This window comes from Protobothrops mucrosquamatus, unplaced genomic scaffold, assembly GCF_001527695.2.
Source record: "Protobothrops mucrosquamatus isolate PMUCROS unplaced genomic scaffold, P.Mucros_1.0 scaffold1336, whole genome shotgun sequence".
NCBI classification, from domain to species: Eukaryota; Metazoa; Chordata; class Lepidosauria; order Squamata; family Viperidae; genus Protobothrops; species Protobothrops mucrosquamatus.
In genome coordinates, this window is record NW_015387534.1 from 37,247 (window position 1) to 165,092 (window position 127,846).

Consider the following 127,846-nt stretch of genomic DNA (forward strand, 5'->3'; position numbering starts at 1 on the left):
GGTCAGAGGCCGCAAAGGCACGACTCGGTCCAGTGCTGCGGCAGCGGCCACTTCCCAGGCCGCCGCCAGATTTTCAGCCGAGTCGTGAACTAGATCCTCAGGATATAGCCCAAGCTCCATCCGGAACCTCTCTGGGTCCATCAGGCGCCTGGGACGGAACCATCTATGATTATTATGTGTATAATAATCACTTTGTTGCCCTCTGGCAATCTGTTTTATCGTTAGTCTTAAGTACAAAATATAAGACTTATGGTTCTCTTTATTCCCAATCATCCTGATTCCTAAACACATCAGCCAAGAGCCACTGAGTTTTTTATGATCTTTATTCAAACACCCATAAACACTTTTGTTTGGTGAAAGATTGACAAAGACTGCATGAAAAGTTTATCAGATTTTTGTATATTTTTGTAAGTAAAAATAAATCTAATCTAGAAAAAAGAGAAGAAAGACAGAAGATAAAGTGCACAAAAAGGAGAGAAACAACTAAAGATGACATTTTGACCTTCTTTTCAACAAATATTAACAAACCCATCAGCTTATCTTCCTCTCAATTATTCCACAAATACCCTCAGACCCTTATTTTATTCTTGTTTTTCAATCATTAAATTTTAGTCATGTTTTCATGACTTTTAGAATAAATCTTTTTAATGAACTGAAAATGGGATAGTTATTCCTAACTAGCTAATTATAGATACTTTAACATTTCAAAAGTTTTAAAAGATTTCAAGAAAAATAAAATTTGCTGCAAACAACTGAATTGCAACACAATCAGAAAAAGCATTTGAGTATATTTGGCCAATTGTTGTATTGACATTTTAAAAATGTGAAGAAAATATAGTAGAATATGAAACAGAAAATTGGAATTTGTGTTGCTACAAAGTCAATTCTCTCAAGTTTAAAGAACAGTTAAGTATGTTCCTTTTATTTTAGTTTATCAAAACATTCTTTTTTGGTCTATTGGATACTTCAGGAAATATTTTAAAGGATTAGTTGTTGATTTTATGTTTTGGATGCAATAAATGAAAATACATAAATGCACATTGTTTGAATTTGTTCCTTAGTTACTTATTGGTTGAACATTGTTACTATGGTACACTAGGTTCTTTGATAGAAATGTGTGTATGTATGTGTATTGTTAAGTTATAATCCCCTAAAAAATGTAATACTTTCTTCATGAAAAGCTTTATATTTGTCATGCTAAAATCGTTGCCAAAAGGGGGATTATATACTCCTGGAAATACACTTGATATCAAATACCAATGATTGATTTGATGAGATGTATCAATTCTAGCCTTTGAATTAAATCTTCATTTCTATAAAATAAATACTGAACAGTATGATTCTATTGAAGGAAAAGTCTTCATCATGGTTCAGTCCAAGCTGGGAATAAACAACATGGCGACTGCTTTAGAAAGAAGGATGCAGTTTATTGAAGAGGAGAGCCAGACAGGAAGATAGCTCTGGAAGAAAAAAAGAGTGAACACATGTAGGGAGTGGGTTTTTATACCTTCTTGAGCCTTTTGTTTGGAGTTGTTCCTGTGGTATGAACTTTGACTTGAGTCTGAGTGTGCCTTTCTGGTATTCTGATGGTGGGGGGTTAATCCTATTATGTCCCAAGGGTCATATTTTGCTTCCCTGGGGCTGTGGCTGATGACTCTTAGATTTTTGGTGTTGATTCTAGGGATCTTTCTTCCTAATCCCAAGTTCCTGATTCCAGCCTTTCTGACAAGATTATCATCTGCATTTCTACAGAGCTGGTTTCCGTTTGGGACAGAGAGACTTGGGGGCAGGGTTGGTTTCTGCTTTTAAAATCCTTTAGGGAAATATATTCTGCCTTTTAAATATTTCCAAAAATATTTCTTTCTCTGGGGAGCTGACTTCCCACAATTCTATGTGGTTAAGGGTAAATTTATGATTTAAAAATGATTCTTATATAGATGTAATTGTTATTGTGTTCGTATTTTTGTATTTGATTTATATTTCTCCTGTTTTATCAATTTTGCATGTCTTGTTTTTATTTATTGTATATTCATAACTTTAACTAAACTATAAAAAGGGGGGGGGAATAGCCTAAAGGAACACATAAATAAAATGTATGGAATTCATTTCAAAGATCATTTCTTTTTTTCTCCCTAAACACCATAAAATCATGTTCTGATGCTTGCTTTCCTTTTCAGGACCAGAAGGATCTTTTTTTATTCTATATCAAAGATTGATATCTTGATAAAGCATTTTCTGAATCAAAGATTAATATTATAGAATATATGGCTCAGTCTTTTTTCTGAATGTCCACAGAAGTTTGCAGTGTTGTTACTTGTGATTTTGATGGTCAGGCAGGGAACCTAGAATTTGTAGATTAGTAGTATTTAATCTCTTTAGTCAACTGTAATTATCTATTCACCCTTATTTCTATTTTTAAATAAAAATGTGGTAGATGAAAATTTCTAAATAAAGTTTTTGTTTAACCTTTCCATTTACGTTTCAGCACTAATATCTTTGGGAAAATGTCTTGGTTCCTTCTGGATGAAACAACACTGGATCATGTTGAGCTTGAGGTATTTTTAAACTTCTTTAAATTTGAATCTAAAAATAAAGACTATAGAGGGCTTTGTGTGTTTGTAAATAGATATATAGAGGGATAATAAAGAGGCAGTCATTAACAATCAGAAGAGAAGCTTTTTGCATATTTCATGTTTTTTTTAAAAAAAGTGTTAAAATACAAGCACTTTTGCTCTGTTTATTTTCTTACCTTTCTGAGTCCTTCATTTTTATAACACTCCAGCGTCCCTTGATCCTCACAGCAGCCCAGTCAGGAAAACCTGACATAAAAGCTATGGTATGGTTCAAAATGTCAGCCTTTTACCTGAGAGATGAGTTACCAGTACTTTGCAGTACACAGTACCGCAATGTTGTGAAATTAAAGGCATTTTTTAAAAGTTTATAAAGCACCAGGGCCATCATGGTACTTAATGGAGAGAAACACATTTACATGCAGGAATTACTATGGAAACCAGCCAAACAGTGTTAGTTCATTTTAACTAATAGCTGAGTGTGGATGATTGCCAGCTGGTCAATGCTCAGTTGCTGGTCAACAACACTCTCCAATATTAAGAGAAGAGGCTGTTAAATTAACAAGTTAATGATCATGACATAGGCCAAAGAAAGACATCCGTAATCCAATCTAATGGCTTCCATTGTTTTGTCTTGCTTTGCTATGTGACTATCCCCCAGTTAAATTATCTCCTTTCTTTTTGGAACATTTCTCTTTTATTTGCTTTAACCCCTCAATTTCATATAAGATGGATTATAGAGGATGAAAGCCAGGAATGTGGATAGCTCTTGTTCAACCTCTTCAATAAACTTAAAGTTCATGGTTAAAAAACTCAGTTATGATTAAATAGGCCTAGCATGAAATAACTTTTTTTTAAAAAAAGAACAAACAAAAGAGGGGAAAGTTCATTATGAACAATGAAAGACAAAAAAGCTTATAGTATTGCGTGAATATATTTTCCAATGAATATATGGTTCTTGGGTCAAAACCCTCTCTCTTTTAAAATCATTCTCACACATTATAGCATTGTATAGGATCTTTGTTCTGCTATATGTCTCTTCATTTGGGTCTAATAGTTTCAAATATGTTAGAAATGCTTATTTTATGTGCTTAAGAAAGGGGATATGTCCATGGATAATTTATTATTTGAAGTGATTCTGTCCTGCCCTGCTGTTAAAAAAAAAAAAAAAGTCAGGAAAACGCTCTTGAATTAATAGTACAATAAGAGATATTTTGTAGCCTGCTGGCGTTTTGTAGTTCTTGTCATGGTTATTTAAAACTGCAAGACATCTGGACAGTTTATTGTTGTGTTTTGGCCTTTTCTGCAAATGCTGATACTGGATAATACTGGAAGTATAGGGGAGCAATCTGATTTAAATAGGTATAAAAGAAATAAGTAGTATCCATTAGCTATTCTAGGTAATTACAAAAACACAGTATACAACAGCTGCTTCTTGAAGAAAGGTCTGTTGATTTATTAGTCTTTACTAATTTAAAGTGAAGAATTAAAAAATTTATGATACCAATGCAATATTTATACTCTATTAATAATCTTGAAATGGAAATATAGTTGTTATATGTATGTCTCTTATTGTTGTTAATTATTCATTTTATGGGCTATTGTCTATTTAGATTGTAATATAAGAGATGTCAGCTGATCTAAGATTTAGATTTAGATTTAGCTTATCTAAGATTTAGTCCTATGTGCTTTTTTTCTAGGTATAACGACACACATCTATTGATTGTATATCAGCTGTAAAATAAACAAACTGTGCCTTTTAAATAATTCTATGATTTTAAATAATTCTATGATTTTAGCTCTTTTTCTAAATTTACATAATTGTTGTCCAATTTGCTGAACATCCTTGAAAGATTGGCAATCTTTTTCATCTGAAGTTGATCCAAGAAAAATAAGTATAGGGTCATTAAATTAAAAAAAAATGAAACTTTGTCATTTCCAAATTGATTTGCTTACAAACATAAATATTCTGTATTCTTTTTCTTTCTCTAAACAAGATTTAGCAATAAGCACACAGCGGGATCTGGGACTTGATGAGATTTAGTTAGCAGGGCGAAATGTTAAAGGATCCAGTGTAGTACAGTATATAAGCAAAAAAACATGAACCCAACTTTAATAAATTTAAAAACAATAAATATGTTAAAGTGACACCTTGTTGAAGATAGTAACCCTTAAAATTTTTACAACATGTAATTTTCATTCCTTAGTTCCACAAAAGTAACCATGGACCTGACTTCTTTCTTTGTCCCACCCACCCGTCTCTAAAAATATCAGTCACTTCTGCTAATCTTGAAATACTGAAAAGGGGAAGAGGGAAAGACATAACTATAATCCAATCAGTTTCCCCTCCAGTTAACTGATCCAGGAATGCAAAAATAGCATCCCAATCAGTTTTCCACCCTCTAGACTGCCATAGCTCCTACAGTAACAGCACTTCCCCCTTAAAACTCACATATAGACAATGAAATAAATTGCTATCACCCTACCATATTTTCAGGACAGTTCTGTTTATTTGTCAGCTATATGTAGATACCAGTGGAACCCATCCAGTTGCTAAAGCACCTTTCCTTTTATTTCTATTTAAAGCCCACAGAAATCTGTGGAAGGATGGAAGCCAATATTTTTGTAACCACATGTTGTTTTCATCTGTAAAGGTTGGTTTGACTTTGGGTCAGGAGGCATGGTAAAGAACAGTTCCTACCAATGGGAAATTCCTTCACTCAAAAGCTTAACATTTTAAAGAATTCCAAACAAAGTGACATTTCACTGCTATTTCAAACATACCACAACTGAGGTGTGAATAAATCAATTAGTTTCCAAGCATTAATGAGTTCATGTGATCATAAAAGGCCCAGGACTTTTTTTCTGAATCCTTTTCTGAAGATGCCTATTATCATCACATTTACCTACTACTAAAATAAAGCCTACATTATTGAATAAAAAGAAATCAGACACAAGGGAAAATGCAAAGATATGAACTAAATTGTAGAATATTTATAATACACGAGATAATTTCTGCATGTATATAAACAGTTTATAAAATTAGCAAATTATTTGGGTGTTGCTTTCTAGAGGAAGTCAAAGACCATAGCTTTTATTGATATTTGAAACAGAAGAAAAATGGGTTAAAAATGTAGGATAAAATTAGCTAAGAATATAATTTTGTAATAATATACAGGTGGATTAATGGGAAAATATATAGCTGAAAGGGCTGAAATTCACTTTATGTTAAAATTTAAAAGACAATTTTCACAAAACAATATATTGTTGGTACATGAAACCAGAAAAAAACATTCTAGCATGTGTAAATTATGTTTCAAATGTGGAAAACATTAAGAAGAATTTTACCATGCTTGGTAGATTTATAAAAAGGCTAGAAAATTTTGGATCAAAAACTCACAGTGATGCCAAGAATTTTATAGATTAATATTCATCTGAAACTGTTTTTTCCTGATGAAACTAATAGACAGATAATTAGAAAAGAATTATAGATGATTGTTTTGTACCTTGTGGAAATATCTACAATGAAGGAATGATTGATAAAGATATTAGAAGTTGCAGAGATGGCAAAATTGACTTATTTGATTTGGGAGAAGGCAATAACTACATTTGTTAGTGAGTGGAAACCCTTTAGGGATTTTTGGTAAAAATGGGAAAAAAATGAACGTGGTTTTTGGATTTCATTATTAGAAAAAAGAAAACATGGAAAGAAGGGAACCTTGCTATAACCTTACAAAGAGGACAAAATATGAATGCATTTATAACTGCTGTAAGGAAGATTGGAAGCCTTTCTTTCTTTCTTTCTTTCTTTCTTTCTTTCTTTCTTTCTTTCTTTCTTTCTTTCTTTCTTTCTTTCTTTCTTTCTTTCTTTTTCTTTTTTTCTTTCTTTCTTTTTTTCTCATCACTTTTCATCACTCTTTTTTCTCTAAATTTGTATTGTTTTTACTATGTAAAAATCATCTTTAATAAAAGACATTTAAAAAGAAACCTCAATTTTTGTGGGTTCTCAGTTTAAGGCTGTAACACAAATTCAATTATACAGGGCAGGGGGGCCAAATTTTCAAGTAGGTGTATTCACAATAAGCCATTAAGCATATCCAAAGTTCTTAACTATCCCTGTTCTTTGAACTTGTCAGTCTGAGTAGCAAAGTTTCAAGGGAATCCTATCCATATTTTCTTGAATACAGCAAAGTTTCTGATCTTATAGAGTTGCCCCTTCAAACAACTGAATGGAAACTTTCTTCAGACCGTGATACTGTCATTCAGAGTATGGAAGTACAGAAACCTGTGTTGCCTTATGTGTAATTCATAGCATTTTTAGCCTGAACAGAACAAGGCTTTTACCATATGTTGTTTCTTTATGAATTATTTTTCAGCATTTACAAAAATACATCATAGGCTACTGTCATTCCTATTAAAGGCATCTGACTGAATGGCCACTCCTTCTGTTAGAGATATTTTTCTCTCTCTGTTTCCTTGTTTCCCCTCTTCCTGACTCCCTTGTGGTGTTCCAGATGATCATCAAACTTTCTAGCAGATTGTTGAAAGATGGGAAAGAAACTCCTAGGAATTTAAGGCTCAAACTGTTTTGTATTAAAGTGATTTTAATTGATTTTAAAATATTTTAATTTGAATAAATAAAAAGAGGTAGGATCATTTAAAAAAAAACCAAATCTAGAAAAAATCTTACATTTGCTGAAGATGCACCCAAGAATTGACCATGCTTGAATCCTGAAATCCATACAGTGTAGGAGTTTGCTTTCTCATAGTTCTCTTGAGTATGTACACATCGTGGGTGTTAAAATAACAGTTATAACTGCACATAAGAACACACAACAATTATTTAATGTCTCATTTTCCTCATCTGTATCTAGGAAATAGCTGACAGTTGGAGGCAGGAAAATAACCTTAAATAACCCAGTAGTTGTCTATTTTCCCATGCTTTTAAGTGATTCTAGATTAAAATGTGCTTCGTGAAGGTGCACCAAACCTCCAGGTGTGGGGTATGTTAATTATAGATGCTCTGACCTCATGCCTCAGTGAAACTTTTCTTTACTACATGAGGAGGATTTCCTTTCTTATTGCACATACTTTATAAATAGCACTTTACCAAAGGAATGGCTCCTATTAATAAAGCAGAGAGACTACTGAACTAAAAATATATATAAAAAACATGGAACCCTACCTGGCAACCGGAATCAAACTTTGCAACTCAGGAGTTATGTTTCTCTCATTATTGAGAGTTGCAATTAGAACTCTTCCTTTCATATATTCTGCTTCCTGTAGGTGCAGAGATCCCCAAAACAGCTCTTCAGCAGTTTGCTTAACTGAACAATTGCATGCATTAAGAATATTACAAGGCTTTTGCAGTTGTGAAATCTGGATTGCATTTATATATTTATTGATTTTTTTTTAAATTTCCATTTTTGTTTCCAAAGAATCTCCAAAGAAACTTAAACATATTGTAATTCAATATTATAACTCTGAGGCCACTTCTGCATTGTCCATTCCCCAATTCCCTCAAACTAATCTGAAGCTGATCTGCAACTTTTTTTTTACTTCTGTTTATTTTAAAACACTAGGCTTATTTGTTTGTTTGTTTGTTACATTTACATGCCTCCCAACTCACTCTACAAAGCAACTCTGGGTACCTTACAATTAAAATCATAAGTATGAAATATTTACAAGATTAGAGTCAAAACTAGGCAACCAACTAGGGTACATTGCAATGTAGAACTGTGTTGCTTCCAAATCCCATTGGTAAAGAGAAACATTATTTTTTAATGCCCAAGGTAAACAGGTATAAAGCTTTCTGTTGCTAGGCATGTTTATAGGTCTGCTTTTATTCACAATAAAGTGCAAGCCAAATGGAAACCCTGCATCAACATGGTAATAAGGAGGACTGTAGAAAATTTTTTGCTGCTGCTGCTGCTGCTTATGTAGTTATCCAGTTGTGAATGATTTGTTTTTTCTAGCAATCAGATGAAGTGGAAGAGAATGCTTGTTTCTCTACCTTTAGAAAAAAACTGAGGCCTGTTTTCAACCAACATTTTGACATTGTTTTTAATTATGTTTTTCCTTGTTTCATTTTTTTTTCTGTTTGCTGTCTTTATCATGCTGTGAGACAACAATAAGTAGAAAAGCAGGCTGGATGGCATGAAATTCCATTATGTCCACTATCCCATTGCAAGGCCCAGAGAGAGCAGAAACACATTTCTCAGGAATTAATGGGAGTACATACAATAAATAATGTAAACTGCTATTGTATGACAGAGACAGCAGCTAGAATGAAAGGAAGGAGAAAGAGATTAAGATTTCCTTTAAAATTCAGTAAGACTTAATTATATCTATTTCAAGCACTGGATGGAAAAATAAATCAAGAACAAAAGGATGAGAATCTGAGACAGGTCACATATCTGCCTTCTTCACTTTATGAAGCTGAGAGATTAAAACCGTCTCCTTTTTTATTATCAGTCTAGCTCTTATTACAGTTGAGAAGCAGTATTGGAATTTTGATCTCTACATATCATATCACCATATTATTGAAGTTTTCAGCTAGGTTGTTGGGCAGTGCATAATAAACATGTACTGTACATCAAAGAGCATTTTAACAGCAAGGCCCTCCATTGATTCCAGAGGCTTTCTTCCCTCGATGGACAGACTAAAACTATTGTCAAGTATTTGTTTTCTCAAAGTAATCAAGCAACAAAGGTAGCCAAATGCTGAAAACTGAAGTCATAGATTGCATTTCTTTTGAGGGTGTTTCATAGCTCTTTGCCTTAATAACCACTTTAATTTTGGCTAGTAGACAGAAGCATTGGTTGGTTGGCTCAGTCACCCAGATGTCTTTCATCCTAAGGGAGGATTAGAACTCTGGGTTTCTAATCCAATATTTTAACCATTACACCTAACTAGCTCTGAAATTATATTTAGCTGGAAGTAATATCCTCTACCAATAAAAAACAGGTATTGTCACTGATATGTTCTTATGTTACTTAAAAAAACAGTTTAGTCCTTTAACTGGACATTCATAGAACAAACTTCTCCCTTTCCACATACATTCTTTTGTTAACTAAGTATTATCCACATTTGCAGACAACACCAAGCTGGCAGGAATAGCCAACACCCCATAAGATACTCAAGATCTAGAAGGATCTCAACCTACTTGAACACTGTGCCCTATCTAACTAAATAAAATACATTGGTGAGAAAAGTAAGGTTTTATACTTAGGCAAGAAAAACGAAATGTTCAAGTATAGAATTGGTGGAAACTGCTTCAATAACAGCAACTGCGAGAGGGATCTAGGAGTCCTAATAGACAGCCACTTAAATATGAACCATCTGTGTGCTGCAGTATGTGTAAGGAATATGTGTAAGGACTGTAATAGCTACTATGTAGGACTAACAGGCAGAATAGCAGAATGCACCATGAACTAGCAATCAGAAGACATAATGAAAACTCCTTAATTTCAACCATAGTTTTAACTGGAAAACTGTGAGCATCCTAGTCCAATCTAAATCCAAAAATTCTAGAGAATTCCTGAATGCATGGCATGTGGACAAATCAACTATCAGTAGAAACATAAATTTCATTTACACACCATTCAAAAAAGACAATAAAAAAACCTAAGAAACAAAAAGACCCAGACCATATCCTCTTAAGCAGCCAACACCCAAATAAGCAGAGATTAACACTAGACAAACAATCAAGGACAAAACAATACCCTAATCAAGGAATTACCAAGGAGAAAACCAAACCACCAACAACAATGACAGGAGAAGCTACTATATTTAAACAGTCACTAGCACTGAGATGTTACCTAATGGGTAAGGAAATGCCTGCAAGCAAACAATCAAGCTCAGAGAGAGCTCTGAGCATCAAGGACTCCATGTCTATCTTAATAATTAACTATTCTTGCTTATCTTTTGTATTTTTTTGTATTATGTTTATTTTGTCTTATCTTCTATAAAATGCAATGAAGTGAAGGGGAAAGATGAAAAAATATTAGTTTGTCAAAGAGAAGTATTTACTGTAAACAAACTTGTAAATGTTAAGGAGCAAACTTAAGAGTAGATGCATTTGATAAAATCAAAAGCTTCTTTAGCTGAGCATTCCATGCTGTGGATGGGCCAAAAAGATATCATGGAAGCCAACAAGCAAGACATCAACATATTCATGCTCTCCTACTTAAAATGCATTTCACTGAATTCAATCAAGGGCATTTCGTGATAAGTGGAGATAGTCTCAGTTTTGTTTTCCAGAGAAATACTGTATGCTATGATAAGTGGCTTCTCAATGTGAAAAAATGTATTGGCCACAGTATCTCAAGAAATTTCAGCCTTATTTTGAATTTTAAAAAAACCCCTCCAAAATGCCTGCCAAATATGCATTCCAATCATACTTGGCCAAATAAAGTTCAATTCAGTTCAATTCAATTTTGAAGGTCCAATAAGTTGTTATGCCAGCCAACTCATTGAAAGGCTACTTAAACTGTGATGTTGAATTGCATCAAGCCTGTTTTTATTGCTGTTGCTTGAAGAATTATAGGACAGTCAACAATTTTATGTGTTCATCCATATGTTGACCATCCCTATAAAAATAAATGTTTATCGGCTTGTAAAAATTATACACACACATCCAACACATACATAATACATATATATGCCAACAGATCATTTTTCTTTTCTTAAAAATCCATTAAATAAAATCTGCAGGAGAAGTCACTGCAATTGTTTTGCATTTTACGGATATTTTAAGAATAAACAACCAATTCACATAAACTAAGTTGGTGGTTGTTGTAACACAATTGTGTTCAAAGTATGCTACGGGTTAGAAGTATTATTTATCTTCATATCCATTTTTCTAAACATAGGTATAGATAACAATGTTCAGATCCATTTTATTATACACATTCCCTTTAATTTATCTGAAGCATGCCTACCCCACTATATATACTGCAGTTTAAATATTGGGGTGTACAAAATAATCAGTTGAATTTGCACTGCTCATTGCTCTGCATTCATTCTATTTAGTGTCCCCAAATGAATACAAAAATAGTAACAGTAATACATAGAAATTGAACAAGATTGTACGATAAAATAGGGTGTAAATTCTGAGAATTTCTCATTTGTGACTTCATTTGGCACCTGCTAATGGCAAATACCATGGCAAACCCAACCAGTGATATCAGCCACAGTAACCCTTAATTATCTCCTCTACTCCAACTCTCTAAGCAGCTTCAAGCAGTGGGACTGAAATGCTAGTTTAATTTCTGACAATTTCTATAAATCAGTATCACTGTGAAGTACTGCAAGGAATTTAACAATAGATGGAGTCATTTGTCCAGTGCCAGTTAGAAAATTACCCCATAACAAAGTTAACTTATTAGTGCCCATTAAAAATAAGGACCTAGAAGAGGACACGTCCAAGCTATCTACATCAACTCAAATAAATGATTCAGATAGCTAATTATAAAACAACCACAAAATGGAAGAATGAAATATACAGCAAATAACATTCAGAACACAGACAATTTTAATTGTTGGTCTGCTTTACTTAGAAAGACCCTAAGATGCTTTTTCAGAACAAAGAAAACTGCAGAATGGAAGAGCCACAGATACTGTTTCTTCTAGATGCAAAGGCCTTTTTGCCAATTTAGATCAAACTGCCAATATGTCTTTTGTAAAATCATTTGACCATTGATCATTCTTTTGATGGGTGAAGACTTACAAAGAAAAAAACATTAACTACTATTAGACTACTGGAGAAATCAGACTATTAGAAAAATCAGGAAACAAAATAGCTAAATTATTAAAAGCACTATAGAAAGCAATGTAGACTATAGGGCCAACACTATTTCTTTTATATGTAATTCTTATTTAGTGACCACAATTCGAACTAGTAACTTGATTGTTAAGCAAAGCTAATCACTAAGTGAAAATGGAACAGTGCTTATGATCTTATGTCAGCTTTTCTTTGTTTACAGAGCTATGAAGATGGTAAGTGCAAGGATTGGTCGCAAAGTTGCTTTTTCATTACCAGCTCTCTGAGGTGGTGGCTAAATGAGGGCTAATGTACTTTATTTTGAATTGCATTTTATCTCAATAGTTTTGTTATCTTCAAATCTGTTAACTCTTAACAGTGGTACAAAGTGACTGTTTCAAAAATGTATTTCACTAAAAGCTGTGAAGGTACCCAGATGAAACTGAGGAAGGCTAATGCCCTCTGCCATCCCTGCTCTTTTCTATGTAATTTTACATATTTTGCCCTTCACCCTTTACAGTTTATGGACTCCCCCCCCTCCCAGCTCCTAGTTTGAAGCAACCCAAGATGAATCTGATTGCATCAGTTTTTGCATTGCAAACCCAAATCAAATTGGGCCCTCTTTGCTCATCAAATTTCCAATGTAATCAGGACTGATTTTCCCAGGAATTGTTTATAATTATGCAAAAGTCTCCTTCATTTTAGTGAGTTTTAGTATGTTATAACCAACACTCTTAACCCATTTCATCATACAATTCAGTGAGACTTTAATATTCATATATATTCATGGGATTATAACTAATTCTTGCAGCAGCATTATTTTAATGTATCTGCTGCTGACAATGTTTCCTTTCATAACAAGGCTAGATGCCAAAGCACATTGTTTCATTTTTTTAGATTCCTTCACGCCCTCACACAAATAGAAGTAATTTCCTGAAAGTTAGAAACAAACACCATCAATTTCATTTCTTCTCACAGATCCATCTTCTTTCTTACAATATAATGGCCTCACACTACTATACTTGGTGATTATATCCTCTACTACTATATTCAGAAATTGGAACAGGGGGAGCCTATATTTGTAGAAGGGGCAATGCAGAACTGCAGATGGTATGCAGATAATAAGTCTTATTAAAAGCGATAAATCAAGAAATGACCACTTTAAAAACAGGCACACTTAGGCAAGCATGTATATGCGCAATAGAAGTAATGAAGAAAAAATGTTTCTCACTTGATGGATAGAATTAACAATATGTCACATGCAAATGCAAATAATAAAGCATCAACTTTAACACACAAAAGTCACCCTGGACTGTTGAGATTTTGAGATAAGAAATTGGGAACAACTTTTCTACTGTCTGCCAGCACTAAATCCTATATGCTATCTTTCCCCAGGCTTCTAAGTACTTATCTCAAATGGTTATAAAAAGTAAATAGTAAAAATAGGGTGGGGAAACAAACTGAAATAAGAAAAATTCCACTGAGGCAGGACATATTCAGGTTGTTCTATAAAAAGTCAGGATGAATTTTCATGGTAGTGGTAGAGCTAAGGCAGTGGTGGGATTCAGATATGTGAACAACCAGTTCTCTGTGTGGATGCCACTTCTGGAAGTCTGTTCTGGGCCTGGGCAACAAAAAATTAGCTACCGGTTCTGCCGAGCTGGTGAAAACTGGCTGAATCCCACCACTAAGCTAAGGAGAAAAATGGAAGTTAAATATTCTGTTTAAATAAAGCATTTTGTATGATCCCTAATTCCTACCTTGATCAGGTAATCCTTGACTTACAACATTTAGTAACTCTTTGAAGTTACAATGGCACTGAAAAAAATGATTTATGAGCGTTTTTTACAACTGTTACAGCATCCCCATGGTCATGTGATCAATATTCTGATGCTTAGCAAGTGACTCATATTTATGACAGTTGCAGTGCCCAGGGTCATGTGATGACCTTTTCTGATCTTCTGACAAAATCAATGGGGAAGCCAGGTTCACTTAACAACTGTATTACTAACTTCACAACTGCACCACTCCCTTAACAACTGTGCCAAGAGAAGGTTGTAAAATGGAGCAAAATTCACTTAACAACTGTCTCGCCTAGCAACATAAATTTTGGGCTTCTTTGTGGTCATAAGTCGAGGACCATCTGTATTCCTGGATTTTGATTAGTAAAATCCAAAGCATTTTCCTCTCTCTTTGCTTATAGATGGCTAAAGAATGGTGGAAAGGCTAACTAAGAACGCCTTGGGTTGTCAAAAATGTGCCCAGAGGTTCAGCCTGATTACTAGTAGCAATATTTATAAGTATCTTTTACTGGTAAACTTTGGAAGAAGTAATTTGCCAGGGAAGTTTAAATGACCATTTAGCAATGGGTTACTCTTAGAGCCAGTTTGGATAAGTCACCAGGCTAGAAACCCTGAGACTTTAAGACTCTAGATCACGGGTGTTAAACTCACGACGTCACGTGACGTCTCGTGACATATTGCAACTTTTTTCCCATTGCCTACTGGCAATGGGGTGGGCACGGTTTTGGCGTGATTCATCCAACCCGTGGGCCGGCAGTTTGATACCCCTGCCCTAGATATATTTAAAATTACAAACATGAGGGTCCCAGTATAGCTGACTTTCTGTATCATATATGCAAGAGTAACTCAATCTTTAAATGTTTAATGTTACAGAATGAGCAATTTCAACTATGATGAACATTAAACTATAAAGCTTAAAAAGTTGACTGGCAACCAATCTTTGAAAATAAATCTTAGCTTAATTCCAGAGAAAAGGTAAGTGCAAGTGCTAACCATATTTAACAGAAATGAAGTCTCATCTAAGTTAGTATGATTTTATTCTGACTAAACATGTTAGGACTAGTCAGTCAATTATTTGAATTAATCAGGCGTCTGTCTGAAGACTGTGCAGATTGTATTTTCAGAAAGCTGTGAAATGCAAGGAACAAAACAAAAGGGCTGTAGCCAGTGTGGGATTCAGCTGGTTTGCACCACTTTGGCAGAACCGGTAGCTAATTTTTTGTTGCCCAGGCCCAGAATGGACTTCCGGAAGCGGGATCCACACAGAGAACTGGTTGTTCACATATTTGAATCCCACCACTGGCTGTAGCAGAGTAAAGCTGGTCTGGTGGGGCTGCAACACAATCAGTTTAGGTCAATGGTTAAGTTAAATGTATACAGAATCCAGGGGCAACAATTTACAGAATTTAATCTGATATATTTCTTTTATAACAGAGTATTTCTCGGTTCTCTTACTATCAACTCAAAATGTGTTTTTCCATATAATGTTTAAATGTATCATTTAGACCTATTATCATGAATAGAGAATGAATCCTGGCCTCATCCAATGCCTTTTCCGCGATCTTCCATTGCTGCTTCAGTTAATGCTAATGTTGACCTTGGCTGATCCTAAAAAAGTATACCTTGTCAGAGAATATGAGGCTAATAATGTAGTACCCTTCTATATTCTTATAAACTGGAGGATCACAGGGGGAAAACATGGCAGCAAAGTGTTTCCACAATCATCAGCAAATTATTTGGAAATAGAATGACTCGTCTCCTTGTGCCCTAGGCTCCAAACTAACAATGGCTGTTTTAGTGACAAGTCATATTTTTTAAAAGTGCCCAAACATGTATTGGAAAGAACTCAGTGTGAGGGTGGAATATAAATTAGCTGAAATAGCAAATAAATTAAAGTATCATTTGAGCTTATCTTGAGTGCTAGTGACTTCATGGATGTGTCTGTATAATTTTATTGACAACAGTATGGAAGCCTTTCACCATTGCCTTCATCTGGGAGATATGTAAGGTGTACCTTAAACCAAGCCCCTCATTATTATTTATATAATAAACTGTCAGTCGGTCCTGGCTTTTGGTATGCCACACATATAAGTACACTTTCTAGTGTAGTGAACATCCCTGGTAGTTTTCTATCCAGGACTGCATTATATTTCAGACTTAGACTGAAACTAAACATGTTCAGCTAATTGCTTCATTTGTTATCATGTAACAACAAATGTTTTTCCACAAATTTTCCTTAGAAATACCAGCAGGATGGGAACATCCTTCGACATCCTAAATGCCAAGAGCAACTCATTCTCTGAATGAGTATCCTTATATTGTCAGAATGTACAAGAAGGAGAAAAAAAAAAGATTTGGAGAAATTGCAGCGTTTGCAGAAGTAGGCAACATCTATGATTTGAGATGCCCATTCTGAAGATGAAAGGGTAGAGGAGGACTACACGGATGATCATTGGACTGGCCATCCGACCCAGTGCTAATTAAAGAATAGACACTTCTGGGTGACATGTTGTATAAATCAATCATCAATGTAAATATTTTATGGCCATGTGCTTTGTGGCAAACTGCCTGCTGGTCTTCATCAGCTCTCTTTTGTTGGCTGTGTTAGAAATGGTGGTACTGGCTGCCTTAATCAAAGGGCTATCATCCCCGGGCTCCCAGACACAATACTTAGAAGACAGGCAGCACAGAAACTGACTGACTTTTTCATGGGGATAAGTGAATGCAGTATCCTTCGCTTATTCCAGCTGCCTGCCTGGAATCCTAGTAAGAGCACTCTGTATTGCAATTATTTTGCTGCAGTTCCAACTGTATTAGACTGATATCAGTAATGTTTATGACTTTTTTTTATTACAGAACCCCAGACGCATGCGTAGAATTCCTGTAGAATTTTCAACATAGGCAGCACAGATAAAGCACAAGTATATTGGCTTCATCAGAATTGTCATTTGCCTCCATATGATAATCTGACACCCAAAGTAATTACCCTTAGCATGCATATGGATTTCATTGCATCAAACTAATGGACCAGCAATTTAAAAGCTAGTTCTGCCAGAACACTGTTTCCTGTTTAAAGGAATTTATAATATATATGCTACTGTAAATATAGCATTTGTGCAAAGCAAAACTGGATAATGCATTCTTATGAAATCCAGGCAAATTTCTGTTTTTCACCCTGTAGACAGAATTTGTAAGAGCTATGCTACAGAGTTCTCACTGTTAACAGAATCAACTGATCATATACAATATATGCACATACACAACAAAACATTTCTTACAATCTAAAAACATAACTAGCTCATCAAATCTTATGAAAAACAGCCATCTGAAAAAGAATGATCATGATAATGTTTCTTCTTGGATTGATGTGGAATTACTAAGATATTAATAGTAGACAAGATATTATTATATCACTAAATATTATGATGGTTGTAGTTCTTTTGCCTTTGAAGCAATCTGGACATCAGGAATTATATGAATTACATCAGGCATGTCAAACTCGTGATGTCATGTGACGTTGTGCGACGTATCGTGACTTTTTCGCTATTGCCGGCAATGGGGTAGGCACGGTTTCAGTATAATGCATCCAGCCCCTGGGCTGGCAGTTTGACATGCTTGAATTACATGAATAGGTTTAGATATTAATGTTGTATTATACTGTATATTGCTCCTATCCAAATTAAATATTGGTTTAGTTGCATTTCACTTACAAATTAGGTATATATTACAAGACACTGACTTAAACATAAAATTATATTTTCAAGAAATATCTAAATAGACTTTTACATTAACTTTATATTGAGTGCAGCATGGCATGGTTCTGATAGAAACTGTTGTGTTGAGATATTTGCAGCGCTGAATAAAAATTAAAAACTTCAGACAACATCAAGTTGAAGATAATATATCAAAATACGTTGTAGTATAAAACTATAGGAACTGAGAGGCAGGGGCAGAATGTGACAGTCTAAGAAAAAAATAAGAATCCATGGCAAGTTCTGGCATGTCTTCACCAAGTAATATACATTTCTTGATAAATCCACCCAAGGACAAGCAGTAACTGGAAGCAACCTTGTTTCTAGAGCAATGGGAATTATATTCACCAGTGAAGGGATAGACTGAACACACTGTTATATTTCTCTTAAATAATCTTGCACAGAATATTAATTTGTATAAAAAGAAACAACTAGAATAAATTAAAAGTACCAGTGTAAGCCATCAGAACAAAACTGAATTACTGTAATACTTTTGTTAAATGAACTTGCTTAGCAGTTGTAACATTAATCTGAATGTGCAGAGAACAAACTACTGTATGACATTTTAAAATCATAACTTTATGCAGCCTCTGCCCGACAGGTAGTCTTCGACTTACAACAGTTCATTTAGTGACCATTCAAAGCTACAACAGCACTGAAAAAAGTGACTTATGACTGTTTTTCAGTTACGACCTTTGAAGCATCCCCATGATCATGTGATCAAAATTCAAATGCTTGGCAACTGGTTCATACCAATTTGGGGGCTTATTGTGGTCGTAAGTCAAGGATTACCCTTATTTTTCTACAATTCAGTTCAAAGTGATAGTTTTGACCTTTAAAATCCTTCATGGCATGGGGCTGGGTTATCTGAGGAACTGCTTGATTATATGAGCCTGTCTCATTAGATCTAGCAGAAAAAGCATGTTATAGGTCCTGTCTGTTATAGGTCGTCTGCAAATGCACTATACTTGGCAGATCCCAGGAGATGGCCCTTCTATCGTGGTGATCACTTTCTGTGGAGATGCCTACCTCTCTCCCAGTGAGGTTGGCTCCATCCTTGTTGATTTTTTTGGAAGTATCCCAAAACCTGGCTTGGGGGTGCTGGGAATATGTTGAGATCTTGAGGTGGCTCCATTATTGTTATTAAAATCTACCGTTTCTTAGCCTTGTTATTTTTTTTTTTTTAAAAAAAATTGTTTTTAAACATTTACTGTTTTATTATTTTGTTATACATCACCCCGAGTTACTTTCTGTGAGATGGGTGGTCATATACATTTTATAAATAAATATTTTCATCTCTTCCTTCTTGCGCTGTGAATAGCTTGGCAGATCTTGCATGTTTATCTTAAAATGTCAAGTTGTAGCTGTAAAAGACAGAAATATGGTATACTGTATAAAACTCCGAATCTTGATTTGGCAAGGTAGTCAAACGACAAAATTATTTTGTGGGATTCGTGATGCATTTGATTGCATTTGTCTGGAAGTTTCCAGGTGCCCAACAAAATAATTTTAGGAGCTTTGACCAAGGGGAGCCCAACGAGAGTAGTAATGTTAACGTCTCTGTCTGCATTCTTAAAGCCTCTGTGAAGACGGCCGAAAAAAAACACAGCTGGATTCATGTGGGAGTGGGGCAGACATCCTTTTCCTGTCAGTTTGAGCGCCGTCCAACTTCTGGACGGGAGGAGAACGAGGAGGGAGAGGAAAAGCCAAGCATTTTCTCTCTCCCCCCCCCCCCTTCTGGCTTGCCTTTCTTAAAACCCAGGTCTATTTTTCTGCTGATGTCAGAGCGATAAGAAGCTGACTCAGGGTGAACGGCTGTTTGCTGTTTTCCTAGTCTGCGCTTTGCAGAAAATCGGTCCAAAGTTTACAGGATAAATTTGTCAGTCTGAAAGCAGCACCCTTCACCCCGCTCCGGGTGCATTTTTCCGAGAGATTTGTTTGCATGATGTCACCGGAGAATAATTCTAGCGGGAATTTTTTCTTTTTTTTTTTAAGTCACCAGCCAGGAGTTGTGTCTGTACAGTAAGTGAACTCTCTATTTGCAATGCGCCCTCCAGCGATCGGGTGAAACAGAAGGTGCATGTGGCATAGGAGCTACTGCACCTTTAAAGTCACTTCCAGGAGGTCTGAAGGAAAACTGTTGCCCGGACCAAACGATCATTCCCATTACGGAGCTGAACACAAAGACAATGGTCTTTCTTTCCCACTTAGAAAAAACTTTAGCCAAACTTAAACTACCGGGTATAAAAGCGCAGTTGTATTTAATGGAGTGCTTTGCAGTGCATGGATATAATTTGAAGTTAGTGTAGAACCGAGATATTCTCTCTCCTGATACTCCGAAGTCACTATTCGGGACATATAAAACGTTTGCATATAAAAAGCTTTTCAAACGCCTCTTACATCTACGAGAATAGGAGCATGAAATTACAGTTTCTTTCTCCCCCTTTTCAATCGCTTCTTCGGTCCTGCCTCCTCACTCTTTTTCCCGAAGGGAAGGAACCATTCTAAGGGCGGGAGGGGTGCCTGGCTTGCTTCTTCTGTTGGAAAACGAAGGTGGGGTACCCTAATGGGCGGGACTGATTGTTGCTTCGGTTTAAGCTTGGGGGAGGAGAAGGAGGGGGCTGGATCCTGTCCGGCTCGGAAGGAAAGGCTCCGCTTAAGCAAGTGACGGGAAACGCGTTTCTGGAGTGGCTGGGGAGAGAAGGATGCACAACAAGCTCGAGGACGAAGAGGTGAGTGTGGGTCGACGCTGGGATCCGGGCAGCTTTTGTCCTGCGAGCGAGCGAGCGAGCGGAGGATCTGACTAGGCAGCTTCGCAGGGAAAGGGAATCGCTTGAGAAAGGATTCTCTCCCTTGAGTCCGCGGAGTCCGGAAATCGAGCAAGCAGTGCCGGAGGAAACGTTTAACACTGGTCCCTTGTTTGTCCCCCTCCCCCTCCATCTACCCTCTAGTATTATTATCTTAAAGCTCGGACTCTTTCGCACTTCTTTCCCCGCCGTGCTTTTATTTTCAGGAGGCAGCCTGTTTGGTCTGAAGTGGGGTGAATGTTTAAGCTGGGCGGTGCTTTCCATGGATTAAAAAGAAAAGGATCTTTCCGTCCTTTTCTTTTAGCAATCCGGGATGGTTTTTTTTCCTCCCCTTCCCAGTTCCGCACATGTCTGCTGCCGGATTGCTTAGAATAGGTTTCCAAGCTTTCGGATTAAAATGGGACAGCCAGTGTTTGAAAACCGAAGTACTGCTGACTTGGTATAACTGTTCCCTGCCGCTGGGAATAATGTGCTAAGCAAAAGATTTGGCTGGGTCCCCTGGAACTGAGAAGATTAGCACTTGCCTTGAGAGAGATTTTATGAAAACACAATCGAGCAGTTTTATTCCGCCCAGGTAGTGTTTGATTTTTAAGTACTTCTTCCTCTTGGGATTCCTTACTTGCTATGTATTCCTCTATTAGTTGTGGTTGGAAAAAAACAAAGCATTTTTACACTTTATTGCCTCTCCCTCTGGGAGTTTTTAATACAGCAACAGTAGATTTTCCAATAGTGACTTTAAAATAGAGCAGGGGGCATGAAGAAAATGAAGATGCATATTTACTGTTTGTAGGCAAACGTGTGCACTGGTTTGTTTGTTTGTCAGATTTATACGTTCCCCCCCTCGCACTCAAAGTGACTCTGGATGGTGTACAATAAAGCCAACAATCAAAACATTCTACAAAACCACTTACAATGTATGAAATATAAGAAAGAGGAGATAGAGCAGTGGTTCTCAACCTTTTTAATGACGCGACCCCAACCGGTTGTAAGTCGAGGACTAAACCGGTCGTAAGTTGAGGACTACCCAACCGGTCGTAAGTCGAGGACTTTCCCTGCCCAGGAGCGCCGCGCATGCGTGGTTCCGCCCCCTGCGCCGGCCGAGGCGTAGCTGGCAAGCGGCAGAGACGGAGCAGGCTGACCACCAGCTGGCCCAGCTCAAGGGAGGTAAGGCACCCGCCGGAAAAGGGGAAAAAAATGGTGGACAAAAAAATGGCGGACAGCCTTGCTTGGCGACCCCCATGAAATGGTCGATCGACCCCAAATGGGGTCCCGACCCACAGGTTGAGAACCACTGAGATAGAGGCACATCTTTCTATTGCCTAAGAGCTAAAAGGATAGCAGTTTCAGACTCAGCCCATTGTAAGCCACAATGGGTTTTGGTGCTCTTTTAGAAGGGCTGAAGTTAATGAGGTTGAAAGGAAGCTTTTTGACTTTCTCCAGTGATATCCTTCTGCAAGTCCATCATAGTTTCTCAACTTTGCCAAGCCGTTCTTTGGCACAGTGGGAGAAGGATAATTTGGAGGAACAGAAAGACCGTTCACATCTTTGTGGTGCTTTAATAATTGGAAACTTTTGGTCCATTGGCCTAATGTAGTCTTGCCATGCTGACTTCCTTATCCCATGGAGCCTTAAAGAAGGCTGCCTATGTTTCTTCTGGATCCAACATGTCATTTGTTTAAAGCATGCCTGCCAGGATGATTCCAGTTACATTATAAATCTTTACAAAGTAATAAATCTGTTATTCTTTAAGGTGCTGTAGGTGAAATTAAGTACGTGGGATAAAAATGGGCTCTGCATCTGATCTAATAGATAAATTCTAAGAGTTGGGAGGCAGATCTTTAAATCTTACCTCTGTCTAAAACTGCAGGGTGATTTCCCTAAATGAATTCATAAGAACTGTTTTTTTTTATGCTATGGGTTTTCTATGCTATTGTTATTTTATAAATGGGAACTTGTGTAGGAGAGATGTTGACATAACTTGCATTTTCCTGTGGAAGAAGTACAGAAGTGCAGAAAGAAGTGTGAGACATTTCAAATACTGTTACTACTGATGTTATCCACAGTTGTTTTAGTAACATCTAAACAACTATATGTGTAAAAATAATGGTAGAGCATTCTGTACTTTGCAAAGTAGTGGACAGAATAGCAGTTATATATGAAAGCTGTTATTAGGTCACTGTTAGATTCCCCTAACAATTGTTCCAGTCTCCCAGTGTTTTATAGGTGACTGATTTGGTAATGCTGGCCACATGTACTGAGCAGAGCTTTGAATACACACGCAATAATTAACTGCCTTGCAGAACTATGTTAACTGCCATGGAAAGCAAGTTACAGAGTTTTGATGTCAGCTTGATTCTTGTCCCCATTTTGACACATCTAAATAGGAGGTTCAGAGGGTGTATTTCTTGGAATAAGTTCTTCAAGGTTTCTAAAATCAAAACTTTAGCAACTCTTCCTTCAAAAAGTGGGTGGGAAGAGGTAGATGGACTTAAATATTCTGAACAAGGAAAAACTTCTCTTGAGCCTGGCCTTTAGAAGATGATAGCAAATTGACCCAAGATTGCTTGGAAAGCACATCTTGTTCTGTGGCCTGTGCCTGAGGCACTGGTAGTCTGTTTTACATATAATTTGCCCTACTGATAAAGGAAATAAATGTTACAGATATTTCAGCAACATATTTAAAATGCTCTCAGAGTTTCACACATTTCAAGGACCAGACATTTGCCACTAGAAATCAGCCTGTTTTCCTGCCATCAGTATCTTTTTCGTTTTTATAGTACATTTGTGTCTTTCATTCTTATCAGCCTTTCAGATGACAATGAAACTGGAAAGTTACAGCAGCACTGAAAAAGTGACTTATGGCTGTTTTTCACACAACCATTGCAGCTTCCATTTGGTCATGTAGTCAAAATTCAGACGCCTGGCAACTAGCATATAATTATGACAGTTGCACTGTCCTGTGATCACCTTTTGAACCTTTTGACAAACAAAGTCCATAGGAAAACCGGATTCACTTAACAATTGTATTATTAACAGCTGCAGTGATTCACTTAACTGTGGCAAGAAATGTTGTAAAATGGGACAAAACTCACAACATATGTCTTGCTTAGCAAAAGAAATTTTGGTGTCAATTCTCCTAAGTCGAGGAGTATCTATAATTAATATGTGTCCATAACTTGCTTTGCTAAATATATGTTTAAGAGCTAATGGACTGTAAAGAATTACTGGTGATTAGAAAATCCTGTGACTCACTGAGTTATCCTTTGAGACAAAGGTATGTAGTGCAGTCTGAAATGACCAGAATGAACATTAACTTTTAAATCAACCAGTGGGAGCAAGAGTGGTCTCCAATTTCCTAACAGCTTCCCTATTCACTTTGCTTATGGAAAAATAGAAAAAATCATATTGATGTGATCAAGAAATGCTGCAATGGCCATAACTTTGTGAATTAAACTGGTTTGAACATCATGGAAATTTCAGTTCCATAGGAGAAATGAAGCCCGTATTTTTTGTGCATTATTTAATTTAGCAGCCTGGATTCAAAAACTGGTTTAATGCACCATTTGGGATAACTTAAGGGGACAAACAGATAAACATAGTTTTAGCGTAGATAGACAGGCAGGCAGGCAGACAGGTAGTAAGTCCTACTTTGCAGTAAGTCCTACTGATCTCAAAGGGACTTATTTTTGATGTATTTCTATAATGTTATTCAAACCTGCCTTCATAGAAATGCATAGGGTAGGAAGAATACTAAATATTCTACTAATATGTAGGATCATAAATAGGTTTAGACTAACTGCTGTATGAACTCATGAACCTATTTAAGACGGAACATGAATAGACCTTTTAGCATTTGTTATACTTTCAATTATTTTTCTCTGTTTTAGATCACTCATCTATGACATACATTTTCAATGCAGCAGGCAAAAAGGGGAGTCATTTAATAATCTTTGGTGAGAGCACACTTCAACACTGCATAATAACATGAAAAAGATGGGAGTGTAGACGTGTGCAGGTCTTCTCTTAAGGAGGCCACACAGAATTCATTTGGCTTTGGTCCTAATTAAATGAATATAAGGTTACAACCACATGTTAATAATGTGTTCCTGTGATCTTCACTGTGGTCCTTTCAAATGATTCAGTAGGCATTTTTTTCAGAGTCATTGAACATGTTTGTTGTTGCAGATGCAACAGGTTTGCTGTGTGTGTGTGTGTGTATGTATGCATATCATGCATCTGATACTGCAACTTTGGGCCGCTTTTAATAATATAAAAAGTTAAAAAAGTGCTAAAAACAATAAAAATTAGAAAAATTGAATACAGAAGTTAAAAGTTAAAAACCACGATGGTGGGCATTCTGGGGTTGAGAATCTTCTTTAGCTCATCAGCCAACCCCAATGTAACAGATTCCTGTTTGGGGCTTCAGGCCAAACAGCACAGCCACAGCTCTTCCAGAAGGCCAGGAACGTGAAGGTGAACTTCACCTCTAATGGCAGAATATTCCAGAGGGTGGGAGCCACAGCAGAAAAGGCTCTTCTCCTGGATCCTGCCAGTCAAAATTCTTTGGCTGACAGGATCTGAAGTAGGCCTTTTACACTGGAAAGAGTAAGATGGGTTAATCCCATTGGGGTGAGACAGTTCCTCAGAGTCCCTGGACTCATGCCACAGAGAGCTTTAAAAGTAATGACCAACATCTTGAATTAGACCTAGAAGCAAACTGACAACCAGTGCAACTTGCATAATGGTAGTGTCACATGTGCCACCCAAGGGCTTCCAAAATAGTGCACACTGGCCACTACATTCTGTACCAATTGTAGCTTTCGAACACTCTTCAAGGATAGCCCCATGTATGCATGTTGCAGTAATCCAGTTGGGAGATGACTGGGGCATGACACTGCATGCAGGGCCTCATCATCCAGGAAAGGGCACAGCTGGCTTACAACATGAAGTTGCACAAAGGCTCTCCTAGACATGACTACCACCTACTCTTTGAGCAGGGATTGCGAATCTAGGAGAAGCCCCAGATTTTGCACTGGGTCTTTCGGGGATAGTGCAATCCCATCCAGAACTAAGAATGATAAATCTCAGGTCCTGCAGCCCCTTGAATTCTTCAGCTGAATCCTGTTGCCCCCCCCCCCCATCTAAATTGTATTCCATTATAACTAGAGTCCATCAAATTTGAAGGGTTCTGTAATCCCCTGTTGTTTATTGAAGGAAGAGCTGTCTGTTAATAAACAGAACCAAGAGAAAATGCAAAGAAATAGCCAAGCAGATTTGACATTTATTAAATTGAGATGATTGCATATTCACAAATAGATAACATTTTAAATTTTAGATTTCACTACTATGCTGCAAGAACACTGAAAGTATATTTATTCTGTTATGCATCTCTCCTGTCTTCCTCATGTTCCCTGCTTAAATTGTTGGCTATTTCCAGTCTCATTTACTGTTTGTTTCATTTGTTTGCTTTGGGTTCTCCCCACCTTTTAACTACTTTTGGATTATAAACATATTGTACATGAACTGTAGAACTTTTTAGTTTAGAAAGCAAACTGTAATATTTTAATCTGTACTTAGTTTTTAAAGATTTATTAGCAGCTTACTGTTCTTGGGTTGTTTACAGGTTCCAGAATTTATTTGTTTTCATCTAATTTGGCTGTAATAATCCCTCTTTTGGCGAATAGCAACATGATGTCAAATAGAAATAATCTTGCTTACCACAGTCTTGGAACAGGTATGTAATTCATTACTTATGGTAATCCTTCTTTAGCATTTAATGACCTAAAACTATTGGCTAATTATGATGCAGTCCAAGTTAGACTAGGCTTTGCATGCTATCTCATCATTAATGATCAAAATAACTTATTCATAGGTAAAATGTTCAGGATTGGTATAGCTACAGGAGTCATTGTTTGTATGTATTCTAAACAAGATAAGCTTTGACTTCCTATCCTCCTAAGTAATGTTGAATCTCTAGTTTTCTGCCTGTTTAAGAAACTAGCAAATATATTGTTTCAGTATAACTTTAATTAGCAAGTACTTGTTTACTAACATATGAAATAGCTACTGTGCAGTGAAAGTTAATCAATTTCAACTCTAGTTGACCTACAGCTTGGAAGGATCTTTTTTCCAAAACAAGCTGTTTGTATTAACCTGGAAGTGCTAATTAAGCCATAACAGAAATCATATTTAGCAAGAATATCATAAATAAGACAACATCATTTTTAAAAATAATGTGGCTGAGTAAAATTAGCAGTATTCATATTTTGCTTCTATGCTTGCTATGTTACTGAGCCAGTTGTTATCTTCCATTTTTCTCTTGTGTTTTGGTTATGATGATGTACTATGGATTTTTTTTTACTTATTAAGGATAGCTGCATATTTTTATTGGACTGCTGTAAACTACTATTGATTCATCGGTATACAAATGGTATAAATAAATATTTTTTCCCTATTCCTTTATTTCCATTGGTCAGTAGACTAAAGCATTGCATACAAATACAAAATACTGAAAATAACTCTTGGAATTACATTTGAAACACATGCAAATGTTTCAATCTCTGGAATTTCCCAGATGATTTAGAGAGCTGCTGCTAATCAAAATAGACAATAGTGAGCAGGATTATTGCTTCCTCCTCTAAACCTCTTTAAGATTCCATATATTTAATCAGAACCAGATTTGCAGATGCTCAAAATCTGCTTTCAACAGCTTAATTTAAGTTTGGAATGAATAAAGGAACAATAATGAGCAATTTAGAGTGTTGTATGTGTTAGCACTTTAATCAAATTATTCTTGTATGTGCTGGGTGGAGTACTGCAAAGTTCTTGCTAATGCACAATATTTTCCATGCTTTGTTTCCTCCCTGTTGCATATATTCTTTTTTTTAAAATATCACTGATAATTTGAAATGCAATTAAGGGAAATAATGCTGTGGTTTTTGTTAAAGACCTGCAAAGTGGGGAGACTCTCTCCAATATTGTAGGTCTTCTCCAAAAGATAAAAATGATCAAAAGTAAAGACAGGATTTAAAGGCTAACATATTTCAACCTGAAATTACAACCTGACTCTTCTAGCTTGATTAAATTATTTCTATAGTGGAAGTTATTGATATCTGATAACTTGATTGCAATAGTAAAAACAGAGTTTTGATATTGTGAATTGACCATGCAATAAACCTTAAGACTATAGTCCTCAGTTCACTTACATAAGAATTAACTAGTTGGACCCAGTGGGAAATACTTCTAAAAACTCTTGTATAAGATTGCAAAAAAATTTACACCTTTATTTTTATGGATGCTGTCATAGATTTCATTCAGATCCTAAGAAGTTCTCAGTTGAGTTTTACTGATTTTAATTGGTGGTGGGGATTAAAGGAAATGGGCCTAGGGGATCTTATAATAACCCTGTTGTCTGGGGTGTTGGTCATCAGAGAACTATTAAATTTTATTATTTTTCTTAAATCAGCTTCTGACATCCTCAATAAAGAATTTATGCTGGACCATGTGTTAGAAATAATGTTTATCAATCTGGTAACTATGATGAGAATGATCCAGTTGAATAATGCCCCTTTGTAATAATAAAACCCCTTTTCATGTAATGTATTGTTTCTACTTGCTAGCTAAGTTTCCCAATGAATCCAGAGATATTTGGAACAGGGAGAAAGATTGGAAAGCAATACAGGTAGTCCTCGTTTAGTGAACGTTCAAAGTTACAGTGGCATTGAAAAAAGTGACTTAGGGCAATTTTTCACAATTACGACCACTGCAGCATCCCCATGATCATGTGATTAAAATTCAGACGCTTGGCAACTGGTTCATATTTATGGTGGTTACTGTATCCCAAGGTCATGTGATCACCTTTTGCATCCTTCTGACAAGCAAAGTCAATGGGGAAGCCAGATTCACTTAACATCTGGGTTATTAACTTATCAACTACAGTGATTCTCTTAAACAACTATTGCAAGAAAGGTCATAAAACTGGGCAAACTCACTTAACAAATGTCTCACTGAACCATAGAAATGTTGGGCTCAATTGTAGTCATAAGTTGAGGACTACGTATACTCAGTCTATTGAGGAATTCTCTCCTTCTAGTTGCATAAAAAATGACATAGCACACTGAGACGTCTCCCCCTCTCCCTTCAGTTACATCCCCTTATAAATTGGAGTGTAAAATTATTTGTCAGTGTTAACATCCACAGTGTTGAATTCCTATTTCTCAGGTTTCGTATAACAAGAATGTGGGTTGTTGTTGAAAAGAATGTGGGTTGTTGTTGTTTTTTAATCAAGTGATTTGAAAATAGTTTCTAAAATTACTCATCCTTATGATCACTTCTACAAGTTTGTTGTTGAATTCAAGTTCCATGGAGTATGAATTTAAAAGTACTGCAAGCTAGGAAAAAAGAATAATTCACTTGTTAAAACTCTTTCCCGTTCTTCTCTTTCTTTTTTCTTTTTACAGATTCCAACAAGATGTTGGAAGAATATGGCCATATGCAAAACCAGGTGGAATTACAAAATACCAATTTGGGAAAAGAGGTAGTTATGAATTCTCTTGAAACTGATCTTCAGCATATAATGGACAAACTCAGCCAAAAAAAATACTCATCCAGTCTGAAATTAAAAACAAGTGAAGACTATTCTGGTTCTTATTTAACTCTCTCCCAGCCTCTGGCACCTAAACTGAGTCCTGCATCCAGTGTTAAAAGTATGCCATCTGTTTCCAAAATTCAGGGAATCAAACCTTTGGCTTGTGAGAACTCTTATCTTTCGGACAAAAATGCTTCTCAAAAGCATATGGGCCCCATTTCAGGCACATTCTCATCGTTAAGTGGGTGCAGCCTTGGAAAGAAAGACTTTGATATTTATGCTACCAGGGAAAATGAAAAACAGTTTGGACCTCTGAGTAGATTTCCCTATTCAAAGTTCAGTCAGAAGAATAAATCTCATGATAGTGTCTATTTCCCAGGAGCACCGGATGGGTGGAAAAACTCTGGATCTCTTCTTACAATGTGGAATGGGAATTCAGGAAATGATATCGTTATTTCACCATTCGGCAGCTCTGGAGCTGCCAGTATGCCCTCTAGTCCAAAACAAAGCAGGAAAATGAATATACATGACATTATGTCCGTTCAGGCTAGGTCAGCTAAACAAAAGGATTCAGCAATGGAAGCTCTGGGGCCCAAAACCAGAAAACATCCGGGTGGTTCATTGAGCCACATGGGAGTTTATAGTCGGTCATTGCCCAGGCTTCATAAATCAGCAGAAAGCCAACTCACACCACTGAGTTTACCACCGAGAAACTCTTTTGGGAATTCCAAAAGAAAGAAGACTATTGAAAAAGACTTTCTACCTCAGAATATACTGGATCCTGACAATTACCTTCATTTTTCTTCTTGCACTTCAGGAATATTGCCATACTCAAATTTTGCACCTGAAGTGAATTCCTATGTAAATTCAACTCTCAGTGTTCCTGCAAGCCCCCGGGTAGCTAGGAAAATGCTTCTGGCATCCACTTCCTCATGTGCATCTGATGACTTCGATAAAGTTGGATTGTCAGGAACAAGCCCTAGTAATTCATTTATTCCCTTTGATGCTGAGAGAGGGTTTCCTGCAAGAAGGAGGATTTCCAATGGCTCCATGGAGTTTGATGAAACAGATTTGGAAAGCCATAGGCAGACTCCTTCCATTCGAGAGAGAAAGAGCAGCATTAGTTCTGTTTCTGGAAGAGAAGACCTAATGGACTACCATAGGAGGCAAAGAGAAGAAAGGCTGAAAGAACAGGAAATGGAGAGACTGGTAATATATTTTTTCCCAGTTAATTTCTAACAGTGTTTGCTATTACCATATCAAATATTACCCTTAAAGTTACTTATTACGTATATATGCAACTGTTTTAGTTTACAATTCAGGTGTTTGATTTTTCATGTGCACCAGTGTTTACCAAGGCACAAAAATTGGTCAAATCACGTCCTGTTTTAAAAATCTAAGCAGTGCAAGGAAGCCATCTATATGGGGTAGGAACTTGAAAGAACTTGATGGTGCTTCGACTTGTGTGTTCTGAAAAAATGATCAGGTAGTTACGAGCCGCAAATTATATCCTGCAGGGACCCAGTATTTCAGAAAAAAAAATGTTGATGACACTGTTGTTTTGCAGTGGTAGGATATGTAAAACATGTTTCCCAGTTCTATAAATTATAGTCAGGCATTATTTCAACAGAATATTTCTGTTTTGGATCAATCAAAATTGGTATATATTAAACTTAGGCAGTTTGTAACTGCATGTACTTACTTTCTGTGCCATTATTATTGTCATCAGCTTGCTTTTAAATTATCTAATATTAATATACTTAATATTCTTAAATATAAGAATTTTTATTTTTTTATGTTTTAAGATGACGTGATACTCATTATTTAAAAAAAACTATATTAATTTAAGCACATTGAATAGTTCCTATATCTTAGAGAAAAACCTTAAGTCATCTGTGATTTTTTTTCAACTCTGTGAAACATTTTAGGGTAGGAAAGCATAATTGTCAAGAATACATCAGAAATGAACATATATCTTAGAAATTAAATTTTGATAAATGGAAATTCACTATACATTTCATTTTATGGGTGTAATATGTAAATAATTCCCCAAATACATTCATCTTCACTTATTTCCACTTAATTGAGTGACCCTTGCAGACAAGAACTTCTTCACTTGGAATTGTTCCCATTGTCTTTTGTTTGTGGGAAAAAATGGCAGTCAGCTAAACAAAAGTTGAGTACATGTGCCAAATATAGTAGCAGTTTATTTGTTCTGAGGAAATTGTCCTTTCAAACTCATCTAATTAAACAGATAAAGTGCACATTGCATTGAAGAATAACTAATTAGTGTCAGAAGAAAGGAAAGAGAAGATTGGAGAAAGAAAACCACACTATTAATCATAGGCACAATCTAGTTCAGTCTTCTGCTGCAGTTAGCTTGGAACTATAAATTCCAAAACTTCTAGGTCTGATAAAGCTGATACAATAAGTGTCTGTCTACAGAATGTCTGCATTTAATGTTTAAAAAAATGAATTGAGATAGTCCAGATAAGGGCACAGGTACAGTATGGGGAAAAATTCTTAATTCCTAGGTTCCAGTCTCCCCCCCCCCCCCGCTTAATGTATGTACAGTTTTACAGTTTTCCTTTTTAAAAATAACTTTGTTTTTTGTATGTGCTTGAATTAGAAAAACCTTTATGATGAAACTACTATGGACACCTTAAGGATGGGCAGAGGTGAAAACCATAGATGGGTATAAAACTGATATAGAATTGTCTCATAGCTACACCCTAATTTTAGGGTCTGCAAGTTCTGGGCCGCCAAATATCACTCTGTATTGCTTTTGATAGAGAGAGGGAGAATATTCTATACAGTATTTACTGCCTCCACCTAGTAATTGTCTGGATTTTTGTATCCAAGAACTTTACCCTACCTAACTATTGTAAAAAATTAGTCATTAAAGAGTACTGAAAATGGTTTTAATTTTGCAATTCTCATTTAAGTCAGTAGAGGCTGATCTATTCTATGTAGCCTGGGAAGCAGTATAAACCCAAGATATTTTGTTTCCTAAGATGGTAGAATCAATGGTATACCTTCTTTATGTTACTTTATGTGCCCTCAAAGAAGGGGTGTAGAAGTGACAGAAGGACTTATTTTACACTATATAATAACAATTTATTTATTTTTAATAACAGTAAATTAAGAATCTGCTGTTCTTTCATTACATTTTTATTTTATGCTTGACAGGTTGCCTAAAACAGTGACAGATAGTCTTTTTAGGATAAAGATCATATGTTTTGGTCATATAGTATACTGGGGATTGAGTGATACAATTTAGAACAGTCTTTAAATTAAAAATAGTTTTAAAAATTGAATTCCCTCCAAAAATGTGTCTTAACATCTTATGAAATTGCATAAAATTTTGATATTTTTGCATGATTTCTTAAGCAAGATTGTTGAAATATATGGCAATTATATGAGATTCTGTTTTATTATCATAAAATATTTTTATTTTAATTTACAGTTCGGGTTCCAAGGCTTGATGTCCATTGATGAAAATGGAAAAATGCATGTCTTTTGAATTGCATATAACCATTTGCTGCTGTGCAACAATTAATGTGATACTCACTAACCTACCTCACAGGATTGTTGTTATGGGAAAAATAGGTGAAGTTGCGTTGGATATATTTGTTCCCTCGAGTTATTTATAAAAATAATAAAGGTGGGATACAAATAAATACTTGAAAAATAGGAAAAGCAGGGAAATATGCTTCAGAAGCAAAATATAGCTTCTGCGAAAGATGTCCTAAAATCCTAAAAGTAATCAGAAATATTCCTACATTGTGAAAGCTCTTGATATTGGTGTAAAAATTAATGAGAAAAAAATATAATGAATTATTTTGAAAATTTCTTCAATTATACCTTTATAAAGGCTGAACGAAATCATTTTCTGTTTAGAGACAGGATAAAGGGTTTTTTCCCCAAAATTTATTTGACAGCTGTTTCCTTTGCACAGTTTTGTTTTTCTGAACAGGATGTAAGTTCACTTGCTTTGAAACATATTAAAAAGTTAAAGTGAGCGCATGTTTATGTATACAGGAATTTCCCTTCACTTAATTGGTTTTCTGTTTTAGCATCCTGGTAAGGATTATTGTTGTGAAAGATCCTAGATTGGAATATACATTCAAACATTGTGGAGGCATTCACAAGTAGAATAATGCATTCATTTGATAAATGTTTTGAAGGTCAACTCACTTGTAGTTCTAGTTCAGTTCTCCTTTTGAGAAGCTTCTTGAGGTTGTGATTTAGTTAAAACTTTTGGTTGCACTGCTACAATCACTTTTTGATTCAGCTGGACTTGGAGAGGGTTAATCAGAACAAAGGGAAACCCAAATTCCATTGAAATGAAGTGAATTTGACATTTTATTCCTTTGAAAAAGAATATACGTTCTATATTCAGAATTCTGATTTTAAAATTCTAAATTTAAAATTAACAATGGCAAACAGTTGAATGGAAAGAATTTATTTTTAGAGAAAAAAATGAGCACTTTAAAAAAACCTGAGAGATAAGAAAGATATTAAGATTTGTCTAGGAATATACCTCATTAAACTCACTGTGATCTGACTTTATAAGATGCATTTGAAACAAATAGACAGACAGAGACTGGGGCTATCATATGCTCTAAAAATCCAGACCACTGGAAAGAATAAGAATTTAAGAGTTTTCTGCATCTGACATTTAATGTTTCCCCAGATTTTTACCATTTAGATCTGGTAATCCTAGAACTGTCTCAACTTTCAATACCCTGGAGGCAGGCAATATAAAATACCGTACATATTTTAAATGTTTGAAATATGTAAAAATTCTGAATCAAATTTTGTCAGGCTGAGAATGAAAAAGAAAGAAAGAATATTTATATGAAAGCAAACACTTGAGTTATTTTTCTTGTTCTGTTTATTCTGAACTAAACTACAAAGGCCATTTCTAGCAAGGCAGGTAAATACCTAGTTATATGTCAAAGGTGAGTCAGTATCTATACTTAGAAACTGTGAACAAACAATATATTTTTCTGTAAAACAAAAACATTCTTTCAATTTGTTACCGGATAACCACTTAGTAGGAAATGCATTTCAGATATGGTTTTCACATTTGCTGCTGAAGGGTTGAAATTAAACAAGTGCTTCTGCAAAAAAAGCAGTTACTTTTGGTTACTGGAGAAAAGAGAGGGGACAATAACAAGAGAGTTTGATAACTTTGCCTCTAGTGCAGAGATAGGCAACCTTGGCTGTTTTATGACTCGTGGACTTCAATTCCCAGAGTTCCTGAGCCAGGCTGGCTCAGGAATTCTGGGAGTTGAAGTCCACGAGTCATAAAACAGCCAAGGTTGCCTACCCCTGCTCTAGTGCCTAAGCTGAGATTTTCAGTTTTTTAAAGAAATTCACACTTTTACCTCTAGATGGCAGTCTTAAATTAAAAATAATTGATTTATATAGTCACATAATTTGGTTCCAGATGTTTCATATCACAGCAATGAATAAACTGCAGATGGGTCAATATACTTACATTCTAGTCCAGCAATCCTTTAATATTCTCTGGACACGTGTATGTATATATATGTGGGGGGGTATGTATCTATACATATTAATTCCATATTCTTTCGGATGCTTCTTTTAAAAGGAAAAAACCAATTTCTTTTCATTAGTAAAGTTATGTATTTATTACATAGAAATATGATGCTCTTTTGTATATTTCTCAGTAAGAATAGCACTTAGCAATAGCACTTATACTTATATACCGCTTCACAGTACTTTACAGCCCTCTCTAAGCAGTTTCACAGTTAGCATATTGCCCCCAATAATCTGGGTCCTTACTTACTGACCTCGGAAGTCAACCTTGATCAGGTGAGTCAACCTTGACCAGGTGAGACTCGAACTGCCCAACTGCTGGCACTGGCAATCAGCAAAAGTAGCCTGCAGTACTGCATTCTAACCACTGCACCAACATGGCTCATGAATGGTGACTATTAAACAATTTTTAACAAAATGTTATTGCACAATGGCTTTAACTGTATATGTATGCAGAGCTTATGGATGTATGATTATTACCTAGTTTTTTTAACTGCCTAGAACCTTAAAAGCAAATAAACCAATGATATTTGTTCGTATATAATCAAAGGTTGAAGTCAGTTATCTGGATAGGTTTAGGTAGGACATTAGCTACCAGGTGATAACAGCCATGTAATTTTATTGTGAATTACATTATTGTGAATTACATTATTGTAATAATCCACACTGCACCTGCATTACTGTGTCCACTTCTGGACAACACACTTTAGGAATAATGATTTTATCAGACTGGATCATGTCAGAGGACAGCAGTCAGGATGGTAAGTGGCATGTAATAATAATAATAATAGAATAATGACAGCAGGTTTGTAGTTTACTTTGGCTAGCAAATAAGACTCTGAGGAGATGATATCTCCTTTCAGTATAAGAAACTGCAGAATTATTAACATTTGTTCCATAAGACAAAAAAAGAAAAAGAGAAAAATAATTTATTAATAATGTGAATAATGCATAAAATAGGCTTTGTTTGAACATTGGGAAAAATCATCAGTAAAAGTTATTTAACAATGAAAAATTATCTTGGGAGACGGTGAACCCTTTTTCATGGAGTTATTTAAATAGAGAGGATGATCATTTAGCAGAAGGTTGTAGGAGTGGATTTCATTGAAAGATGATTGAACTAGATCAGGGGTCGGCAACATTAAACACTCAAAGAGCCACTTGGACCCATTTCTCACAGAAAAGAAAACACTGGGAGCCACAAAACCCTTTTGACATCTAAAATGAAGATAACACTGCATATATCCTTTTTTGCCTTTATGCTATGTATAAAAATACTATAGTGTGTTGCATTTATGAAATCAATGAACTTCTACAAAGAAAACAATTTTTTATGCAGGAGAAAGAGGGAAAAAAACCTTTCTCCTTCATCCCAACAGGTGAAAACAATTTTAGTAGCTTATCTACCATCTTTAAATACAGCATAATTATCCCCATACCTCATCTCTTAATTAAAAAAAATCAAAATCTCTCTCTTTCCTCTCCCCCCATCTCTATTTTCTGGGATAACTTGGGAGGGTTACCTCTCTTGGCGTCCATCACTCCCCTGAGGCCAGTTCATATCTGCCACAATCCAAATTCCCTGCTGGGGGGGAGGAAGCAGAACCCAAAACTCTTTTCTCGCTCTCTCCCTGGTTGAGTTGGGAGCTCCATCCCAGGACATGGCTGGGCTCTGTGGACCCCCTCGGCGGGGCGGGGGTCAACCCTCCAGCTCTGACCAGTGAGCGGCACAGCCAGCCCCCCTTGGAAGACTCCCAAAGCCACTCAGCCGGGCTCCCTTCGCTGTCTCTCTGCAAAAGGTGGAGGAGGACTGGAGCCGCAGGAGAAGGCTGAAAGAGCCGCATGCGGCTCCAGAGTTGCGGGTTGCTGACCCGTGAACTAGATGATCCAAGGCCCCTTCCAATATTTTATGTTTCTATTAATAAAAAAAGAAAAAGACCTTAAAATTCTGTTGGAGTACATCTCTCATATTTGACTCTATAATTTGAAAGTTATTTTCCTACCATTTCCATTGAAAACAAGAGACTAATTTGGTGACCAATCACTCAGATCAGCTATCTATAATTTAAAATACAATATTCTACATAAAGATGAATTTTGGCTATGTATTTACATACTGTATACATATTTGAATTGGCTTGAAAAACACAGTTTACTATAAATTTGTAGAATGAAAGTACAGTGAAATAAGGAATAGCTGGAGGCCTGTGATGAAAATAGATACCACAAAATAGCAGCCCAAAGAATTTCCTGCACATAAGTTCTCTGATATCATGTTGTGCACTTTGAAATAGAAATGATGTAATGTAACCTGTTTCCCAATTACCACTGTTGTAGTGATTAAAACCAAGGGAAGTATATTTCTTGCTTAAAAGGAGAAGCATTTTTATAAAAACGGGGTAAGCAGCAAGAATTTGTCATTTCTTACTATTTTCAGCTGTTTTGGGGTGGGTGGGTGCGTGTGTGTGTGTACAAGTGCAAGAGAGAGAGAAACTTCCTTTTTACCAATTTGTGTTTTTAACTGGTGGTTATGGTAGATACTTTTTAGCAAAGAATAAAAATCTGTATAGTGCCAAGATAGCATTCAGTCCAAAAGTAAGAGTTTGGTACATATCGTTGTCAAAGTACACCTCGGCTGCATTCATTTGGAACTGGGCAGAGGAAAATACGTGTGTGTGGGCTACTATTTGATACATCCTGCATTCTGAAGGTTGAGTGAGGAAAAAGATACCAAAACGAACATATCCTGTCACTATATGTGGGGGTGGGCTCAGTGAACAAGCATTGTTTATTTCAGTTCTTAATAACTGCTGTGAAGGTAGCATTAAAGTCAAATAATGGCTGAATGTTGGTGTTCCTGGCCAACAGTCAGACGAAGCTTTCAGAAATGGGTTGGGTACTCAAAGGATTCAGCTTTAAGAGGAAGAGAACAAACACTGTTTAAGCAAAAGAAGAGAGAGCTGAAGGCTTATGGTGAAAATGCTTGGAGGGAAGAAAGGAGTTTTAAGGTGCAAGGATTTCATTGTCATTTTGTCTTTCTAATTTAGTATTTTGTTTGAAAAGAGGGAGGAAGGGAATATAAATTAAGGGATAATTTAAAAATATAACTTAATTTTTAATACCACATTTGAGTTTTTCTGTATACATAGGCTAGGCAGATTTAAAAATCAACTGAGTTGAATAGTTAAGAGATTATTTTTTTCTTTTAATAAAGAAGTTTCTGCATTAATTTCACAGATATGCAGACATTTGATTATTCAACTTGACACCCTCCTCCAATTCCTGCTAAAACAAAGGGTTAAGCAGACTTCAGTACTTATTATGTGCATTTATTTAGGATTATATCCTTTTAACTCAACAAGCTTTTCTAAGTAATTAGGCAAAGACTTTGATTACATCTAATGTCTTTATCTTTGCTTTCTCTTATCTTTGCTTTTAAGGAAAAGAGGAATTTGAATTCATTGTTTTGGGTTATCTTGGGAAATGAGCATCTCTTTGAAATACAGGTAGTGCTCAACTTATGACCACAATAAATGAGAAATTTGTTAAATCAGTTTTGCCCCATTTTACAACTTTTCTTGTCACATTTGTTAACTGAATCACTGCAGTTGTTAAATTAGTAACACAGTTGTTAAGTGAATCTGGTTTCCCCATCGACTTTGCTCGTCAGAAGGTCGCAAAAGGCGATCACATGATCTCGGGATACTGCAACTGTCACAAATATGAACCAATTGTTAAGCATTTGAATTTTGATCACATGACCATGGAGATGCTGCAATGGTCATAAGTGTGAAAACGGTCATAAGTCACTTTTTTCAGTGACGTAACTTCAAATGGTCACTAAATGGACTGTTGTAAGTCGAGGATTACCTGTACTATGAAGAATATGTATCTTGAGATGAAGCTTCTCAGTATATGTGTTGGTTGTTACTGCTTTTTAATGCGGAGTAGATTTCTATGGTACCTTAGCTCGCAGATTGAAAATACATTCTCTTAAAATTGTGACATATTACACTTAAAGATAGAAAGCTCTTGAGTTAGCAATAGATTTTGTAAGATTGTGATGTTGTAAAATGACTTTCTCAATAAGTGTGATTCAGCAACCCAGTTAGATGTTACTAAAGTGAAATTATTCATACAATTTTCTGTTTATGCTTTTTTATGCTAATATAATTTTTTACCATCCTTTCACTTGCTTTCAGACCAATTATGGAAACATAAGAAGAAATTCCAAGGGGATAGAGTATAAGGATATTGATTTTTTAAAAGAAAAATAAAATTATACTTTTTCTTTAAAAACTGTCTTACATGCAGAAGACTTATGAAAGACATAATCTTTGAAGGGTTCTTTATTAGTAGGTAGCCACCTTTAGATATATAGAACAAAATTTGTTGCAGACCTGAAATATAAAGGTGTAACTGTCTAAGAGAGTATTATCTAATGAGAAATTCCCATATTAAAGCAATGAAGCTAAAGCTATAAATATTTATTTATTTTAAACAAATTTATAGGCCACCCAGTTCACAACGTTGGCTCTGGGTGATTTACAACATTAAAATATAACAGGTAAAAAAACCATAAACTCCCCTTCCGCACTCACCCAGCCACTTGAAGGGTCCTCAGATCTGCTGACAAAAACACGTATTCAAGGTCTTCTAGAAAAGTAACAAGGTTTTACTTTGTTAAGTAACTTTGTTAAGTAATTCAGTCTCTGGGAGAATGATAGTCCAAAGAATTGGGGCACCATAGAAAAGGCCGTTTCCTTGGCCCTACAAGGTGTGCCTCTATAATAGAGGGATCTACAACATACCTTTTCCTTCCTGTTCTGGTGGGCTGGGGAGATGTAGTTCAAAAGACTTCAATGGAAAAAGAGGAATATGAGAAAAGCAAGAGAAGACAAAAACCACATAAAATTCAAAGCAAAATCAATAGTAGAGTAAAACTAGTTACTTCCTTGAATAGTCTTGCCTTTTAGTTAATGCTCAAGGTTTATTGCGGACTTAAAATAGATAGGCTTTTATTTCCTTGGCGGCCATAAGATAACCTTTGTTCTTTCTTTTATACTTCTTTTTTATGTTGTGAAATATTTTCAGTTTTATAGAATGTGGAAGAAAATGAAAGCCATTACTTTTATTGTCATTTTGCACAATTGAATATTTATCTGTCTATCAATTAATCAAATTTATTTGCTGCCCATCTCACGGTTCACGATGACTCTTAGCGCTTGAACCACAAACTATATTCAGTCTCTGATTTTATGAGTTTAGTAATAAATTCTAAAATAAATGGGGAGGGGGTTTGAAACTGCCTTTCTTAGGGCCGTGTGATTGAATTTGGAGGTGCTAGCTAATATTCACTGGTGGTGCCATTCTGATTATTCATTGGATTCTGATTATCCATGAATACTGAAATTCTCCTTTAATCTGTATATTCAATATAAATATTATTCATAATTTAGAATAAAGTTTGGTTGTCATTGGTAGTTTCTGTATGCCTGAAAAATATGTGAAACTGTGGTATATATTCTACTTTTAATTATTTGTTTCAATATTAGGAGCGTCAGAGGCTAGAGACCATTCTTAATCTGTGTGCAGAATATTCCAAGCCTGACAATGAACCTGCCACAATCACTACTGTAGCTGATGTTCAGAAAATTAATAAAGAACTTGAAAAACTCCAGTTGTCTGATGAAGATTCTGTCTTTGAAGATTCTCAGATAATAGCAGACTCAAGATTCAGAGATCATTTGCAGCTTCCAGCTGAAGATTCTGATTTCTCTGAATTCAGTGATCTTGGACAAAATTCTATGGGTTTCTTTTCCTCAAGAGGAATCAGAACGAATAAGCATTTAAATGGCAACAGGACGAGTTCACCTTTATCTTCTGCTTTCCTGAAGGATGTCACGGAATCTCCCTATCTAAGCATTATGTCAAAGGTAAATAGAATACTTTTCTGGTGGAAGGATCAGTAGATATCGCCTGTAAATTTTAACTGTTAGTATATTTTGCCAAATGCAATTCCAGACATACTTATTTTTTTTCTTTTTAAGACTGTTCCAAAGACTTTTTGGAGGGTGGGTGGGAGAGGGAAAGAAAGTTCTTTTCTGGAGGCACACACAGATTTCAGTATAGTTTGTGATTGACTATCATTATCAATATAATAATGATGATGAAGAAGAAGAAGAAGAAGAAGAAGAAGAAGAAGAAGAAGTAGTAGTAGTAGTAGTAGTAGTAGTAGTAGTAGTAGTAGTAGTAGTAGTAGTAGTAGTAGTTGGAAGGGACCTTGGAGGTCTTCTAGTCTAACCCCTGCTCAGACAGGAAACCCTGTACCATTTTGGACAAATGGCTGTCCGGTCTCTTCTTAAAAACTTCCAGTGTTGGAGCATTCACAGCTTCTGGAGGCAGGTTGTTCCATTGGTTAATTGTTCTAATTGTCAGGAAGTTTCTCCTTAGTTCTAGGTTGCTTTTCTCCTTGATCAGTTTCCATCCGTTGCTTCTTGTCCTGCCTTCAGGCGCCTTGGAGAATAGCTTGACTCCCTCTTCTTTGTGGCAGTAATTTTCAGATGCCACTTCTGTTCAGCAAAAGCTACTTTCCAGAAAATATATCTTCCTTTGATATGACAGGAAGGAATCAATCATGAGCATCATCACACAGATTGCAGTTGTATCACTAAAGAGGCAGCCTTTTCATTTTATATGTTGACACCTAGTTCAAATAGATTATCTTCAAAATGTCTAGAGAAAATGATCAAGAGATATTTTTAATAAGGAAAAAAACCTTATCTGTTTTTTTCTTTTTTTTCCTGTTCAAGTCAGTGTTGAGTCTTGGTGACTGTCTGGGCCAGTCCAGGGTTTGTAAGGGGGGGGGGGTTGGCAAGATTTTTGGAAGTAGTTTGCTATTGCCTGAGAGAATGTGACTGTAATCAAGGTTGTACAAATGCCTAAAGTGGCGCTAGAACTCATTCCCTCCCACTTTCAAGCCTGATTCCTTTTACCCACAGCATTGTAGGAAACACTCTAAATAGGATTTCTGGAATTACATTTTAAAGACTTTTTGTACCAAGCTTTGAAATGATTTAACATTTATTACGCTTTGTGCATGCTTTTGTGTTTATGCTTATTTTGTTTATAGAAAAAAATATGAAAGTGAATGAATATTCTGAAACATACTGTAACCAAACTAGATTATCTAACATGCATATTAGGTTGTTATTATTATAATTTAATTTTAGGTTGGTTGTTTTTAGGAAAAGAAAGAAAAATGATAATTGCATGCTTATCCTTTAAAAACTCTTCTTTTAAAAAAATGCAATTATTGATTTGTTACAGTCACCAGAATGCATAAGCCATGAACAAGTAACATCAGAACTTAATCAAATGGAAGAACAGCGCATTATAATACTAAATAACCTGGAAGAACTTGAACAAAAGATCAAAGACTTAAATGATCAGATGGATGAATCCTCCAGAGAGGTATAAGATCTCTTTTGTTTATTTCTGAATGATGGATTTTCATCTTTAAATATGCTATAAATTCTTGTTATAGAATCCGTACTTATACAGATAATTAAAATGGCATTTTTCATAAAGAATATTTCATGATCACAAATAAAGTGAATATTCAAAGAAATAATTATATCTGTTAACTTCACCCACAATATTGACTAATTCCTTTAACACTTTCCTACATGGAATTAGCCCTAGATATTATTATATGTCAGATACAAAACTAAGATAGGTTAAGATAATTAGATTTAGCAGTTATAATCTAGACCAGGGAGTAGTCAACCTTGGCTCTTTTATGACTCGTGGACTTCAACTCCCAGAATTCCTGAGCCAGCTAAGCTGGCTCAGGAATTCTGGGAATTGAAGTCCACGAGTCATAAAAGAGCCAAGGTTGACTACCCCTGATCTAGACTGTAAATTGGATACTGGTAAATTAGGCCTCAATTTAAGCCTCCGAAAGTTGTTTGGTATAGAGATGAGCAACATACAAATTTAATGAATTTAATCAATAAATAATTTGGGGCTACACTCTTGCTTTTCATACTGCCAATGAAATTATACATATTAGTTCAGAATTAAATCCTTCCGTATATATTGGGATTTATTCTGTACTATATCTTTAAAGAATTGTACTCTTGAAGATTTGTTTGGCAGAATATTATAGTACGTTGTACTTACATTTTGTAAATATAAGAACATTACAGATAGATACCAATTTGAATTGACTACTGCTGGCAATGATAGCCAATATGGCAATTGCTATGGATACTGTATGATTTCAGTAAATTGTACTTCTGAAAGCCCAGAGCATCCAAAGGCATGAGCCATGATGACGCAGTGCTTAGAATGCAGTAGTGGAGGCTAATTCACTACTCGCTGCCAGGAGTTCGATCCTAGATTAGAATAGAATAGAATAGAATAGAATAGAATAGAATAGAATAGAATAGAATAGAGCTGGAAGGAACCTTGGAGGTCTTCTAGTCCAGCCCCCTGCTCAAGATTGACTCACTGGCTCAAGGTGGTAAAGTGAGGACCCAGAATGCTGGGGGCAATATGTTGACTCTGTAAACTCCTTAGTGAGTGTTCTAAAGCACTATGGAGCAGTATCTAAGTCTAAGTGCTATTGGTAAAGCGTCCTCTCTATCCAGTCCTACTAATTTCAGCCCAATTACATACATTTCCATTAATTTTATTTTCTTGAAAATCTTACTTTTGCTCCAGTGTGCTAGTGCAATGATTTGTCACAAGGAAGTTCTTAAACTACAAGCCAAAGGAGCTAGTCATAACCTTGTTGAAGTTTGATTTAGGCATTCAATATTTTGCAGCATTTTATGTTTGTTTAGATATGTTCATCTATTTAAAACATTATGACTTTCTAAGGACAGTGTTTTCTGTATTCAAATGTATATCACATATAAATAAGCTTTCAAGATATATTGTATGTTGGAATTACTTTATGAAGAAGATTGAGGCAGAGAATTTTTTTATGTTCTTAGACGGATATGGAATGTGCCCTGTTGGAAGCAGAGCAGAAATCTGAAACAGCTGAACTGCTCAAGGAGAAGGAAATAGTAGATCATTTGAACAGGAAGATAGCAGAGTTGGAGAGAAATGTCATTGGTGAAAAGGCCAAGGTAAATAAGTGGATGATATCACATTTTTTCCATAGGGTTGGAATTTTAGAGAGAAGGGATTTTTTTTAAAAAAAAAGTCTCATGATATATTGTTTAAAATTAAAGAAATGTTGCAACTAATTAAAAGACAATTGCTAATTATCCAAGTTTGTGGAAAATAACATAGAAATAGAAATTTGATACTGACATTGAAATATTTACCATATCAGGTAATTAAGAAAAATAGTACGTTGAATTATAAAAATTCTACAATTTTATAATTATATAAGAACCAAAGAAAATCTATAATATACCTTAAATATATACATTTTATATATGTATCAATTGACACTCTGTCTCATAATGAAAAAATGTGAATTAAATAGTTTGCTTTGCATTCTATAGCCAATTATTTAGCACTTAATCTTACACTTTAGGAGACTTTGTCATAACCATTTAACATTTCAGACAGATGGGGATGATTAGATGGAATTCTTGCACTAAGCAATAGGATTGGACTCAATATCTAAATGGCTACCTCCTACTACTTGTTTCTATTTCTAAATGATGCACATTATTTACATGTGTGATATATTCATATAGCCATAATTTTGCAATAATGTAATGCTAGTTACAATATGTAAACAGGAAAAACTCCTACAATCTAAGTAATAAATGATCACCAACCATAGAACTGTTTACAATTAAATGTTTGTAAACTTGAAGAAGAAAGAGCAAAAAATGTCAAAGCACTGAATATATTTCATAGGCTCATCATATCGTATATGGCCTTTAATTGTACTACCTACAGTATCTTGGGAGGGAAAGAAATATAGGGTATTTATTAAATTTTAATGGATTATCTAAGGGTTAAAGAGATACGCAGTTAGAATGTTATTGCTATATAAAGCAGAGGTCTCCAACCTTTCCGGGCTCGAGAACTGGAGGGAAGGGGCCACATGTATGCATGGGGCCACGCACACTAGCGCTGCACTAGCAGCCCCATTTGCGCATGCGGCATGCGCTGGTGCCATGTGCATGCACAAACAGCCATGCACGCCATGGCGTCTAGCGGCCCATTCCCACATTGGCAAACTGGCCATGCAAACTGCCTGGGCTAGTGGCACATGTGCAAACAGGCTGCAAACACCCACCCCATGTTAGCATTCCTGTTCACGTCCGTGTGCATGCGCAAACGGTCGCAGGCGCTAGCGTGAGGGGGGAATACGCACCTACACATGCGTGCACCGGCCAGCCCTTTACTCAGCCCACTGGCCAAGAGCCCACGGCCCGGTCCCGGGCCACAGACCATAGGTTGGGGACCCCTGTTATAAAAAGTCTCTAAAGGGAAACCCAGAGAATATGAGGATCTGCCTTTCTCTTCCTGCTGTAGTTTTGACAGCTCGAAAGCATTTTCATTTCTAAGCAAGTTCCATGGCTTCTTTTGAAAAGCAAACAACAGCTTAGAAAAATAATTTTGGGAGATCAGATGTCAAGGGTGGATCAAGTAGTTATATACCAGTGGTGGCGAACCTATGGCACGGGTGCCAGAGGTGGCACGCAGAGCCCTCTCTGTGGGCACGTGCGCCGTCGCCCCAGTCCTAGGCCTTCAGCTTGGTTTTATAAAACCTTTTCGCTTTAGGCCTCCGCCGCCGTGTGCAAAAAAAAAAAAAAAAAAGATTCAATCAGTCAATTTCAACTTCTCACAGGAAAGAAAAAGATCTCGCAAAGTTGGACTTGATTGATTGAACTTTTTAGTCCCACCCAGTCTGCCGTTACCACCACAGCCATGCCCACCCAATGGGCCACACCCACCCAATGGGCCACGCCCACCCGGCACCCAACAATGCATAAGTGGGTTTTGGGTTGCAGTTTGGGCACTCGGTCTCTAAAAGGTTCGACATCACTGTTATATACTAAATGTACAATTTAATTGCCTTCATGCACAATAAAGCTTACTCTGGTCCTAATTCAGCTCTGGTGCATGCAAATCTAGTAGTTTCTTATTTGATATATCTTTTATTTCATATACACAGAACTACCTCAAATGCAGGATCTTCCCCATTCACTTTATGGAGAGAAACAATATTATTTTATAGCAGTAGTGTTGGTTTAGGTTCATAGATTGGATTACCTGCACCATTCTAGAAATCCATTAGAATGTCTATGCTATTCTGATTAGAGAGACAAAGTTACATTTGTAATTGTTGCTTATGTATATGTTTCAATCTGTTCTGAACGCTTTCAGCATGTTTTTAAAACATAAAAAAATAACCTTGCTTCAGTTAAGCATTCTTTGTTAATCTTCTGTTAAGTGAGGCATGTGCCACTCTACACATCACATATAACTGGTGGGAGGATATGAAGGCAGAGGATATGCTAGTTTGAATCTCCTCACTCCCCCAGCCCCTGTTACTTAATACAGCTCATGAACTGTATTCATTCATTAGTGATGAATGAATCTTGTTGGCTTCCATTTCAGTTCCAGGAACAATTTAAAGTTTTAATGTGACTAATAAAATATCATTTTGCCATATCCTATTACTTATTCTTCTCTTTAGAAGTTAGCCAGTTTCAATATTATGCTCAGTAATTAAATTGTAAAAGTATTTTTTCTATATAGTGTGTTGTAGAAAAAGATCTCTGAGAGAACTTTGGTAATTTATTTTATATTTTTTGTAATTTTTCAAGGAATTATTAATAATTCCAAAGAATAGTACAGTCTTCCAGCATACATTTGTTTCTTTTAGATTGGAAACATCCACTTACTTCCTTGGAATAAACGCAGTTGAATTCCCTGCGACTGTTTGTTAGTAAAACTATATAATTTATACTGAATATTATCCTGAAAGTAATATCATGTTCCTACCATTTCCATTTTATGGTTTTGCTTTTCATTTCTGTTTTTCTTTTTTATAGTAATGTTATTAATGATTATAGCTACAACAATAAAAATAAACAGAAACTAAAAAGATAGAAGAAAAAGAAAGAGCAGTAGATGCAGAAAGAAAAAAATAGAGAATTAGAGAAGAAAAATAAAAATAGAAAAATAAAAATATACAAAGAAATGACTTCCAATTTGCATCACAAATATAAATAATAGTAATTTATCACCTCCTTTTAAAATACAACAAACTGATCCTATTCCCTTATCCATAAACAAATCCATAAAGCATCATCATTTCATTTTGGATGTCAGTCAAAGTCCATTAAGGGTTACCAGAAATAACAAGTCATCTATTTTAACTTTGATCAAATAAACCAACTTTATATCTCTTTCTTTTATAACAGTCTTTTAACAATCATAATATTTAGGATTGTCAGCCATTTTTTCACAGAGCCTCTTCAATCTGCCATTTTTTTTCTCCAGAAGTAGTTCTTCCTTTCTTAGCAGTTGTGATGTTTATAACCAATTGGATGTTCATGAAGAGTGAAATATTAGATCTTATGAAACAGTTCCATTCATTAAAATGTAGCAGTTGTATTTGTATATTTGATAGCCTTATGTTCAGGAAAAGGGTTAAGAACCCCTATGAAGTCTTGATCTGGACACCTGCTTCATAGGAAATCTTGTTCAGATTTGTATGATGGTTGTAAAGCATGTGTTTCTAGGGCTTGTGAAATTCTGAAAAAGCAATGCTATGAATGAAAATGTAACCAGATTTCCATCTAATTGATCAGCAGCTGCACTGGCTTCCTCTTTCATATGACTATTATTAATGGCAGTTTCAAAGTGACTGCATTTATGAGCAACTTTATCTGCAAAATGTTAAAGCATTTATACTACACTGTCAAGGCAAGGAAACTTTTTACAGCTCTTAAACCCAATTAAAAATTTTGTTTTAACTGAAATAGTCAATGCTTTTGATGTTATGACTGTTTAGACCAGGGGTAGGCAACCTTTGACTCTTTTATGACTCATAGACTTCAATTCCCAGAATTCCTGAGCCAGCCAAGTCCACGAGTCATAAAAGAGCCAAGGTTGCCTACCCCTGGTTTAGACAATAGACCTAAGTATGGCTTGTCCTCTCTATCTTTATTCTGTTGCACAGTATCTCGGCACAACATTAATCCAGAAATAAAGTGTAATATCAAAAATCAGGAAATCAAGTTAATGTCAGGATGTTTTGTTTTGTGTTAATACTTTGGAATAATTTGGAGCACTGATTTATCACGAGCTTGAATATTCATTGAAAAGCCATTATGTGACCAAGATTATGACCAATAATTTTGCCCATTGCTTCTTAAGCTTTGTTTTACAAAGTCTTATATGATTGTCCAAATGAGGTTTATTTGGTATATAGTTCTGGTATTCTGATGTTTTATGGAAAGTATTGAATCATTTTCTAATGGGAATTTATAATTTTTGAGGGATTTGAAGTTCACCTGATTCAGTTTTTTTTCAGCTACACTGCTAGCTTAACACATTTCTTAATTTAAGCAAGTTTGAAGACTTTTGGGAGAGGGAGGACTAGATTTTTCAAAACTGTTTTGCAGTTCAGAATGTTAATACTTGGGAAACTGCAACATTAATTTTACAGTTTGGAATTTGTTTATTTCTTATGTGAAATACGTCCTTTTCCTTCCTAACAGAGTTTATAGCTAATTGTAGAAAAAGCTTTGATATAAGCTGAGACAAATAAAACAGGTGTTTCAAGTTTTCTCTTTCTCCAGAGAAAGAGTTTTTTTGCGTTGTTTATGTGAAGCAGACAGGATTTATAGGCTCTTGCCACAGCTGGGAATCCAAGAAGGATTTGGATTTTGTTGGTGATATTTGATACAGTCACAGCTGTCCAAGGGAAAAAGGACATATATTCAGGATAGATAGGAACTTCTTCCTTCTTCCTGCCTTAGGAGCTCAACAGGTTTCATTTCTCTTTCGCTGTTTATCTCCTGGTCAGGATGCTCAAATCTTCCTAACAGCAAAGTTCCAGTGGAAAGGCAAACAGATAGCTACATTCAATCATGCATGTTCATCTGGGTGGAAAAAGGCCTACTGTGAAGAGGGGAAGGAAATGGAGAATGATAGCAGCACTAAGAAGCAGGAGTTTATTCTGGGCCAGTTCCCAGTTGAATGCTTGGCTAAGCTTGTGGCTTCCTTTGAAGTATCAAAGGGTATGTAGAGAGATAGATAGGCTGTTCCATTAGACCCTCTAGATTATGCATGTGGACACCTCTAGGACTTCCTAACCCAGTTCCCTTCTAGCATCACAAACTACTATTTGATTTCTGATATATTTTTTTTAGTTACAGATTTTTGTGTTGCTTGTTTATAGCTGCATGCATTATCTCAGTCAGTGTATTCTATAAATGAAATATAGTTTAGGGTTTGTATGTAATAATGTTTTTAAAACATTATTTTAAAAACAAAGTACAAAGTGCATGAAACCATTGACATGAATAAAATGTTATATAAATATTTCCTTTTGTGAAAAATATATTGCAAATATAATCAAAACAACTGCATATGTATGGAAGGGGTATACTGTACATGACTATGTTGATTCTTTTCTGATCAGAGTTATATACTGTCTAGACTAGAGGTTGTGACTAATTTTTAGAGTTAAGAGACATAGCCAGCTGCCTATTCTGTTTCTCCCTTTCATTCTGTTTTATGGGCATTCCATTTAAAATGGAAAGATGAAAAATGTATTTAATAAGCAAATTGTATAGGCACAGCATACATACATGTGTATTACAAAGTTTGTATAAAATATCAACTCTATTTTTTAAAAAAAATACTTTGAAAAATCTTTTAAAGGTATTGCTGTTTTAAACTCAAGTATCCATATGAGGATTTTTAATGGGTTTTTTGTAAACAATAAAGGGTTATATTTGTTTCTAGATACAATTCTGGCCAGTGTACACTTTTATATTAATACTTATTAAGTAATCCTTTAATTCCGGAAGGGTTTGCTGGAAACTGTACAACTTATGGCATTTAGTCTCATTTTACAAAACAAATGTGTCTTGTGCTCTGTAACATTTTATTCAGAAAAAAATGTATCTGTCTATAGCACATAACACAATAAGTGTCTTATAGAGTAGTAGAATAAATCTTCAATGTTCATGTTTATTTGATGGTCACTGTTCAAGAAGGTTCCCCATTTTTTTTAAAAAAAACGCTATTCTTTATAAATGTGTTCTATTGCATAAAAGACATTAATTCTGATCTAACAAAATGTATGTCTCCAGTCTTAAGAAAAAAATAGGAAATGGTGCTTCCACTTGGCATTATATTTCCTTGTCTATCCATTACATGCAGCTGTTAACCTTCCAAATTAATGACTTCCCTTGTAAGATGAGCTCAATGACATCCTTGTATTTAGTATCATTCAACAACAGAAGATGCTAACTTTTCTCTTTAGCTTCCTTGTTACCCTGGCAAATGAAAGTCTTTGAATGAGAAGCTCTAAGAATTCATAAAAGTACCAAGAGTAGTTTATAGGATTTTTTTTTTTTAAGACTCAGTAACATTCTGGGAGATTAAGATATTTTCAGTTTTCATTGCCAGTGGAACAAATACAAATACTTATTTTTCCTGAAACAAAAATAGACTATACAAGTTTTAAAGTTATACCCATAGAAAACTAGCTTTGCGATGGATTTTTAAAAAGGGTATCCAGGAAGATCTAATAAGCCAGCAAGCTTAATGTCTGTTATGTGCAAACTGATAGAAACAGCAATCAAAGAAAATTTAACTAAGCATGTAGAAACACACCTTAAAATCAGCATGGACCCTGTCCAATCAACCTGCTAAAGGGAGCTTTGGTATGATTCAGTAGGGTTATTGATACACTCTTTTGTTAATCAGTACTGCTACAATATAAACTGAAACTTAACAGTAGGGCATGCCCATGGAGTCCTAAGAACCTTTAAATTAAATATTGAATCAATGTGCTTTACATTATAGAAAATTTGCTTATAAATCAGAGAAAGAGACAGAATGGCTTTTTTCTGCTGGATTGGAATGTTCCAGAGTATTTTTCTTTATATTTTTCTTTACCATCAAACTAAACAGTTCTCATAGATAGGCCAGCTGTGGAAGTGAGTAAAACCCTGGTAGACTGCTGTGAAATATTGGCTTACCTCTTCTGAGGAGAATATGAAGATGTGCTTGTGATGCCCCTATACTTTTTTTCTTGGAACATATGAAAGTAAAGAAAGGGCTAAAGGAAGATTTAGCTGTGAATGAGCTACATTCTGTGACTCCTAATCAAGTTTAGGGTCAAAAGGAGAAAACTAGAAAAAAAAAAGATAAAGCAGCCCAGTGAAAAGTTAAGAAAGAGACTTCTTAGAACCCTAGCAGATTGAAATAATAATATTTTATTCTTCCAATTAGACTTGTACCATCAGCAAACCTATTACAAAAGTCATAGGAATATTCAGAAAAAAGAGAAACTTTTAGTAATGATTGGTCATTTTGTGCAATCATTCTATTCATTTTAATAAACATACTTGCCTGTGGAAATTAAGCCTACAAGGGTCTACTGACAATGGAATAATACAAAATGTCTGACTTATATGAGTATCTAATTGATGAAATATTATTGAAGCTTTTATGTATTTGTAGTCATTTTTTTTCAAAACCAAACCAAACATGTTTATGAAAAAAAATTGTAAAAAAAAAAGTATAACCTTAAAATTTAGTCTGTTTTGAATTTCGGGTAAAAGAAATCTACCGGTACATAACTATGGAAAAATGTATTGCCATATTTGAGACAGGAGCTAATTGGCTTAGAATTTGTGTTATCTGATCAGGATAGGCTTCCTTCAGCTGAACTATTTTTTTCCCCCAGCATGTTTGATCACTGAAACAGAATTTCCTGCCCCAGACCACTTATTGCTGAATGATCTGTCTTTCTCTGCTTATACACTGCCTTAAGGACCACTTATGTCTTTGTCTGTTATCTTTGTGTCATTGCAAATAATATCTGTTTTCTTCACACTGGAAAGCATGATTGTCCAACCTTTTGGCTTGCCTGGGCCACATTGGGCTGCATATAAAATATATAGTTAATATATATAAATAACAAACTTCCTTAGATTTTTAAAATATTTTTATTATCTTGTCAGCCTGCATTACTAGCTATCCAAGGCCACATGCAGCCAATGGGCTGCAGGTTGGACACGCCTGCTGTAAAGCTTTTACCTTGTTTTCCTTCTGTCATTAGGAAATTAACATGTTACGATTTCTGTTTCATCATAGCTAATATGTCATTGAACTTGAAAGCATTAAAGGTAACACTACATCTGGAACAAAACCCCAAATAGACCTGGCTTCGGGAGTATAATTACAAATCTAACTGACTTTGTTTCTGCTAATTGAGAATATATACAAAGAATGGAAATTAATTAATAAAGTTTATGTTGGGAACATATATGTTCTCAATTCTGAGAATGGCATTGTTACAGATACAAGTCATTGTACAGTAATGTTGTATCTTCATTAATGTAAAGATAAGTTTGAAGAATATGGAACTAGTAAAATTCCCATCATAAGGTTTATCGCTTATGTTGGGATTATGACTTCCACAATTTCTGTTCACTGTGCTGAAAGTTGTGACCCCCAACACATCTACAGGGAGCTAGGTTGCTAAAGATAGCCTTACATCATATAACATATAGTATGTTTTATGGCAACTTTACTTATGTAACATTATAGCATAGAATTACCATATGTTCCAAACTATAAGACAGTATCTCTTTGATTACCGTAAAGGTCCATATCTTCTGAATATACTTAAGATTTTTTTTTATTATGAGATGAATCTAATTTTTTCATATATGATGTTAAATAGCAGAATATTTACTGACAGGTATCTATAACAGGTTGACTAGACCATCTTTTGGATATTCCCAGGTTATTAAAATTATATTCAGAATATTGCACTAATATACAAATTAGCTACAGCCTACCAGCATGCAAAGCATTCTTTTGAAGCATTTAGGTCATTCCTTCAGTTTCACCTCTTTGCCCTTTGCCCTTCAGAATCACTAACTACTGCTTGGGTTTGAAGGTAATTCTGTTGTTTATTTTTCTGGCTCAAACTCCAGGAAAAAATAAAGCTTGATGCTGAGAGGGAAAAACTAGAAAAGCTTCAGGAGCTTTACTCCGAGCAGAAGACTCAGCTTGATAATTGCCCCGAGTCCATGAGGGAACAATTACAGCAGCAGCTTAACAGGGTCAGTAGCATGGATGTGGTGTTGTTTTAGTGATTATAATCAGATCAAGTCCAGAGACGTCTAACCAACTCTTTTTCATGGCTTCAGTGCTGTTTTTCTATATTGCTGTTAAGAATGTAAGTGCATGGTGACAACTAAACAGAATGTCAAAAGCTGGATTAACAATGGATGTGCACTACAAGCTTCAAACATTAGTCATCTAAGGCTTAGCGCTGTGTGGCATTGAACACTGAAGATCTGTATGACTGAGTATGAGTGGAATTTTGATATTTAATCAGATTAGAAATCTATAAGATCTATCTGTCTGTAGATGAGGAAAGAATTCTCAATTAGGCATGAATGACTACTTATTTAATTCTTATTGCAGCATTAGAAATCTTAACTATGCATATTCATTTTGAAAATTAAGACATGTATAAACTAGGTCCTTCCCCCAAATGATTCTTTTCTATTAGATTGTATTTTAATCATTCCATATAATTTTATGACTACCTTGGTTTAATTTTACAAACGTTGTGAATTTAAATTGATAACACAATAAAAAAGAAGCATTAGGCAATAGTGGGAGATTTGGGAATATGGAAAGGTCATTCACATTAGAACCATCAAACATTTCCAGATCAGATTATTCTGAGAGCAAAATCGATTTTTTTTCCTTCCCTTAAAAATGAAATTTGGTTAAAAAAAACAATCTGAGCCATGAACCTGAAATCAAATAGCTTAGAACTGTTTATTCATGATTCAAGCTACAATCATGCCCATTCTAAACTGCAACAATTCTTCACATTGGCATCCCCCTTAGTTTAATTTTAAGGTTTGGCTTTTTTTTGAAGTGCATATTTAGCACTCTAAACACCTCTGTTCATGATGACTAGGCTAAAATAAAATAATGGATCTGTTATTGATTATTTTGAGGGTGTATATGATAATTTTAATTTCAGGTCTACAGGTATTTTAAAAAACATGCTTAAATAGACTTAGTCATGCTTAAATAGACTTAGACCAGAATTAAAAATTAAATCTCTAGGATTATGCTTGGATTTGGATTATGCTTTATGTCACTTTCACAAACAATAGTATCCCTTTAAAATTGATACATTTATTTTTTCTTATTGAAGGATGCAGACTTGTTGGAGGTAGAAAGCAAACATTTTGAAGATTTGGAATTTCAGCAGCTTGAAAATGAAAGCAGATTAGATGAAGAAAAGGAGAATTTAACCCAACAGCTTCTGCGTGACGTTGCTGAATATCAACGTAACATTGTCAGTAGAAAGGTAATTTAAAAAAAAAAAAAAAAAAGAACAGATCATTATCTTTGAATAGTTTAGTTGTGCCAACTGATTGCAGTTGTTAATCTAAACAACAATTAGCCATTTACTAACAATTCAGTTAATTGTTAAGTTTTAGATTTGCTCACTAAGGTTTAATAATTATTTAAGATAGGATAAATAATCTAAAGTAATATATTTCCATTTCTTGGTTTCTTAACAAAAAGGTTTGGGGGTTTTTTACTTTTAAGAGAGATGGTACCTTTCCCAGAAACGTATTTGTGTTTGTACACGTGTTCCATAACTTTTCATGTAGTTATATCCTCCCATGATTCTTCTCTTTTTACTTAGTCTTCTATTTTGGAGTAGCAGTAGAAGTAGTATTGATAGTGCCAGCTATTAGTGCTGCTAGAATATGCAAGCATGTGAAGTCCAATCACAGGACTTCAACTAATATAAAAAAATAAATAAATTACAGCAAAATGTTGCTGGTGTACAACTTTTAAGTCTTCTCTGTAAATTTGTGTAAAGTTGACTTTTAGATGGGTAGGAATTGTATGAACAATATTCTGAAGCTGATATTAAGTATGTATTAACATTTATCTTATGATAGGAAAAGGTTTCTGCTCTCAAAAAACAAGCAAATCACATTGTACAACAAGCACAAAGAGAACAAGATCATTTTGTGAAAGAAAAAAACAATTTACTAATGATGTTGCAGAGGGTAAGCAATTCCTCCTTGTTCTTCCAAGAACGTAATTAAATTTTAAATGATAAATACCAATTATATTATGTTGCACAACTTCCTCTGAAACAAATTAATGTAAGCACATTTTAGTATGATACCATGTATCATAGAGAGGTCTGTAATATATAAAGTTCAATGAAGAAGTGAATAATGTATATAGTGAAGCCAACTGTACCTGTGTTTTCCATAATAGTGGAATGTATATGAATCTTTTACATTACCATGCAGTGGATTTGATACCAGCAGATTTATCAGGAAAAGTACAAGTGGGTTTGTGTATATCTAGGGTTTGTAGAGGATAATATTGGTATTAAAACCAATCCAGCCAATAAATTTGGAAGAATATCTGTATTGTCTATACCAGTGGTGGCGAACCTATGGCACGGGTGCCAGAGGTGGCACTCAGAGCCCTCTCTGTGGGCACGCACGCCATCGCCCCAGTCCTAGGCCTTCAGCTAGGTTTTATAAAATCTTTCTGCTTTAGGCCTCCGCTGCCGTGTGCAAAAAAAAAAAAAAAAAGGTTCAATCAGTCAATTTCAACTTCTCACGGGGAAAAAAAGATGGAATTGATTGATTGAACTTTTTAGTCCCACCCAGTCTGCCGTTACCACCGCAGCCACACCCACGTAATGGCCCACATCCACCCAATTGGCCACACCCACCCGGCACCCGATGATGCATAAGTGGGTTTTGGGTTGCAGTTTGGGCATTCGGTCTCTAAAAGGTTCGCCATCACTGGTCTATACTGTGAAGATGGAAACAAAAATTTTGAAAATGCATTTGGAACAATTTTCAGTTGAAACGTCTTAAATGTTTTTGCAAAGAAATACAACTTAAATATTTGTATAACATCTGTCTCAAATATAACTCACTTTCTACAGGAGAAAGAAAATCTTTGCAATCTAGAAAAGAAGTATTCCTCACTATCGGGAGGTAAAGGATTTCCTCTGAGTCCCAGCAGTCTAAAAGAGGTAATGTGAGATTTGGGAGAAAGGGTTTGAAGCAATATGGTAACTGCCTCATTTTTCATATTATTGCAACCATTTTATAAAGTTCATTGAAAAATGACACGCACTTTCCTACTTCTATAGAAGAGCTGATTAATTTTAATTGCTAATATTTTTAAAGGTGGTCAGTTATTCTAAGGAGGATTTTCTAATAAAATGTGACATAGACGTATGCACTAAAAAGGAAATGTGTATTATTTTGAACCACAAACAAACCTTTACATTCCAGACATTCTGCCTAAGCTTTTGGATCAAGGATGGTTGGGCAAGTTCTAGGATTTGAATGAAACAAAATCCAGAGGAATCACAGACTATTTTAACAGGGCATGTAGTATAAGACTGTAAGTGTGGTGCTGAAATAATTGGCCTTCCAAATAGTCTTCAGTTTCCTTAGATTTCATGTCCATTTTTTTCATCTTACTCCATTTGCATGCATATTTCAGTGATCATTCATTTTTTGATTATGCAGACATTCAGTGTTAGTAGAGTTGTACTAGAATATGACATATTAGAAAGGAAGAACGGAAAATCAGACTCTTGGAGTGCATCCTTTCAGTTCTTGCTTGTGCCTAAAACTTTTCTGCTACTGTTGCTGCTACTCTAACCACTTACTTATTTTTTACTGAGAATCGCAGCTGTTTTAATCATTGTAGGTCAAAATAAAGACTTCATTAGAGTATTCTGCAAAACATTTGATTGCAAACATATCCCTAAATTATTAATGGTTCATGAATTTATTTTGATGGAATGGAAAAAGTGAGATTCTGTCATATTTTTGTTTCATCTAATTACAATATGGTAGTTTATTGATTAGGGAGCTTCATATTTTAAAAGACTTTAAGTGTTTTCTTGCTTTAAAAAAAACAGCTTAATTCCCGTTCTTTATTGGGATCATGCTTGACAATTCAAATAGTCAAATTTTCTGAGTGCTACATATTTAAAAGTTTTTCTAGAATATGGTAGTGTTTTAAGCAGTTACTATATTAAAGTGAGATAGTGAAAATGGTAGTAAATTTAAAGCATGGAAGGCTCAGCATAGATGATTGAAAAAAATATGTCACAAAATGGTTTGGTAATATCACAGCATTGGCTGTATCACTCTAAACTAACCTTCACAGAGAATTTCAAAATTTAATATTCTTGCATGCCTTTTGCTTCTTTTGTATGTTTAACCTCTGAATTCCTCCTTTTAGGATTTTGTGAATGTAAATGACATTAGTGACCCGCATGGCAATTCCACGAATATCTCCCCTTCCACTCAGCCCCCCTCTGCTGCTGCTGCTGCTCCTCCCATTGAACTTTCCACAGCTGGCCTGATAAGCCAGTCACAAAATAAAGAGGTTTGTTGGAGAGACATTTCCCATGTGTAAACATTATGCTTTCAAATTTTATCCCCTTGGTGTTCACAAGTTGTAGTAAGCCTTTTTATTAATTAAAAAGCTGAATAGAGAGTTGAGTTAATTTTTCCCCTATGGGTCTTTTTCAGGAACAGATGTTGTATGTATGTCTTGGGTATATCTTCTGTCTTCCTTCTTATGTTCTTTTCCAGAGTGTTGATAAAGTAACTGGGACCTTATTATATTCTCATTGAATACCTTATGTCAGTGGTGGCGAACCTATGGCACGGGTGCCAGAGGCGGCACTCAGAGCCCTCTCTGTGGGCACGCGCACCGTCGCCCCAGTCCTAGGCCTTCAGCTAGGTTTTATAAAACCTTTCTGCTTTAGGCCTCCGCTGCCGTATGCAAAAAAAAAAAAGTTCAATCAGTCAATTTCAACTTCTCACGGGGAAAAAAAGATCTTGCAAAGTTGGAATTGATTGATTGAACTTTTTAGTCCCACCCAGTTGCCGTTACCACCGCAGCCACGCCCACCCAATGGGCCACGCCCACCCAATTGGCCACATCCACCCGGCACCTGACAATGCATAAGTGGGTTTTGGGTTGCAGTTTGGGCATTCGGTCTCTAAAAGGTTCGCCATCACTGCCTTATGTTTACACCATTCCCATTTTGATTTCCAGGAAAAACAGCAAAGCAAGCTCTATTTTTCCCTAGTAGGATATCACAAACCTAATATCAAAATATTAGGTACGGTGGGAGAAAAATACCATTTGTTTATTTGTTCTTCTCTGTAAACTGCTAATAACACTTCATGCATCTGATAAAGTGAGCTCTGGCTTAAAAAGCTTTTCCCATAATAAACTTCTTTGTAGTATTTGCATCTTGTATGTATTTTTAAAACTTTCATACCATTTCTTTTTGTCTATGAAGCTAAGATCACCTTTCTGTTATGGATCTGTGATTCCTCACTCTCTCTCTCCTCGCCCTCTTGCACAACTCTCACCAGCCGACTGGCCTGAGGTCAGGGCTGCCAATGTAGAGTCTTTTCCTTTACCTGATACACCACCACCTCTACCAGCTAAGAAACACCGAAGGGAACCCCAGGTAACATGCCAGAAGGCAGGCTGACTTGGTAATGATATAATTATCGTTGCATGCCCAAGTTTGAAAAAGTGCATGGAAAGTAGCCATTGGTCAGCTTTTCAGAACCCTAAAGGTCTGAATCTATGGTCCAATGCCCTTTCCCTTAAAACTGACTGGTGTAATTCTAGCATTTATAAAGGATTTTGCACACAGAGTTCTATGTATATTAGTTGGGAAAATTTGCATATGCATCTTGTTAAGGACCACCCACTTAAAAACATCTTACGGATGCAGAATTTATTCATTTAGACCAGTGTCTTTACTCTTTAACAGTTTTATGTCACACTGACATATTCAGTGCTGATTGCTAATATTACAGTCCTTTTTCTGTAAAACTAGGAGTTAAAGAGATTATTTGAACATAACTGTTAAAATTTATCTTCATTAACATTTTGAATGACTATTGTCTCATTCTGATATCAACACAGTAAATAATTATATCTATGGTGTGAAACATTATGAATGCTTCAAAAGTAACTTGGAAGGCACATTTGAAGTTTACAAACAAAGTACTCTAGAATCTGTTGCAAATCTGAGATTATATTTCAGTGTAGAATACACTCATGGGATTTGTAGCCCCAAGTTGTCTTTGAGTAGATCCTAACTTCCATGAACATTGCATTTTATTTCATAGTAAACTTTGCTGATCTCCCTATGGGTTACCATGGAAGAATAAATTTTAGACTACATTCTTTAGCTTCTTCTGGATAGAACAGAACTTATTCTTTATAGTATAGGAAGGCAACTTAAGCAAATCCACAATAACTAATTAGTTTTACCTTTATATGAGAGGAATCAGGTATCACAAATTGGTACATTGATTGGGTAAGCTGTAAAATAGGTTAACAGGCCTGAGATTTATCGAGTAAGAGATGATCATTTAGCATGCAGTTGGCAATAGTTAACATTAAACTGACTTTAAGAAACATTACCCCTGTGAAATCTTCCTTTCTTATTAGTAAATGACCACTTCTATTATACTTTGCATTTAAAACACACTAGAGCAAATAGAATCACAAATAAAAGACCAGTGTAAACTTTTTGTCTTTTTATTCAAATGTTGTGTATCAAAATGTATTATATGTCCCACTGTTTTTGTTCAAAAATATTTTTGGTATTTAAAATCACAGTGAAATATACTATTCTCTTCGCTTATATTCAGCTACTATTAAATGGAATAGAGGATTTATGACAAGTATAATCACAAAACACAAAAGATGTATCATATTTATCCCATTAATATAAGAATGTATTACTGCAGTATATTTACATTAAAATTACTTTTCTTGTAGAAATCATTCATGTAACAGTAAATAATTTAAAAAGCTACCTTATCGGTATTCTAATTTTTGTGAATCTGGAGATGTTCTATTTTTACTTGAGTTCTGCCTTTGGCAATTTTCAGTTCAGTTTTAAAATTAAATTATGACTTTTCAGAAACATTAACAACATTTGTAGCATGTCATCACACTAGAATTTTACACACTATTATTTATTTTAAGCATTTCCGAAATTTGGAAGAGAGAAAGAAGCAGCACAAAGAAGGCCTGTACATGAGTGATACTTTGCCCCGCAAGAAAACAGCTCCTCCCATATCACCTCATTTCAGTAGTTCTACTCTTGGACGAAGTGTTAAGGTAGGCAATTGCTCAAAGAATTTCTTTGGATTTTGAGTTAACGAAGTTCCATTGGTTTCAGTAGAATCTTAGTCAGCTTGAATGATGGCCTTCTCTTCACACATGCATACGCTTTTCCAATAATTTCATTTCACACTGCTGATTTACAGTGTAAATCCTTGTAAATTTAGTCAAAGTAATTCTCTCTCTACTTTGGTAACACTGATCTACAAGGAGAAAGCCTAAAGTTAATTTGAAGAATTTATATATATAAAGTAGTAGCTCTAAATGGCTTTTTTTTTTTTTTGACAGGGTCACCCGCCACTTGGACAAAGCAGTAGCTGTGGCAACATAATTCCTCATTGTTCAGGATCTATGACCAAGGATTTGGAGTCAAGGAGAACACGTAAAGGTAAAAATATTTAGAATTATTTCATATATTTATATGCAATAATATCTTAATATAAATCCTATTCACATTAACATTCACATTAAGTACATATTTCCTTTAACTGAATAAACACACAATAAATTAATTCAGCTTCATTCAGCTTTAAAACCGTTAAAGCTGAATGAAGCTGAATTAATAATTGTAATAATTGTAGTTTGAAAATCAAGGGCACATTCCCACCTTTACATCTTATTTCTGCATATAATACATATGTATTCTATACCTTTATAGAATAAAATACACTGGGAATATCTTTATAGATGCTTACATTCAGTTTTCTTGCACCTGGAACTTTTAGATACTGGGTGAAAAGCTGGAAGGTTTCCTTCCCAAGATATGCCTAATTTTATTTGGCCTGTTGAGTAAGCATTTGGGATCTAGCCAAATCTGTGACTACCCTGTTGGACTAGAAGTCATATATAGTAAGGGATATACACTGTCATTTTAAACTATTTCAAATGTTTAAGACAAAAGTAGAAAAAGCTGTAATTAATTTAAAGAATTACAGTATAACTTATGCTTATTAATGTTCATAACAGCAACAGAAAATATGTAGACAAACAAAACTTTACTCTCATCTGCCTTCTCTGATTATACAATTAGACAGTTCAGTCCTAACATTACTTAATTAAAAGTAATATCCACTAAATTTAAAAGGATTTGTGCACTTACGGTACCTATTTAAAATACAAATAGTCCTCGACTTACAATAGTTTACAATAAACTACAATAGTTTATTTAGTGACTGTTCATAGTTACAACAGTACTGAGAAAAGTGATTTATGACTGTTTGTCACACTTACAATGGTTGCAGATCCCCATGGTGACACGATCAAAATTCAGCCCCTTGGCAACTGGTTCATATTTATGACGATTGCAGTGCTCCAGGTTCATGTGATCACCTTTTGTGACTTTTTGACAAGCAAAGTCAATGGGAAAGCCAGATTTACAGTAACAGCCCTGTTACTAACTCAACAACTGCAGTGATTAACTCAACAACTGTGGCAAGAAAGGTCATAAAGTGGGACAAAACTCACTTAACAACTGTCTCACTTAGCCCATAAATTTTGGGCCCAGTTGTGGTCGTAAATCAAGGCCTACTTTAGTTGAATTTTTCTAATTTAATTTATTATGTGTACTCCCTATAGAGGCGACTTTAACTCTTAGAAAACCTATATTCAGTATCTAAAATATGTTTAATGAAATCACATGTTTTGATAAAGACTGTAATCCAAAATATGTTGAAGAAAAAATCTGTGATAAGAGAAATTGTCAACCTTTTTCCCCAAGTTCCATTTCTACAATTAACATTTCTTTCTATATTTGTTTAATTTGTGCATCTCAGTAAGAATATTTGGTTTTAAAGAATTATTTAATATTTTAAAATAATTATTTTTTTCCTTTCCACTGTTTGTGTCATTAAAATCAGGTAAAAGCAAAAAAGGTATGAAAAACATTTTCTGTGGTGTTATATGCTTGATTTACATTACTAATGGCAGAGGGGACACTGTCAAGTTGTTCAGAATCAATATGTGTGGAAATTTTGAATGTCCTATTCCACTCAAAAACTTAAGAAAGGTATTAGGATTTAAACAATCTCATGTTTAAATCATACATACTGTCATATATATTAAGAATGTCATAAGATGGAAAACAAGACTATGCCCACAGGCTTTTCCCTCAAATCTGTGGAGACAGAGAGGGTTACTGCAGTGGAGGAACCTGTGGAGATTGATGCCATCAGAATTCCAATGACAGCATTTATTCAGTAGATTCATATTCCTGATATGTTTGAAGATAATGAATCCAGTATTGAAGCTAGATCAGTTGAAACCCCCTGCTCTTTTCTGCCTGTATTTATTAATCATTTGGGTATAATGTAAAGACAGCGTACAAGCAAACTCTTCAGGTTTATGTTAATTAATCTAGTTTGGATTTGCAGATAGAACAAGCCAGGTTCACAGAATGCAGCTAGGTCTTGAAAAATAGGTTGACAAATCTAAACAATTGTGGCTTAGTCTGACAGCACAAAAATATTGACATCTATATAATAACCAATATTTTTTTCATGAAAATGCCGACGCTGATTAATAAACTCAATATTTGCTTAATTTTGAACACAAGATATAAATATATAATATGCACACAATTGGAAATATAGCCTGGCATAGAATAAAAGTAGCATAGATTTGTAGTGAGCTGTCTGTCTGTCTGTCTGTCTGTCTGTCTCTCTCTCTCTCTCTCTCTCTCTCTCTCTCTCTCTCTCTCTCTCTATCTATCTATCTATCTATCTATCTATCTATCTATCTTATCTGTCTGATTTAGAAATTTGGTTCTCTTCCAACATTAATTTGCAGAAGACAAATTCATGTTTGGCTATCTAAACAAAAAGAAAGTTCTCCTATGAGACCTGTTATAGCCTTGTGGAAGGAAAAATGAATTTTCTTATTACCACTATAGCGCACAAAGATACTGTAGGCTTTCTCCTCATTTCATTGACTCATCTTTTTCCCATGTTTTCCTAAAAATATAAATGATAACATGAAAGGCAACCATACATGTAGAAGAACCAGCTGCAATGGCAACTACTGATTCTCTGGATTGGCAAAACTATTTTAAATTATTTCTATTAGCATATAAAAAGCATCTCTAATCCACCATAAACAAAAATGGACTCTTGACTATGTTCTTTGGTTTGGTTTGCACTTTTTTGTATGATTTCAACTCTGTTCTGCTCTGTTATTAATAACAATAATATAACAGGTTTCTATTTTAATTTCAATATTTCTGACAACTATTTTTTCTGCTTATTATTATACTACTGTCAATTAACTCAACTTAGTTTTTTTTTATTTTTGCAAAACAATTTTGCCTTGAATTAATATTGAATTGAGACATTATTTTGAGTTTTTCATTGTCGTGCTAATGTTAAAATCTTTTCTTTTAGCAAATCCATTCATATTTTAGCAGGACATAATATATGAATATTTATCTTAGCTAGGATTGCAGATTAAATAAAAATTAAAAGGGTGAACTTCATTCCGTTTGTCAAACTCTAAAATAATTTTGCTTACCCAAATATCTTCTGCCAGCAAATTTAGTAGTTTTCTGAATCAGTATTAGACATGTCACTACTTCCTAAAATATACAATTTAAAGAATTGTTGTCCAAGTATACAATGGATATTATTTTCCTACTATGTTTTTTAAAACATCACTTAAATTCAAGGGACACAAGCCTATTCAACATTATCAAAGTTATTTAAATGAAAACTCCCTTATCAGAAGCAAAATACTTTTGAAAATTGGATGTTACAGATGTCCAGTAGAATAGTGATTCACATTGCAACCTTACAGATATATAAAAAATAATAATACTAGATCCTCTCTTTAAATGACCTGTTAGCTTCCCCCCCCTGCAGTTCTACAGTTTTAGAGTAATAAAAGTTATAAAACTGTACAGAATTTTTTTCTCTCTGCTTCTTTGTTTCAAGTATTATTTCAAAGTTGTCCGCCACCACATGCTATGTAACATAAAATAAATGTGTGAGTGTTTGTGTGGATAGATAGATAGATAGATAGATAGATAGATAGATAGATAGATAGATAGATAGATAGATAGATAGATAGATAGATAGATAGATAGATAGATAGATAGATAGATAGATAGATAGATAGATAGATAGATAGATAGATAGATAGATAGATAGATAGATAGATATACTGTAGATATAGATCAGTTTATTTTAATTTTACATAGCATGAAATAATATCCTGGGCTGAATCAAGGAAGCAGAGAGAAGAAAGATTTCATTATATGCATACACACATTGAGAATAGAGTTCTGGGTTTTTCTTATGAGAATCCTTATTAGCCAAATTTCCAGTATCTAAAATAGAATGTGTATCTGGTTTTTAATGACCATTGTTTCAAATCTAGTCATAAAATTCAATAAAAATGGCTCTTAAAACAGATTGAGTTTAATGTATTTGTGTTCACTATCAATGCTGTATTAATCCATCTTATTTTATTTAGTCCTATTATAAAATATAAATCAACATTTTCCTTCTTTTTCTAGGTTATAACCATCAGCATCTCCGTGAAGATCAAAGCCAGAAGTCTCCTGAATTCTACAGCAGAACTGCCTCAGAATCAAATGTGTATCTGAATACCTTTCATTATCCTAATTCTAACCTGAAAGACCACACCTTTGACACCCTTAGTTTAGATAGCTCGGACAGCATGGAGACAAGTATATCTGCCTGTTCCCCAGATAATATTTCCAGGTACATTGTGGCAATGTTTAATTTTTCCAGAAAATACACAATAATTAAACAAGCAAGTATATTTGATTATTAAATATGAATTTATTAAAATGTAGTTTTGTGGATCTTAGCAAAAACATTTTAGTTTTAGAAATACCCAGTCAATACGGAGAATTAGTTAATGTAATTGAAAAGATAGGAAATTAGGAATGTTACCTCTCTTTTGCCTATTTAATGACCAATTAATTCTGGTATTTCATCAATTGTTAGCTAGCAGCCATTTCATCAAGATGGAAATGTTTCCATCTTGACTTATTGTTGCAATATAAATCGCTTTAAGTACTAGTATTTTTCCCTTCCTTCCATCTCTTATTCTGTGTTGCGTTTTCCTGTGTATGATTTCAATGGTAGGAAGTCTTTTTAGCTGAAGAGTAATAAATAATAATACATAACTAATAATTTAACTTAAAATTTAGCACAAACTGTATTCTTAATGATGATTTTGCTGGAAACTGCATTTTATCTATAGTATTGATTTCCTTGAAAGCTTCTGAGATCATGTTGTCTCATAAGTAGAATCCTGGTGTATGTGAACACCCATGTTGACTCTCAGATTAATCTGACAAAAATTGTTCTGCATTTTTGCACTTTTTAAAGGTATTTTTGTTGATTTGTTCTTTGCTTTTTTTGTACATGTGTGGAGAAAAACGGTTGGCTAAGCAATCCCTTTTGATCAGTAATTCCACTGTGAAGGAAATGGATAGAAAACAATAAAAAGCCTAGAAATATATTTTTAATGAATTGAAATGTTTTATCAAAAATTTCAGTTGTTATTGCTGGTTTTTATTACAGTGCCAGCACTGCAAATGTGGCAAGAATAGAAGAGATGGAAAGACTTTTAAAACAAGCTCATGCTGAGAAGACACGATTGCTTGAATCCAGGGTAATGATGTACATAGAAAGGTCAAAGATACTCCATGTTTGAAGTTGTGTGTTCACTAGATTTTGAAATTAGTATATTTTCATTTGCATTGTAATTAATTGCAATATGATCAGCCAACACAGATTTAAAAGTATAGTTACTGAGGTTTATTTATTACAGATTAATAAGAAATATGCAATATGGTCCAGATTTGGTCTGGTAAAATATGCAAATTAAGCTTTTGCTTGAGATAATCACATGAATGATAAAGCATGTGGCCTAAGAGAGATATATATAACCACATTGTGCATTGTAGAAAATGTATCAATCTCCTATTTGGTAGAGTGGTTGGATTACTGGATTGGAATCAGAGAGATTCAAGTCATTATGACTTTCGGTCAGTGCAACCTACTGTATAAAGTTGTTTTGAGAATAAAAAGGAGAGACAATACTTTTTACCTTGTCTTGAACTCTTTAGAACAGGGGTTTTGAAGCTTTTTGAATCTGTGTTAATTACAAAAAAGAGGTAAAGAAAAATCCTGGAATCCCTGGAAAATTCTAGTGACAGAAAATTGCTTGCATTCAAATGAAATTTAACAAAATGTTTTTGCCATTAATCTTTCCTATAAACCCATCAATATAATTTGAAAACTTCTGTCTTACAAAAAGTAAATGTAACATAAATATAACAATTAAACAAATAAATGTTGAGTCTACTTTTCTGAACCAACACAACTGCCCCTACCTAGCAACTTGCATACATTTTAGAGAAGAAATCCAGCGGCCCCTGACAAGTCAAAATATTCAGGACACTAAATTTGGATAATGTTTTAAGAGGAACAGTAACTTCCACTATATTTGGAAGTCTTTAAATAATCTGACTTAATACAACATTGATACTGAACATGAATATATTAAACTTAAATCTCCTTTAAGAACTATTTTTATTGAGTCCTTTTGTGTAATTTCATTATAAGGAGAGTGCAAACTATGTATTATCAAAGCTCCCAAATCAAATTTTTGATGGCTATCTGTAATGCCTAATGGTAGTTGCAAATCTGAGTATTATACACGTAGATATGGCCTTAATTGTACCATAGATCCATCCAGTGTTTATCTTTGTATTTAAACTACAATGTCAATAGCTTTTAAAAATGAACATCTCAATAGATTTTATAATTGGTATCCAATGATTCCCAAAAATGTTTGCAGAAGTAAAACTTGATGATTGGGGCAAAACCATTCCAACATTTGTGTTTCAGATGTTGGCTAATATTTTCTATAGTCTTATGTGTTTTTACTGTGTCAAAGACAAACCATGATTGCCCTCATTTTTATCAGGTTAAAATAAATGAAAATCGGTGCCTTGCTCCAAGCTGAAGCAAGAAAACCCCACTCCACACAATAAGAAAGGAGATGGGAGACATGCATATATACAGAAAGACACAGGCAATAATCATCCAAATCTTACCACTTTCACTCATTCCCACTTACCGGAGCTCAGAAACTGGAAGGTGGATTAGCAAACAGTACATTTACATTAGATCAACTTGTGTTAAAACTATGCATTTTTTAAAAAGCGGAGCGTATTCATTTATGTTATGCTGCTGTATTCCTTTAGGAACGAGAAATGGAAGCCAAAAAAAAGGCACTAGAAGAAGAAAAGCATCGCAGAGAACAGTTAGAAAAAAGGTTACAAGAAGAAACTAGTCAGCGACAAAAACTAATTGAAAAAGAAGTTAAGATACGTGAAAAACAGAGAAGCCAGGTATGTAATATCTTGGAATAGAGAAAATACAGCTGTTTGAAGGAAGAGAAGTAGTTCATGTACATTAATAGATCATTTTGTTGGACCAACGTTAGAAAGACCTAATTAGAAAGACCAAGTCTACACTGGAAAACATGCTAAACTTATCAAAGACCAGCATACCTATTTTTATTTAAAAAAAAACTAGAGTTAACAATGAAGGTTCTATACAACTGATGAAAATTTAGAGCAAATAGATGAATTCTACCCTGAAAAGATGGGAAAATGGATTTTTTAAGAAAAATGTGCAAATGTAGATAATAAATTAGCGAATAGTGTGCTGTCTGTTGTGAGGATTGTACATTTGTTAAATATAAGCTAAAATGGCTCTGTATATAGACCATACTTCTCATTTTTTTTCTAGATGAAATAGGAAGGGGAGATGTCGGGAGAAACCTAAGCTAAATGCAGTTGAAATGGGGTCTTTAAGAACACCCATCTTTTTTTCTCCACTTTGCATAATTTTTCTTATCCTAAAAGGGAAGAATTTATTGCCATGCATTTATGAGATGTATGAAAAAAGTGGACTAATTATAACAATGAAAACAGAAAATGTTAATAACATTTTTAATATTAATTGTACCTTTATTTTAGTCTCGTCCCCTGACCCGTTATTTGCCAGTCAGAAAGGAAGATTTTGATCTGCGTGGCCACATAGAGACAGCTGGCCACAATGTAGAGACTTGTTACCATGTCTCACTCACTGAGAAGACTTGCCGAGGCTTTCTTGTTAAGATGGGAGGGAAGATTAAAACATGGAAAAAACGATGGTTTGTGTTTGATAGAAACAAGAGAACATTTTCTTATTATGCAGGTGAGTTACGGCCTCAGTTTTGACATGGCATTTTTCCTGTTGCTGTATTAGGTTTATTAAATGCATAAATTCTATTATTTTTGTAGCTTAAAAATGTTCGTTTTATTGCTTGCCAGTGTTGTATGCTTACATCTTGGAATTACATTAAAGATTAGAATTAGCATATTTTCCTCATATGCTGGATCTCTAGAAGCAAAGAAATGCCCAGTATAACTGTGTGCATAGATGGAATCAAAACTGATGAACTTATATGCATAAGCTATGAATCGGTATTCTTCAAATTAAGGACCTGGTCACTTCTTGTTTTCTAAGATTTTTTGTTACAAGTTATCAGTATTTGGAATCATATGCAGGTTTTTGGCTAGAAAATTAGGACTATTTCAAGTTCAACTTGAAATATGAGAGGACCTTTTTTCTGCTTGCTTTCTGTAATTGACTATCCTGCATTGTGCAGTTTACATTAGTTGATATCATAACAAACCAATAACATTGGCAAGGAGGATACAGGAGGCTTAACAGCAAGGAATGCCAAAGCAGGTGTAGCCTAAGAAAAATACAATTTGTGTGACTGACTTTTGTTCCTATGCTATCTCTCTTAGAGATTAATAATGGCTTTTTCCACCTTTCAGTCACTCTAACTAATATTTCAACTATATTTGAGATAGAGAAATTAAAAAATGCAGCTTTGTACCAAATGGTCAATAATTTTTGGAACCAAGTACAGGCAGATAGACTGACTGATACATTGATTGGTTGACTGAATGATAGATCAATCTTAGGACACAGTAAATACGTGTTCCAGATAAGAAATACTATAACTTACTAGGAATATGCCTCACTGATGTTCCGATGTGATAATGTATTGTCAAATCAAATTGATAACCAAATAAAACAGCAGTTTATTTTAAATTAAATAGAGGTCTTAATGTTAAACTGCAATCTCTATGATGTCTCAACCCATTTTTTTTTATTTTACTCTAGACAAACATGAAACTAAATTAAAAGGAGTAATTTATTTCCAAGCCATTGAAGAAGTATATTACGATCATTTAAAGAATGCTTGCAAGGTAAGAAAAGATGTTTATCTTGCTTTTCTTGAAACATATTTTAATGTTTACATGAAATACACACTAATTATTGTATACAACTTACAATAGAAAAGGCCACTTAATATAAAAAGCTGATGGTTTGAAGAACAGTGTAGGAAAATATAAGGGAGAATAGAGGGACACTAATAAGTCCTTTAAAGTGTACTATCCAGATGCTAAGAAACTCCTAAATTTTAAATGTCATTAATTTCTTGCCATTAATTTCAGACATCTTTCCTTTGAAAATAAAATTATTTTACAAATAAATATTATATTTGGATCAAGTTCACATGATTATGCTTACATTGTATAAGTCTTTTTACTGTAATGAAACAGGCAATATTCTGTTCAAAAAAGAGACTATAGATCTTATGCACATTCTGATTTGACAGTTTATAGAGATCATGGTTTTGTGCTAGTTTTTTTGCTTCCCTACCTACATGTAGAGTTTTTCAGCTACTACAATAAATGCAGTACAATAGAGAACTAGTATTCCACTACACAAATGTGCAGTGATGTTTGAGCTCAGTGTATCAAAAATTGAGAAAATGCACAATTTGACTCTATTGGTATATCACACACACCCCACCCCCACCCTGGACAAAAGAGGCATCTCCCCTTTCCAGACTCTTCTCTCCTCCAGATTCTCTTCTCTGGACCTTCTGAAAGTCATGCGAGAAGGCCCTATTCTCATGGGACCCCTGGAGCATCAGAAAATTGTGCAAGAATGTTTGCATAATTTTCAGACGCTTTAGACATTGTGTGAGAGCAAGGCCCTCTCAGAGGGTTTGGAGGCCTTGCGTGTCATCATAAAATGGCATGGCGTGTCATCTGACACATATATCATAGGTTCACCATCACTGGAAAAGTATTATGTTTTCATCTGAAATCTGTTCAAAATCCTAGTTTGGAATCTAAAATGTATAAAATCTGTGCAGCCTCTAGGTGTTGCAGAAATACAACTCACAGCCTACATAACCAATAATGTTGAGACATCTTCTCTTTTCACCCAAAATAAGAGAGTTTTGATTTTAAATCAATCCCTCACCACAAAATAACCAACAGTATATAGAAAGAAAAGCTAAACAGATAAACAATACAAATAGTGTAGGGTATGTTTATATGACACATTATATGTCACATGTATTTGTATTTGTGTGTGTCTCTGTATGTGAGACAAGAGTGTGTTTGTTGACTGCCAGTAGCCACATTCCTAAGAGAACAGTCAGGATTAAAATAATTTTTAATTTAATAAAATAAATTTTAATTCTGTTATAATTAAATAAATAATTAGTAATGAAAATGGCATATAAAATTAACCCTTCAATTTATATTTCAATCCAGCTACATTGTTTATTTCACAGCTATGCAAGAAAAAGAATAAAATATGTAATATTCACGTATTAGATTTTCATCTGTTTCAGAATGTATAATATTAATAATTATATAAACTTCTACTTTCTTTCCAGAGTCCTAATCCATTGCTTACCTTCAGCGTTAAAACTCATGACAGAATATATTACATGGTGGCCCCATCACCAGAAGCTATGCGAATATGGATGGATGTAATAGTTACAGGAGCAGAAGGTTACACACACTTCATGTTGTAGTTAAATGTAGTGCAAAGTTTCAACAATAGGGCATAATGCAATAATAGCTGTGTTTGTGAGGGTGCAAAGCCATATATGGTCATATTTGACAAGTCACATGTATAAAATTCTATCAGTAGACCTAATCTTATATTTCAAAAGGAAATACATCATATGTAAGGGAGAATGAAATTCTGGTGGACTGACTTTATTTTTTAGATTCATTTGTTTTTGATATAATAGACAAAAAAAACCCTCTACTTAAAAGATAAATAACCCTCCAAAAATGAATAACTGGATAGCCATAAGCCAATTTCTGTGGCATTTTCTTACAAATTCTACCATGCAGAACTTTCCTTATGGAATAAATGTCATTAGGTTAACAGTGTTGCTATAGTATTTTGTATTAAGAAGTGAAAGCAAAAGATATGATGCTTCTATATTTAATGTACAGGGTATATGAACAATTTTATGTTCTTTTCCTTACAAGTATTTTATAGCAAATTTAAACTACTGTTTGCAGTGTTTTTATCTTAAAACACAACCAAAGATTTATACAGTGTGTTGAGATTTAATTTTATGTAATAGAACAGTTTTAAAATTCTTTTTTATATGCTAGTGTTTTAAAATCTTTCTATCTGTATCTTCGAAATGCTCGTTGTTAGCTTGAATGTTAACAAAAATGATATCTTTAGATATTTTAGCTTTCTTTTTAGAAGATAGAATCAGATAAAAAACTATAGTGAGCAATCATGTCTGCGTTTCTACTGAGGCTGTTGGCTTATTTTCTTAGCAAATTACAACCTCTTCACAAGAGTTCACCAGTTACAGCTTAGTAGAATTAAGAACCATAATTAAAAAAATCATAACCTTGTAAGGACTTCCCCAAATAACATGATTTTTGTGCATAAAATTACAAGTCTTTGGAAATTATATTCACAACTTTTCCATATAAAATAAATATTTTAATGTAGTTGAATATTTTCTCAGTCTAAGTTGGCTTATAAATTATAATGTGAAGAATTTCTTAGGATATAGTGTACTTAAGATCAGTCATGAAGAAAAGTCTTCAATTTTTTTCTGAATTAAATTTCCATTGATGATGAAGCATTTCTTTTTGGCACAGAGTCATATTTTGCAGCTAGTTTGATAGGTGTCTGAATAGAAGCCATGAAAACTTATTTTACATCATAAACAAAATAGCAACAATTCCATTACACATTCATTTTAATGCTATGCTTCAGATTTCATATTCTAGATCACTCTTTATGGTGTTCACATAGAAAAATTGTTTCACAAACGTACTGAGGAAACTATCACAGCATTTCACTTACAGTGAATCCTTCTTTCTGTTCCTTACGGGTCTGAAGAAATGATATGGGGACCATAATTCAATAACAGAGTAAATGCATTATGCAGATACTTCCAGGATCAGGATCAGGTACCTCTGATCAAAAAATTATTTAGTACTGATTATAAGAAAGATAATCGATAAGATCTCTTTGAAATCTTACCAAACTGCTGTCAGAGGGGATAATACTGGGCTAAATCACTAAGACTTGTGATTTCAGACTCAATGGGTCAACTAATTGATGGTCTGGAGCATATATCTACCAAGTTTAAAAACTTTTATGCATTCAAGGGATCACCATGTTATGTTCTTAAGATTATATATTCCTTAAAGATCATTTTCATTTAAAATAATTTTATGTTCTTTAAATACTGTATTCAGATGAAGTTTGGATTTTGAATCATGTTTGTATTTGATGTTGCCTTTTAATATTTTGATCGTATACATGCCATATTTTCAGTGCACTAAACTAAAAATCTTAAACCTCCTTAAGGAAATTATAAATAAGCCACTTTCAGAAATAGTTATTGAAATATACTGAATTTATTATAGTGTGTGATGCCAAGTAGCATGATTACAGTAGTTCAGAGATGCCACATTTTTTCAGATGCATTTACATGAAAAATCACATAGAAATGAGCATTTAAATTGTTGAATCAGGGTTTAATGTTGTTTTTCTTTTAATTCAATGCAAATAAATAAAGAAGTATTAAACCTTAATTGTATATACACTGTGTAAAAATATGTTATTTAACTTACTGGTATTTACTTGTGTTTTTGTTCTCCAGAGAAAAAGGCATTAAGTTTAATTCAAATTTAGTTCTTATTAAAGGAAGCCAATTGAAATCCATCAAAATTAAGTTTGTATCAATAGCAAGGTGAATTGCTTCCAGAATTTTATTCTACTCACAATTCATCTAGATCTATTAAAAAAACCAAAAAGAAAAACAACTTATTTTATGTCTTCTGAAGGAAAAGGAGCTTGAAAATTTTGTTTCACCAATGTTAAAAGATAAATTCCAGAAATTAATGCCACTGTTTCTACTGAATATTTTAATTTTACTTCTATATAAATTTTACAGGTTTTCTATTTTTTTTGTATCTTGCATGTTGTAATGGCAACATTTAAATAAATGTTAAAAACATTTTCATATTCTGTGTCTGATTTCTCAAATTTTTCTGGAAACCTAATTGGTATAAAATGCTAGAGCTCTGAGATTTCACTGTAGCTGTTAATGCAGTTACATAATGAGCAGCTCGGTCCTAAATATCTATGATAATAGAAGCAGTTGAACCACTTTAGGTTAGTTGAAGGTGCACTGCCATCTGATCTCATTTCAAGGTTGGCTTTTATTAAATAATTATTGTACATAGTAATAACTTATTAAATTTATATGCAGCCCAACTCTCAGTGTTTCACATTTCTTTAAAAACAACAGAAAAAGGACAAAACCAATACAAAAACGATAGCGGAACAATTCATAATGGGGGCAATGGGGTGGGAAAAGAGCCTCCAAGTACCAGCAACGAGGGGGTTGTTTGTATCTTGGAGGAAGCTCATTCCAGATGGCAGGTATGGTTACAGAGAAAATCCACATAGTAAATTTAAAAAATGTGTACAAAATTAATTCAGTTATTAAATTTATTATTAAATCTGAACTATTTAGCAATAGAACATGTCATCTAATTTTTACAGAATAGAGACTTTTTAGATATAGATACAAACTGGTATTTTGAATACATTCCTTAATTTCAATTTAATTTTTTTTCCAATTACAAAAAAAAATATCCTTTTGGAGTACCAAAACCTGGAGATCTCTGAAAACTAATGGGCTGTATATCTAAATTGTAGAGGTCTGGGAGTTTAATTCATGCTAGGATTGAGCCCCATAGAATAACATCTGGCTGCCTGCGACTGGAAAGTCTCAGTAAAGGATGAAATGACTTGTGTGTTGCCTCCTAGTGGTGAACATCACATTGGATTTTTTTTTCTTCCTTCAGTCAAGTTAGATAGCACTTTTTCCAACTAACAAATTTTATTAAATGTGAAATTGCAGTTCATTAAATGCATTGAGTGCATTTGATATAAATAGTGAGATGAGGGAAAAAAGAGGAAGATAGGGTAGTTATGCAGATTTACAAGTGAGATACAATACAACTACCTTATCAATAATTACAGTGTTTTTATAATCTACTGTGTTTAGTGAAACTTTCTGAACTTGCGTGAATCAATTGATGCATATGAATTCAACATCTCATTCAAGGAAAGGTTTAAGTCACTTTTGACTCTTCAGAAACAAGTCTCTAATCGGAATGTCCTGGACCAGGGCTTTTCAACCTTTTCACCCATTGTACCATTTTTAGGATATGGCAATATCCAAGTACCACCAGTCGCCTACAAGGCGTCAAAAATTTGATGACCCAAAAAGAAGGAAAGAAGTGATAAAGTACAGATAGTCCTCGACTTACAACAGTTTGCTTAGTGACTGTTTGAAGTTACAATGGCACTGAAAAAGTGCCCCACAAGGCACAGCCGAGTAAGACACCTGCCTGCCCACCCGGCGGCACTCTTCCTCCTGTTGGAGGTTTTCATTGTTGTGAGCATTTCTGTTGAGGATTGGCAGCTGGGGTGGGGTGGGGTGGGGGGGTGTTTGGTTTTTATTCCCCCCGTCTGCTGGTTGGTTGCAGCAGGTTTTGGTCACTTCACATGACCCTGGGACACTGTGACCGTCATAAATATGAATCAGTTGCCAAGCATCTGAACGTAAATCACAAGACCCTGGAGATGCTGCAACATTCCAGCTGATCAGCGCTTCTTCTGGGCTCAGCAGAAGCACCAGGATCAGCGCCGAGCTCCAGCTGGAGCCTGGCGCTGATCCTGGCGCTTCCACTGAGCCCTGACAGCCCTGCAGCTCCAGCCATCTCTCACTCAGGCTTGTGCGGTGCTGCCACCGTTCAGCTCATTCCCCTCCCCCGCTACTTTTCTAGGATGGTTGCGTACCACCTGCCAGGTGCCAATGTACCACAGATGGTACCCGTACCACTGGTTGAAAAGCCCTGTCCTGGACTACTGAAATGCTCTAACAATTTGCTAGTTGAAAAAGGTGCTATCAGACTTCTTTTGATTTCCCCCCCTCTATACACTAACACAGCAAAATAATAATGTATGTATTAGTAATACATTTCACATCATGTTGTTTTACTTAACGTTTTCAAAGCATTAGTCTATCGAAGCAACATAGATCACTGTCTTCAGACTAATTTTTAAATCCAGTTCTCAAAGCACGCTTCATCGGATGAATGTATAAATGAGGGGTCCTTAGTGTTCAGCTGTTAGTTTTACTAAAAAAACAAGAAGGAAAGAAAAATCGAAAGTAAACAACCAATCCACCAGTAAACTTTGCAAAGAACAGACTCGTCAGCCTAAATGTATAAATCTTTCACTTGGAAGATCTATCATAGAGAAACCGGGCTTGAGGCTCATAGAGATACGCACCATAGAGACAAAAGCGGTTTTCGCTGTTCTATAGCAAGAGCGGTATCCAGTTGGCGCATGCGCATACCTAATTGACGCTGCCTCGCCTTCCTTCTGGGCATGCTCTCTCCCTGGCAAAGCAGCCGAAGGAAAAGGCGTGTGCCAGTTCCGCCGTCGGGCAGGAGGGACATGGCAGTAGTGGGCGTTACGAGAGTATTTTCGCGGGGCAAGCAGAAATGGGGTGCATCTCTCGCCCATAAGACAGGCTTAGGCTTCCCTCATTTGCTGGGTAAGTGCGGAGTGGCCTGTCCTTGAGATCCTGCTTCGTCCCGCCGGCCGAATAGAGTAAAGGGCAGCCATCTACTTAACGCCAAGTTGTAATTAAGATCAGGATACGATTGATGCCTGATTAGCACCTAAACGAAAATGCACGTGTCTTTTACACATCAGTGGCAAAGAATATATGCTATTTTCCTTCTGTCGCAGTGGCTTCCCCCCAAAAAATCACAAACAGCCTTTTTCCCAAGCTTGGTTTAGTAACTTTGTTTAATCGAATCTACATATCCTTTTAATCTCCTTTAATCGCGCGGAATCTCCAATATTGAAAACGTTAAAAGAGTGCTGTTTTTGTGTGTGCATAAAGTAATTATATAGACGTGCAATATATTATTCTAGTTCCATTTTAAACTGTATTTTATCAAATTTTATTTTAAATTGCTTTTATTAGACTTTGGTAATGATTTGTTATTGGAACTTTGCACTTTGATATGGCCCAAGGGCTAATCAATAAATATTATATATAGACATGCTGCCCAGATACGTGAATAATGTTGAATTACGTTGTGCAGTTACTGTAAGTCTGAGTCTACCCGCGCTATCTAGGCTATTTTATTGTTAACAATAAAAATCAGTAATACATATACTTTGAGTGCTGTAAGCCTGTTTATTGAATGAAGGGCTTTCGGATGTATTTGACTGCAATATTTAGAATAGCCAGTTATTGTGGTCACATTTGCTGAAGGTGATCAGATAATTATATTTCCAGAAGGGAAGATAAAAGGTTGAAGTTGGAAGGAGCTATCTATCATAAGTCACCACCATATCCCTTCCCTTGTAAAACCCTGCAACCTTGGAAAATAGTTTACAAATACATTGTAAAACTATTACAAATCACTGTTTTTATTTTCTCATCTGAAATTATAGTTCCATCCTTTGCATGTTAAGTGTTAAAAATTTAAATCATGGTTTCATAAAAAATAGATTTTTTATTCCTGTTTTTGCCTCAACCATTGAAATAAATAAACTTTTAAGTATGTGAATTGTGTTTTTATGTAGACTCGTAAATCAGTAACTCAGGTTCACTTACTAAGATATACCTCATTATTGTGAATTGGTTAGCTTTTAGTTTGTGGCAAAAGATTATTGGACATTCACAGATCTTCTATTACATAGTGTTATTTGGTAGATTCCACATTTGATTAATTTTGTGACTTGTTAGGATTTGTACCAAAGCAGTTCTGACCTTTTTCTTTCTGTGATGAGCGAGAGGGTGCTGGTTAAGTAGTTTTTAACTCCCTCCAAACATTTTAAAGATTTTTTAAAAATATATATTTATAAACACATATACATAGTTTCAAGCCAGACATTAGCCCATGAATTTCCTCCCATAAATGCACTATGTGGAGATTTGTGAAAGAGCGAAATAGGTGGAAATTGTAAAACTTGGAGTTGGACATCATATAAAATTGATAAATTGTTATGAACCAGAATCGTTTTCTCAAAATTTCCTAGATTCAACCATGTCATTTCAAAGTGTTTGGGATCCCAAAATAGGTCCCAAACTTTGTGTAGTGACTCCATATCTAAAGGTTGTGAATCTCACCTTAATATGTGAATTTAATCAGTGTCAGTTTCTTTTTTACTTGCATAAAAATTATTTTAGTACTGTCACTAAAATATGAATAAAATATGCAAAAAAATTTCTTTAGGTTGTAAACAGAAATCATCACACGTTTTGCTTAACCGGTCTGATCAACCCAAACTAGCTTATAATAAGCTGAAAGGCAAGAATCCAGGGGTTGTCTTCTTGCCAGGTATTTTTTCAAATATGAATGGTGTAAAGGCACTTGCATTAGAAGATTTCTGCAAATCTGTTGGTCATGCTTTTGTAAGGTATGTAACTAATTAATTTATATATGATTTTCTAAATTGTTGCCTTGTTAAATTTATAAATCTTATTTGCTACTTGTCGGGTAACTTTTATGTTATATATAAATTAGCAATAATTATAAGAAACACAAGCATGAAAATCCACTCATTAAATTGGCAAGAAACTAGTGTAATATGACCCCTCTAAAGTGGAACTGGTAACTTATTTTCTGCTATCCAAACCTATCATCAATGGAAAGTGTGGCATATAATAGGTCTCTAGCAATGATAACAGTGAAGTATAAAAGTAGGATCAACAAGGGCCTGGATGTCCAAAGGACTATCTCTCTTCCATTGTTTCTGCTCACTTGATACATTCAGACAGAGCGAGCAAATTCTGAGCAAAGTCCTTTGTTGCCATTTTGTGGAACCTAGAAAGCTTGCCCTCTTTGTTATTGGCCCTCCCTTTGGAGTAGTAGTCCCCCAGATGTACAGATAGCATCCACTCTTCTGAGGTTCTGAAAAGAGCTTAAAACTTGGCTGTGGGGTCAGTGTTTTTGGTAGCAAGGAAGGCTGTCACACTGTATTTTAATGGCTATTTTTAATCTAAGCTATTTTGTTTTGCCTGCTTTCATTTTTTTAACTTGGTTTTAGATTTTATGAAATACCCAGAGTCTGTTGGAGTGGGCAACTATAATTAAGGAGATTAATAATAGTAAACTTGATATTTTTATTAGACCCTGCATTTTATGCTATCTTTAGTTTTTAAAGTCCTATCAGGGACTGCATAACATGAAACACATAGCCATCCAAATAAGAAATTATAAAGGCATGAATTACTGTAATAATCATTTCCAAAAAGATAGATATACAACATAAGCATTTCTGGCCACTGATGAAATGTAATCTTCTAGGAGCAGTACTGGATCTATAAGTATTCCCAGAAGTTTCAGAAACATTACTCCAGAGCAAGTTGTTGTACTTCTTTTTGGTAAAATTCTTCATCTGCTTGTCAGAACTATTTCTGTTTTGATAGAACTGAACTTCCATTTATTTACCTGCATTTAATCCTTCACCTATATTTAGTCTTTCAGTGGTTTAGGATTTCATATCTTCTTTAAAAGAGAGAGTGCAAAGTTTAGATGTTATTTACATATTAAAACAAACCAGAATTTAAATGTCAAATTATCTCCAGTATACACAACATAAACCATAGATGCAAACTAGGGCCCTGACAAAACCAGCCAAGAGGTCAAGCCGTATATTACCACTGTAAGAAAACATTCAGCCAGTTAGGACTGGGACTTGCATAACAACAGATTCCACATATCAACCGTATGTTCCAAGAGATAATATGATTGATAGTACTAAGAAGGGTGGTGAAAGAATAATCAGATACGTACTTCAGTTGTAAGTATGGACCTAGCATCAGAATGGTCAAGAATATTTCTGTTTCAAATCTTGTATAAACAGAAATTACAACACTTTTATTTTGATAACTATTTGGTAGCCCCATTGAGGGCTTCTTGTAAAACCCTAACTTTATTTGGACTTTTTTTTAAATTAATTTCACAGGTTTGATTACAGAGGCTGTGGAAGTTCAGAAGGCAGTGTAAAAGAGTGTACTTTAGGAAAGTGGCGGAAAGATGTGCTTTCAATACTGGATGAACTCACAGAGGGACCACAGGTTGACTAGCTTTATTTTTAAACAAAGCATAATGTTTCCTCAACTTTTACTTTTTTTTTGTTGAAAACAGATGAATATATTCATAGCTGCTGTTTTAGACACGCTGGTATAAAGCCTGTTCAACTATCCATACTTCAAAGAGAAAAGGTGTTCAGAACTTGCCTAAGCTTACTCATAGCATTTCTTAGCATTCCTAGTTTAAATCAAACAATGCTTCTACTTAAGCCTAGGAAGTGAGACATATTCTTTAAGGAATATGACAGTGGAATGTAGATACTTTCATACAATCCAGATCACTTTATTTCTCTTGAACCTGGATCACTGTGTAATCCTACAAAATATAGTTTTGATTTGTAAAATACTTTGATAAAATTAACTTTTGATTGATGGTTATTGTTGCTTATAATACGTCTCTACAAAATTGCCTTTTAAATCAAACTGCTTTGAGAATACAGTCAGAAAAATTTGAAACTATGCTAAATAATAAGAGCCTTAGAACTGCAAGTTCAGGTTTAACTACTCTGCTATTGGTTATCTCCAAATGAGCCAAGCATAGATGAATGAATGTCATGGTACTATGCAATTTTTGCTTACATGAAGAACAAATCATGGAGTCTTGAGTTAATTTTATTTTTTTTCATTACATTTCTTTTGTGTGTCTCTAGGAGTCAAAAATGATTTGATAACACATAATCAAAATCTCCTTAAAATAGTTCGCATCAAAATATCATTTTATCATTTATCTTATTATTTTGCTTTATTATTATACTGATGTATATGTCTGTGAGCTATTTCTGTAACAAAAGGGCTATTACTGTTTTTATGTTAAGATTTTAGTTGGTTCCAGTTTGGGTGGATGGTTAATGCTTCATGCTGCAATTGCGCGTCCAGAAAAAGTAGCTGCACTAGTTGGAATAGCTGTAGCTGCAGACCATATTGTATCCACTTTTCAACAACTTCCTTTAGAGGTAAGAACCAATATAGATTTGGTATTCAAGTGCAAATATCCTCGTGTTTCTTGAATATACAATCCTAGTTAAGGACCTGCAATAGATGGTGATGTCAGTTGGAGAAATGAGTACTACTTGAGAATTAGGAAGAATAATAATCTTTTATTACGTAAAGTATATGTGGTAATGTTTTAAAAATCCCCCTTTAAGAATACTTAGTTAACTGAAGTAATTTAGGGTTATCACAACAAACCAAGTTGAGAATAGCTAGGCCAAGAACTGTCGCTTCACATTGCTTCGGAGTTCACTAAATTTCATCTCATTTCAACTAATCAAGATTAATTTTTACTACAATCATTCTTTGCTTTTCATTATATAGATTCAGGTGAGGACCCAAAGGATTGAATTGGTGTAATGTCAATGAAAAAATCTAAGCCAGTAAATAAAAGATAAAATATGATGATTTAAAGCTTGTTAGGAAAGGTTGAGCAGAAAAAAAATGTGACCAGTTTATGGAACGTTTTTCTGATAAAGCTCTTAGATTCAATGTAAACTTGCTCTTCATGGACGGAATTTGATATAGTTCCTGGAGCAACACCCTGCAATATTATCTGCTTATTTTTTCAACAAGTGGACTCTAATGAAACAAAAAGGCTTCTCTCTCTTATATAAGTTCCATTATTTGGGAGGTTTATATATGCCCCTTTTGGCTGTCTTGACAAACCAGAGAAATAGAACACTTCATTGGAAGAAGGGATGTTTTTGTGAGCCTTAAAAGAGCAGTAGAGCCAGTCGTGTCATTAGGATGGAGCCTAATGTTCCTAGCAGCTTGATTTAATGCAAATCTGTGAAAGGGGACCACACATTTGTGCAATTTTTTTTCAATTTCAGTCCCCATATTATGTCCTCTCTAGATTAGATTGACACCCTCATTTTTTGCTTTCCAGAAAATGTTAAAAAAAAAACAGCTGTTCTGTGGGCCTTTGGGAAATAATTGATTACTGGCATATTTCCTGCTTTTATGGTTTGCATGTGTTTCATTGGCTTTTATATTTTTATTGTGTTTTTCTTGCTGTAAACATTGAGGAATAAATAAGCAGCCAGATATTTAAATAAATAAGTCCTTAGTTGCTGAGAGGTGATATTCAGTATAGATAGCTTTGTGATAGGTCTAATAGGTCTTCTAGAGTTTATATTAAATAATATCTTATATGAACCAAAACCCTCTTTCATAAAGAGAAATTGATCAGTTATTCATGCTAAGAAATATTCAAATTAAAGGATTTTCATACAATGTGCATAGGTATGTTTTGAATATTGTTTGGAACTTCAGTAGGTACTATGGATAATGTATTTTGTAAAAGGGATGTTCATATATTTTCACCCAAGATATGATAAATTTGAGAAGATTTTGTGGGTACTTTTGTAAAATGGTTGCTTGGGGATTGGCTTCTAAGGCTCAAAGCACTAATTTACAAAATGTTACCATCTATCCTTTATAGCATGCCACTCCTGTACTTTTGCCTTTCTTTCCAATATATCAACCTTACACATGTTTAACATCTTAGGCAAAAAAAGAAATAGAAGAAAAGGGTGTATGGAAAGTCCCAACCAAACACAGTGAAGAAGGATTTTACTCTGTGCCATATGAACTCATTCAGGAAGCAGAAAATCACTGTGTGTTGAGCAGTCCACTACCTATTAAGTGTCCTGTAAGACTTATTCATGGCTTAAAGGATGAAGATATTCCATGGCAGATTTCTATGAAACTTGCAGAGAATATTGTCAGTGGAGATGTGGATATTATTCTCCGCAAATCTGGCCTACATCGGATGAAAGAGAAAGATGATATCAAAGTTATTGTGTATACTGTGGAAGATTTAATTGAGCAGCTAAGTACTTAACATGAATTGTGTTGTACATAAGTTTACATATGGTTCTAGAACAGAAAATTCAAAAGGGAGATTGCTCAACTAGAACAAGCTGGAGCTTTAAAATTATTATTTTTTCTGTAAATAGTTATTTCTTCAATGCTGCATTTGCACAAGTAATAAAATGTGAAGAAATGCTACTGTTAACCACATTTTACTACACACAGATCATCACTATCTTTATGCAATATGCAATTCTAATATTTTGTACTCTGGTATATTAATGTCAATAAATAATATGCTTTCTATCTTTGGGTGCAGTATGACTTATTTTCCTTTTTATACCTTAAATAAATACAAACTATACTGTTCTTCCAACTGATTTGTAAAATATAAGTTGTGCATATTAGAATTTTAGCTAAAATTATTTATTATGAGTGTATATGTGTATACACATACAACTGGGTATTTTTTAGCATTGGGAAATATTAAAAATATTAAAAACTAGGGTGTATTGAATTAATTGAAATAATGTATTAATTTTTATTTCTATGTTCCTACTTTTTACCTTTACTCAAGACAGTTTGCTTTGAAATACTGGTTCTTTTCAGGAAATAGACATTTATGAAACAATTTGGTTACAATTTGCATCGAAGAAGTAACTTTCAATAACACAAATTTCTTTGATAACCTTACAACCTAAGCAGAACTATTTCTATAGATTTTAGTGAAGTCTGTAGATATCTTGTTGCTAAGTATTGCAAATAGAATTTACCTAAGCACATAGTTTTTTAAGGACTCTGACCAGTGTTTGAAATGCAGATGTGTGTGTGTGTGGGTATGGGTGTATTTTATATGTTGTAAAATGTTCTAAATCACAAGATTTTTTTCCTCTCAGTTTTCCTTTGTGTTTTGTCAATGGTTAGTCATATTTGATGTCACGTGGTTAATTTTCCCTGAATAAGTGCAACTTTCACTGAACTTGGTAGTATTTGAAGTCAACAAAGTATCATTTACATACTCAATATTAAATAATTTGTACTCTAGGAAAAGGCTTTAACCGAATTTGGGAATGTGATTTAACAAATCAAGAAAGATGACACTTTTCATTTTGTGTGGTATCTGTAATTTTCTGGAACACAGTATGCCATAAAGACACTACTATGAAAGCAGTGAATCTAAATTCATTATAAGTAATTAATCATGAAGTGTTTACAGGAGAAAAGGGTCTGGAATGGCTTTCAGTCTTAAATTTGTTATAAACAGTCCTAATAGCTTGTTTTCCAGAAATCAAATATTAGCAGGAAATGAGGGTAATATAAAACTAATGTTGTACAGATCTATTTTTTCAGTATTTTGATGTTGTTTCTATTTTGCCTGTTGAGCAGTAAATTTGAAAGCAGAATCTAGAGCAAGCAATGCCTTCCTTTTTTATATATACACACAGACACACCCATATAATGCAAAATGCCTGAAGGCCAAGGATGTTCCTTTCAGCTGAATGAGCCAGAGACTTGGCCTTTGAAATCTTACTGCATTTATAGTTACAATTGAAGATGGCAGTCTTCATCCAATGAGCACTCTCTACCCAGGAATGCACAATCCCAATCAATCAGATGGTGACTTGTACCTCAAACCAGGTCTAATGAGTATTTAACTTGTTGTTAAGAATGTTTACATTATGATAGATGAATTAGCCATATACAAATTTTTATGTTTTCCTGTCATTGATTTTTTTACCTTGTTTAATTTTTGTTTATTTTTAGCTTTTAAAAATGTTTTAACCTTGTGTGTTTTATATTTTTTTAGTTTTTAAAATCACTAATTGTATTTTATTTTTCTTATTCTGGTCTATGACCGTAATAAAGATTTGATTTATTGACTGATACTTTGAATTGTGCTTAAAACTTACTGGCAACAAATGGAGCACCTGCAATATTCAGTACGTTTTCTGGTGAATGATTCTTGCTCATCAGCAAGTAGCTGCATTTAGAATCAGTTGCATTTACTGGAGTTTTTAAACTCCATCCCAAGTGGAACACATTATTGTTTCCTCCTTGGCAGCTGAAAAAAAAGAGGAGGGAGAGGAACCAACCCTTAGGAAGCTGACCTCATACTATTGGGATTACTGTCAACTTGTCAAATTTGAAAATTTCAACAGAGTCCCATATGCAAGATGTTGGTCCATGTTTCTTACTAGTGTCTGCCTATGAGGTGTCTAGTTCTAAGTGAATATGAACAAATTTATCCATATCAACAAATGTATCCACAAAACCTCTTGTTAACTTGCTCATATTGTATAAACTTGTATAAAGACTGCATAAAGTTGCTGTTCATTCCCCATCAATGACTGGGTCACCTTAAATAGTGTCACAGAGAGAAACTATTTGGCCAATTCTACTAGCACCTTTGCCTTTTTAGTGTTCCAGAGATCAGCCACATATACCTAGAATTGCTCATCAGATTAGAAATTCCACAAGCATGATTGGAAACTAATTTGATCCAAAACATGCCCAGAGCTGAGCATCCTAATCAATTTTCCCCTTGTGAAGTTCAGAAACTTCAGTAGCACTAATCACCATCAACTGTCCAAATTCAATCAAGAGCTTAAAAACAAATCCTGTCAGGGAGAATTAACAATAACAACAATCATAATAATACAGTATAATAAAGTTGGAAGGGACCTTGGAGGTCATCTAGTCCAGAGGTCCCCAACTTTTTGGGCACCAGGTTCCATGGAGAGAGGTTTTTCTGCGGACTGGAGATGTGTGGTTTTGTGTGCTGCCTGCATATCGTGGATGGGGCTTTGCTTGTTTGTGCGGACTGGTTGCTGGCATGTGGTGGTCCGGTACTGGTCCACGGACCAAGGGTTGGGGACCCCTGATCTAGTCCAATCCTCTGCTCAGGCAGGAAACCCTATACCATTGCAGACAAATGGCTGTCTAGTCTCTTCTTAAAAACTCCCAGTGTTGGAGCATTCACAACTTCTGGAGACAGGTTGTTCCACTGATTAATTGTTCTAACTGTCAGGAAATTTTTCCTCAGTTCTAGATTGCTTCTCTCTTTGATTAGTTTTCATCCATTCATTTGGACATCTGAATATGACATTTTGCATTTATCCAGGCAAGCACTACTTTGGAACAAGCTCAGTAGAAAATGATGGTCTTTTGATCTGTTATCAAGGGTTGTTAGAAAGCATACAAAATTCAATCATGTTTATGTCACTACTAGATGACACGGTTATAACACTGTTATAACCCTGGAAGCATCAAACAGGCTCAAGTCAACTCTTCAAACATTCTTCTGTTATAATGTCCCAAAGAGCTTTTTCATAGTTATCTCTGCAAGAATAACAAGGATTATTCTTACAGTAGATTTCCTTAAGCACAAAGAATCCTGTAAGTTGGCACATAAAAGCTACCAACTCCCAAATCAGAAGGGTGATCATGGATAAACTGTAACAACTACTTTCTCCTGAACAGCTGCATTCTAAAATGGTAAGATAGAGCATATATTGGTGTGGGATTACATTACACATTAGAATTTATAAGTTGGTTTTTTTGTATTTGAATTTATTAGCCGCCCAACTTACATGGACCTTGATATATATATATATAGCTTGCTAATTGCTATATTGTGCGTTATTTCCTTATTTTACTTTGTTCAACTATTTTTATGAATCTATTTATGTTCTCTAATGAACTTTATCTCATGATTTTTTTTCTGTGTACATGCACTAATCTATTCATTGTTCACCAAAATAGGTAGAAACCAAGGTTCATTAACTTGTTCATCATATGTCAACTGCTACCCTGCAACATCCTGTCTACTATGTAACTTGTCGCTTTGGATAGCACGATGGGTGGTATATAAATTTAATAACTAAATAAAAAATTAAAAAAATCCATAGAATACCATGGTAATCATTAAAAGGGGGGGGCTCAGAAGAGATGTATTATTAGAGCTTAACCTATTGTATCCTGAATGTAGCCACTAGATGCCAGATTCTTTTAGCCTTACTAAAATACTAAAAATATTAAAAATTTGTCAGAGACCCAGCTTTTAATAAACTCCTGAGTTATCGATCAGTCTGTTATTTGCACTGTTTCCATATGTCTACTAAACAGAAGATACTGTCCCATGGGCTCTATACTACAAAATGAAAAAATAATGACAAAATAATACAAAAGAAATCCTTAAGTGGTGCCCATACAAACTGGATGCTATTTTGAATAAATCAGTGCAATCATGTGTTTAATTTTTATTCAAGTGTATTAAAAGATGGAATGAAAGACCATAAGCGGTATAAATTTCAGGTTCCTTTTTTTAAAAAATTGTGCACATATCTATGGTGTATGGCTAGACAGAATAGATGCACAATATTTGTCTGATGGAAGTTTTTTATTCCATGTTTGAATAGATAGCTTCTAGCTTCTATAACTGTTGCCATGGAAGCTATCAAGGAATTCAAATGAAGAGCTATATGCTAAAAAAATTGTTTCTGGTGTTTTGCTTAAACCATTTATGAATCATAAATATTGTTTCAATGTTTTCTATTTTAGAATAATGACAGTTGAGCTGTTTGATCATATTCATTGGAAATTTTAATTTAAAAAAATAATTTTTCTCAGCATTATTTAATACCCACAGCATACTGAAAGCAGAGAGACAACCTCTAAGAGTAGATTTCAGCCTTTACAAAATGAAAATAAATCAGTGCACACTACAGACGACTGACAGGAAAATGAGGTCATCTACTGAATTTTTCATGTATTCAAGTCCAGGGAAATCTGAGATTTATATAAAGCAGTGAGCTCATTATTTGCATCAGAACTCAATAACAAGAAAATAAAATTACGTGGGGAAGAAATGTTATCCAAATGTCCAAAGTAGCATGATGGAGTTTGCTCTTTTTTGTGAGAGGGACTGTGAAGAATTCACATTGAAATTAAAAGGTGTTCTAGAGCCGGGGTCCCCAATCCCTGGTCCATGGACCGGTACCAGGCCGCGGCATGCTAGCAACTGGTCTGCACAAACAAGTAAAGCCCCATTTGTGGGATGCAGGCAGCACACAAAACCACGCGCTCTCCGGTCTGTGGAAAATCCTTTCTCCATGGAACCGGTGTTCAAATGTAAGCTTCCAACTATGCAACTGTTTCTAGCTTTTCAGCCTAAACAGTTTGTGTTTTGGTGACATTAAAAGGATGGGTCCTGAGGGAGATGAAAATGTCAACATTCTTATCCAGTTTTATTGGTGATGAGCTGCCTGCAGTTTTATTGGTGATGAGCTGCCTCTTGGCTGCCTGCAAATAACTGGACAAATAGGTTTCCTCTCTGCTGGAGATAAAAATGCTCAGACATGCAAAAGCTAACATTAAAAAGTACTCTTTCTGTAAGCTTGTTTTTGTAAAAAGGAGATTCAAAACAACGTTTTGTCTGAATTGGTGCAGACCAAAAGGACTTTCATAGAAAGGCTACATTATCTCTGAATAAAGCCTGAGCTTTTCCAAGAAACCTGACTTAAGGTCATCAAAAAAAAAGGACAATCAAAGCTATGGACCGCACCATCATGCCCCTTCATGGTGATCTGCACACAAAGCTTGCCTTACATTAGGCAGAATAATGACCAAGCTCAAAAAGTTAATATTTTAGGAAATATTCAAATATTCAAATTTGTTAAAAATTTCTTTTCAAAGAAACAAATGGTTAAATTCATTTGTTATATATCAACTGAGGTTTGAATGGTATAATTTACTTTTCTATCCAAGAAAGCATAATCTCTTGGGCAAGTTCTGAAAAATCCATATTATCTCCATTAAGTGCAGGTCAGCAAATAACAGCTGTGATTTGGCATGGATTTGGAAAGTTATAATGCTTCAGAATTTGAAGCCTTCTGCTCTGCATTGCAGATCTATTGGTTTGGGATGGGATGCTGAAGAATCTAGTTTTTTCCTAACATATTATTTAGGAATGGAAGTATTTTTATTTTTATTTTCTGCGCATCTTTTCACAACTATCAGATGCCACCCTAGTCAGCCTCCACATTTCCAGATTTTACATCATTGCTATAGGTGCAGGATTATCTTTAGTTCAATAAAATTCCACTGTTGTCTGTGATTCTGAGAATATTTTAAATAGCTAAGTTCTTGGGCGCTATGACAACGGCTGCAGCATAAGAGCATTGCACAGAATTACAGTCTGACAGCAGCGGAAGTGTGCGCAGAGAAGCTGGTTGCAGCTGATTGAGTTGAATAGGACTCCTTCTCTGGCTATGAGGGAATAGGAGTGCCTCTTTAATAGCTCTTAGCAACGCCCCTGCTTTGACCCTACTCGACTGTGAGGGAAATCAAATCAATACAACCTCCTCCGAACCACAATGCTTCCACAGCAGCAGGACCACGACCAGCAGAGCATCACAGCTGCCTTTGTCTCTTTTTCAATTTAATCAAGATTTCTCCCTTTGACTGGATTCAGTTTTTGGATTTAGTTCATTGCTGAAAAATCTTCACGTGCCTCACTGAAAGGATCTTCTAAATTGTTCTGTATGAATGCTTTTGATACTTTTGGCTTTGGTGGCTTGCTATTGTTCTTTAAAGAGAGAACTTTGAATTTGCTGATATTTGCAACATTAATTTGAAATATAATTAACAACTTCTAATTTGATGGTAATTGTATACAGAAATTTAAAATATGCACTGTAATAGCAAAAATTCAGACACTCTTATGATTGTGAGAGCTTGTTTTGAAATACATTTTTAAAGATGTTCTGATGTTCAGTTATCTTTATCTTTAGTAAGATGTTTAATAACAGTTGATAGGTAATTTATAGCTTTTAAAAGTTAATGTGTTTTCTTCTCCTTCCTTCCTAGAGATGGCCAATAGAGGACCAAGCTATGGCTTAAGCCGAGAAGTTCAAGAAAAGATTGAACAGAAATATGATCTAGAACTGGAAAGTCGTTTAGTGGATTGGATTATTGTACAATGTGGTGAAAATATAGAGCATCCCCCTCCTGGCAAACAACATTTTCAGAAATGGCTAATGGACGGAATAGTAAGTAATAACTTGATATTACATCTATAAATGTAACATTGTTGAATAATATCATTTGTTCCTAAATTTCTACCATTTCAAAAATATATCAAATAATCAATTAACTTTGGCACTGCATTCCTGACCTCATTATGTAGCATGTTCTATAAAATCAATGAATAACAAAGTAATGTTTCAGAGGCTACAAAGTATATTTGATTTAACTTAAGAGCAATTATTATACTGTATCCATCTGTAAACTGCTTTTCTCTAGACTCCAATAAAATAATTCAAACATTGAAGGTGATTGCTCTTATGACCAGAAGACAATATGAAAAACAGTGTACAGAGCTGTACAGAGACGGATGGAATAATGGTTATGTAATATGAGGAATATAAATTACAATTCTTTGACAGTTAATTACAGACCATTTACAACCCTGAGATTTTCCATGATAGTATTATCTTCCTTAAAAATGGGTTAGTTATGTGTATTTGTTTATAAAATGTCACAATTCTGTTCTTTTTTTTTCAAGGAATAAGCAATTCCAAGTCTTTAAGAGATAATTTATTCATTTACTGAAAGAGCAGCACAAAGGTGCTTTCATTTACATGGAAGACTTGGCAAAATTATTAAATGTAGTGATTGTGTTTTCATCGGCTTACTACTTGATACTACTTACACTTGAGCTCAGACTGTGTTTTGCTCTCCCACGTGACTGTCAATTGTTATATAATCTGAAGTGAATAATTTGATTTTGCCTGCTTCATTAATCCATGTATGCTTTATCTTTGGAAAGGGAAGCTTTGCCAAGCATTTTTAATGTATTTGGCTCAAATGCATCCATAATAAATGCTGTCAGTAGCATACATTTATGTTTGCATTATGTATTTCAATTGAGGAGCATGGAGCCAGGGGACCCTTTCTAAGTGGCATTAGAATATCTATGTTATAAACAGAGTAATATACACATACTGTGTTGCCTTTAGTTGGTGGAATTAATTGATTTTGTCTCTTTCAATTCTGCTTTTAATGGTCAATCTCCCAGCTGCTCTGCAAGTTAATAAACAATCTTCATCCCAAGGGAAAAGAACCTATTGCAAGGATCTCAGAATCAAAGATGGCTTTCAAACAAATGGAACAAATTTCTCAGTTCTTGAAAGCTGCAGAAATCTATGGAGTACGAACAACAGATATCTTCCAGACAGTAGATTTATGGGAAGGTATAGATTTATTTATATATGAGCATGTGTTGGTTTTTTTTACTGTAACACTGTTTAACCTGCTATTCATTATATATTTCTTTCCGGGGGAAATTCCCAAATGCCATTACAATTATTTCTAATTTGCACTGCCTTTAAGCATTGTTCCCTCCAGTAATGCCTTCTTTTCTCTTGAAATTTATATTGATGCAGGCCTTAATGAAATATTTTGTACTTATAGCCAAGTGAAAGATGTGAGGTTTTTTTACAGAAGCACATCAAAGCTAAGCAAGAAGAAATTATATTACAGCAGATATTTCAGCAAAATAACAAATTATCATTTTAAGGATGATGAAATGTAATTAGTAAACATAAACCAGTTCACATTTTCTATATTTAGCTTGGAACAAAGTTATCTAATTCTTAGCCTCTGTGTATGGAAAACGTGCACAGAATTTCAATAATGTACATATTAGGACAAAGTCCAAACAGAAATTAATTATATTAGGGGAACTCATTACCAAAATTAATACATTAAGAAAGATACATATAGAAAGAGTGTATCAGGAGAAATATACAGCTATTTGCTAAAATACTTGTGAAATTTAGTTGGAGAAAAATCATGATGGGGATATTCATAGTATGGGATAGATCCAGTTTCAGATTGGGAAAATGAACTTGAGAAGTTCACTCTAGTAGTATTAGTAGTATATGAAATTAATCATTCCATAAACAATAACCACTCTCCTGAATGAAAGAAAACTCAGGGCAAATAGGTCTGAAACCTGATGATAATAATATTGTCAGAATAGTTTAAACTGAGTTTATATTGGGTCAAGCCTCAAATTTGTATGTTGTCATTTCACCTCTGGAAATGGACCTTATGCAAGTAGTATCTTTATAATTTATGCAAATTCTACAAAAAGATGTTTTGAAACACAGCAGAGCAGGTAGAAGACAACTCTTTTTAAGTTGAAAAAGCAGATTAATCTTTTACCAAACTCTCAAGAATGTTTTAGAAGCTGTTCCTGTCTATGCCAATGAGAATGTACCATATATGCACAGTCATTGCTTCACATTTTTCTCAGTAAAAAAAGTGAACTAACTTTATATGCCTCCTTTTTTATTATACTCTGGAATAAAGAACATTCCTTATATGTCTTTTAATATAAGGAAAGACTTGGTTTAATGGAAGTAATATCTACTCTGATAACGTCCAGTACCTAAATTCAGGCCTTTTTTCAACAATTCTCTTCCTAGTATTAGAAGAATCCATATAATTAATAATATTGTCCTTGTGAATTTGATATTTCCTTATATGTATCCTTGCGATTGATCACTGTGTCAGAAAGAAAATGGGAAAAGACAAAAAGTTCAACAAAGAGCAAAAGGAGCCATCTTGGCCATGAGGGGGGGGGGGGAATCTAAACTCCTTATTGAAGCAACACATTTTTTAGGCCAGCTGAAGGTTTGCATGAGAATTCATCAGGTAAGATGGTTAAAAAAATCACCTTCTGGGGACAGAGAGAGGAGAAAAAGAAACATAACTACCAAATGGAACTGCTTTTATATGTCTGTGCATATTCCAATGTTCAATTTGTTATTTGATGTATAATGTTTCTCTTTCTCTTTCTTGGATTTATTTTACTTTTTGAGAAATTGTGGAAAGTTTGAAAGTATGCTAGTTTTGGAAATCTTCAGTTGGTCTAACAAAATGTTGCCTTCACCAAAATTCAGTTTATGAACAAAATATTTGATCCATTATTTATTGCTATTTGATCCATTATGTATTCTACACAGGACAACTGTGTGTATCTTCTAGAAGAAAAGACAGTTTAAAATCTTTTTCACACATGGCATTTTTCTCACGTGGAAATAATACCTTTATGAGTAGTCTTTGGAAGTCATGTATATGAATCAAAATAAATTCTTGCACTCTCCATTTAAAACAATTGTCCATTCTTATTATATTTGTTTTTCCTCTCCTCTTCCCATTTCCTAGTCTTGCGCAGCAACTGTAGGAGTTTTGCTTTCCCTTTTTTATTTATTTTGTGCTTTAAATCAAATTATGAGCCTGAAGGCTTGCCTAACCAATTTACAGGGTTTTTTGTATCTAAAGAACATTTTTTAGATGTGAATTGATAATGATAGCCAGGAAGCAATGAGAGAGCTCCTGCTAAAAGCCCTGCAGGATGTGGCTACTGGCTCTGAGGAAAAAAGGACAAAGCAATCTTTGCTTTCTGTTACTAATCATGTCTCAGATGTTTCCAAGAAAAGGTTAGGCAGGATAAGAGCCAGTAGTCCCCATATCAAAATCTGTCAAGTAATATAGAGAGAAGATTCTGGATTTTGACCAAGAAAAATGATCTTTACAATTCAAACGGCATCCCTTTGAAGCTTGGATCAGAAAGCTTGAAGCCTTCCCAATTCCAGTAATGTCCAGTTATTTGCAGCTGTATTCCCAGAAGAGGAATTCTGGGAACTATACTGCCCTCACAGCTGGAGGACACCAGGTTGGAGAAGGTTTATGTATACTATGACCCTGGGTTACACTGAGATTACCTACTTGGATAGCCATTTTCAGACCTCATAGTTTAGATCTGTATTATGCTAAGGTTTGGAACAGGAACAGAGAAACCCAAGCTCTAGCAACATTGATTAGAATATCTGTGTTGTTGTGAAGGGAAAAATGATTAGTATGATTAAGCACATAGCAAATAAAAATACTAAAATTCTAATACTAGGTAGTGAGCAAAAATTGCCAAAAATGTTCCTCTGATATGTTTTTCAATGGTGCAAATAATAAATAATTAAATGTGGATGACAGGGATAAGAGCAGAACAGTAGGTATCTCAATAATCCTTCATGCTCATTAAGACACCAAACTTGTCCCCAAATTGGGAAGCAGGATTTTGTATTGGGACTGTCATGAAAACAATTCTTGATTATCAAGTCATAGATGACTTCTTGTGAATTACTAAAACAGTTATACATAGATCAGCAAGCCCTAAAATTAAAGAAGGTATATGTGTGTGTGAAGGAAACTAGCATACAAAATTGAATTATTATGTAATACCTTATAAATATTATTTCTACATTAAAAAAATAAAACCTTTAGTTTGCGATGGGACTGCGTAGACCCTTGAGAGCCCCTCTGGCCAGTAATAATCCAATGTTAAATGGCCATCTTAGAATTCTCCTCCTTCTGTTGTTTAGTTGTTATTATTCTATAATTTTGAAATTTTTAACCCAATTTAATTTTTCATTTCTAATTTTTATACGTTGTTTTATTTATTGGTTATATTATATTGTACACTACCCAGAGCCACTCTTTACGGGAATCAGCAGTTTAGAAATATGAAAAATAAATAAATCTCATAAAAAGAGATGCAACAGAGGTACTAGAAGTAGTTCATCAAACTAACAAATTAAGTATTTGACCAGAATATCTAATAGTCTATCATTATCTTTATTAATAGAACTTTAAAAGATACCATATTTCATTGTGTGCATCATTTAATACATCTTATTTATATTTTATGTGTTCCATAGGTGTTATATGCCATACTGCTACTTACTCATCTTATTTCAAAATTATTTATTTTAGGGCATTCCAATTAAAGATGTAAACATATTCATTTTTAAATTGAAAGAAATCGTAATATTGTGAAATATTAACGAGGTTTCATTTTCTGACCCAAAGACTTGTTTAAGAGAGTTCTCTTAAATATTGAACCCTTTGAGATTTCATTTCCAAGGTTATCATAAGAGCAGCAGAATAGATGTGAAAGAAATATTTGTGATTCTCCATTTCCTTCATCTAATGCTTATTGTAAAAAACTAGTATTTAATTTAAAAAAAATCTTTTCCTTCCAATGCAAGCTGGACTAATTACTTCTCTTTTTAAACATCCCACAACCTATGAACATGGCATAAGACCAAGAACCTGTACAACAATGTTAACCATTTCCTTGCCCTTAGCTAAACACTTCTGCTTCAGTCTTTCCATTGTTAGAATATCACATTATCATAAAACTCTAATCTCAGATTTCCTTTTTCAAAACTGGAGTCTTTGTTTTGACTATGACTTAAATGTTGCCTGAGATCTATGCTCCTGGGGTCAGCATCTTTCAATAGATTGAAAGTTACTTTAAAAGTTAATGGGAACAAAAAGGGGGAAAGATGGCTTCCAAATCCTCTCATTGCCTTGTGAATGTTATCCTTGCATTTTTACTTCACCTATGCAACCCTCAATAGCTACAAACAATAATTTAAAAATGTGGCTTTTAAAAACAATTTTTAAAAGATGATATTGTCATGGAATTAACAGATGTTCCTTATTACAATGAGCCAAGGCTCTATGACTCACAATCTCCCTTTAATGCTAACTTTTCTGTGGCCTTAGTCAATTTAGTCACTCTGTCTTTGTTAAGTAAAGATAGTAGCATTAATTTATGCAGGTGCTTATGAACAAAATAAGGATTGCTCTGAAAACAGTGCTGGGTAACTTTTGCAATGATGTTACTGCTAGAGTAGGCCATGAGAACTTAACATCTACAGATTCTTTTCTATGACTTTTCATGTTGTCTTGTCACCTAGGGTTTGATAGAAGGTGTAGCTTTGTGAGTGTAGAGGGAGATTTAACTCATTAGTGTTCAGTATTTGGCTTCCAAGGTCTGACATTAGCTTTACATATCTAAAGCTTCCTTCAGCAATTCTCTGAGTGTAAATTGTCAATGCAAAGAGTGGTGGTGATGGGAATGAAAATGCTAATAGTGCTCCAGTCCATCATATTGTCTTCTATTTGCAAAGGTTGACTTATCTGTAAAGGAAAACTTCCTGCATCTGTAAAGATGCTTCACATAATTTAAATCTCTGGAATTATAAAATGATCTTCTATATCAGTGTTTCTGATCTGGACATCCTCCAGGTGTGTGGACTTCCAAAACTCCCTAGCTAGCAAGCATGAGAAGCCCTATACAGACAGACTATTAGGCACATGAAGTTGACAAGAATGATAATAGAGGAGGCAGATAATAGAGGAGGCAGAACCAGCACTCTTTTGCTTCTATCCTGTGCAACACCCCACCCATACACACATATATGCTCACATTTGTGGGGGGGGGATTTGAAGAAGTTTTAAAAGAACTAGCAAGGGACTGAAAGAAAAACAAAGTGCTTGACATAAGAAGAGGCAAGCTAGAATGAGCAAAACCCTGAGATATCTATGATAGAGGAAGGCCAATGAGTTATATTTAATAATAGTAAAGTTGGAAGGGACCTTTTATATTGACATAGATGAAAAACAGCCTGAACATGAGTGGGCTGTATTCCATCATAATAGCATGTTTTAGAGTCTATAAGCAGCTTATGCTGGTGAAATTTTCAGCTAACCATTGATTTATTTCTGGGTGGCATATTTTACTTCATTTGTTGGTAATTAGAATAGAAAAAAACCCTAAGTCCAGCTCCCAAAAGATGCTTTCAAATTTGTTCTCTACAAAAATTTGCAAACCTTATTAGAAAGACTTACAGTTTAATGAAAAGTGTAGCCTCTAGTACAGATTAGTCTCATAGAAATCAAACATCTGATCAGGCTTCCTAAAGCTCTAAAACTTGTTATAGTTATACACTGATAGTCATGCAGCAGTTTGCAAGCTAAAGGTAGGAAGAGTTCTGTCAAGGAAAATTCCCTTGTGACCAGAATAAAAACAGAAAGCAGTTTGCAAGCTAAAGGTAGGAAGCGTTATGTCAAGGAAAATTCCCTTGTGACCAGAATAAAAACAGAAAACATAATGTAATAATAAAAAGCTCTGGGGATTTTGAGGTTAAACAGGTGTCTACGTAATTCTGTTGAAGTACCATCAAACAATTTATCAATAACAAATGAATAATTCTTTTTAGGAAAAGACATGGCTGCCGTGCAAAGGACTCTAATGGCTTTAGGCAGTGAAGCTGTTACAAGGGACGATGGATGTTACAAAGGGGATCCCGCCTGGTTTCACAAGTAAGAATGTGTTTGTTGTTTCCATTTTCAGACATAGACTAAATGTGCAGTTTTAATGAAAAACAAATCCTAGACAGAAGAAAAATATACTTTTAAAAGCAAGACACCTTAACTTCCGCCTTTTTCAGCTGTCAATTAAAGAGCTAATGACCTCTTTAGAATAGATATTCAAAAATGTTCCATTTATAATAAGTGAATTAGGTTGATGCAGAATAGTCTAACCAGGAGTGCAAACATTCCTTCACTTATTGACCCAGAGCTATTGAAAATGAAAAGCATAGAATGCCACTTTTTCCAGACAGGAAATACGTAAATCTTTAGTATAAATTCTAAATGCATGCATGGTTTTAAAAAGGGCAAAAGTATCCCAAATCTTTCTCTATTCCTAGTCTGTAATTTTTTTTAAAAAGGTAAAGGAATCCCTGTAGATTTGATTCTGCTAGTCATTGCTGACTATAGGGGGCAGTGCTCATCTCTGTTTCAAGACCATTGAGCCAGCACTGTCCAAAGACATCTCTGTGGTTATGTGACCAGCATGACATTACAGAGTGCTATTATCTTCCCACCAAAGAGGTACCTATTTATCTATTCGGATGCTTCAAATTGCTAGATTGGCAGGAGCTGGGGTGAGAACAGAAGCTCACCCCATCACGTGGTGCTTAGGTCTCAAACCTGGGCTGCCGGCTTTCCAGTTGACAAGTCCTGTGTCTTTACTGCTGAGCAATTGCACTCCCTCAAGTATGTGATATGGCCCCATATATTTTGCCTCTTCCCTGACAGTGCAGATCTCAGCCCTTTGATCTCCAAAACATTAGGTGAGCCCCCAGCTACTCAATACTTGCCCAGCTCAGTATATAATTTGTATATGAAGAAGTCTTCTCTTGTTCATACAGCCAGTGGATCAGGTGGTATGTCTTGCTTAAAATATTTGAGTCATTCTTCAAGCAATGACTCAGATATCTATAACAACAATTGTCCAAGCATTCACAGAAATATGAAACATAATTTGAAATTCATTACTATCTGCTGAGACAGTTCTGAAGCTATACTTTCTCAGAATTTTGCTCTCCTTCATGATTGTTGATAAATGAACATATATCTGAGAAAGGTGCCTACCAGTTCTGAAACAATTTTCCCAAACTGATATTTGATACATTTTGTAACATAAGCCTCTGGAAAAAAAAGTGCTTAATCTTATATGCTCTTGTTTTAATAAAGCAGAACATCTACTTAAGTGTTTTTCTGGATGGTGGCCAGATAACTTAAAACCAACACTACCAAGACAGTGGCTTACTAATTTGCTATTTGATAACAATATTTCTACCCTTTTTCAAATGTGGCTTATCCATTTATAGCAAAATGCGAGGTTGATTTAGTTTTCTGATATTGAGATGTTGATTGAGATTACTCAAATGCAGGAGTGAGTAGTATCCATCTATTTTAAATCCTTATTTGATAATAACTTTGATTTTTTTATTGTTTTGAATGATGCCATCCCCCCCCTTCTAAGAGGGAACTGTATCAATTGTTGGATGGGGGTGAACACTTTCCCTAAATGTCACTGTAATTAATGTTAATTTCAATCTGCTGTATTGGCCAAGATGTTTTCTATCTGCTTGTGTTTAATATTTTTTGAAGGAAAAGAAATGCAAAGTAATGCATTTTTTTCAGAGTCCTAACCATTCCCTTTTTCACAGTGGCTAAATATGTTCAGGGAATAAAGTAGAATTTTAGAAAGTCTTTACATGTAAGATATTCATACTTCAAGCCTCTAATCCCTCAAAGAGAATCCTAAGGTCCTTGGGACTGGCTGGCTTACATTATCTTATGACAAAGACACACCTACAGCTTTAGAACGGGGAATTCAGTGTTAGAAACCTCTTCTTGTCTTCCAAATGGCCAATACAGCTCATGTTCTCAAAAATCAGGGCAATACTAACCTTATACTATAGAAAAACATAGGGGCTGTGGCATTCAATCTGATAAATATTTGAGAATTTAAAATAGAACAAACATGTCACTTTTAAAAAAGAATCATTTTCACAGGAAAGCACAGAAGAACCAGCGAGGATTTTCTGAAGAGCAGCTTCGCCAAGGACAGAATGTCATCGGTCTTCAAATGGGAAGTAACAAGGGAGCATCCCAGTCAGGGATGACAGGATACGGAATGCCAAGACAGATCATATAGTTTAAACCACCTTTAAACTCTCACTTACCCACTTGGTAGCATGGCCTGACTGAAAAACACATAGCTAGTTAATGTTCATGCTGAGATCTGCTTCTAGGTTTTCTCTCTAAGATTATGTGTGTGTGTATGCATATGTATACACGCACACACATACACACAGTCTTTCAACTGAAACTGTGGATCTGTGTGTTTGTTGCGTGTTAGTTCACATAGCACGCTGACACCTATATGATGTTCATTTTTGAACTATGCAAAGACTATTTTTCTGTATTTATTTGCAATTTGTTATTTTCTGTACTCTTGTCTTATTGAACTGCCTATAACTTCTCAGTCCTTTTCTTCTCTACTCTATCCAACTTTCATCTTCTAAAAATAAAAATAAAATGGGATAAATAACTGCAAAGATTTAAGCTGGATATGTCTTTTGCAGCATCTCTGTGCTCTGAAATAAATGTTGTAAGAGGAGAGTGAATATGATTTACAATACTTTATAGAAACTATTGAGTTTATAGTGATCCTTGTCAAGGATATATGCAGACATACACACATAGAAAGACATGATGTTTAGCTGATCAAATTTGATTGGGCAAAAGGTATCCCAAATCAGAATAAGAATATAACCTAAGAGGCAGGATCCCCAGTCCAAGAAAAGTCATTCCAGAAAAATCAGTAACATCAGAGGAAGAATTTGGATAATCAAAGCAGGAGATTGGTGGGAAGTATGATGTTTACTGGTTCCAGTTGTATTCTGCCTTCAACTCTCGAAAGACAGTCTTTCATATGTAGATAATGGCCTGATCTATTATAAGGTTTTTTTTAACAAAAAATCCCTTTAAATTTTGCTGATTTATGCTTACCCCCTCTACCATACTTTCTTCTGAATACACTTACCAAATATTTAGCTTAATCAAATAATATATGATTTGGTTATCAATAGCCATTTGGTATCTGCTCACCAATTACCTATACATATAAAACATGACATTGACGTTGAAAGCAAAACACTTCATTTCAATCATAAGCATCTCAACCATTATGGCTAAGGGACACTTATCCTACTGTTAGTCTTCAATCCAAGGGATCAGGTACCTTTCACTTAAAGATGGAGGAAAGTTAAAATGAATAGGATTTTTGCATAATTTACTCTATATTATTTTGCCATTGAATTCACATGTTATAGGATTATTACTATCCACCAAAAGGACTAGCACCTGCCCCCTCCCCTTACTAAACTAAAATCCACAGCATTTTAAAATCAGGATCAGGCTGATTTACTCAAGGCTTTTAGATGGAATAGGCTTCTTAAGTTCTTCATTGGCTCTCAAACCCTTTTCTATACCCTCTGGTTCTCTTCTTGTATCACAAATGCCAAACTTAACTCAGAGGTGGCTGCTATATGGGGGATGGAGAAACAAATTGTAATATACAATCCCCAAATGTTTAACATAGTAGTTCAAGAAAGAAGCACACGTACATGTGAAAAATACAGAAAATCCTCTCTCTATTTGTATTTGACAAGACTATATCTATTCTGTGTAATTTTCTATTCTCTGTTATCCTTTGTCGAAAATAATAACTGCATACAATGACATTTGACTACTCTTGGCTTAAATACATTTGGGTTTCTGCTCAATAAAACCTGCATCGACATTATGATTAACATAAAGGGTTAACTTTTGTAAGAGAAGTCAGTCCTGACTATTGGGGGTAGAGGAGTTCAGAATGCTTTACTATGATTATCTCATTTTATGCTTCACTTTTGTGATTGTTTAAGTTGAGAATACTTGTCTTATTAACTTACCTTCTGTAGCGGTTTCACATTGATGCACAGGTACTCTCATTGTTTCCCCTGGAACTTGAAAGGATGATGAAGACAGAAATCTCCATTCCAGCGGTACCTTTTTCCCAGCCAAGTTAAGGTATGGGATGTGTTTTGCTTTTTGCATCAAGAGTATGACTATTATGGCAACAGGATCAAGACATTTACACCTGCTTCTAATTATTTGTGGTTGTAGGATAATATCACCTTCTTTTTCACAACAGGCAGGAAATATAATAAACAGGAATTCAAGATATACAGTTAGCCAGTGCACCCCTTGAATAGGTGCTCAGGGATACAATATTAGATTGGCATATCATTAGCAAATTTGATTGATGCTTGATGATAGATTGTTGACGAGTGACAAAAATAACATTAAAATTCTTCATTCAGAGCCTTGTTATACTTTATCACTCAAAATAATGTTGAAAGAAATTATGTAAATGAATCCAGAAATCTTATCCATCTGTCAATCCATCACTGTGAGATTTTGCTGAAAACTGAATCCAACGGGAGCAAATTTGATGTGGGAGAGAAGCTGGCAAAAGAAATTGTGTCCAAATGTGTACCAGATCTGGCTGGCAACTCTGGAAAAATATTTTATTATTATCATCACCATCATCACCACCACCACCATCACTAATAACAACATCCTCATCATACATAAAATAACCCCTTTCAGTGCAACAGTATGATAGAGCTAGACAACACCTCAAATTCTGTTAATCTCTCTAATCTTAGTCCTCATCCCTTGCTCCTCCTGGCTATGTGACTCAAGAGCTAAGCCTATGCAATTTATCATATGCTCTTCAGTACATACATATGTTGAAATATGGATGGAGTGCAGAAACACACAGAGAAGCGTAATATATTACATGTACCTCCTGTGGCCACTGCTGGTTGAGAAGTTGAAAATAATCCAAAAGCCATACTTTGAAGCTGGATTTAATTCCATGCACATTTCTCTTCCCTTCTCAGAGCTTAACCCTAACGCTAACCCTAACGGCTCAGTATAACTTATTCACATCAGTTATCAAATTTAATATAGTTAACTAATCTGTGGAAATACTGTATAAGCAGCTCTCTGATAAACTGTTCACTAAGACGAAACATTTGCCTTTTGTTTACCTTTGTCAATGGAGTTCAAAATAGTTAGAAATACCTAAACATACTCGACAAGTATTATCAGTCTTATTTTATATGCCACAGTCTTTGTCTTAAAGCAGAGCAAAAAAGATACTCTCTCACTTCTCCCAGGAAGAAGCTTTTTAGCTTGTACTCATAGATCCCGTTTTTCATCTGAGTAAACTAAGTAAAGAATTTCTCAAACTGGACTCAGCTCCTGGAGACAACTTGGACTGTTTTATGTATTTTTCTTAGCCAGATGGAGCACTTTATCATTGCCTTCTGTGATTTTACTTTTTTTTTTTAGTAATAACTATTTTTTAAACAGGTGGACACTAGCTTTGCTTTATTTTTCCCTCCAATATCAAAGATAGAGATCTGATTTCAGAGGAAGAAAACTGACATTCATTTCTCCTTCTTGCCATTTTATCAGATTTTGCATTGAGTTAAATAACTTTGATGGTGGAATGTTTCAAGTTGTATTTTGGATTACACTGTGTGTTTAAATTCTATTAGATTATTCTTGTCTATTTAATTAGATAGCACATTTTAGGTATGGCCAACCAGAGTTTTGACTGAGCATTTGTAATTTCCAATAAATATTCCCTTAGAAGAGACTGCGGTGAACAAATTGTTAAAAGCTTATCATTCCCATTGTTTAAAATGCCAATTATTGGCCTTTTAAAATTTTTATCCAATGTAAGCCCATAATAGAGAGAAAGGTGATCTAAATTTATTTATTTTTGTACTTCTGAAAATAAGCACCTCTTAAATATGTTCTGACTTTATTAGTTGCATAATTTTAAAGGCTTATAATGCCAACAATGCGAGAATACAATAACTGAAAAGTCCAATTTATAGCAGCCTGATGTGTGTATGACAATGAGTACGCTGGATGAAGTTTTGAAATATATGACAAATATGAGATTTTTATTTTACCAAATATTTTGCAAATCTAGCAGAGTGGACAATTTCAGTATTCTGTGTTTCTCCATAAAAAGGATTTTTCACTACTACAGATTGTACCTCACAAATATAAGAATTGAAACATAAAGGAAGTTTTGAAACTATTTTAAAACTGCTACTGCATAGTTTATTAGCAAATGGGACAGTTTTACTTAGAAAATTATTTCACCCATTCTTCCAAATGTATGGATATAGTAATGTTTATGATTAGACATATGGTTTGTGTCCTCACCACAATACGGTTGTTGGGGACAATAATCTTGAACAACCTCTATGAATGCATCATCTGTGACCTTCAGTAATGTTATAAAATAAAGATCTGATCCTATGTTCAGGCAGCAGAAGTAATAGATATAGTTGTGATTAATTTAATGGTATGATATGACCTTTGTTTCTAATTAGATTTGTCTGGCAGGACTCCTTTGCTGGCAACATCTTCCAGATGTTCCTGTAATTTATTCATTCTAATGGAAAGGATAGTAGCAGAAAAAGGATTATGTTTTGTAGTTGAGGCCTGTTATATAGCACACTCTTTCTTGGCTGAATGTTTTCTGTGTAAGTTGAACTCTTGGTGCATATTTCATAAACAACATGGGTGCATTGGTTGACAATTAGAAAAGCTGTCAGGCTTAATTTAAAAGTTACACTACTGAAAAGCCTGCCATAATGTATTGTTCATGAAAGATATCGGTTTAAAATAAAATTCTAGAATAAGCATAGAATATTTGGGCTATAGGCATATAGCTATCCAATATATGGTGGGCAAGGCTATAGCTTTCTATATTAATTGCTGGCATCTAAACAGAAGGAGTCTGGAGGCAACTTTTACAACTAACAAATTTTATTAAAAGGCATTCATTTTCATCAGAGCATTCTATGACTCTGATGAACTGAACTGCAGTTCATAAAAGCTTATATCTTTCAATAAAATTAGTTTAAAAAGGTGCTACCTGATTCCTTCTGATGTTTTGCCATAATAGACGAACACAATTCTCCTATAACTGCTGACATCCAGTGGTTTCTGTATTTTTGCATCATAGATAAGGTATTGGTATTCTCTGACTTATGACCACAAATGACTACTTCACTTCTCTTACAGATTGTGAAAATTAAGAAATATAAGTAGTATGATAAAGGGGCTACCAGGCAGCCAACTTTAATGCTTTCACTTGTTAAAGTATATAATTTAGAATGAAAGGGTACAAAGGATGTGAAAGATTAAAGAAAAGGATAAAAGATTGCAATGATTTGTGAAGACAAAGAAAAATTACTAGCAGTGAATTTCTCAAAACAATGCAAGAATCTGGAAGAATGCCATAATCATAAATATATTTATAACATAAATATAATTAGAAATAACCAAACCAAAATTTTCAGCCTGCCTCTAAGAATTCATTGAGTTATAATAGCAATCCTGTCTGATCAAATGAAGGACACTACATTTGATTCCTGGGAAATGCTGAGTTGTTCTACTTAAAGCATTATGATTTATACTGAGATGACTAAAGAATTCTGCTAAGCATCTGCATGACTTGGAAAGATTCAGCTTATGCTTTATCTCTTATGGTTATTATGCAGCAGTTAAAGACAAAGGAACAATGCCAAAGTAAAAAAGAAAGACAATCCCCAATTTGATAGAACTATGGCATTTCAGCAAAATCATAGATTGGTAGGAAAATATTTATTTGCTAAAATTTACTGTATTTCAGTCTAAAGGAGAAACAGCTCAAAAATAAAGAAATTTAGCTTAACAGCCACATAAATGAAATATGGATCGGTACTGCCATTTTGAATTGAATGTGGAAACAAATGGAAGCCAGTAAAGCTGGCAACATCTAGCAAAGTAGGTTAGTATCAGTTTAGTTTTCTAAACAGTTTTGTCTTCTAAACCAGCGGTCCCCAACCTTTGCAGTTTGGCTGCCTGGGTGGAGGGGCAGGAGGGCAACCAAGCCATACTAGTGGTGGGCCAGCACACATACACGCAGCTCAACTTGTGTGAGTGGTGGGCCAGTGCGCATGTGTATACACACATAGCTTGACTGCAAGTTGAACTGCGAGCACATCTGTGCCAGCCTACCGCTTGTGCGAGTTGAGCTTCATGCGAGTTGAGCTTCATGCGAGTTAAGCTGCGTGCTCGGATGCACACCAGTCGCATGGCTCAGTTCTGAATAGACCGTGGCCTGGTAGTAGGCTCTCCACCTGGGGTTTGGGGACCCCTGTTCAAACAAACTACTCTGTCTAGATAAGGTTATAATTGATATACTGGCCTGAAAAGCCAGCATGGGAATTCTAGGAGTTGAAATCCACACATTGGACAACAAAGTTGCCAAGTTTGAGAAGTATGGGGCTAAAGCAATGTTCTCTATGTATTCCCAATATATAGGGATATCAGACTCTAATTCTGAGAATCATGGTTCCAAAGCAAATGGAAGATTCGAGGCTGGAACAAGCAAACCCATATTGACAAAAGGCATTCTTTCTTCTAAGAATCTAATCTATAGAGGGAATGGAACCTTCCATAAACCATCAATGAGGCCTTCATCTTGTCTGAGTTCCAGAGTCTTCAGCCAGTCTATCATTGAAACTTGGCATTGTGTTTTTCTTACTGATCGTTTCACAGCACTGATACTTGACTGCATGCTTGCATTACTACAACTCGATTGTGCACAACAATCAGTTTACATGTTAAACTTTTTAAGTTGGTAAAAGCTTTTACATGAACATTAAAATATATGTTCTTTATGTTACAATTTTTTAACTCTCAAGATCCTTTTTCAGAGAACAATCATGCATTTATTTTAGCAAACAGTGAAAAGTGATATCTTAAATGGAGCTGTGTAAGAATTTGGCTATTTATGAGCCACTGTAGAACTGCAGAGTTACCATTTTAAATCCCACGTGCTGCATGTTCACATTAGGTTATGCTGTGAAAGCAGACACTCTGTGTCATGTGAGGAGCCCCTTAAGAATCCGAATCTAAGATTTTCTGTAACTTGAGTTCCCAGCAGATTACCTGCTTTAGATATAAAGATATAAAAGGTATTTTATAAAGAAATGAAGGATTATTTTTTCCAGGTGAATTAAAAATGCAGGGGTTTTTTTAATATATGAAGCAGAGAATGATAATGCTCTGTGGTGTTGTAGTTTTGACTTTCTGAAACTACAAGACAAATATTAGTTTATGCAACTTGAGGACTATTTTAAAAAATATATGCATAAATGATACTTTCCTTTATTATTTTGTTAATTAAAACTCAAAATAATGCTTTTTTTCCTGGTGTGTTTGTGTATTCAAAACCTGATTTATATATCAGGATTACAGAGAGTATTTTAAATAGTTTCAAGCAGTTACTATACGGTAAGTCATTTATATAAAGTGGACAACTTTCAGACAGATTGGATGACAGTCATCCTTTTTGGATAAATGCAATGATGCTATTTCTGTTCATATTTTCTGCAAAACCATATTTTTTTCAGTCATGGTGTACTGACTAAACTATGTGATTAAATTGATATAACACACTAAGCCATACCTGTGCTTTTACATTCTGTACCATAATGCACCTACTATAACCTACTGCACCTAAACAAAATCAAGTATATCACATTATTGCTTAGTATATATTTTAAATAAGACCATTTCATGCAGTGAACTTTCCAAATTATTAAATCACAACTCAGCCATGGTAATGCCTACTTTAAAATGCATTTAGTCTCACTTTAGAGTTCCAGGAAAGTGTTTTAATATTGCTTAAAGCTAACACAAATGTTGAGGAAATTGCTTGATGATTTATCAAACTTTAATTAGTAGCTACAACATTTACATTGTTTGTATCTTGAGAGGACTGAGCTCCTAGCTTACTCATTTATGAACTTCATTTGTGAATACTGTATAATATTACAATGGTAAAATTTGGCATGGCAAAGCCATGCAAAAGCCTAAATACATATGAAATATTTAAGTTCAGTCTTATACCAACAGGATGATGATCTTAAAACTGCAATCCCATATGAATTTACTGAAATACTTATCCCCTTGATTTCATAAGGTTTATGCAAAAAATAAGTGGGCAGAGGATTATGGTTTATGCCTGTCTGCAGAATACAGAACTCTTCCTTGAGTCTGACTGTCCCATCTGATACAATCAAAAACATACTTTTCATAGTCATTCTTTCCCCTGTGCTGGACATATGGCAGAAGCTGTCCAGGTGTTCTGTGAAAAGAAGATCTACCTGTTTGTTATGAAAAATGCATATCTAAACATAAGCATAATGCTTTCAGACAGAATTATGTTGAGACAGAATTACGTTACAAGACTTTTTAATGCAATTTAGTTTCAAATAATCCATTAATCTCATCTTCATGGATTTGAATATTTACTTTTTTCATATTGGAAAAATTGATAATATTCTTTAAAAATGCTCAATTTATACAGAATCCCTTATAAATTGCTCAATTTATATGGAATGCAACAAATCAAGAGAGCATAGGGCTGGGGTTTTTTGTCTTTGAAGGGGGAAAGTAAAACCATTGCAAAAGATTGCACAATTCTAATGTTAATGTAATTTATGCTTTTACATCTAAAAATAAAATAAACAGTTGAGCTATCACACATTAGAGTGATTTAACAATTCAATACAGCAATGACTTAATATTAATTCTGAAAGACATTGACTTCATACAAGAGAGCAGTATGCATATTTCAGTGATCATAGCTCAAGTGTTTCTTTTAGAACTACATATATTTGAGTAGACTTCTATTAGGATGAAAATTAAAACAAATAAAATCCCCAAAAATACAAGGGGTCTTGAGTAGAAAATAGATTTTGTTCTGTAGAATTAAAATAATGAAAAATGAAAAGGCTCCTCAAAAGTATAGGCAATAAGAAAGGGTGTTGGATCACTCCAATATATGTTTTAAATAGTTGCTTATTCCAGGAACTCCAGGAAATGACATTAGCCACAGTAATAATAACACAATGAATGTAGTTTATGTCTATAGTATACCTTGCTACTTGGTATTCTAAGTACTTGATGTTACAAGAAATGTTTTCTCTGGACCGAAAGGATCCCCCTACTATTATGGCTGACGTCTATAAATACTGACTTCTATGAATATATCTAATCCCAGCCATTAACATATCTTCATTATTTATTTATGTGAAAATTTTACTCCTGCTATACAACATCAAAATCAGCAGAAATGTTTAAACAGAAACAGAAAGAATGGTGACTGTAGAGTAGCAGCCTTTGGTACATTTTTAAAAAAATTGGGCAGAAAAAGTGAATGCCTATTCTAAAGATATGAAGGAAGTTCTATTGATTGAATTTTAAGTGCAGTGGGGATGAGATATGGATCAATAACAGAAGTAGAGTACTTCAATAACAAATGAGATTATTCCTGCCTTCAGAATTATAGTCAGAATACTGTCACCAAAGTAGAAATCAAAGAATGAAACAAGAAAAACAAGATAACTCAGAACCAGTTTCTGGAAATTATAAGAATTATAAGCTATATGGGTGTATAGTATAGTATCTCTATCTGAATTAAGTATCCACAATTTTGTCCTAGCATAGATTGCATTTTCTCTGAATAATGTGTATGTGGTAGGAATGGGATAGAAAGGAAAAGTGAGTTGGTTCCCTGATTGTTATAATTCCTACAATCATTCTTTCTGACATTCTTCTTGTTTCTCCATCTCTCTCTCTCTATCTCCTTTTGAGGTTGCCACTTATCTCCATATATTTCTCTCTATTTCTGAAATTTTATTCAAAGTGTGACATAACACCCTAGTACAGGACTTTTCAACCTTTTCACCCATTGTACCACTTTTAGGATATGGCAATATCTGAGTACCACCAGTTGCCTAGCAAGGTGTCAAAAACTTGATGACCAAAAAACAACAACGGAAAAAAGTGATGAAGTACAGGTAGTCCTCGACTTACAACAGTTTGCTTAGTGACTGTTCGAAGTTACAATGGCACTGAAAAAAGTGCCTCCCTAGCCACAGCCGAGCAAGACATCTGCCTGCCCACCCGGCCATGCTCTTTTTCCTGTCCGAGGTTTTCATTGTTGTGAGCATTTCTGTTGAGGATTGGCAGCGGGGGTGGGGTGGGGGTTGTTTAGTTTTTATTCCCCCCATCTACTGGGTGGTTGCAGCAGGTTTTGGTCACCTCACATGACCCTGGGACACTGTGACCGTCATAAATATGAATCAGTTGCCAAGCATCTGAATATAAATCACAAGACCCTGGAGATGCTGCAACATTCCAGCTGATTGGCGCTTCTTCTGGGCTCAGCAGAAGCGCCAGGATCAGCGCCGAGCTCCAGCTGGAGCCTGGTGCTGATCCTGGTGCTTCTGCTGAGCCCTGACAGCCCTGCAGCTCCAGCCATCTCTTGCTCAGGCTTGTGCAATGCTGTCACTGGTTCAGCTCATTCCCCTCCCCCGCTACCACTTTTCTAGGATGGTCGCGTACCACCTGCCAGGTGCCAATGTACCACAGGTGGTACCCGTACCACTGGTTGAAAAGCCCTGCCCTAGTACACAGGTGTCAAACTCACTACATCACGTGACGTCTCGCAATGTATCGTGACTTTTTTTGCATTGCCGGAGCTGGGGTGGGCGCGGCCTCCATATGATGCAACTGACCCGCGGGCCGGCAGTTTGACACCCCAGCCCAAGCAGAATGTGGGGGAACTAGCATATTCAATGCAGTGGTGTCACATAGCTTTGCACCCTATTTCAAAGTCCTGTGCGATTACTCTTCCTCTTTTTCAGTTTTCACATTACAATTCATTTAATTTCATTCAGTTTGGGCCCTCATATATTTTAAAATATTTGATGAAACTGTAACTAATGAAATAAGGTCAAAAAGTGTCATCAGGCCACTGGAAATCACACACACTCCAGATTCAATCTGGACCTAACAGGCCTCATGACATTCACTTGAATCAGGTTTTTTTTACAGCTCTGCACTGGATCGTCTGAAACCTGATCAAGCCTTCATATCTGAGGCCCAAGGAAGCCCTTGGTCCTACCTCAGCCTACAGTAAATATATTAGGGAAAAGAAAAAGTAGGCTAGATAAAAAAAATTTCTAGTGAGTTTCAGTTTCACTACTGATGGGTTTTGGATGTGTTTGGGGAAACTTAGCCGGCAGTTACAATATAGTGAATTCTATTTGAATTCTAGGAAAAAAGACTTAATGATAAGAGCAGTTTGAAGTTCAACCAATTTTCAAAGAACAAGTGAGCAAATCTTCCCTCAATGTTCAAATAGAGGCTGGACATCCATCTGTTGTGGATGCTTTAATTTTGACAGAGCAGCAAATTGAATCAGCTACATGGCCCTTCAAGCTTTATGATTCTGTATAACAAAACCATACTGTTTCATCTCTGGACAGATGCTATAAATAGCTGCTTCCCTGAGGAATGATAGATGCAGTGCAGTGATGCTGTAAGAGAAGTATTTAAATCTACCCTTAAGCTGTGTCATGCTTGCTAGCCACTGAAGAGATTGCTAATCTGTAGAAAGAAAATCAGTGAGGGTTTTTAGCTGATCATTTGGACCAAGAGCTAATTAAATAACCTTTTAGCTAAAAGGAATTGCTCTATTTCCATGGTTCATAAATTACCAGAGTGAAAAAAAAGGATTATTGGTCACAATACATATTGGGCTCCCCTTTCTATATTCATTACAGTTTTAGTAAAGAAATACTAAATGATGGTTATGGTATACATTGAGTGTGGATCTTTAGGATTATTTTGAAGTCTTTAATTCTTAGCTATCATATTTTTAAAATACATATAATCAAATCATTTCAACTATAATTTATTTGTTTTAATCTGTTGAAAGATGTAATATGCATTAGACATCCATGAGTGAAGGATATATCTGAAAGTTGAGAAATGTCCCTCAAGAAAAGCTATCAAATTTAGATTTATGGAGCAAGCAGCTTAACAGAATAGTTAGTAGAATAAGCAGCTGGCTTTTAATTTTTTGAATAATTAGAACAATATACATAGCCATTATATATCCTTTAGAAGAACATATCTAAAATCATCACTATATTTGCAGAATTAGAACTGTGACTATCATGGAAATATGTTTATATTATATTTATCCTTCATCTCATTTAGAGTTTCATGATTTCTATAGGTTACCTCAGCTAGGGTATCTGCTGCACACTGCAGAAATCACCAAGCTTTTTTCATCAGAACCACATTCCTTCAGAAGTGGATGAGGACCATATGATAACCCCTGGCCTCCATTTCACTGGGGGGCACCGTGTGCATCAATCCGGAGTTCTGTTCTCAGCTGCAGGGGTATTTCCTGAAGACCTCTGATGGCAAAATGGAGGCCGGGCTGACGAGCGCGAGTGGCAGTGAGCAACTGCAGAAGAAGTGGACCAGCTGGGTGGGGCTGTTGGTGCCACCGCTGCAAGGTGAGATGGGAAAAGACATCCCCCGAAAATAAGACCTTGTGCAAGCGGCAGCGAGTGGCTGCAGAAGTGGGCCAGCAAGATGAGGCAGGTGTTGGAGCATGGGAGGCCTGGCTGCAATGGTAAGTGGGTGCGGAGTGCATGGGGCAGCTCCACCCCCATCCCCAACCTAGCTTTATTTGTAGGCTCGTCCCAAAACTAGGACTTATTTTTGGGGTAGGACTTATATTAGGCCCACCCCCAAAAATCAAGCTAGGTCTTATTTTCAGGGTAGGTCTTATTTTCGGGAAAATGTGGTATGTAGATTTTTCATGTTTACTCCTGGTTATTACTGTTCTTTCCTATTTCTTTTAAAATATGGATTGATTAGTTAAATGCCATCAAGTTGTTGTCAACTCCTAGTGATCATATGAACAGATTTTTAAAAATATGTAAATAATTAAAACAGTCATTTAGAAAAGTAAAGCTAGGCTACCTAATTTGGAGGCCAGTGCTGCTTGACAATGCTTTTCTGAATGTTCACTGCAACAGAAGGATAGAGGTGGATGAAATTACCAATGGAAATTCTTGAATGTAAATTGATGCCTTGCTTGTGAATCCACATGGACACTGTTAACAGACTTTTCTTCAAGTACAGTTTCTATCAACTTTTCCTGTAGTGTTTTGAGTAAATTTTCTGTAACTGTCAATTTTATATCTTTTAATGGATGATCAAAGAAGTGACAGATCTATTAACCCTGAAGATGAATTAAGTGTAAGTAAGCAAACATAAAGTGCACTGTAATGTTAAGACTGGGTTATATTTGTTTGTCATATTCTAAATTACGGAAGACCTTTATTAGATTATATAGCCATTTTAATGCAATGAATTACTGTCTTTAACTGTAAACAATGTTTTCAAGTGAAATATGACATGTCTTTGTATTCCCAGAATGTTGGGACACAGTATTATGGAGTAATTGTTTAAAAAATCAGAAATGTATGGAGAGATTGAACATATTTTTTAAAATAATTAATTCCTTCCCTATGTAGGGAAAAAAGAAAAAGAAAAAACCCCAAGCAGTGTATCTAAATATAGTCAGCTTTCAACTAGTTGGCATAGTAACTGTTACCCTGAAGAACTAGCATGTGGTAAAAAGGGAAAGAACAATTTAAATAATTAATTCTGCAGCAATACCTAAATTACTTCACTAATGGGGGATGAATTTTATAATGCTTAACTATAACTAATGTAAGAAAAAACATATTGTTCTCATGCATATTAGAAACTTATATGGAATATTAAACCCAACGGTAACTATAGATGTCATTGTTTGTTGAAATATGAGTCAGAAAATGTATGGTTTTGCTCATAGTACAGACAGAAATAAAGCAAAGTATTTTATACATTATGCTCAAGTCTAACGAACTTTAAAAAAGAAAGGTTTGATCAGAAATAAGTGAAATTCCAGACTGATATAAATAGCTATCTATATCAAATAACGTGGTACAATACAATTATCAGATTCTTCTAAAATGAACATTAGTAAAACGCTAATTAGTTAAATGGTATTAATAACTTTTGTTGTCATACCTTTTTAGGACTGACAATTAATTATCTGGTCAACAAAAAATACAGCAAAAAGAACACACCAGATGTTATATTAATTGCATGAGCATTATTAAAAAAGTAAACAGCAGTTCCACCTCCATCCCAATATGGAATGCTATCTCTGGCAATTGTATTGTTCTTGGAACATGGTGCCCAGGTCACATATGATTATTATTATTTGAAGAGATGAATCACATGAAATCTGACTTTCCACCTTCTTGTCAGGCTTATTGGTATTGTTATTCTTTCCCAGGAAAGAGAGATCACCCTCTCCCCATCATGATTTCAAATCTTAAGAAAAAAGATACTAAATCATTTCAATTTCAATGCTTTATTACAAAGCTATATATTTTGCTGTAAATCTGGTTACATACGCCAATTCTACCTTCCTTGTTAGTTGCATCTAAAAATACTTGTATTATGGGATGTGTTGATAAAACAATATCTTCATTTAATGGAAAGGAACAAGGAAATCATACCTTTATTTAATAGACTTAAAAGAGAAGTGGAAGTTTGTTACCTTCTAATGTTCTTGAATTCTTCAGGCCTTCAACTTGAACATGATGTTTGGCAAATGGACATGCAATTCAACTGAAAACCCCAAAGTTCTCATCTCTGTCTTTCTAATGAAAGTCCTAGACATGCTTATCTTCAAGAGAAAAGGCAACTTTGAAATGAAAAATAGCCTTATTGAAACCCTTTTGTTTTCCATTTTAAGGTATCAAATATATCAGTTCAAAGATCAGATTCTGAAGAAAAGTGGGAAAGACTCACAAAAAAACTTAACAAGACATCAAAATCCAAAAGGAAAGCTAAAAGGGACAAGTCTGCCTGGAATTTTCAAAATAAAATAATCTTGTTTACAGTAGTTCTCTTCATTATCGGTGTAATAAGTTGGACATTGTTGTGGCTTTTTATTGGTGAGTTCTTCCCTACATCGCTCATCTAAACTTTGTATTCCAAAGACTTTTTAATCATACTAACAAATCCTTGATGAGTGCTGAAATGCTTGAAGAAAGCATTTATAGGTAAAGGGGTCTCCTTAATGGTCTCCTTAATGGCAGATCAGATCTATAGGCTATATTGGAGTATAGAAAAATTATCCTGGCAAACCAATTTTGAACTCTTTCTATGAAAATTATAATGATGTTTCCATGCAGGAGAAAACAAGCTGAATTCAAAGTAGACTTTACTTTTTTACAATGGTAACTAAAAGGCTAAGGCAGTGGGTACAGAAGTCAGGGAACTTCCTTACAAGGGGAATAAAATAAGGCTTTTCCTTGTTCTGCTTTAGACAAGCAGCAAGCCACAAAGTATAGTTTACAAGAGGGATGCTTTCCAGAGAAATTATAAAGCTGGGTTCTCTTTGCAGGTGAGGTGCTTTTTGTTTTGAATGTTATTAAGAAGGTCATGATGGACTTAGTGCTTTTCCAGTTCATTGAGATCTTTTGCTGTCAACTTTTTATTTCCATATGGAAAGCAAAAGAAAAATAGCATATACTCATATTTGCCCATTCTGTTTTACAGTTGAGGCAGAAAACAAAGATGCTTTGTATTTTGTTGGACTGTTTCGTGTTGCCAACATTGAATTTCTTCCAGAATATCGGCAGAAAGAATCTAGGGAGTTCCTTTCAGTAGCACAGAATGTGCAACAAGTGGTAAGGAAACCCATACACAATGCCATACCATTTTTATCAGTACATTTGACAAAATAATTAACTGGATACATGCATTCATTAGTTTTGTATGTTTCAATGAGACAATGCGTAAAGGCCCAGGCTACAATACCCCTTTCTCAGATTGCTTTGCTGGGGGTTATAATATAAATTAGGTTTTTTTTCCCCCAAAGATGGGAGAAGCCGGTTTCAAATGAATAATTTTGTTGACAGGACAATAGCTGCTGCCATTTATCAGTTTTTCCCAGTCAAGAGAATTTGGAAATAGCACAAAGAAAAATAAGAAAGGTCTCCTGATCTTCAATAGTGAAAGGATTATATATATGATGAATACATTCTTGAGTAGATCCCATGGCACTATCTGTCCTATTCCTAAAATAAATATATCATTTATTTGTTTTCAATGTAGCCTCCTTTTCTATTTTTTAACCTGCCCCTGTTGATCCTATATTAAATATGCACCTGAAAGCCATGGCTAATATCCATCACTCCAGATGTTCTCATATCTGTGAATGTGTGTACATAAGTCAGATTTACGAAAAAAAGAAAATATCATTGTATGAAAGTATTTCTCAATAGGAAACCTACATTGGGACATGTGCTCATTGCCTGGTATTATTTTCTCATGGGCAGGCCCTGGATTTTTTATAATCTACTTAGTATCATATTACTTAATTGCCCCATTTTGGGTGTTTCCCGATGTAATTTGGGAGTTCATGTCCATCATGGCAGACATAGATCTCATCCAGATTGTTGAAGGCCTAATTTACAGTGGAAATCACAGTCCAGATCTGCTTTTTGTTTGGGGACAGGGATAACATGATGTGGAGTTGAGGAGTGATTACCATCAACTCTTTTTCATGGTCAAATCACTCCCTCTTAGCACTGGAGTTATCTGTGGCTACCCTCTCCATTCAAAAGAAGGATCTATTTGATCATTCCATCTCAGGCACTTGATAGCCCTTGTTGGGTTGTAGTACAGTTTAACTGAGGCCTTAGTTGCTGCTTGGAATGAGAGGGCATAGTAGCCTTGGATTGGATTGTACCTGTGCAGACTCTGCAGCCTATGTGCACTGATCCTGGAGGGGGGCTAGTTTTCAAAGGAAGTTTGAGTGATGAAATGGCACTAGAGTACCATCGGAGGAAAACAAAGAGAAAATCCAACTAAATACAGGTAAGAACCCTTTACTATTAAGGATTATCTTGTGTCAATAAGAGTAACAAAACCTAAGCATTTTTTCCTTCACAGATAAATTTCTTATGGCTCTAGTTAAGTGACTTTTCTCCTGGGATAGAATAGAATAGAATAGAATAGAATAGAATAGAATAGAATAGAATAGAATAGAATAGAATAGAGCTGGAAGGGACCTTGGAGGTCTTCTAGTCCAGGGCTTTCCAACCTTTTCACAGATTGTACCACTTTTAGGACATGACAATATTTGAGTACCACCAGTGCTTAGCAAGGTGTCAAAAAACTTGATGACTAAAAAAAGGGGGGGATTTTGGGTTTTACGGATTAGATTCATTTGTTGTTATAGAAATGGCTAGTTTATAATATTATGGAAAAGTGAAAAGTTGAGGTTCAATGTTAATGCTTCCTTCTACTGCAACAGTAAAAGTCTGTTCTTTCTCCCTTCTCCCCGTCCCTTTTTCTCCTCACTGTATCAAACTATTTGCTTTTGTATTTTTATATTTTATTCTATAATCTAATAAAATGTTACAAACTGTAGAAAAAAGTTAAAAAGTACCAGTTTTAATTTCTTTGGTGGCTGTTCCTTTGCTGAATCACTTTCCCTTTGCACTGATAAGTTTATGATGAATTTATCCATGTTTATTAATATGCACCACTACCAGCTAGCTCAGGGGTCTTCAAACATGGCACTTTTAAGACTTGTGGACTTCAACTCCAAGAATTCCTCAGCCATCATGGCTGGTTGAGGAATTCTGGGAGCTGAAATCCACAGGTCTTAAAGTTGCTAAGTTTGTAGACCCCTGAGCTAGCTGGTGGGCCCTTCTTCCTCTCTCCCTCTCCTCTTCTTCCTCCCTGCCTTCTGAGTTCTCCTTCCATAGTGTAGTAAGAATGCACCCCCCAGTTCCTTCCCTGTACCCTTAAAGACACAGGAATCAAGCGCAAGGCAAGAAAGGCTTACAAAAGCCTCCTAGAATAAAAAAACACTGCCTATGTTTTTTTTTTAAGCTGCCTCAGGCATCTCAGTTTAAACAATGTAGCAAACAGGTCTGGCAGTTGCAAAAGGCGATAACCTTAAATTAAGCCTGTTTACCTACAAAGAAAACTTGTTAAAAGCCATAGACAGACTCAAGATAAGGGGGTAAAACTAATTACATTTGTTTAAAGAGATTAAACCTACGAAGCCAACACTTTGGACTCATTTCTAGCCTTTGTGAAACAGACTAAAATATTCCAATAAGCAAAACACACAAACCAAGCCTCTGAATTACAAAATGCTGTAAAAAAAACTGTATAAAAATCCTTATGGTAATCCTTTCAAGCTGCCAGTTGACCAGGAACCCACTGGCTTCTGAAATAAACCCACCTCCTTTCCAACATGCTCATCTGCTGGCTTTTCATTTCATCAGTGCTGAGTGCATTCTCCTGGCTGAAGAAAATGAACCAGGGGACTTTTTCTTCCAGCAAAAGCTGCTTCTTCTTCCCTGTCTCTTTTTCTTCCCTGCCTGCCAAGCTCTCCTTCCACAGCTTCTTCTACGTCCTCTTCTCTTTCCCTGTTGTCTTTTTTCCCATTTCCCAGCAAAACCATCTCCTTTTATATCCTCTCCTCTTCTCCCTACCTTTTTCTTCAGTTCACTTCCAGCTCCGTGCTGCTTCTGGAAGCGCCAATCAGCTGGAGCCCTGCCGGTGCTCCTGGGGCTTCTGCCAAGCCCTGACAGTCCTGCAGCTCCAGCTGCCTCTCCCTCAGGCTTGGGTCACTTCAGCTCATTCCCCTCCCCTGCTACACTTCTCTAGGATGGTTGTGTACCACCTGCCACGTGCCAAAGTACCACAGGTGGTATGCATACCACCGGTTGAAAAGCCCTGTTCTAGTCCAGCCCCTTGCTCAAATAGGAGAACCTATACCATCTCAGACAAGTGAATGTCTAGTCTCATCTTAAAAATCTCCAGTGATGGAGCACCCACGATTTCTGGAGGCAAGCTGTTCCACTGGTTAATTGTCCTCACTGTCAGGAAGTTTCTCCTTAATTCCAGATTGCTTCTCTCTTTAAGCAGTTTCCAGCCATTGTTTCTCGTCCTTCCCTCTGGTGCTTTGGTGAACAACCTGCCCCCCTCTGCCTTGTGGCAGCCCCTCAGATACTGGAACACTGCTATCATGTCACCCCTATTTCTTCTTTTCTTTAGACTAGCCAAACCCAAGTCCCATAGCTGTTCTTGGTATGTTTTAGTCTGCAGGCCTTTGATCATCTTTGTTGCTCTTCTCTGAATTTTTCCCAAACACTCAACATCTTTTTTATGATATGGTGACCAAAATTGGCTGCAGTATTCCAGGTGTGGTCTTATTAGGGTTTTATAAAGCGGTACTAATACTTCGTGTGATCTTGATTCTATGCCTCTGTTTATACAATCCAGGATTGTATTAGCTTTTTTGATTGCTGCTGCACACTGCTGGCTCACAGTCAAGTGATCGTCCACTAGGACTCCAAGGTCCCTTTCACAGTTACTGTTTTTAAACCAAGTCTCGCCCAATCTGTATTTTTACCTTTGGTTTTTCCTGCCTAAATGTAAGACTTTGCTTTTCTCCTGGGAAAGAAAGAGCCAGGGAAATTGTTACAGGAGTTTCATTGAGGACTATTCAAAGCATCTGTTGGATACTTTTTTAAAAAAAATATTCACTCAGATTTGAACTTTGGCTGTGTAAGTGCCATGGAATTGACTGAGATATAGCTGTGCCTTGTTATCTGGGAAGAATTTGAGGTTACTGGAGTTAATGAAGACCGTGGGCTTTGAGTTCTGTAATTTATATTTTAGATCCATGTCCCTTCTGGTTAATCAAGACTCCTCAGAGACATCATATGGTTGGATAAATGTGGTGGTAAGTGCTTACTTGAGGGAGGGGATTGTTTTCTCACTTTTGAAGAAAGTGATCTTCCCTATCCTCAAGAAGCTACTGCTGAATCCAACAGAGTTGGATAATTTCCATCCAGTCTCCAAATTTCGCCTTTGTGGAAACGTTACTGCAAAACTGGTAAAGTTACAGCTCTAGAGGACCCCTAGACGAAGCAGATTGTTTGGATCCCTTTTCATTATGTACTAGACCAGGTTGAGAAAATATCAGTTGCACTTGTCAATGATCTTTTATGGTATTAGGATATTTGTAATATACCTACCTTGGATTTCTTTTGATATGATTAATCATTCTATAATTCTAAACCAGCATAGGGGGTTGGGAATGGAAGGGAGGCATGGTTGTAAGAAGTTCTCCTACTTCCTTTGAAAATAGTTCCAGTTGGCATCAGGAGGGTGAAGTTATAGACTCCATATTGGTATTTCAGAGTACTTTCCCTACCCCTATTTAACATCTACATAAAACCATTGGGTAAGTGTAGGCCATAGAGTATGGCTTTGAACAATGGTGGGATTCAGATATGTGAACAACCAGTTCTCTGTTTGGATGCTGCTTCCGGAAGTCCGTTCTGGGCCTGGGCAACAAAAAATTAGCTACTGGTTCTGCCGAAGTGGTGCAAACTGGTTGAATCCCACCACTGGCTTTGAAGGACAATTGAAAGATTCACTAACGCAGCAATAATTGTAATTATTATTGCTCATTAAAATATTTAATTTCTGGATAGTACTTTAGAATTAAAGAGTTTGCTGAACTCCTGTGAACTAGACCAGGGAAGTGGGCACACACAGGTGTTTTTTTTTTAAAAAGAAAAAATGGGCATGGAAGAAGAAATACATACTGTAGTTGTAAAACATGTACATCTCTCTCTGAATAACTCTTGATATGCTTCCATTTTTAACTAGTGGAAAATAATGAAAAACATCTTTATTGTAACTTTATTCTTGGGTTATCTTATTGTCATGCTTTTTTCTGAAGTAGTTTTTTTATTGTAGAGTATTCTGAGTATTTTTGGAAACTCTGAGTTGTAGAAAATTGCAACTGCTGACGATGCTATCTGTCTGAGGAAACTATTCTTGGGCTAAAATTTAATTAGTAATGGATTCTCACTTCGTTTCCATTAAATCATGAATTTTAATTTTATTTCAAGCTGGTACAACCTCATTTGGCTTTCCAAATGTAGATTTAAGTCACATCCAATTAAAAATTGGCAGAGGAGGGTGGGAACTTTTACAACCAGGCAAACAAAAGCTGTGATAAGTGATGCTATTTACTTTCATAAATGAATATGTTGTTATAAAAATATTTCATCATTCTCAGAAATAATCACTAATTCTTGTTAAGAATCCACAATATAGACTGTTTTCAATAAAATTAAATTGACTTTATGCAGGATAGTCAAACAAGTCTGTAAATTTTCTCTTTCAGATGAATCTGGTGTATACCAAATCTGCTTTCTCAAAATTTTACAAGCAATCCATTGTCTCTGATGTCAGGTGGGACACAATTTATAGTTCGTTTTTATCATTTAATGATAAATATCTTCTTATCTTGGTGCAAGTCAATTAAGTTTTTAAGTTAAGCACAACATTATAAATGACTGAATGCCAGTATAAGCAACATTTCCATTTCATGTTAATACATTGTATATTTCAAAATCTATTAGCGTTTACTTTGAATAATGATAGGAGTTTAAATTTTCAAGCTTATCAGTTTGTTATGTAAGCCAACAAGCTTCTGAGTGGATATCACATATAAAGTCCTAAATAGCATGGCGTTCAAATACATAGTGGGACATTTCTCCTGTCCAGATTTAGCCCAGTATATGCATGCATCCTGAAAATAGAGGATTCCCAATTTCTGTGACACAAGAGAGCGGCCTCAAAGTTATACTTATCAATGGCAGCTCACGCAGCATAGAATACTTTGCCGCTTGAGGTTTGTTGGGCCTCATTTTGCTCCACATTTACAAAGTTTTTAAAACTGTATTGTACTGAGGATCATTCAATCCAGAAGGTCGACCTGGGCTGCCTTGGTGGATAATCTTTGTTCACTTAGTTAATAAATTAGAATTATTCTTTATTTTCTTTATTTGGAAATTGCCCCAAGCCCTTGAAAATAGAACTATACAAACAACCATATAAATCAATTAAATAAATACAATTTGTTTTGTACTGATTTCAGCAATAACAACAATGGGGGACTCCTTGTCCATTTCTGGATTGTGTTTGTGGTACAACAGGCAAAGGGCCAAATATTTTGTGCAGACTGTGTTGCAGCTATTTTAAGAAATTCAATTCACACAAGCATCACCAATCGAACCTCAGTAGGAAGTCTTCAAGGCCTTGCAGTGGATATGGATTCCATTGTGCTTAGTGGTTGGTATTTCTAAATCAAGAATTCGTATGTACTATTCATTTTATTTGAAGGTTTTCTTTTTCTGAGTGCACAACATTTTTATTCAGGGATTTATGGGAACACAAATATGCATGGAAATCATAAATTCATGGGAATAAAAATTTCAGCCTGTTTCTTAACTTAAACATGATTATGAATGTTTATGGCTGTTACTCAACATAGATCTGTTAAATCTCCTTAACAGATACTTAAACATGCGTAACTAAAGGCTCAGTTTTGTTTCAAAAATACAGTAACGCTGAAAAATTTGCTGCCAAATATTAGCTGCCAAATCCTGAAAGCTTTTGAAGGTTGCAGACATGGAGCTGGTTTTGTATGCATTGCCCACTTCTGTTCTGATGGAAAGAACGGCTCTTTTTACAGAAATGATAAATGAATAATTTTCTTATGCAAGAAAAGCCCTTACTACAATATATATTCTCTATATCCAACAACTTTCCAAAGCAATATATGCATTTTTCATGTTTCCTGGGAATTTTAAATATTACTAAGACATATTTTCCAACTGTTATCTTAAAACTTATAAATGAGAAAAAGAAAGACAAATATTACTATTTCAGAACAGAAATACAAATAATTAATTACAGATCTCTTTGAAATCAGTACTTAGAAAAAATTTGAAATAGATATTAAAGAGATCAATTTCTAAGCAAATTGAAAACAGTGTAGTAACTATCATAAATGAGCATTCTTTGTCAACAATACATCAGTGGATAACTTTCTTAGTTGATTTTGGGAATGGTGTATACTGTATGTACTACCGGTATATCTTGATTTCAAGAAAACATTTTAAAAGGTACTGTGACATTCTGATTATCGAACTAGTTAACTGGAAATCTTAACTCAATGGGCCAGTGGAGAAATATCACAATATTGGGTCTGGGCCCTGTGCTCTTTAATAATTTTAATAGTAAGCTGTAGCAGAATAGTTAGCAAAACCAGGTTATTTAATACAATTAGGCACAGATAGTACCATATAACATGGAAATAATCATGATTGCCTATAGAAATGGCCTAAAAATAAATAGAATTTAACAGAGACAAATGGAAAGTGGTTCACTTTTTAGGAAGACAACCTAAAGGCAAAGACATTTTAGAATGCACCAATACAATGGAATATCAAGGGTGATGGTGGGATAGTCTAGCCACGGTTGAAGACCATGGGAGTGGAGGTGCTGCCAAATATGACAAAGAAGCTATTGGCAGTTGAGTTGCTCCTCTCTGTATGCCAATTAGTTCTTTGATAGTTACTGGCATATGTGGCACACAGAATAATAGAGTTGGAAAAGACCTTGGAGGTCTTCTAGTTCAACTCCAATCCCAATGGTATAGGCAGGAAACCCTATACTATTTCAGAGAAATGGTTGTCTAATCTCTTCTTTAAAATCTCCAGTGTTGGAGCATCCACAACTTCTAGAGGCAGGTTGTTCTACTGATTAATTGTTCTAACTATTGGGAAATTTTTTCCTAGTTTTAGATTGGTTCCCTCTTTGATTGTTTTCCATCCATTGCTTCTTGTCCTGCCTTTGGGTGCTTTGGCAGCCCCTTCAGTATTGGAACACTGCTATTATGTCACCCTCTAGTCCAGGGGTGTCAAACTGCCGGCCCACGGGCCGGACGCATCATGCAGAAGCCGTGCCCATCTCATTGCCGGCAATGGCAAAACTATCCTGATACGTTGCACGACATCACGTGACATCGCAACTTTGACATGTCTGCTGTAGTCCTTCTTTTCATTAAACTAGATATATCCAGTTCCTGCAACCATTCTTCATATATTTTAGTCTCCAGTCCCAGACTATTAAAGTATTATGCTTTTGGTTTTAAATATGTTAGATACGCCTTAGAAACTAAGTCCTACAAAGAGAAATGAAAGGAATTGGGCATGAAATACTGCTATGAAAGCATTCTTAGAAACTATCACAGAAAATGAAGCCAAGACCTGATCTCCTTTAGTACAAAATGCAGGATATGATTTTAGTGAGTATAAAAAAACTGAAAATCAAATTCCAAATTAATCTGGAAAAAATAATCCTAATGCTAATATAAATTTGATAGTGGAGCCAAACACAGAATTTATGGGCTTCTCTTTACTGAGTTCAAATGGCATCAAAAATTCTTATATAACAGTACAATATACATTTTCTTGGTTTCTAAGGTTCCAAATCTATAACATTATATATAGTATATATTGTCTACTGACCATTTATTGCAAACTTTACTTAAAGATAAGCATATTTATTAGTGTTTTTTTTAATGTAGTTGGGCTTCGATCGGATTACTCTTCAACAACAGGAACAGGTATATTACTGAGTTTTCCTATCATAACTATCATTCTTTTTTTTAATCAAATTTTTATTAATTTTTTAAATAAACAAATAGATACAATTATGGCATACATTAATAAAAAAATAAAAAACATAAAAACCTCATATTCCAAGATGCTCAGCAGCCTCCCAGGACCACATTCACCCTCTCATAACTATTATTCTTAACCTCATTTTAACTGGGAACTGTATACAGTATGGTGGAACAATTATAATTGCAGTGATTTACTTACTTATGGCTTCTTTATTGATATTTCTGTAATGCTTTTGATTATTCAAAGTACTTTACAAAGCATACTCCTTATAAAGATGCTAGAGATTAAATGGGAAGTAGGAAATGTTTCCATTTCCAAGAGTAAGAATTTTTTTTTTAAAAAAAAGATGTTTCTGTTCTAGGTTTGATTTTATTAATATAATTTATTTTTTGTGTTAAACCATACCACAGTATAAGGACAGAATCAGCAGAAACAGCAGCATATGCAGTCTGAGCCGATATCAGTTTTCCACAGTATATTAGAGGTGTTCAATTATTCAGAATGCCTCTGTTTCCATCATTCCTGTTCCCAAAGGTGCTTTTTCAAGAGGCAACTGGACTTTTTTTTGTTTTTATTTGAAGATGCTTCACTTCTCATCCAAGAAGCTTATTCAGCTCTGACTGAAGATGGGGAATGGAAGGATTTATACTCCTTGGAGACCGTCGGTCATTTGCATTCTTTTAGAGAGTCCTTGAGGCTCTCTTTGCACTACTCAGATGACCCTGAGGACACAAACAAATCTCCAAGTGGCCCCAACGACTCTCTAATGCAAATGACCAGCTGTCTGTAAGGAATATAAATCCTTCCATTCCCACCAGCTGAAGAAGCTTCTTGGATGAGATGCAAAATGTCTTCAGAGAAAAACAAGAAAGTCCAGTTGCCTCTTGAAAAAGCATCTTTGGAACAACCATAACCTGGGTGACCGAGAATCTCCATAGACACCATTCCTGCTATTTAATCTACATGGAACTCATAAGACTGCATGAGGGCCAGGGTACAGTTTGTTTATTTATTTACTTAATTTATAAGGCTTCCCAAATCAAAACATATCTAAGTGGCTTACACCACATTTAGAAACCAAGATTAAAAAAAATAATCTTAAAAGAAGTAGTAACTGACGATCAACATTAATCTGTATAAATCATTCACGCTCTTGGAGCACAACTGCGAAAGCCAGTGTCTTGGTTTCCTTTTATACTGAGGCAGGATATGCATGACAACTAGATTAAAATACAGGTAGTCCTTGATTTATGGGAACAAAATTTCATTGCTAAGCAAGACAGTTATTAAGTGATTCAGTTATTAAATAAATCATGTATTTATTAAGTGAATCCTGCTTCCTCCATTGACTTTGCTTATTGAAAGCTGGATGTAAAGGTTGCAAATAGAGAACATGTGACCGCAGAACACTTTTTTTCTGCCATCTTGATGATTTTGGCTATGTATCCATATGAGTATATTCTAATTATGTGTATTCCTTTCTTTTCCTTTCCTTTCCTTTTTCTCCTTTTCTCTCCTCCCATCTCGTCTCCTCCCCTCCCCTCGCCCTCTTCTCAAAATCAAAATTGCAAACATCAAAAAAAAAATTCCAATTAATCTGATCTTGTGATCAGCCAAACTTTTATAAATAAATGAAATTGTTAATGCAAGTAGTTACGTTGTCATTTTTATCAGTGACATAAGAAATTCTATGTAAAATGTGAGTCCTGCATAGTATTTGTAGTGAAGCAATTGGTAAATAAAATGAACTTGCACTATTTCTGCAGGTGCAAACTGCATCTATGACCTGCATGCAGATCGTTTGCATCAACATTTTCCATTGGACTTTTTGGAAACATCAGGAAGGATGATCTGTTATTTTAAACTGATTGCATTGGTTGGCTACTTAATTCGCCTTTCTATAGCTTCCATTCGGATTGAAGCAGACAACTGTATTAGTGATTCATTGACCATTTATGACTCCCTAATGCCAATAAAGAGTAAGATATTATATCGGTAAGTAAGCTTTTCTAGTAAGGATTTTTAAATTTTTTTTAAAGATTTTAAACAAAATCTCACAATTTCTTCACTTTCATATATATATACAGTATATATTTATAATTAAACATATATTATTTAAATGAACTGCAAGCTTTACTTATCTAGGTTCATACATCACATCATATGTAAGCCATGGTAAAATAGCTAAGTTTATATAACACATTAAACACATCAAACAATATAAACCATATATTTATATACTATTTTGAAGCATTTATTTTATAAAGTTGGCAATCAGCAAGATCCCAATATGAATTCTTTAATTAGTATTATGCTTTATGTATTATGTTCTTGTTATATGGGTGCGTTTATTTATTTAATATATTTATTAGATTTTTACCCTGCCTTTATTACTTTATAAGTAACTCAAGGCAGGGCACATACTTCCTTTCCCTACTTGCCCATAACAACAAACTGTGATGTGACTTGGGTGAGAGAGTGATTTAGAAGCTCTTAGGCCACTGTCAAGTCAAGCATATCTATTATATAATCTGTATTTTTTTAAACATATGTTGTTCAGAACTATAAGGATTTTATATTTGTTTTTATAAAAATGTATTTTTATCAATTAGCACAATTAGTTAACCAATTGATTAACCAACTAAGCAGGAGGGAGAATTCTAGGGTAGGCACGAAAGATATCTAGTAATTTGTATAACATCTATACATTTATAACGAATTGTTTTATTTCAGAATATGTGAACCTTCCAATTCATTGATATCTTTTGTTTCTACAAATAATATGATGTTAGTTATGCTGAAGTCAACACAAGTGAGGCAAATGAAGGAATTTCATGGCTACTTTGAGATCATTCCACAAGAAAGTGGGTATTTTGTCTCTTTTTAAAAAAACAAATGTGGAAGTTTGGTCATATTACCTTTGTTCTGTCTTTGAAAATAGTACATTATTCATGACAATTTATTTTATAATCTCCAGCATACATTTAGTTCCTCTCCATTTTGTTTCAAAAACTTTCAGTAAGTTTTTCTGCTTAGAACTGCAAGGATTAACCCAGCTGCACCTATGGCCCATCCATATTATGCTACATTATTCCACTAGATGGAGGAATTGTCATATATTTACCCAGCACCACAGTAATTTGTCTACTGACTTCACTGAAAGCTAATCAATATCAGATCAGATCTGGTTAGCATTGGAAAGCAATATTACCAGGAAAAGCATGACTCAGTAGAGAATACTGGGAACTGAACACAGAAATACAGAAGCAGATCAAGAAAATTGTCCATGTAATAATAGGGGCAGAGCTTGAATTAAGAGAGTCTTGATCTTTAAATACTTGCTTTATTCAATTGCTTATTGATAGTTTAATACTGTAGCAATAAACTAATTCTACCATACTATCTTTAGCAATGGTGACTTTCCAACTTAGCACAGGAAGTCAGATAGCTTTTTTCTATTACCTTAGTCCAGGGGTGGGCAACCTTGGCTCTTTTATGACTCGTGGACTTCAACTCCCAGAATTCCTGACCAAGCATGGCTCAGCTTGGCAACCTCTTCCTTTCCCCTCAGCATGGCTGGCTCAGGAATTCTGGAAGTTGAAGTCCACAAGTCATAAAAGAGCCAAGGTTGCCTACCCCTGCCTTAGTCCAAGGGTCTTCAATCATGGCCCTTTTATGACTTGTGGACTCAACTCCCAGAATTCCTCAGACAGGCCTTAGTCAATGACTCCTCTATAAGTCTTGTAATTTCTTTATTTCCTTTAGTAACAATCACTTCCTTTAAAAAAAAAGTCTGGAGTAGGTATTTAGCAGCTTAAGAGATCTTTTTATCATGGTTACAAAACTATGATAGTTATGTCTTTCATGCTTTTTCATAAACCAGGTAAAGGCAGTTCTTAGTTTTCAACAGCATTTATTTAAGATACCGTACTGCATTCAATTTCTCTTTATCCTTGTCGAACAACTAAGTGTCGTTTGTTGCTGTCTCAATTCTCCTACTTTTTCCTATTTTTATTATATCCATTCTTTGTCATGCTGAAATTTATGTAAAACAGTAGAGAATCAGATCAACAATTTTAAAAAAGTAGTGTAAAAATGTCTCTTCTTTTTTGACTGATTCTTGATTTTCCAACTGTATAATAATAAACAGGAACATTTCTCTCTTTTCTCAGAATGTGGAAAAACTATATTGGCATTGGGAAGTTCTGGATTTGAAGGGCGAATCATAAGTCCC

The 127,846-nt window shown here is 35.0% G+C and overlaps 4 protein-coding genes across 4 annotated transcripts; all 4 read left to right on the top strand.

Moving 5' to 3' along the window:
* Nucleotides 1-20,518: 20,518 nt before the first annotated feature.
* On the top strand, nt 20,519-73,823 carry PHLDB2 (pleckstrin homology like domain family B member 2). Its single transcript, XM_029285140.1, has 20 exons — nt 20,519-20,619; nt 26,318-26,428; nt 29,154-30,490; nt 40,405-40,785; nt 42,179-42,322; nt 43,852-43,989; nt 53,026-53,154; nt 54,273-54,428; nt 55,036-55,146; nt 56,052-56,141; nt 57,371-57,517; nt 58,446-58,619; nt 60,161-60,295; nt 60,587-60,686; nt 64,803-65,010; nt 65,842-65,932; nt 67,533-67,679; nt 68,313-68,532; nt 69,514-69,599; nt 71,090-73,823. The coding sequence occupies exons 2-20, from the start codon at nt 26,383-26,385 to the stop codon at nt 71,228-71,230; spliced, it is 3,981 nt and encodes a 1,326-aa protein (XP_029140973.1). The 5' UTR covers nt 20,519-20,619; nt 26,318-26,382; the 3' UTR covers nt 71,231-73,823.
* A 2,367-nt stretch (nt 73,824-76,190) lies between these two features.
* On the top strand, nt 76,191-83,030 carry ABHD10 (abhydrolase domain containing 10). The gene is made up of 5 exons (XM_015821467.1): nt 76,191-76,324; nt 78,024-78,207; nt 79,759-79,870; nt 80,701-80,838; nt 82,389-83,030. The coding sequence occupies exons 1-5, from the start codon at nt 76,225-76,227 to the stop codon at nt 82,722-82,724; spliced, it is 870 nt and encodes a 289-aa protein (XP_015676953.1). The 5' UTR covers nt 76,191-76,224; the 3' UTR covers nt 82,725-83,030.
* Nucleotides 83,031-89,562: 6,532 nt separating this feature from the next.
* TAGLN3 (transgelin 3) lies at nt 89,563-99,462 on the top strand. Its single transcript, XM_015821468.1, has 4 exons — nt 89,563-89,742; nt 90,771-90,945; nt 96,829-96,931; nt 98,978-99,462. Exons 1-4 carry the CDS (start codon nt 89,563-89,565, stop codon nt 99,117-99,119), a joined length of 600 nt encoding a protein of 199 aa, XP_015676954.1. The 3' UTR covers nt 99,120-99,462.
* A 12,712-nt stretch (nt 99,463-112,174) lies between these two features.
* On the top strand, nt 112,175-126,476 carry LOC107292380 (transmembrane protease serine 7-like; the record flags this gene model as incomplete). Its single annotated transcript, XM_015821466.1, has 8 exons — nt 112,175-112,225; nt 113,781-113,982; nt 114,590-114,720; nt 120,261-120,328; nt 121,017-121,210; nt 123,513-123,551; nt 125,379-125,607; nt 126,346-126,476. Coding segments are annotated over exons 1-8 (1,045 nt in total), but the record flags the coding sequence as incomplete, so codon positions are not given.
* Nucleotides 126,477-127,846: the final 1,370 nt, after the last annotated feature.

Bases quoted from the DNA above. Each gene is read 5' to 3' on its own strand.
- TAGLN3 (XM_015821468.1), top strand. From the start codon at position 89,563: ATGGCCAATAGAGGACCAAGCTATGGCTTAAGCCGAGAAGTTCAAGAA. The intron at 89,743-90,770 runs GTAAGTAATAAC...TCAATCTCCCAG, and splicing joins AATGGCTAATGGACGGAATA to CTGCTCTGCAAGTTAATAAA. The intron at 96,932-98,977 runs GTAAGAATGTGT...TCATTTTCACAG, and splicing joins GATCCCGCCTGGTTTCACAA to GAAAGCACAGAAGAACCAGC.
- PHLDB2 (XM_029285140.1), top strand. From the start codon at position 26,383: ATGATGTCAAATAGAAATAATCTTGCTTACCACAGTCTTGGAACAG. The intron at 58,620-60,160 runs GTAACATGCCAG...ATTTATTTTAAG, and splicing joins AACACCGAAGGGAACCCCAG to CATTTCCGAAATTTGGAAGA. The intron at 60,687-64,802 runs GTAAAAATATTT...TTCTTTTTCTAG, and splicing joins GTCAAGGAGAACACGTAAAG to GTTATAACCATCAGCATCTC.
- ABHD10 (XM_015821467.1), top strand. From the start codon at position 76,225: ATGGCAGTAGTGGGCGTTACGAGAGTATTTTCGCGGGGCAAGCAGAAA. The intron at 78,208-79,758 runs GTATGTAACTAA...TTAATTTCACAG, and splicing joins GTTGGTCATGCTTTTGTAAG to GTTTGATTACAGAGGCTGTG. The intron at 80,839-82,388 runs GTAAGAACCAAT...TTAACATCTTAG, and splicing joins TTCAACAACTTCCTTTAGAG to GCAAAAAAAGAAATAGAAGA.